The sequence below is a fragment of the Semicossyphus pulcher genome, unplaced genomic scaffold, assembly GCF_022749685.1.
Source record: "Semicossyphus pulcher isolate SPU_LCO1_2020_fin unplaced genomic scaffold, fSemPul1.0.p SCAF_3, whole genome shotgun sequence".
Classification (NCBI taxonomy): domain Eukaryota; kingdom Metazoa; phylum Chordata; class Actinopteri; order Labriformes; family Labridae; genus Semicossyphus; species Semicossyphus pulcher.
In genome coordinates, this window is record NW_027211704.1 from 32,776,941 (window position 1) to 32,898,836 (window position 121,896).

At 42.7% G+C, this 121,896-nt stretch overlaps 3 protein-coding genes and 1 pseudogene across 3 annotated transcripts; 1 reads left to right on the forward strand and 3 right to left on the reverse strand.

Annotated features, from left to right (window-relative positions):
• Window positions 1–14,496: 14,496 nt before the first annotated feature.
• Window positions 14,497–120,057, forward strand: mmp24 (matrix metallopeptidase 24). The gene is made up of 10 exons (XM_069678700.1): window positions 14,497–14,891; window positions 46,839–46,987; window positions 48,359–48,475; window positions 58,772–58,871; window positions 59,268–59,472; window positions 72,556–72,717; window positions 80,673–80,887; window positions 104,731–104,869; window positions 110,989–111,255; window positions 117,484–120,057. The coding sequence occupies exons 1-10, from the start codon at window positions 14,757–14,759 to the stop codon at window positions 117,846–117,848; spliced, it is 1,854 nt and encodes a 617-aa protein (XP_069534801.1). The 5' UTR covers window positions 14,497–14,756; the 3' UTR covers window positions 117,849–120,057.
• On the reverse strand, window positions 89,437–90,486 carry LOC138606242 (E3 ubiquitin/ISG15 ligase TRIM25-like; annotated as a pseudogene).
• On the reverse strand, window positions 91,979–93,668 carry LOC138606240 (tripartite motif-containing protein 16-like). Its single transcript, XM_069678701.1, has one exon. The coding sequence runs from the start codon at window positions 93,666–93,668 to the stop codon at window positions 91,995–91,997; it is 1,674 nt and encodes a 557-aa protein (XP_069534802.1). The 3' UTR covers window positions 91,979–91,994.
• On the reverse strand, window positions 96,219–97,791 carry LOC138606241 (tripartite motif-containing protein 16-like). The gene is made up of 2 exons (XM_069678702.1): window positions 96,399–97,791; window positions 96,219–96,310 (listed from the first exon to the last, which is right to left on the reverse strand). The coding sequence occupies exons 1-2, from the start codon at window positions 97,789–97,791 to the stop codon at window positions 96,219–96,221; spliced, it is 1,485 nt and encodes a 494-aa protein (XP_069534803.1).
• Window positions 120,058–121,896: the final 1,839 nt, after the last annotated feature.

Consider the following 121,896-nt stretch of genomic DNA (forward strand, 5'->3'; position numbering starts at 1 on the left):
GTTATTGTTTACTTCTGCCTGGTGTAGCATACTGCAAATTTAATTTGAAAAGCTCCTCCATACTACAGACTACCGCCGAACGCAGTATGCAGTATATAGCATGTAGTTTGTAGTATATAGTACGGCATTATGAACACAGCCAAAGACTAAACACACTGGGGAGGTGAGACTAATCGGGCACAGGTGAGACAATCAAGGGAGCAGGTGAAAACAATAAGGGCAGGGCACATAATGAAACTGGCGGGAAAGCAGACAAAGGCTTAACAAAGTCATAGAAATAGAGAACAACATAAACTCATGACAGTGGTTCTCTCATGAACGCGCGCACATGAAAGCCCCATGCTTCACCGGGTGTCGGCAATCTAGAATGTACCAGGTTGGACTTTGTGGGGGGGGGTGATGGTTTTTCTTTTTGTTTAAGTAAGATTAACTCTAACTAAATAAATATTCTGTAGAGTTTTTGTATATTTTTAAATCTAGTTGAAAGATTAATGTTGGTAATATTTCTAATAGCTTGAAAAGACTGTGTAAATGTACCCTTGCTGGTAGTAACGTGGTTTCATCCAGCTGTGTTTAAAGCGAATGATTTAACCACACAATCTTTTTGTCAGTAGGCTGGGGGGCCCCTCTTTCTGAGAGTTCCCTCTGTGTCTTCATTGTGCCCTTTTTGGATGTATGCTGAAACAAAGTGAAGCAGAGCTTTAAGAGCCTGGAATCTTGTGATTTTTCTTTTTTGGTTTTCCAAATCATCCAGAACTGCTGGTAACATCCTGATTTACAGGGTTTTTGAAATCCGTACCCTAACAGTTCAGTAACAAAGTATTCAGACTCTTGTTCTACATACCTCCATCAAAGTTGCTGAGTGTGTGACTGTCTACACTCCTGATGAATACACTCTGCATCATACAGGGCGGATCTGCACTGCTCACATGTTAACTGCATCACAGTGCTGCCATCTTGTGTTACAAATACTCACTTACATGATGCAGCAGCTGCAGAGCTTTTCGTATGTCATATGGAGTCTCAAAAACACAGTGAGGAAACACACTGCATCACAGTACTGAAGGAAAATTAAAGTTTACACACAGCTTGAAAGGTTCTTGCTTTTAACTGCATCTCTGACAGACCAACAAAGATCTTCCAGCAATGTGGTGCAATTTGTGACATTTTAACTACAGTTTTGAATCATCAATGAGTAACATTGTAATTGCTTGATTACTTAATAGCAGGGGTGGACAGTAACAAAGTAACTTGAGTACTGTACTTCAGTAAATTTTTTGAGTATCTGTACTTTACTTGAAACTTGTGACTTTGACTTCGCTACATTTGAAAGACAAATATGGTACTTTTGACTCCACCACATTTCTATGAATGTTCTCATTACTCCCTACTTTTGCTCTGAAGTCAGCTGATGAATTTTTTATTTTGTTTTCTAAAATCCGAAACACAATAAACTGTGTTCGTGTAGTTCTGCGTGTGATTTGTCTAAGTGGTGTTGCCGTACCTGTACCTCGTGAGTCTGGTCGAATGTAGAACAAACGCAGAGCAAACGTCACTCAGTTCATTTAGTGCTGGTAATGATGGCTACAGCAGAGAAGGATGACGATTCTCCACCTGAGCACCCACGGCCATATCTTCAGCCCATGTTTGAGCTTTTTGAAATGAACAATGATTCCTGTCGCTTTTAATGTTCGCTCTGGTTGACGCGCACAAACTTCATCACGGCCTACAAAAAAAGTAGTTGTAATACTTAAGTATTTTTAAAAGCAAGTTCTCCAGTACTTTAACTCAAGTAATGATTTGACTGAGCAACTTTCACTTGTGTCCGAGTGATATTTGACCAGGAGTATCTATACTTTGACTCAAGCAATGAAGTTGTGTACTTTGTCCACCACTGCTTAATAGAAGGTATAAATCAGACAAAATGAACAGATTCACATTTCCTGTCACATTTAAATAAACAGAATAAAGTTTTCATTTCCATTTTTTGCTACATTCTAGCTCATGTTCACATTTTGCATCAAACTAAGACTTAAAATCAGGTTCTTTGGTTCATCTTTGGTCATTCCTTTTGGAGTTGGGTGGATAGGCTGTCGCGCTGTCTCCGTTATGGATGTCTGACTTGACGCTGGACAAGGACGGCGAGCAGCATCGTTTTTCCTCTTGGCCTGCACACACTCATCATGCTGCACTTTGTGCTGTTTTTTCAGCTGCATGAACAAGTTAAATGTGTCACTTTGCTTTGATATGCAGAAGTGTTTACGGGTGGAGCGCGCGTTTTAAACGTCAATATCACTGTTGATCAATTATATAACCGTGGGAAGCCAAAATCGTTATTAGGATAACTATTCTTTTTATTGCTCCTACACTTCTGAGAAATGTAGTTAAACTACTAACACTGCTACTTGTAGCTCCGAACTGCCGAAGACTGCTTATGAAGTTAAATTTGGGAAGTGCATGCTCTACATTGTTATTAACTGACTGAATGTTCAGGAGCCTGCCCCCCTCTATAGATGACTGTATTCTTCAATTTCCAGCACAAAAAAACCAAAGATGTAGTTTAGTAGGACACTTCCCAGCTTGAGAGTGCCGGTCTATCTGATGCCGTCTGCTTACTTTACACTCCAAAGCATTTCTAAATAAGGACAGCACAGATTTTTTCTATTGGCTGCAGGTATGATTACTACACACTTCCAAAATACATGATAACATATTTTGGTCTAGGATTTGCACTAAAAAGGCAGGTTCATGTTTAAAGCAGCTTAACAGACGTTCTAAAGGAAAAGTAAGTGTGCCTGATTTGACACCAGCTTTCTCTATCACTTGACCATCTGTCTGTTCAAATGTTGTAAACTTGACAGCTCAGGAACTCCTGACGGGAGTATCATCAACCTATGTTCAAAAATAAACCTGTTAGAAGTTGGTGGTCGAATGTTCAAACTCACATTGATCTTTTCAAGACACCTTTGTGGAAAAATACTTTGTGTAAGTTTATGGATACATCCAACCACCGGGGGTACCACAAATCTGTTAGAGGGACGCTTGGGATAAACAGCAGAGTGCATACAAATCTCAGGTGTGGCAATTTTAGAAAGCAATTCATTTTGTATATGCTGTATAGCATGTGTAGGAAAACATCTGATCTGTGAGACACTATGAGGAGACTATTTGATAATTCTCAAATAGTGGGCGGGGCCTTTATTTACCTCAGCTGCAGTGGGTACCAGACTTTTACATGAAGCAGGCTTTTGTTTGAGACAGGCCATTAATTTAATTCCCTCTGTGCATGTGGTCATATTTCAGTATGAAGCCTCATTCTTCTATGATGCGCTCTGTTTGCACTGTTTTTTCCAGTACCTGATTCTTTTCAGATCAACGTTAAAGCTCTAAGCTCGATCTAAACTTTAACTTGAGATCAATTTCCTGACGCTGTGTCATGAAAGCCGTTCAGCGTTCAGATGTCCCGACTTCCTTGAATGCATCAGATCTGTCTGCCCTCCGTTTAACAAACAATTATTTTGAAAGTTGTTTTCTTCTCCTCTTAAGGACAGACCTGACAAAGCTTGCGTATTTACTTTTTGCAAATCTGCATTATGATGTTAAAATTTCGGAGAAGGCAAGACCTGTTACTTCAAGTAAATCACAAGAAAAACGTTTTTTCTGTAAACAATGCAGCACGCGGAACAGACAGTCTTGACGTTGTTCATTGCCGCTCCGATTAGATTGCACCCGCAGTGACTACAACAGTACACTAACACTTTAGATGAGTAATCCAAAACAACAAAGTGTTGATTTGTTGAAAATAACATGACTGTATGATTATTGGCTCATATTTGTAAAGAAGAAGAATGATTGAAATGAAATGAATGAAAATTCATCACTCATAAGTAATTCAAAAATACATTTATAAATGATTTGATTTGTTATTTTTTTTACTTTTTTCCCCGGCCTGTGTTTTGGGCCGGCCTTTACTTGTTCGTGCTGACCGCGCCCCCGGCTTTTTATAGAGAGTTGCTTTTATTTGAGAATTTATGGTACATGGGAAAAAAAAGTTATGTGTGTATCTTTTTTTCCCCAGAAAGAAGAAGAGTTAATGGGTCATTTCTTTAATATAACTTGAAGTCACGCATAAACGGGGTTGTGATGGGTTTGAGTGACAGGTGAGTGCCGCTAGCTGTTTGATGGACATCGCGTAGGCTCATTCCTGTCACTGAACCTGACCTTTAGGGCCTGTTTGTGTTGGTGGGACTTGTTGGAGAATGTTTTATGCAAAAGTGATACAAATAATATGGCTCACTGCGTGGTTTAATAAACCAACAGCCCATCAAGGAGTTTGCTTTAACTTTTTCTGTAAGAAAGAATCAAGCATGTGTTAATATGATCGTAGTAACTAGCATGTAACTGTGTCTGCATTCACCGCACCTAGCTCATTCAGTGTTTCCCATACAATGATTTATTTGTAGTGTTTCGTGCATGAAAGGCTTCACAATGACGTGGTAAGAGAAATTATGTTCGTCCATACACATTTACTCACACACTGATGTTTCTCAGCAACAAGTCAAGGAAGGAAATAGGACGGACGACAGCAGCTCCACGCTCTCATCAGCCAGCCCGTCTGTCCATTAACGAGCCGCACAGCACACCCGATTGGACGAGGCAGGTGAGCCAAGTATTGATTCTCTCATGTGGTTGGCTGAGAGTAATCACTTTCTTTTATTAGAAGCAGCGCCACCACTGCTGACGCCATAGAGACTATTATACCTCTAGGGGTAGACAGACACACACACACCTATAAGCTACAGAAGGAGGCAGAGACACAAACACACATTCAGAAATCAGAACATCTTCCCTTTCTCTCTCTCATACAAATCACATGCAGTCAATACTGTTTATATACAGTATAGAGTACATGTGTGCATATATATATATATGCGTAAAGACACAGTCAAAATGTGTGCTTGTAACTCATAGCTCTAGCTTGTAACTTTAGGTTCACAAATGCAGATAGGAAATTTGTACGTCTGTAATTCAGACTTTGTGAAATCTCAAAGTTAAAAAAATTGTGGCACAAATTTAAGTCCACAAACACAAATATTTTCTACAGCTACAAAACTTATTTACAAATTTACAAACTTGAATTATGCACTCACATATTTAGATACTTGCAAAATTTTTTCACATGCACACAAAACGTGATATACAACTGTGAGCTGTGAACATTATTTGTGAACATTATTTTGTGAGCTTAAAATGTTTTTGACCCTTATTTGACTCCGTATGTGTGTTCATTTGTGTTCACATGCATCTATCTTTGTGAGTTTTACATGAGTGACAACATTTGTGCAAAGCAAGTACAGTTTTGGAAAATGAGGACATTTTGCAAAGTGAGGACATTATGGTGAAGTGACAATATTTCCCTGAATTTCCCCTCTGGGAATCAAAACAGTATTATCTTATGTTTTGGCAAAGTAAAGACATTTTCGCAAAGTGAGGACCTTTTTGTAACGTGAGGACATTTTTATGAAGGGAGGACATTTTTTGCAAAGTGGGGACATTTTTGCAAAGTGGGGACATTATTGCAAAGTGAGGACATTTTTGTAAAGTGAGGACATTTTTGCAAAGTGGGGACATTTTTGCAAAGTGGGGACATTATTGTAAAGTGAGGACATTTTTGTAAAGTGAGGACATTTGCATAAAGTGAGGACATTTTAGTAAAGTGGGGACATTTTAGTAAAGTGGGGAAATTTTTGCAAAGTGGGGACATTATTGTAAAGTGGGGACATTTGCATAAAGTGAGGACATTTTAGTAAAGTGGGGACATTATTGTAAAGTGAGGGCATTTTTGCAAAGTAAGGACAACAATTTGCCATTGAGGACATTTTTGTTAAATAAGTATGTTTTTGCAGAGGGAGGAAACTTTTGCAAAGGGTAGGCATTGCTTGAAAGTAAGACATTTTGGCAAACAAGGACATTTTTGCTGCTCCTCACTTTATTATAGATCTAATAGAGGCTATTTAGGGGTCAAGACTTGGTTTAAAGGTTAAGGTAAGGATAAAGTTCAGTGTAGGGTGAGTGATTGGGTAACAATAATTATTTTTTGTCCACTAGGGGGCAGAAAAAAACAAAAACATTGAGGTATCATAACCTTTAATGTAGAATGTTGAAACAATTGCTTATTTCCTTATCAGCATTACATGAGTAATGCTTCATCTGGAGTGCTGCCTAAAATTAAGCCTAATATTCTCTCTTCTTTCGCTCTGATTTAGTCCTCCACCAACTCCTGAAAGAAATAATTGAGTCCTTAGTCAGCTAAATGCTCCACCAGGTTCACAAGCTAGTTTTTAACTGCATTTTGATGCTGAGCAGGTTTTTTTTTTAAGAAGGCGCCATGAGAGTGGCCAAAACAGTCAAGTTCTACGCCCAACAGATTAATAATGAACTGGAACTTGATATAAAGCTCTATAAAGCTGGAAAGAGCTGCAGACTCAGCTGGTAATTCTGTTTCAGTAGATCATTACGAAAGACACATCAGAAAGACCATAGCTGCTTACATTTTTGTGTGTTATGATCTGCAGCTGTGCTGTGTTTTTTGAATATTTATGTACACTTGCCTGATAGTTACATCACAGCCTGAGCTCTGGTAAATGTCTATTGACACTAAAGGTGACAGAACAGAAGGAGTCTCAGTCCTGGACCAGGCCAGAACATGTCAGCTGCAGATAAGTGGGTCACAACCCAGAAATTATAAGCTGTTAGAACTGAACAGGAGGGAGAGGGAGGTGTGAATTGGCTGGCTGACTGGCAGGAAGAAAACAAGAGATGAGTGAAGAGATATCAGGAGAGAGTGAGGAAGACTATGAGTACTAAATAAGACAAGAAAAAATAAGGGCTGAAGGACAGAGCCATTAGGAGAGGACGGGACAGGAGGAAGGAGTTAAAGAAATAGCAGTAAAACAAGACAGTGTGGGCATACAGGGGAGATACAAAGGCAAGAAGAAGGTGTGAGAAGCTTCTGGCTGGCTGATGGACAGACTGGTGTATTGAGCTGACAGATGATGATGGATGCAGAGTGTGAAGGAAGTGTCGGGAAGGGGAACAGCCGACGAGATGAGGTGAGGAACAGAGGAAAAAGGTGGGATTGAAGCGGTCAGAGAATGAAGGGACTCCCTTAAAATATGTCATTTACAGGACATAGGAGTCCACAGCGAGCTTGCAGACAAACGTAGGTGGATGCAGACTTTTTGCCTACACCTATATACAAGGAAGCATCTGATGTCTTAACACATGGTTAACTTAAAACGGTCTGTCTGGTTAGCTTTAGGCCAAAAACAAAAACATGTTGAAGGGAAGAAAAACGTCAAAGGATACATTTAAATCACAAACCAAAAAAAATGTCTCACGTTTCAGAGAGGATGTCAGAAACCTCTGGTTAGGTTTAGGAGAGGATCATTGATATGAGATAACGGGTCACCCCATTAAAGTATATTTTGTTGTTGGACATAATTTAGTCCATCTAAATGCCCATATATTTTTGCACACATTTACCAGTATGTTAAACTACATTTAGACATTTTGAAGCTGCTTGTTTGCTAGAAGTTGGCTAATGTGTCTTTTCTGTAAATTGCCTGTGAAGAGTTCATATTGGAAGGTGCAGCATAGGTGAAATTTATATATTGAAAATATTTTAAAGAATGCGTAACCCTGTTTCCTGTCGGTATCACAGTATTAATCCTTCTTAATTATCAACTATATTTGTGTTCATGATCCAGCTGGAGCTCACAGTGCCATGGGAAGAGCGCATGGAAGAGGCCAATGAGAGGAAGCGGGCAAAATACTGGTGGACCGGTCAGAACAGGGGCTGAAAGACGCACTACGAGCCCATAGAGGTGGGCTGTAGAGGCTCGTTCAGCCTCAACCGACTGTGCATCTCAGCTGCAGAAAAAAAGAGTGTCATTCGTTCCGTGAGCAAAGCTGCAGAAAGAGCAAGCAGATGGCTTTGGATCAAGAGGGCTGATCCGTGGGTGGTTGCTACTGGGCCGTAAATCAGGGCTTGATCAACCCCGGCTGGGTCGCCTGGGCGTGGGTGTCTGATGTTGAAAGACCCGAAACACCTGATTACCTCAGGTCACATCGCTGATGATGCACTGGGATGCACAATGAATTTATTTTTTTGTAATATTATTTTTTGGGCTTTTTGCCTTTAATTGATAGGGCAGCTGAACAGCTGGACAGCTGAAGATAGACGGGGGGGACGACATGCACCAAATGATTGGCATACGGGGAGTCGAACCTGCGATCAGTGCGACGAGGACTGTAGCCTCTGTATATGGGGTGCGTGCTCTACCAACTGAGCTAAACCAGCGCCCCTTGCACAGTGTATTCCTGACAAAGCATTAGTCTGCTCACCTTTCTCCAGCTCTCCAGTTGACTTTTTGAGGGAATCAGAACGGCTACAACTTTAATCACAAAGAGCATGTATAAAGAAGTTAAAGTTGGAGCAGACCTGCAGTTCTCTGTGAGTTTGTTGAAGAAGTGATGTGCATAAAAACTGAGAGCCGCTTCCTCGGCTTTTGCTGTAATCCAACCTGTCCAGACAACCTGAGAGGTCTGGACTCCTTACGGGGTAGCTGTTGCATTCTTCTACTGTTTACCTGAGTTTTTCATGCCGGGTGAAGTCAGTCTGAACATGACAAACATGTTGTCTATTGTCTTAACGTCTCTTCTTTCTTTCTTTCCTTCTTATTTTTTCTCCCTTTATATTCCTCTCTTCTGCCTTCCTCTCCTTCATGTATCTCTTTATTTTATCACTGTTAAAGCAGACAGAAACAAAGTACTTCTCTTAGAGGTATGCGGCAGTAGAGCACAGTACAGAGGAGTGTTTTTCTTCATATAACATAAAACCAGGAGGGCACCTGAGGATGATGCATTATGAATCAATACCCACTCATTCATTCTTTATGAGTCAGTGGAACCAGGTGGAAAAAAAAGCCCCCCGGAATGACGCAAACAGCAGCTGCTAACTCCTCGGAGACATTTCTGAAACTGTAGATTTGATTATACGTTTAGCCTGCTGGAGTGCTGCTCAGCAGGACTGTCACTTCATTGATTTCCTGCCTCAGCAGCTACCGAGTATTTTAAGTAAAAGGCAGCTCAGGTACATGCGGTGAGATTTCTCTGAAAATGGCTCTCTTCCTGTTTGCGTCTTTCTTCTGGTTGATAGCTGCATGCTGGCCCTGACTGACTCCAACTGCTTCTATTATAATTATCGGTTATATGATGATGATTTTTATAGCTGTTATTTCACACTCACCTTTTGCACATTTACAGGTGCAAATGGGATACATGTGAAAATGAGGTGACATATACTGTAAGTCAGTGAAAGCTGTTGTCATGAGATTGAACATGTTGTATTGATGCACATCACAGCTGTAGTCAAAGGTTTGTCTTCATATCTTTGGTACGGATTTGACCATCAAAGAAAATGCTCGACTAGCTCACCACCCTTAAAACCCTTCAATCAACCCTTAAATCAAGAGGCAGCTCGACGCACAGCACCTCCTGATTCTTTTTACCAGTTTAATTATATTACTTTAAATGTAAACAATTGAATTACACGACTCTCTGCTCGTACAGCACTCTACTTGTTTGCCATCCTCACATTATAAATCACCTGAATAAGTTATTTTAGTTCAGAGGATCTCAAATCCTTTACACGGGACAACATTTTCCAAGGACCCCGATTAAGCACATGCTTGCCATTGGAACTATTTGTACTGTAAGACTTATCAACCTAAATACTTCAGCCCTGTTTCATAGTGATAAACAGAAAAACATTTCAATTTGAATCATGTTAATGTCTCTGATATACTTTAAAACAGAGCGCCATTTTAATTAAACTGCTCGTGGACTCAACTTGACAGCTTTTATACTTTCAAGTGTTTGATCTTAAAAGCTTTCAGGAAATTAAGAGCAGTAAGACAGCCGCAGGAACGGTTCGTTGGGCTCTGAGTGAGTCAAGTGATTCATGACAGATTGTCTTGATCAGTTTCTATTGGTCCAAAGCTAACGTGGGCGGGACTAATGGACACAGTATGCATGTTTCATAGGTGCAAATGGTCCTCATCTGTAGACATGCAGTTTTTAATGATACAGCACAATTTTATTATTTATTATAAATGTATTATAATTATTGTCATGAGTTTCTAGTTTAGTTCCGGTTTTCTTGTATTTTGGTGTTCAGTTATTATTTGTTTAACCATGTCACTTTGTCTACCTGTCATGAGTTCTCATTGTTTAATTTTGTATTTAATATATTGTGTTCTTGTCTTGATTTAGTCTTGTTTAGCTATGTAATTCATTTGTGTTTTATTGTCTAGAGATTTTCTGCATGAGTTCTACTATCAGAGTCCTGAGTTTGGTTTTTAGTGTTTCCTGTTTTATTTTGTAGTTCTTGCCCTATGTATGTTTTGTCTTGTTTTACTTCCTGCCTTTGTGTGTTTTCCCGCCTGTTGAATTATGTGCCCTGCCCTGATTGTTTTCACCTGCTCCCTTGATTGTCTCACCTGTGTCTGATTAGCCTCACCTCCTAAGTTTATTTAGTCTTTGTGCTCCCCTGTCTCGTGGCCTGTTCATTGTCATCCATCATACGTGAGTCTATGTCTTCCATCGTGTGTTAGTCTATGTCCATGACCTTACTCTGGATTGTCTTCGTGCCGTGATTTCCTCGTATCTCTTGGATTACCTGTTCCTGGTTTTGTTTGTGAGTTTATTGCTGTGCCTTTTGATTTTCCTTTTTTGCCTGCTGTTGGAGTTTAGATTTGGTTTTTGCATTTTTGCCTTTTGTTTATTAAATCCATTATTTCAGTCTGCATCTGGGTCCTCACCTTTTTTGTTTAAATCAAAACCCTGACAATTATTTTGTGGACCCCCAGGCTATGGTTCGCGGACCCCCAGGGGTCCTAGGACCCCACTTTAAGAACCACTGTGTTGGGTCACTCTAAAACAGTAGTTGCCAGATTCTGTGGTTATTGATACTTTTGTTGCTGATATCACAAAGTCTGTCCTGATACGATTTAGATGTTTATTCAGTTCAGAGGCCTTTTAATTAAATCAGTTACATTTACACCGATCAGCCATAACATTATGACCACCTGCCTAATATAGTGTAGCTCCCCTTTTGCCACCAAAACAGCCCTGACCCGTCGAGGCATGGACTCCACTACACCTCTGAAGGTGTGCTGAGGTATCTGGCACCAAGATGTGAGCAGCAGATCCTTTAAGTCCTGTAAGTTGCAAGGTGGGGCCTCCATGGATTGGACTTGTTTGTCCAGCACATCCCACAGACGCTCCCTTGGATTGAGATCTGGGGAATCTGGAGGCCGAGTCAACACCTTGAACTCGTCGTGTTCCTCAAACCATTCCTGAACCATGTCTGCAGTGTGGCAGGGCGCATTATCCTGCTGGGAGAGGCCACTGCCATTAGGGAATACTGTTTAAATGAAGGGGTGTACATGGTCTGCAACAATGTTTAGGTAGGTGTTACATGTCAGAGTAACATCCACATGAATCAGGACCCAAGGTTTCCCAGCAGAACATTGCCCAAAACATTACACTACCTCCGCCGGCTCGCCTTCTTCCCATAGTGCATCCTGGTGCCATGTCTTCTCCAGTTATGAGACGCACACGCACCCGGCCATCCACATGATGTAAACATGATTCATCAGACCAGGCCGCCTTCTTCCATCGCTCCGTGGTCCAGGTCTGATGCTCACGTGCCCATTGTAGGTGCTTTCAGTGGTGGACAGGGGTCAGCATGGACACCCTGCAGCTACGCAGCCTCATACACAACAAACTGTGATGCTCTTTGTGTTCTGACACCTTTCATCAGAACCAGCTTTAACTTTTTCAACAGTTTGAGCTTCAGTAGCTCTTCTGTTGGATCAGAGGACACGGGCCAGCCTTCACTCCCCACGCACATCAATGAGCCTTGGCCGCCCGTGACCCTGTTGCCGGGTTCACCGGTTTTCCTTCCTTGGACCACTTTTGGTCGGTCCTGACCGCTTCAGACCGGGAACACCCCACAAGAGCTGCAGTGTTGAAGATGCTCTGACCCAGTCGTCTAGCCAGCACAGTTAGGCCCTTGTCAAAGTCGCTCACATCCTCAGGCTCGCCCATTGTTCCTGCTTCCAACACATCAACTTTGAGGACTAAATGTTCACTTGCTGCCTAACATATCCCACTGAGAGGGGCCATTGTAACGAGATAATGTTATTCACTTCACCTGTCAGTGGTCATACTGTTATGGCTGATTGGTGTATATCAACACACAAGAAGAAACTAAACTTGATTTGACAATTTAATTACTGAACTCAATTAAATTAAATACAGTGTTTTCTACTTATTTAGAATTATAGAGAAATACTCTCAGACATTCCACCGCACAGGCTCTGGTCTCCACACTGTCTGTAAATTCCAGAGCCAAATTAGCCAAATGTTTTCTTTCAGATTATGATTATATAAATACAGCACCCCTTCCAGCCACAGTAAGAGGCCTCCTGTCATTCTGTGTGAAACTTAACTTAACAAGGCATCACCTGCAAGGTGTTATTTCTAGTTTTACATTTGGACAGAGCAATGCTCGGTGTTTCCAGATAACTGCTGACCCATTAGCTTACACTGACCACTGACTGTATATAGGGGGGGCGTAGCCTCAAAAGTGAAGCCGATGAAAAAGTATCCTAAAACTGAATATGTCTAATGGCCAGCAGGGGGCGACTCCACTGGATGCAAAAAGTCAACCTCCCTTCATTTATTACCTCAGTAAACATTTTCCTAATGAGTTAATGGAATTTATCGCTAGTTTTAAGTCTTCTTCAAGAATGCTGATGTTCATTTTAATCAATTTAATTATGGTACCGTACCATCTTGAGTTAAACTGACCAGGTATGCTGTAGGGTGTGGCTACCTGTGATTTACAAGATGCTACGAGTGATGGTCCACAAACCAATAAGTCATGGTGGCTATGCTAAATTCTTACAGACTACAAACCTGACAGGCTCATTAGTACGACGGAGTATTAGGGCCACATTAAAAAAAAAAAATAGAGATTGCGAGAAAAGACGTAATATTATGTGAATAAAGTCATAAAAATACAAGAATAAAGTTGTTACATTACGAGAATAAATTCGTAAAAATACGAGAATAAAGTCGTAGAAATACTAGAGTAAAGTCGTAAAAATACAAGAATAAAGTTGTAATATAATGAGAATAAAGTTGCGATATTAGACCATTGTTAGCCTAAATATTATCACTATCAGAAGAGCAGCAGCTGCCTGCACCAAAATAAGGACCGTGTGAATTATAACTTCACAGTGAACATGTTGTGTAGTTATGCTTGTAAATGATGGCACAGGAGGCTTAACACAACTCGAGCCGGAGCTGCATTTATTGAACGCACCTGGTAGCACAGAAGCGTAGCATACATGTACCTCACGAGAACATGCGAGATCTCCTGCCTAGTAATGCACAAGCACACTAAACAGCTATATATCAATACATTAGCAGGTTTCACAAATACAAAATACTTAATCTTTCGGAACGTCAGCACCACTTTGTCGTAACTGTCAGGACTCTGAGAAGTGATTTTATTTGATCTTAATCATTTTAGCGCAGGCGGCTGGCTGCTCTTCTGATACTACTCTTTAAAATAAGATACAGGCTAACCATAGCCTAAAACTACGACTTTATTCTCGTAATATTGTACCGACCAGAGAGGGGGCCGCCGCGCGAGACGCAAAGCATTATGGGACTGTTGATGTTCATATTGTTTTAAAGTGTTGTTTAAATGACAGTGTGTTCATGTTTTGATTGTTGTGGTTATGTTGGTGTTATCATATGTGTTTTTAGTGTTTGTGTGGCTAGGACAGCATTACAGTCTATATAGCAATGTAGCCACCATGACCGAGACTCATGTGTTCAATAATGAGTTGAGTCCATGTACCAAATATGTGTGGTTTGTTTAAAAACAGCACCATCTGTGGCCGAGCGGTGTATGGGACACAGGACTTGTTTAAATAAGAACATCTTTCTCCTAATGTTTTGTATGTGCCAACTCGCGTCAATCTTATGAGTTCATTTTCGAAATGTCAGATTTTTTTCCCCCTCTTGTACCTAATACTCCGTCGTATATTGGAGATCAAACATTTAAGACTTTTCCGGGAAGTGTACACATTGAAGAGTGAGTATAGGCTTTAGCTGTTTTTCATTTCTTCATGATTTAATCACATTTGTGTTATGCAGATTCTTATGTATGTTCTACTTTATTGTGGAGATGAAATAAAACATAAAGAGAAGCCTCCCCGCATCTGTAGCGCTCTTAGTGTTGGCAAAGCGCCATTGCAACAACATCCATCACGTCTCTCTCTCTCTCTCTCTCTCCCCGTCCCTCCCCCTTTCTCCTCCTCAATGATACCCGAGCGGACCGACCAACCTGCATCCGCGCTTTCTTGTAGCCAGGCTTCGCCAGCTGTTCCGCTCTACCTAAATGAGCCTGCGCACTGGGCGCTCGTCAAGTGTAGGAAACCAATAGCGCGTCTGCACTGGCGAACCGGGAGAGAGCGAGAGACATCTCACACACACATACACAGACTGACGGGATGAAGCAGGAGAACACGGACTGTTTCCTCCGGTAAACAAGCGGAGCACGAGCCTGGAAATCACCGACGGAGAGCGGAGGGGGGGATTTCGGGGACACAGCCATGGCGACGGGAGGAGGAGGCGTGAAGCGGAGGAGGAAAGCGGGGCTCCCGGGATTGTGCTGGAAAACATGCTACTTTCCCATTTTGTTCTGGGTCGTTTCTGTCTGCGGAGAGGAGAACACGTTGATTGTGGAGGTAGGCGGAGAGACCTGTTCTGACTGAGCGGGCGCAAAATGTAGGCGCACCCCTACATCCAAACACAAACACGGTAGCCTAATATAATGGAGAGGGGGAACGTCGGGGCTATTTATGTATGTGTTTCAATTTCTTAATTCCCATATGCTGGATGCACAAGAATGAACATCGATTCCTCTCTCCTTTGCTCCATCAGTTCAATCCCGTCTTAACGCGCGCAGGCTGGCGCGGAGCGGTGCGCTCCTCGAGATGTTTTTGTAGCCTCAGTTTTCCCTCCCTCTGTTTCTTTCTCTCATCCTGCCACGAAAGTGATACTCAACCTTCCTGTGAGGAGAAGGGATAGGTGCATAAAAGATTAACGAGTTGGTGAACTGAATTAATTACAGCAGACGAACAAGAGAGGCGCGCTGGATCTGCTTGGCTGAGGATCCTCGCTCTTTTGTTTTCAGACGCGCGCGCTGCACGTTTCCAGCTGCCTTTCACTGAATTTACTAATTACAAACAAAGGTGGCTTAATATCTCATCAGGCTCTATTGTTTCCAGTTGCTGAAGGGCAGATGAGCTCCATTGAAAGGGCTCTTGAATCGCAAATAGTTTTTTTCCCCCCACTGGTCTGTTCTAAGCGGAGGAGGGAGTCAGCGTGAGATTGTGAGCTGCTGCATGTGGGCTGAGCTGGAGCTGATTTACAGGCTGTTTATTACAGACACTCATGAGTTTTTAAAACCACGTCTCATGCGAAATTGGAAATAAACACAATGTGCAGGGAGGGTTAAATTGCACGATGCAAATGTTAGTGTGCTGCACCCTCGCTGAGTCTCTGTAACGCGCTCTCTACCCACGTTGTCAATAAATAGCCATCAGCATGCAGAGAGCATTACAGTGAACCTGAATGAGTGTGCTGCTTTCATGTGTGCTGAACAAAGCATCTCCACCCCCCCGCACCCCCCCTTCACTGGGTCCAAATATAGCCTCCCTCCATATTTTATGGAAATGGCAGCGAGTTGGAGGAGAGAGGAAGAAGATGGGAAGAGGTGCAGACAGATGTTCCTCTTTTTCTGTTAAAATCTGGTGCACATGATGGCCCGTCATCGTCTCAGGCTGCTGCACACAAAGGCAGAGACAGAGACAGGTTTCATGTTGATATGACGGCAGATGAAATATAAGACTTATGAAATCTTGCTCCTGTAATATTTTCAGCCTTAGCAGGAAAAGCTGAGCCTCTCATGATCATAACTCCTGAAGTATGCATGCGCTGCTTTGTCTCCTGACGACGAAGGAGACCTCATTTGAATATCGGACACATTTGCTTCATTATGAAACGCCTTCTGTGTTATTCCAGCTTCCAGAGACATGTTTTGATTTAGTGCTGTTTGTGCTGCCTGTGACACTTTCATTCAGACAAAGGGAGCGCCTGTGGCTGTGTTAAGCGCGCCTGCTAACAGCCGGGGTATGTCACGCTGCTGTACAAAGGATGAGATGTTTTCACTGAGCCTTGTTTTTTTTTTTTGTCCCTGAGAAATCATAATCCTCCCAAAGCTATTGTTGCTGCATGTCATACTAATGTGGCCAAACACAAATGTACAGTCAGTTGTTGCCACAGTTTAAGGCTTTATTGCAAAGTGTTACAGAAGATCTGCTGCCTGAAAGCTTTTCCCTTTTAACACCATTTTTCAGCTCAAAGATCGCTCTGGAAAACAGTCATTATTTTGTGAAGGAGAAACACCACAGTTGTGGCTAACTGAGTGAATCGACTTTGTACACCTGCTTTGTGTTTATCTCACAAAGAAAACAAACGTCTCTGCACATGGACAGAAATATAGTGAGCATCGGTTTATGATGTGGATCGGATTTTCTCCCTTTTTTCCCTCTATCTGTATAAAGCGTCACTACATTATTTCCATCCCTTCAAAACAAGTGACATCTTTGGATGTTTCCAACAAAGCTTCTCCTGTGAAGTCACAGCAGACCAATCAAAAAGCTCCCAGCCTCAGATTTTCACAGCGTCGAGTTTTCTTTGTGTGCACGGTGCCGCCGCGTGGTGTTTGTAAGATTCTGATCTCCTAATCAGGGTCCTGTTTTCCTGGATAAAAGGTTCAGCTCAGCGTCAAAGCCATGCAAGGATGCTGAAAACAAAGCTCAAATGGTTCGGCTCCTGCTGAACATCTTATTGACACTAATCATTAAACGCATCCCCCGTGTCATTTGTTGTTTCTCTATGCTAAAGGTTTGGGTGTACCGGTCGCCTGCCTGCTGCCTGTAAAGGTTCAGACACACGGCTTGTGCCTCAGGGACACTGAGATTTGAAAGATCAGAGGTGATGTAAACACGACTGTGAGGTTGTGTTTGTGAGCTTTCTCTCCCGCTATAGTGTTTGATGGTTGACATGTTCTTTCTGTGTGTGTTGCAGACATGGTTGTTATGTGCGCACACGCTGAGATGTTTATATGACAAACCAGCGGTGGAGCTTTGTTTGCAGGCGTCATGTCTGTGCAGGCTTTTATGTTTTCTCTTTAAGCTGCAGAAAACGTGTTTTGATCACGTCTCAACTGTCAGTTATTTGTTTATATTCTTCACTTGTTGGTGCACAACATGTTAAAGATTGAAATCAGCTTTAATGCAGGGCAGTAAATTCATTGTGCCTGCAGAGCCACACATGCAAACACATTTGTGCTGTTAGACGTGTTACAAGGTGACATGTAACCTGGTATAATTTCATCAATAGAATCAGCAGGAACACCAGGCCTGTGTGACAGTGGCAGCTGCCTTTACAGCAGCTCTTTACTAACACATAGTGGTTCTCAGAGCTTAATGCTAACATCAGGATCACATGCTGACGACACGTCTCCATCTCTCATTGTACAAAACTGAAGCCAAAATACACCCTGTGATAGGCGCTGCCATCTTGCTCTGGAGGTGTCTTTTGGAGCCAGAGCTGTGCCGTAGAGATCAGCGGGCGCAGCCGCCGTAGCCACTTCCGCTATGTCGGTCTGAAGCAGACGTTCACGCTGATGTAAAGTTCAATGACTGTAGTGTTAGTGTTTGTTACGTCTCCTCTCGCCGTTCCTCCTCTACTCTGCTGCTCGGGAACAGAACGCTGCAGGAGCCCCATTTGTCAACAGAGCTGTCAATCATGAGGCCACACCCCCTTTTTACAGCATCAAATAACTAATTAAAAATAAACTTGTGAGAAAAATGAACACTTGGATGTAAATCAGCATGATAAGAACTAACTATACTCACAGAAACCATGTTTTTAGAAAAATGTATTTGACGTGTATTTTGATTTTATAGTTTGACTCATGTCCCATCTGTTAACATGGAGGAGGCGGGCTTTATGAGCTATACTGCAGCCAGTCAGCAGGGGGCGATAGAGAGGGTTTGGGTTGAGGGAAGCTGTCATGTCGCCTTGTCGACTTATCAAGTAGTTAGAAGTTGGGGTAGAGACAGACGACTGGGCAATTTAGAGTCACCAATGAACCTAACGAGCATGTGTTTGGACTGTGGGTTGAGGCCGGAGTACCCGGAGGGAACCCACGCATGCACGGGGAGAACATGCAGACTCCACACAGAAAGGCCCACTACGTCTGAACAGAGATTCAAACCAGGAACCTTCTGCCTGTGAGGTGACAGCGCTAACCACTGCACCACCGTGCAGCCCGATATAAAACATATAAAAATACAAATTTCTGTCGCATCCTGAACCGGCCTGTTGGTACTCACAGCTAGCATGTTGGAGATATGATGCTGAGGTTAGCTCTCATGAATGTCCTTTAAGCAGTGAAGTTCCTCTGTAAAGAGTTTGCTATTGTGTATGTTATCACACCATCACTTTTTAGGGACTCAGTTTTGTTTGCAGTAAAAATAAATCCATAATTTTTACAGTGTATTTTTTAGTTTCTGTCCACTATAACCTAATCTTAATTCACTATCATTCCACATTCAGTGTGTACTAAAGTGTTAGCATGAAGCGTTAGCCACACTGATCCTTTCGATGCCTGGGATGACATCAGCTCAGTATTTGTTTTCTGTTCGCTCTGCACACAACAAGAATTGTGTCAGTCGTCAATCAGCTGCACATCCAACCATGAAACATCGTTCGTCTTCCACCCACCTCACCTTCAGGGTGTCGAGGTGACACAGAAACACTCAGGTTTGTTTTCTCCGCCTGTAATCACAGAGGACGGGTAGCGCTGTGGAGTGAGGCTGGCGCAGTGAAAACACAGATGCTTGGTTAGCAGACACAGCAGAGGCAGAAGGAGGCGTTCAGTTCTTTGTCTGACTCACTGCTTTCTGCTTCTTTGTCTGTTTGCCTGTTTACACAACAGGTCACATTTCTGTGGTCACAACCTACTACTGTGTTGTGTAATGCATATTTTTGGCGAGCAGGTATAGACGGCTGTTATGTGGGCTGGAGCTGTTGTTGTTGTGTTGGATAGCTTCTCTGTGCAAACTCAATGCTGCTGATTGTCTTAATGCTGTTAAACGATCGCCTGATTAGATGATGAGTAAAGGATGACACTGTTTAAAGATCTGAGACAGAGGGACTATACTGTGTCCATGGTGATTCAGGGGTAGTTAAGCACTTTCCCCCCCTTTTTATAAGCGCCAGAGCCGGAGATGCGGCCAATAATTGTTTAACTGCTTTCGGTGATTCAGATTCAGATTCAGAACAGCAAGGATTCAATATATTGTCTTTTACTTTGATATTCTCCAAAGTGTGACGGGAGATCAGTTAGCTTAAAGCTGCTGTGAGGAATTTCTGTTTGTGTTGATTTTGGCGCCCCCTGTGGACAAAGCTGTGTTACCTCTCTGCTGTTTTTGTCCTGTACATGCTTTAGTGGTGGTTTTTAACAAAAAAATCTCATCCTGCTTTCTTTAACAGTCATATGTTTCACTCACTTTAAATGTTTGCCCAGGAAAACGTAAACAAAGGCAGTTAATCGCTTCGTCTGACACCTGCCCCCCGCCAGCTGTTTTAGGCATTAAAAATAATCATACAGAAATAATCAATCTTGTTGCTGATGGTCTGTTTGCTTTTGTAGGTCATATAGAATAAACAGGATTAATTTCAGTCTGTTTCATAACCAGAGAAAAACTGAAGTGAAACAGCTGGTAGAAACGTCCTTCAGAGGGCTACTTTCAAAAACTAAACTGTTTGTCCGAGTCTGTCCTGATTCATTTTTACTTCAGAAAATAAGTTTTATCAGAACTTTGACTTTTACCAGAGTTGGTTTTTACCAGGGCTGCACGATGTACCGTTTTGCAATCGAAATTGCGATGTGTGCATGGGCGATAGTCACATCGCAGGACGTGGGATAGTGACGCAAATAAGCAAAACACGTCAAGCTGCTACTTTTTTGTTGCTCAGTGCAAAAGGAAAACTCCCCAGTTTCTCGTTGTCATGACTTATCTACAGGAAAGGTCCGTCTGATATCACATCTGTGCAGCTCTTAGAGCACAGAGTGAACTGAGCTGCAGAGTCTGTTAACACGCATGTGACGCTGCTGCCTTCACAGATCATGTCGGCGGGATGATCGAGGCTGATGCTCCATTACTCAAGTTGCCTTATAAGTGAGTGTACTCCCGTTATCGAGCGGCACCTCGTCCCGGTGCTGGTTAATGCTGCGGCTACGTAAATGGACCGTTAACAGAGCGTGTGTGAGAGTGTTTCTTTTTAGGAAGTAGGAGACTCGAGTTTTCGCTGGTCACTCTTGATGTCACACCGGATAAGTAACTGCAGCCCTCAAATCTGTTTGTATTTATTTCATAAAGAAACGTGTCGCCCTGTGAGGGATTTTGTTTTGTTAGAAGCAAATAGACGTAAAAGTCCCAAATAATAAAAAGTGTGAGAGTTAATAGTTTATATGGACATGACACACACTGCGTTTATCTGGTATAATTTCATGTATTCAGAACAAAAAGTTAGCGCAATGACAGTTTTTTCCGATGTTGTGCAGCCCTGCAAGTATTTGTAATTGTGTGGTGTGTACCACCTTGTTATTGAGACGCATACAGGTGAGACTATCAATGACCTACAGTGTGTGATAAAAAAAGGAAGCATTTATTAAGATTATCGAACTTTGAAGACGAGCAAAATCATCCATCCATTATCTGTACCTCTTATCCTGTTCAGGGTTTCAGGGGGGCTGGAGCCTATCCCAGCTGTCATTGGGTGAGAGGCGGGGTTACACCTGGACTGATCGTCACAGGGCTGACACATAGAGACAACCTTTCACACTCACACCTACGGGCAATTTTACAGTCACCCAGGCCCACTACGTCTGAACTAGGATCGAACCGGGAACTGTGAGGCGACAGCGCTAACCACGGCTAAAACATAAAAAAAGTCAAAGTAGTCCTTTTCTAGCACCAGCTTGGCTTTAAAGCAGAGTCAGAACGGTGGCATGAAGGCGCACTCTCCTGAGTACTACGTCTCTATTTGATAGAAAAGTGAGATGCAGGAGAGGGGGAAGGATTCGGTGGGATTTGACACAAAGCCAGGCTGGATTTGTTTTCACCACTCCTCCAGTGTGAGGCATCCTCGACCGCGCCGACCTGTGAGTTTTACAACCTTCACGTGGCAAGAGACGTCAAAATGGCTGCATGCACCTGCACGTCTGATGATGATGATTGTGAGGTAAATACAGGAACACTGACAGGAGTCATTGTTACGATCAGTAGGCGTGATGTAGTGATGGAAAAAAGGATGGCAACAGCGCAGCAGGGAAGTTAAAGGATTTAGAAGATGAAAGTGTGCTTCAAACCTCTCCGGGCTTGTTGCTGTTTTTTCTCCTCCCTCCCAGGAGGAGAGGAGCTCAGGGAGAAAGGCTGCTCCCTGGGGTGTTGTAAACACTACATTACACCCGAGATACAGGCTAAATGAGCCTGCAATGCTGCACTTATCTGAGCCGTGTGTATGTACACTGTGTAGGCGGGTGTGAATTCAATGCTGTTACTAGTAGTTTTAATCTTTGTCCTGGTTTGCCATCCTTGGAGTGAAGCGCTCTCGTATGGCTCCTGTACTTCACATTCACGTCTATTCTTTGCGGTCACCGCTGTGCTCACAGCACGTCGTTGCTCTGATGGACAGGCTCATTGTCTTAAAGTCTCTCTTTGTTCATCCGTCTTGTCTTTGTCGCAAGCTTTTCTCACTTCCCTCCCCTCCCGCCTTTGTCTTTCTCGCCCACCAACGCACACTTTATCGCACACCCGGTGCAGCTGCAGCTGTAAATAAGAGGAGTTGTCATTGTGCGTTTGATGAGAGAGTTGTGCTGCTTGTGTGCAGCGAGCCAGGCACGTCAGAAGACCAGTGTGAAGCGCTGAGAAGCAGAGACGAACTCAATGAACCTACCTTTGTAAATAATTAACATGCTTTTCAAAGTACCATGATATAAAGTCCTGATATGCATCACTGCCTGTTATGTTGCTTGATGCTGGCCACTGCTCCATGCACAGTCCACACATCCAGTTAAAGCACATCAGGAGTCAGAACCACGTTTTCACACGCCGTCCCAGGAGTCCATTCATAAAGGCTTTGTAAGTTACTTCAGTAATATCAGAGTCAGCATCACTAAAGTAATAAACCACCTAAGTTTTTTAATAGGAAGAAGAATTCGTTAGAAGACGTTATCTTAAGTTACATTGGAGCTCATGTAAGTCTCCATGTGAACATAGTGTGATAAAATAAAACGACTTAAAACAGGATGAAACAAATCCTGTGATGACAAATCAACAATATTTTAGTTGAGCAACTTTTGCTTTTGTTATTTTTTTATTTAATACCGAAGATGTGATCGTCACACCTACGGGCAATTTTAGTCACCACTGAACCTAATCTCTATTTACAGATTAGAAATGTAGAATCTGTTGGCAGGGATGTGGATTTCCAGGAAGGCAAGTGTTTGAACTACGCTTGTAGTCTGAGTAATATTGACCAATCACGTGTCAGCAGGCTGCGGCGTATGTGGGAAATACAGTGAGGAGAGCAAACGCAGGCGGAACGTAATCCGCCGTAACGTCATCCCGGCTCCATCAGCGCGATCTGACGATGATTTATCTTCTTACTAATCTCTATAAACAAACATCTGCATGCTAGCAGCTAACAATCTGCTGTAGATCTGAAACTTAATTTGAGATGAATTCCCTTGACGCTGTGTCACGAAAGCCATTCAGCGTTCAGATTTCCCGACTTCCTCCAATGAATCAGATCGATCCGACCTCCGCTCAACAAATGAACATTTTAGAAGTGTTCTTCTCCTCTTGAGGACAGACCTGACAAAGCTTGAATTTTTACTACAAATCTGCATCATGATGTTGAAGTTTCAGCAAAGAAACGATTTCTCTCTGTAACAACGCAACACGCGGATAAGGAAGTCCTGACAGGAAGTCGATTATCACTTACCGCCTGGCACGTTCACCGTTGTCCCCAGAGGCTGTATCGTCTCAGACTGTAGCCGATGGGATCCCAGATTGCCACAATTATAATATCGCATTATTGTTGTGTCTGATAACTATTTAATGGGCTTCTTTACTGGAGATTAAACGTTCAGTTGGAGTGCCTACCTGATGACACAAAGAGCTAAAATCACACTTGTTCTGTTGTTCTCATTATTTGCTCATAACTTCTTTGCAGAAGCACAAGTACTGTGTTTATTAATCATTAATTGAGCCACTGCTTCCCTTTGAACGGTGAGCTTTTACAAACTCATGCTCTGAGCTCAATCACTTGTGTGTGTCCCTCGTCTGCCTTGTTCTTGTTTTTTATTTCAAATTAAAAGCACAAGTTTAACAAATAAGTAGAAATGAATATGGAAGCTTTGCCAGGCTGCAACAGGCCGCTTCTGTTTTGTACAGATGTAAGCAAAACATAAACCAGAACTTAGAAATGTGTCTCTTCACAGTCAGTCAGTGACTGATGCAAGCTTTATTGAGCTTGTTTATTGTGTGAAAAGGTGCATGTATAGATGCAGTCACTTGTTCTACTTGTTTTATCGTTGATGTTTGCTTTATAGTGAGAGTTCCTGCTGAGCTCTTTCTTCACCAGAAAGTCACTGGTTTTCGGATCAGCCGTATTTGCATAAAGCCCTGCAAAAAGAGTGAGAAGAGTGAGAAGATGAAAGAGGACGAGTTGTGTAATACTGCAGCAGGAGACGGGACGTCAGGCAGTGAAGGTAGAGAGACTCACGCTGCTGATACTGAAGATGGAGAGAGAGAGTGAAGGAGAGGAGATGAGCAGAGGAGAAAACAAGACAAAAATGTAGCTGGAGCAAGAAATGTTGACATTCAAAGCAAAGCAGACGATAAGACGGAAAACAAAGAGATAAAGTTAAACCCAAAAACTAGAAAAAGAAGGAACGAGTGGAGCGGAGAAGGAGGTGTGATCGTCCTCAGTCTGGCGTCCAACATGGCAGAAACACGCTGATGGAGGGAGAGTTGGTGTAACGCCCTCTTCTGTCTGTGATCCAAAACCTGCTGCAAACACGACCTAGCAGGATCAAACACATTTAATTCAAGTCATTCTATAAATGCATATTCAGAATTATTTCTTGCACATTTAAAGTTGTAATCAACAAATGCATGTATCTATTTTTTATCCAATAACAGACTGAGCTCTCACCTGAGGTTTCCAATAACCAAGCATGGACAAGAGGCATGCCACGAGTGCTGGGACAGAGAACAACATCACCGGGTTCTTTATGAATCTCTCTGTGTCTAGATGTATCAGTCACACAGGCCACGAAGCATCCGTCCACAGACCCTTATTTCACTGGTTGCATAATAAATCTAAACATATAGATTATTGTTCATATTACACATGTAGACACACAAAGAAACAAGAGGCCAGGACAATGTCGGTGTGTTACTGGGCAACAGTTTAATTCTCAGTCACGTTGTGGAGCAAGTTGAGTTGCTGGAGTTAATTATCTTAACGATTTCATTTCCGGCAATTATAATAACTGTGGGAGCACACTTCCAAGATAACCGGACGTCCACGGTCGGCTCCGGTTGTTACTCTTGATTTTCCTGGCTGACGGTCGCTTTCCTTTTCAGACTGTTTGCTTCATCTGAGCGTCGAGTTTGTTTCTTTTCCTTTGGATTTTCACTTCTTGTTGAAGTTGTATCTGTAGTCATCCATCTTTTCTTTGTTTGTTCAGCCATAGTAGATTACTGTTTACAACACTTGCAGAGAGCGGAAAAGCAGCCGCTTAGCTCCGCCTACCCTCTCTGGCAGACCAACCACTGCTGGCTGATGGAAAACCCGTCACTAACTGGGCGCCGCTTCTTCTTCCGCGTATATCGCCACAAACAATTATTTTTAATTTTTATTGTCATGTAATCAAAAGCACAATAACCACAGGACTTTAAGGACGGCCTTGGTGTAGAACAGACAACAGTTTATGGACCATGCACGTCACTTTCATAATGTTCAACACACAGCATATTGCATTCCTGTTGCACATCTGTAGGCTGCAGCTTTTGATAGGATTCCAGCAGCGCTGAGAACCTTATAACACGAGACACTAATCAGGATGGAAATGCAAGTGGAGTTCTGATTAAAAATGGATGCCAGGCATGGCTCTCTCTGAAAACAAGCATCTTGCTTCTACATGCTTGCTTCTACCCTGGGCTCCTAGAAGGACACGAAGCGTGGCTTACGTCTGACGACCGTGGTCTCACAGGAAGAGGAAACATGTTCTCACTGTGCTGCAAACGCAGTTATATAATGTGCCTGTAGGTAGTACAGATCCTCCCAGTGTAGCACCGTAATGTTCATTACCAATCATGTTGTAATTGAGTGTTTAGGAGGTTTTTTTTTTAACTTGACAGGAAGTCAATAATTAATGAAAACCAAAAGGTCAGCGTGGTGTGTCCGTGTTTAGCACATTGCCTCCCATCAAACGCCATAAAGAGACTTAAAGAAAGTCCAGCTGCAACCTTCCTTTATGTTTGCATGTTCTGTATCCTCCAGGTACTGCAGTTTCCTCTTGTAGTGCAAAGACATGCAGGTCCCTCGTTGTGAAACTTCCAAAGTGCCTGAAGGCGATGAAGGTACAGAATTAACAATATACACCTGTGAACTGGTTAGGCTGTCCTGACCAAACACCAGCTCCTCAGGTCGTCTTTGCTTCAGCTTATTGAAACCTATATTATCGTTTTTAAAGCATATATTGCCTTAAACCTGCATTCTTTCTAATGGCCAGCAGGGGGAGACTCCACTTCTTGCAGAAAGAAGTCTATTTAAAGTCAAGACAACGATACATAATCTCAAACTGAACGATTAAACGATGGAAAGGAATCATGTCCCGGCGTTAGCAGCGGCTCTACACCTGGAAATTGAACCCTCGAAAACGATGAACAGTTCTCCTCCTCCGCCGTTGTTCTTGACAAGTTGATATCAGAAGTCCCGCCCCTTCTTGATTTTGAAGGTCGATGAGGGAGAAGCGACAATGACGAGCGCGGTGGTGCTCATAAAGTTAAACTATTTTCAACTGAGAACAGCCGAGGGCTTTTTGAAAACACTGAACTGCTTTGGTGTTGTAAAGAAAATAGCCAATAATGCCATAAGTCCTGTTTTGACCCACTTTTAGCTCCGTCTTGGTCTCCACGACTCGTTGGAATCAGCTTTATTGGCTTTTTGTTATCTGTGTACAACTCCTGAGAAAGTATTGATGCTTGTAGCTGCTAATGCTCCGCTGCGTTCACTTTCCGGTTGCTATCTGTGTTAGCTGGTGGTGTTCAGTGGTTTAATCAGAGCCACCTGATCGGAGGGAACCATAACAGTGAAGCAGTGATTATCGGTGATGATTCTCTGGTGGTTTTCCAGTACGAGCGACACTTTTCACTTTACACATTTGATCCACAAACTATTGATAGCATCCCTTCAGTGTTTGTGCTGAAGGCTGTAGAAGGCAGAGTGATGATAACAGCGTGCATTAACTTTGAATAGCAATCACAGAGTTTAGAAATGACAGGTGTCTGAAGGAATGGAAGTACCTCCCACATCCTTTCATTCCACCATCAGGCCTCCTCTTCTCTTCGTCTTCATCCATCCGTCAAATCTCCATCGATCTGTTGATAAATGTGTTCATCCATCTGTCCATCACTCCACACTGAGCGAGCACTTCGTAACAGCTGCTGCAATCGAGCTTTTGTTGCGTCCAGGACGGTTTTTACTTTGAAGCGACACTGCGAGAAATCCAGCAACATCTTCCGCTCTGATGGTTCCCGGGGAACTTCACAGAGGTCACCTGTCAATCAAACATCATCTGTGGGGCTGTGGTGCCTTGGCTTCTGTAGGGACCAGGTGTTCATTGATGAGTGTTGATATTTATTTGACGACCATGTTTCTCAGCAAGCTTTATTTTGAAAGTCTAACTGGATTTACGTTCTGTCGTGTCTCAGAGTGCTCCTTTGTTCAACTTTCCTTCTTAACTTTCCTTCACTTCCTGCTGTTGTGTGTTTTCCCAACAGTGGGATCGTTTACCTCGCCCCTGATTGGTTACACCTGTCCTTCATTACCTGCCCGCCCTCGTGTATTTAATCTTTAATTCAGTTTTAGCTGATTAAACTGTCAGAATGCTGCAGGTGTTTTCCTCTCTCTCGTCTCATCTCTCCGTCCTCCTCCCATGTCAGCTTCATCCCAACACAGCCAATTACATTTCAAGATTGACTGTTTTATAGTGTGTGTGTGTGTGTGTGTGTGTGTGTGTGTGTGTGTGTGTGTATGTGTGTGTGTATGATGTGTGGAGTGTTATATGACACCACAGACATGAGGTCATAGCTCTGAGACCATCAGTCCCACCTGAGCGTTTTCAAAAGGGTTTCACATTACATAACGCTGCGTGTGTGTTTGTGTGTGTGTGTGCGCGTGTGTGTGTGTGTGTGCGTGTAGTTTGTTCTATGATCTTTAGAATCTCTATGAAACCTTTTTAAATCCAAATGTAATTAATTTCCGTGTTTTTACATTTTTTTTCTGTCTGTGATTAAAGCCCTTTGTGTCATCAGAGTTTGTGATCGTGTGGTAAGCGAATAAAGTTTAACAATTCAATAAGTAAATATTAAAAATGTAATAAACATCAGTGAATTTGATTTAAAACATCATGCACTATTTATCAAAGATCTTTTTCCTGCATTTTGTCAACAACACATTCAAACTGGGCCCCTCCTCCAGGGCTCTTCACTCTCACTCTCTCCTGCGAGAACACGCCCACCCCGCCGACAGCATCACGGTTACCTTTGCGCTAGCATGCTAACCGCCGGTTAGCTTGTCCTACCCGGTTTGAGACACCTACCTGTCCAACAGAAAGAAGGCCAACTCTGCGTCGCTCTGTCGCCATGTTCATCGGTCTGAATGGGGCCCAGTTGCTAATTTGAACCACTCCCACACTCACCTGTACGCTGTGATTGGCTCAGGGAACCACGACAGAACAACCTGAAAACGTCCCATGCAAAGCAAATAACAGAATAGATGCAGAGGGAAGGGTCTCACAAGGGTCTGCACACACACTCACCAGCACACATATGTAGAGGCCCAGAAGTGATGATTTATATTATATTTGTAAAAGTCTGTATTTTATTTTTCTTGGAAAATCCTACTTATGATACCTTTAAGACAAATCTTTCCGTCATTCAGTTTCTTATTGTCATTTTGACTTTGCTACAAGCTGATTGGCTGTTGAAATGTGCCTTCTGTTCTGACACCAGCCACAGGTGACCTTAACAGCATCTTCTCAGCTGAACGGTCCACACTGCTGCAACTTTTACCTGCAGCGTTACAATGGTTTTGTCTAAACGTGAATCTGTGGTCTGAACTGGACATGACAGAGTGTGTCTGTGTGTGTGTGTGTGTGTGTGTGTGTGTGTGTGTGTGTGTTGTAGTGGAGCTTAACCCCGCCCTCATTGAAATGTCGACACCATAGATGGAAGGATGGACGACATGACAGCTCCGTAAAAGTGGCAGGGAAGAAGCTGGACCCAGAGAATGACGTGTGATCTGATAATGTTCCTGCAAACGTTGCTGAAAAAAACAACTTCTTTCTCAGATAAAAACAACTGAAAACATCTGTGGGATCTAAAACGGCAGCATGACTGCGTACGTCTGAAGATGGCCTCGGTGGGAGTGAACCCTTCACCCTGACTGTGTTAGCGCTGTATGACTACAGCTCACAGTCAGGGGTCCTGCTGTCCCTGCTCACACAGGTCTTTCTCATACATGAACCCTTCCTCGGCTCAGCTCTCAGGGATCCTGGTGATACTTTGTAGAAACTCTGTCCCTAAACTCTTAGTCGATCCAAAACGTTGATTATTGTGTAATCACTGATGGAGCCTGTTGCAATGTTTATGTTCACTAGTTTAGTCTGACTTCATGCTGAGAGTGATGCTGCTTTCAGTTGAGACCTAGACTTTGACGATAGACGGGATGGCTAACCAGAGATAAAACAATAATAAAAACATGGTGTCCTATAGGGAGCTGTGTCTAACTGCTCGTCTCTGCAGCTGGCTAAATCGCTGGAGTTCCTTTGCAATGTTTTTACTCTTTTGACATTTCTTCGGTCATTTTCCTGACTCTGGTGCAGACAGATCACTTCAGCATAACTTGTCAGTGAACACAACACCATGCCACCGAAGAGGTTTCCTGGAGGTGTGGAACAAGGCTGTGGAGGCCGAACAGAACAAGCTAGATTTACAAACTAAAGACATGATTCTTGTAGAGAAAATGATAAATTGGTGGATGAAATTGCGTGATTGAAGACCTGACAATGACTTTAATTCGGCTGTTTATCAAGCGTAAGTAAAAATGCTGTAAATAAAACCACAGGGATATTTCAGTCCATGTATTTAATATAGTTTTGTAATTATCAAACCAAAACATTAATAACGCGAGCTGCACAAATCTGACGGCTAAAGCTCTGAACTCCTTCCTGCTGCTCCGAGCGAGATACCAGGAAGCCGAACATCAAGCCACCAGCCGAGCTTTTACAGTCTCCTCAGACGCCCCTGAGCCGCGCCGCTCAGATTCTACTGACAGACGAGGAACAATCACAGCAGGCGCCGTGCGAGTCGAGAAAGTGTATGAGAGGAAGATTTTCTCAGCGTTTGTGACAAATGCCTCCCCGGCGGTGAGGAGCTGTTGTTGTGTTGATGTTTGGCGTAGACGGAGAGCTGTGATGTTTAACCAAACAGTAGAGGAAGATGGTTGTGCATCGAGTTAGATTCAGGCAACAAAAGCATCTCAGTAAGTGTTGAAAGTTTCATTTACAGGGAATGTTTTGAGCTTGAAGTCACTGCAGACTTCTCTTCTGTGTTAAACTTTTTAGTTTTCTGTTACACACCCACTACAAAGTTAACGACCCTCAAGTTCTAATTGTAAATATAAAAAATCAGTTGTGTGATTGTTGTGGCCTAAAATGTCTGCTTCGCTGCAGCTTTTGTCACGATAAAAACATTGCCCATCTATCGGCTGACTTTGACATCACCTTCGGTCTATTTCTGTGTAAAGAAAGCAAATAAAATGTTTCAAAACTGAGTGAAAGTGCAGAAAATAGCCATGAAACGCTCAATTCAGACTGTGCGTGCACATTACAATGCTCTTTATATGCACAAAGGGGATTTATGCATCATTTATAACATTTCCTCTGGTCTTCTCGTTATTTCGGGAGCTTATCTCACTGCACTGTGACTCCATGATATCAGCGTGGACACACACATCAGTAACAGAGCCTCTGGTTGGTGGGAAGTTAGGAACACTGACTCTGATTAGACGGCCACCTGTTTTCAACACCGTAAAATAGATTAATAATCACAAGAAGACAGTGAGTATTGAATTGTTGCCAAGTGTATTGGATTAGGTTAGGTTACATACATTAGGTCGTTAACCCATTCATGTTTCTTCCCGTTAAGAAACATTGCCAAGCCGAGTTAGAGAAGCTTATCCATGCTTTTGTTCCTTCCCCGCTCGACTATTGCAATTCCCTTTTCTCCTGACTCAGTAAGTCTTCCCTCGACCGTCTACAAATGGTCCAGAACGCCGGCTTTGGCTTCCAGTTAAATTCAGAATTCATTTTTAGGTCCTTGTTTTTATTTATAAAGCCCTGCATGATCAGGCACCTGTGTTCATCTCAGACCTGCTCCATCCCCTGCAGATCCCTCAGGTCTTCTGACCAAGGTCTACTTGTCGTCCCTCGTGTCCGACTGAAAGCAACAGGTGACCGTGCTTTCGAAGTTGTAGCTCCAACATTTTGGAACACTCCGCCTATGCAGATACACTCTGCAGATTCCACGGACGTTTTTAAAAAGCAGCTTAAGACACCTTCTTAAATTGGCCATTGATCATCTCCTGTAATTTTGAACATTTGTTTTTCTCTGTTCAATTTTATTTTATGATTGTTGTTACTACTATTGTAATGTGTTGTTGTTTTGTGAAGCACTTTGTGACTTTGCTCTGTGAAAGGTGCTATACCAAATAAACGTATTATTATTTTATGTGTCCACTGTATAAAGTCTCCTTAAAAACACTGTAGTCCGGGGGCCGTAGTTTAGCTCAGCGGCTGAAGCGCGTGACCCGTTTAGAGGCTCAGTCCTTGACGCGGAGGTCCTGGGTTCGCATGTCCTCCCCACTCTCTTCCCACAGGCCGGATAGCCTTTCAAATACATTAAAGATATAGTAAAAGTTACCCTCTCATGTTTATACAACATATCCTACCTAAAGGGAATTAACAATTTGAGTAACAGAGACGTGTTTGGTACAATAGATAACCACGTGCAGCAGGGAAACAGGGTGACATTTTCTATTTCCCTGCTGCACGTTGGACAAAATTCCTTGGTCCTGCATAATGCAGGGGGTTTGGTTAATTTGCGTGACTTGTTGCCGCTTTGTAATAATTAATGGAGGGACTAAAAACTACTGTCAGGTACGATTTGAAGTATTTGTTCTGTATCATAACTTTGCAATTTGCTGGATAGTCGGCCCTTGGAAGGTGCCAAACCAGACAAGTGATTAAAAGCATTTATAAAAATGTTTCTATTCAACACTGGACGCCAGTATAGAAAGATGAAATTGGTGTTTTTTGGTTATATTTTTTGGGACCTGAATAAAAGCTGAGCTGAGCATGTAGGTGGAGTTGAATTAAGATGTTATAAGGTGTCTGAAGAAGGACAGAAGAGCGGGGAAAGTGTGGTTGATGGAGTTGGTGTGGTGACGTGTTACAAACAGCGGAAAGACAAAGGAACGATAACGTTATAGCTAAAAAGCAAACTTAGGAGGTAGAGGGTCGCTCAGTCTGTTGGGAACCAGAGGGTGGCCGGTTCAAGTCCCGCTATGGACCAAGCGTGGACTTTTGGCTGGTAGTTGGAGAGGTGGCAGCTCCCTTCCTGGGCTCTGTCGAGGTGTCCTTGAGCAAGACACCGAATCCCCCACTGCTCGGGGCGCATGTCCATGTGCAGCCCCCTCACTCTGACATCTCTCCATTGGTGCATGTTTGTGCATGTGTGTATTTCAAGCCTCCGTGTGTGTTTATACAAACAGAGTGAAAAGATTGAATTTCGAGATCACAATATTGAACAGTTATCACAGATTTTATTTCATATTGAGCAGGCTTATTACTCAACCAAAGCACTGTAAAATGTTTCCTCACCCATAAACACTCACATTTTGGGATGCAGTTTCAGTTCGATCTGAGCTGAATTTGCCTGAACAGATTCAAGGTTTACAAACAACGACTGCGCTGCTGCTGGAAGCAACAGATTCTAGTTGTGACCCAGAGACACAGAGTGCATTGACAGCAGCGTCAGGCTTATTTCCCACTAAACACCCAACTCAGATACAAAGAGATAAGGTTTAAAATCTGCGAAACTTCCCTTTAAAATGTGTTTTTCACCTCAGGGAAAACCCGGAGTTCAGCCAAAGTGATCAATTTGATCACATCAGGATGATCCCACATCATCTTTTCTGCTGCGTGCAGAAATGAACAAAACTCCAAACAAACAGAAGTGTTCCTCCTCTCCGATCCCCGTCCTCAGCCGGCGAGGGAATCCTCCCTGACAAAACGATGCTGACTCCTTTTCATTTTCAGCACAAATATAAAGCCGCAGCAGCCGACAGACGCTCTCTGGGAGCTCCATCGAGCAGTGATTTCATTCATTAATCACTCGCTGTTCAACACGGCAGACTCTGTTGACTTTTGATTTCTTATTATTGTACTCAGTGTTTGCAAGAGCAGGAAGACTTGAGGCTGCCGGGGAGTCCGGAGTGATTCACTTCCCCTTTCTGTTACCTCTCACCAAAGATCCTCCGGAGTCGACGTCACATACGACTCTGTTTACTGCTCAAACACATCGCTGGAGACTGAACCTTTCTCACCGTGCTGGAATATATCATTCAAACGGCACTGAAGTACACATTACAGATACTTAATTATTACTCCTCTATGATGTTGTTTATTGCAGCAGCAGAACATAACTTGTGTTTGGCGTCTCGGCTCCAGCCTCATCACTCCTCGCAGATTTATTTTATATGCAGAAATTTGAGGAGTGATGAGGTAATATGTTAAACCCTCCTAGCCGGAGCCTGCAGGTGGATGCTGGGGTGGTGGTGGAGCTGAAAGTATGAGCGCAGTACTGGTGCAGGGCAGCGGTGGCAACGACAGAGCAGAGGGAGAGAGCGGACATCTTGCAGCTTAAAATAAATAGATTAAATTAAATAGACGCCAGATTGGGAGGAAGTGTTTGTCAGGTGATTGTGGAGAGTGACGCATGTCAAGTGTGAAATCAGTGCAGCTCGAGTTGCCTGACCGAACTAGCCACAGGCGTCGCTCCATTTAATCACACACATGGCTTTTCCTTCAGAAGCGATTTGGGGCTCAGTGTCTGAGGACACTTTGGACTGCAGGAGCCGGGGATCGAATCACCTTTCAGTCAGCGGGCGATACGCTCTATCTATGCGCCACACCCGCCTCCTAAACACTCAGACACGTTTTGGCATCTATTTGGATTTGATCCCATCACGACATGACTCTGCTTGTTCCCTGATCACTTCTTGACCTGAAACAAGAGTTTAAATTGATGAAATTTTCTCGATTGCTATGAGAGGTTATTCTTTGAAGAATGTGTAAGGATATGTGACTTTCTTAAAGGAGCCGTTCGCCCCTGGAAAAAGCTGCTGTCAGTCAAAGCTGGTGTTCTCTGTAATCGATAGAAGCAATAATATTTAAAATTGGCGCCATAGCTGTGGAGAAAGTTGTACAAACAGCTCGTGGTTTCGCCCATTCTACATTTTTACAACGACCAGCATGCAATGTGCCCCTCCCTCTGAAAGGAAAGACCCAGTGAGAGACGCTGGAGTGAAATACCGTTTTCGCTGCAGGGAACGGCTCAGAACGGGAAATAATCGGAAATATGACGAGAACATACCGGTGAATCTTCAGGTCTGCAGCCTACATTTCAAACCTGATGATTCTGAACGAGACATGACATCGGAGGCGGGAGTCCTAGATTGAGGAAGTGTAGTTTTGCGAGCTCCCTGGCCTCTGGAGGTTTTCCAGGGCCCATTGGAGAAGCGGAAAGCGTCCTCCAAAGGCACAGAGCGACATTGCATTTTTTTCCCACCATAATGGCATTAGCTCCCCACAACAGCATGATAAGACTGAGGTTGAAAATCAGCGGACTGGCCCTTTAAATTCAGTATTGATGTGGCACCGGAACACAAAACACAACCTCTTTAGTAAAGATGTAAAAAGCTCGAGCGGTAAAAGAAGCAGCAGTCGCACCTGCAGTTCTTGCTCTAAAAATAAAAAGGGGGTAAAGTTTCTACACGTCTGTGAAGAAGGATGAGGAGTGGAGGCAGAAATGGAAGAACTCATCATTACTCACGGGGAACATTTTAAGAGTGCGCTCGCTTCCCTCCAGGTGCTGCTTTTTTTGGCCCTGGCGTTGACGTAATGCGGAGAACGTTGAGACTTATTCACTTTGGGACACCCAGGGGAGTTTGATCGTGTGCGCTGTGTCATGCGATGTGACCTGTCAAATCAACTAATTTAGGACCATAGTTCTAGGACTCTGGGATTGACATGTCTCACTACTTTGTGACATTCAATATGATAATCAGCCCACTTATCGGGCCATGCACACAGTTTGGACAGGGGGTGGGGGGGCGCGCCTGGCGTGCTGCACCCGTTGCACTCAAGCTGAGAGGCGGTAAATAGTTTAGCAGGGGGAGATAAGTTCTATTTTTATCCCAGCAGACAGACGGAGGAGACACAGTGGCAGGCTGACGCACAGGTTGAGGCATCAGAGAGAGACAGCCAAACAGGCTCAGAGACAGACAGAGAGACAGGGACACGGCCAATCAGGGCGACAGACAGGCAGGTGGACATAGATGCAAACAGACAGCCTGGCAGAGAGAAAAACAAGGCTGCAGCTACAAACCTCTGAGCTGCTGTGTTTCACTGCATGAGAAGAAAGTCACTGAACGTGTTTACTTCGATTTCTTTTCCTCACATTTGCTTAAATATCAATTTCTTTAATACAAATTCTTTGGACAATCAACAAAAACAACAATTCAATTACATGATTAATAATTACTCACGTTGCCTGGCTTCAGCTTCCTAGTAGTCAAGCTGTTGCTGCTCTAAAACAGACAAGCTGGTTTTATTTAAGGCTCATAAATGAAGGTCTCAGATCAGTGCATACACTTGTGTAGTCGCCAACACTGAACCCACATTATAAGCAGTGTTGCAGACATATCTCATACTGAAATCAGAATCTGAACAACCATATTACATCCCAACATTGATGTACAGTAGTAGTTACTAACATAAGTACATTACTGATAAATTTTTACAGTGTCATAAACTTATTTTTTGCTTATTGATTTTGCAGTTTTTCACAAGTTGCTTCAACTGGAGTTATAAAAGCTAAACATTTGTTAGGAATTCAGAACTCAACCCTCACAGACTTCACTAACTTCAGGCCTGCAGTGAATCCACGAGGGCTTGAAATGTTGTATATATGAAGAATGGAAAAAAAAATCATGTTCCTCTGGCTCCTCCTACTGCTCCTAATTGCATATGTAAGAATCCAACGCTCCAGAAACACAACAACCAATCAGAGCCGAGCAGTCTCTTGGGCTGCTGTCAATCACACGCTGCGCAGCACCACTCCTCCGCGCATGCTCACATGGTCAAGCTCAATTTCTTCAGTGTGCGCAGCGTCAGCCAGTTCGTGTCCACAAAGGCTGAAAAACAACAACGGGGAATGAAAAAACTGCCCATCCCTCCACTGCCAACTACGGCCTACACTACAAAGACCGTTAAACCGAAGAAGACAAAAGAGGAAAAGGCAAGCTCAAAAGAAAGAGTTAGACCGAGACAGAAATGAAATGAGAGTAAACATTGGAGCCGCATTTCGAGGTGGAGAGAGCTACAGGACCTGAAAGGATTAAAAAGCGATGTGAGTTAGACAGTTCTGCTCGACAGGTAATTACCCCAGCTTCATTTCTGCTGTATTTATTTCACATTGCTAAGATGTCTGCGGTTACTGTGACGTTGTGTTATGTTGGTGTTGCAGTTGGGCTAACGTTAGCTTGTTCTCTGACTGCTGTTCAGCGTTGTTTCATGGCGGAGTGGCTGAAAATATGTTTGTGAAGTGTCCAGGCAGTGTAACCGTTTCAGACTTTCTCCTGATAGTTCTGTGTGCCTGTGCTCTCACGGCTAAATGTACACAACATCAGTGTGTTACTGCTTAGTCAGCTCTGTTTTTTCCACAGTCTCTGTTAGCAAACTAAGTGCTGGTGGTTTTAATAATTAGAATTAGCTGTAGATTATCGTTCGCAGCAAAAACACTGATTTCCGCTGGTTTGATGTGTATCAGCTTCGATAGTGTTGGTGGTGTCATACAACGGCTGTGGTTGTAAATCTGGCTCCTTCAGTTGCTGTGGTTACTAGCCTGCGCGCGCGTGATAGCCTCCTCTGCGGGGAGGGCTTTGGAGGCAGGACTGAACACGCGGAGAGAGAAGGAGAGGGACCTGGAGGTTGTAATCTTTCAAATTTTGGAGCAAAGTCCGCTCTCTTCTCCATTTTACCTACGGCTGCTTTGATCCTATAGGCAGGTATTTGACTGAATAACAAAAACAGCTGTACAGACGTGCTATAAATGACCACAGAAGAGATTAACTTCATGTTGTCACTTACAGATAATGACGTTTTTCCGTCACGTCTTTGCTCCTGTTTATATTTCTTTTGTGTTGTTTCAAACTTTATTCAGTACTATTTCATTCAGTTCCTCCAGGAGGTTGCAACATTGCATTCCGACGAGTTCATGCAAATTGCCTCACCTTTTTCTTGACCTTGCAATTTTGGCCAATTGCCACAACTTTTCCTCAAATCAGCTTATTTCCCCACATTTGAAGTCATTTACATCACCAAAATCACGTTTTTGATATTAAAAAATAAAGATCCCCTGAGGTCTGCAGTGTTCTATAAACATCAGAGGGCTTCATTTACTGTTTCTTGGAACGCAGCATGCTGGAGACAGAAATCGACTGGAAGTGATGTCAGAAGACAAACCGCTCGCTCAGCCAATTGATGGCTTTATTGGAGCGTTTGTCGCAACTTGCATTGCAACTTTTTGAAAATCAGGCGTCTTTGGCTGCAACCATCACAGAAAGTGCCCGCAAAATCCTGGAGGGACTGTTCGATATATTTGTTCACATTACGTGGAAGGCTGGGCAACACCAAGTTTGCAATGAACTCTGAGAAAGTCCCACAGGAAAGTCATCTTATATACGGACCCACGGAGGGTGAGCAATTTGGCGTTGAAAAGTCTCCGTTGTAGATGTCTGACATTTTCAACTATCCAACCCAACCTCCCCTCTTAGACTTCTCTTCTCAAAGTTATTTGCACAATCACGAGCGTGTACTTGTCCAGAAAACATAAACATGAGTCCATGTAGGTGTCTGAAGAAATGACTAATGCTGTTGTTCTGCTGAGGAAGATCTCCGATGGTTACATCACAGCAGCAGAGTGAGGAGAGGACAGAGCTTCGATCCACCCACGTTATGTTCAACACTTTCAGTCATGAGCCTTCACCTCTCGTCTTCACTTCTTTGTTCGTGATTCAATTATGAACTGCAAAGTGACTTAACTTCTATAAAGGCCACATGAGGCTCCATCTTTACAGGAATAAGTCATCAGATCAAATAACAGGATGAGTAAGATTAAAGTGAAGTCGGCTGAAACAAAATACAATGGGAGAAGAAATTTATTTTCTTACATGGTTTTACTTCATTTTCATTTAAACAAAATAAGTTCACCATCACCTACAACATGACCTACACCTCAAGCAGAAACATTAAGGCTGTTGTAAGAGTGAAGCTTAGACGATCAAGATGTTCTGCACATTCAAAGCCTCCATGCAAGAAACATTGGATTTTAAGTTAAAAAATTAAATCACTTTTTGTGTTGCAGCTCTGTTTTTTTATGTGCTGTGATATTTATGACTTTGGCATATTTACTTTTTCATTTTTATTTTGTTAGTGTGTGTTTTAAAACTCTTTGATCCACACCACATTATTTGTATTTGTATGTGCGAGGCCCTGTGCGAACTTGATGTTCCAGTCCCGCTGTAACGGCCTGGTAGGCTTACTAGCCACAGTGCCAGTGTGGGTGGTGCAAACGTTACTTGTCGCCATGTAAGCATTTTCACCTGCTCAGCCGCCACATCTCTGGAAATGTTGACAAATGTATCCAGCAATCCTCGCAGTGACTTATTCAATTCTTCCTTTTTTAAATTCTTTCCTTTTCTCTGTGGCGCTCCTGTGCAGCCGACATCGTTTCCACTTCTCCTTCGTCCTTGCAATGGAGCACGCACTACGTAACCACACATTATGGAAAAGGAAAAAAATTAAATCATTTGTTAGGTTAGATTTTTGAGCATTATGGAATTGACAAACAGGAATTTCATTTCAGAATCATGGTGGGTCAACAACAGTCTTGAAAATATTATATATAGTAAAAGAAAAATCAGGATGCGAAGCCAGGGTTGCCTGGTCAGTGGTTTTCCCGCGGAATTGAGCAACTTTTGAAGTGTTGCTGCAGACCCTGTGCAAGGCCCTTTAAGCTTAAGTTCCACAGGATCCGTCTCCGTCGTGTGCGCCGGAGTAAATCGTGCCCATTCAAGTCAGCATCTCTCTGCTCTGCTCTGCTAAAGATATGCGCCGAGTCTGTTTTTAATGGAGGCCGCTTCAATCACGTGTCAAGCTGAACAGAGCAGATCGTTCCAAACAGGAAGTGAGACACAAAGACTGCATAGAGCGCACGGTCATTTCAAAATAAAACACCATGTACAGACATTTTTTATAACATCAACAGACTGAAATCTTGGAAAAGTTCCTTACAGCTTCTTTAACATTTCAAACCTTTATTAGCTTCTGTACGAACACCATCTGCAGCAGTTGGGGTTATTAACTTACAGGAATCAAGCTGATTGGAGTAGAACTAGTTTTTGTCAATCTTTGCATCCTAGCTGCTGCCGTGTGTTTACCTTACCATGTCGCTGCCGTGTAGCTCGGCTCGTTGATGTTTGATGTTTGAGCAGTAAGAACAGCAGCTTGATGTTCCAGATTTTGGGACAGAAATAGAGCCATTCATCTCCGCACCTGAAGTTGATGTTTGATTTTTTGGGGTTTTGCTGATCAGCCTGTGAGCGCTCTGAAGATGTAAGGTGCTCATGTTGTCTTACAGTGCAGGAAGTATCTCTTCCTCTGAGTGAAGTGTTTGTGGTGTGGAGGCTGTGAGTGTGCAGCAGCCTCTCTGCAGGCAGCGGCTCAATGATCCATCATCCCTCTCCTCTGGTTCTCTCTGGATAATTGAGATTCTCAGATGTTCTGTGCATGTGGTGTTTACTGAGAGGTGAGTCTGTGTGGTTTCACAGAACAGCTAAGACAATCTGCGTCGTCCGAGAGAAGTAATCATTAAACATGCAGCAACAGTTACATATTTCACTGATTTACATTTTTCCTGTGCTTGTGTTGTATAAAACGTGTATGTGAGTGTGTGTGTGTGTGTGTGTGTGTGTGTGTGTGTGTGTGTGTGTGCAGAGCTTTGATGGCACTGTAGTAATTGTTGTATAATAGCAGCTGGTGAATTATTTAATTCAGACTGCTTCCTCTGAGCCGGCAGCAGCTGGCCCACTCGTCCGCAGAGATCACTGACACACACACACACACACACACACACACACACACACACACACACACACACACAGACACACACACACACACACACTTAGGGGTGCAAGGGTACACACATCTACCATGCACTTACACACTTGCATATGTAGACAGCAACACATACATGCATGAACACGCACATATGAATTCACACACAAACACACTCGTGCTGACTAATGCAGCATCGAGGTCCACAGAGACGTTGCAGAAGCTCCTTTCACACGTTCACTGCAACTCTGAACTCATCCCCACATTACCAGGAGGAGCTGCTGTGTGTTTGTGTGCGTGTGTAATGTGTGTGTGTGTGCGTGTTTTATCTTTATTGATCTGGTTTCTGAGTACAAAGAAAGACATTTTATATTTGATCACATTAATACAGTGGTTCCTAAACTTTTTTCTGCTGCCCCTCCCTGAACATAACTAGCTAGTTAGGCAGACAACTCGAGCTGCGCTGATTAAATAATTGACATGCGTCACTTCCACAGTCGCCTGACAAACACTTCCTCCCAACGTGGCGTCTATTTAAGCTGCCAGATGTCCGCTCTCTCCCTCTGCTCTGTCACTGCCATCGCTGCCCTGCACCAGGACTGCGCTCATACTTCCAGCCCCACCACCACCCCAGCATCCACCATCCATGCAGGCTCCTGCTAAGATATTATCTCATAACTCCTCAAATTTCTGCATGTAAAATAAATCTGCGAGGAGTGATGAGGTCGGAGCCGAGATGCCAAACACAAGCTATGACTTCAGTGTGTGACATCGACCTGAAAAAATGAATAAGCCACTTTTAGAGGAAGCAATAAAAGTGACACTGCAACGTGCATCTTCCAATTTTTTAACGTGTAACAGCATTCAAGTTGACCAACTCCCTGGGAATAATCAACTTGATGCAAATCTTCTTTGAAAGAGTTAAACTTGTAGTCCAGCAATAATTCACTGAGTGTTTGCTTGCTTTGTGCTTCAGATCTTCTCAAGTCCAGGATGCAGCTGAGAGACCGCCACTCTTCATTTTCAGTGTCCAGTTTTGTTTTGATTCAGGAAACTGCAGAAAAACCAAGTGTGGTCAGCAGTGGGTACTTTTCTACTCCAAAATGCAGCCAATGTCTTGGACTTAAACTGCAGCCTCATTGTTGAATCAGAGGTGACGTCAGTGAGCTGTCATAACCGAGATATGACTCATCATGTTTTCTTGTCTTTGTTTTAGTAGCTAGGACGTTTGGTGTCGACTCATCACCAGCAGTTTACCTGGCAGTCCTTTCACAAAATTGGAACTTTATGAGATAGTAATGAGTTTTTTCCATAGACTGTATAAAAAGATGGACAACATGGCGGCTCCCTAAATGTGAAGCCAAAACATTTTGCTGACTGGCTGCAGTATAGGTCATAAAGCCCGCCTCCTCCTCCGTCATTACTCCGCCCCCCCAGTTTGGGAATCACTACATTAATAAATGAACATTTTGTGAGTCTTTAATTCAACAACAAACAAAAGAAAATATACCAGTCTGTTGATTTTCCCTGTTTGGGTCATATTTTATTAAGTGGTTGTACGAAATGAAAAACAAACACGAGACCTGGAAACCTGATTCATCTTGTTCAGAAAGCATCGTCGAGTTTATTCTGATAAATTAAAGTGTGTAATCATTCTTTTTGTCTTTATTAAATGGAGTTCTTTTATCTTGACAGTTGCAGTGAAATACTTTTATTGGCTTTGGCCTGAAGCTGTTTGTATTTCTTTTATCGTCATCTGAACAGAACAGAAAAACAGTGACAGGAGTCAGATTGAGATGTTTTGTTAGAGAACGTCGGTGTTATCACCACCGAGGGTTTTTAATTGGATTGTCAGCAGTCTGTTTCTGTGCGGCTCACGGACCATGTGGCACACTGTGTGCACATTTACACTGAGGATTAAAAGCAGATTAGGATCGCAATCTGAGTAAGTTCAACACAAACAGCTTGTTTACAAGATTGTTTTTTTAGCAGCTGCTACCTGGGATGGAAATTAATGTGATGATCATAAAAGCATCAAACAGTTTCTTCAGTTTGGCCTAAAGATGATAAAAACGCAGCCTGTTACTGACAGGGAAATGTTTGAGGAGTTAACTGTCGTCTGATGAAGGTCGTCCGTCTGAGTGTGACTCAAAGCACTCGACTGAAACTGATTATGACGGAGGTTAAATAAAAGTACAATCACTCCAGGTCTGTAATTAAAGCTGGCGTGTGATTCTGGAAGAAGATTGTTGATCATTACAGCTGCGTGGTGTTGGAGAAAACGGACAGACATGCGATATTGTTTATCTGTGATAAATATTACGTATATACTTATTTGATCCATCCATCATCTATACCACTTATCCTGTTCAGAGTCATGGTGGGCTGGAGCCAATCCCAGCTGTCATTGGGCGAGAGGCGGGGTTACACCTGGACTGATCACCTGTCAATCACAGGGCTGACACATAGAGACAGACAACCTTCCACGCTCACATTCACACCTACAGGCAATTTATTGTCACCAGTGAACCTAACGAGCATGTCTTTGGACTGTGGGAGGAAGCCGGAGCACCCGGAGGGAACCCACGCATGCACGGGGAGAACATGCGAACACACAGAAAGTGACTTCTATGTCACAGTTCGACAAAACGCTGAGGGTGGAACGATCAAATGCTATTATAACGTCGTATGGCTGTTCAGGGTGGGAGTGATAAACGCAGGTTTCCCTGCTTTCTGATTGATCTGCCATTGGCAAGATAATTACTGGTAAAATTAGAAGGGTCATTGGGCCGTTATGTACAAACAGCTAAGTCACAACTGCTAACGTTAGCATTTAACCTATCTTACATCACGGTAAGCTGACTAGCATGACCTTTAGCTTCAAACTGACACCTTTTCTATCATGTAGCACGCTTAAACAATAATGTAAGCTTGGAAGTGTTTGAATACTTACCTTAGCTGCTTTAAAAAGCAGGTAATGAGTTTTTTTGGCCTTTTATTCCTTTATTTGGAGAGGACAGTGGATTGTGTCGGAAACAGGAGAAGAGAGTGGGGAGAACACGCGGCAAAGGGCCGAGGGTGGGAGGCGAACCCGGGCCGCCACACCGAGGACTGTAGCCTCTGTATATGGGCTAAACCGGCGCCCCAAATATGTTGTTTCTTACCTTGAAATCTGCTTTGATGTACCTCCAGATTTTCACTACACCTTATCTTTGCAGGTGCTGATCAGTCAGGACGCAGTGAACTGATAAAAAATTGTCATACTCGGTATGATTGTGAGCTTTCCGTCCTGGAACAAGGGCTTACAACAGCTTCTCACCTTGAGCCTGATGTCACAGTAAAATGACTGGTGAACATGGTGGATCTTCCAAAGGAATGTAAACAAGAGGGTTGTTTTGGTTTAACTTTTTATCATAATTTCACAAAATATCATGTCATAATTGGGTCGAATTTAAGTCCATGGATGGGCAAATGTGCACGGTGTGATTACCATTATTTTCTATCCCATGGTCAGATGATGAAGAAAACAACTAAGACCATAAATGTATGTTTTCACACGTTTTGAGTTTGACTAATACCTGAAGAACTCAACGACTGTATATATAGACGGACGACACGTCTCCATCTGCTCTCATTGTACTGTTATTACTATCTCATGAAGTTCCAATGTAAAGGTTGTTCACCAGAAGACACAGCAGAGCTTAGCTACGACTTGGCAACAGGATATATTTCTAGTGTGCTAAGACTCTATAAGCTATGAGCAAAACAGCTAACAGTAAGCTAGCAAGATTCAGGGTCAATAACATACTGTTGACATAAAGTAAATATATTTTGACAGAATGTTAATTGGCAGCCCTGTCATTTTCTCCCGATCATGATTATTAACACAAATAAAGGTCATGTTTACAGTCTCGGTTGCAGCCTAATTTAGCAAATATGGGCTGTGAGATGATCGCTTATTGGATTGAGAGTCAGTCAGTGTAAAGTATTCACCCTGACCGTGTAAAAATACTTGTGTACGGCTGCTGTGACCCTAATTTGAGGTCGGTTGTGTGCAGAGGAAACGACAGGCTGAAGCACATGTTGGAATATTGAAGCTGAGTGCTGCTTGCTGGGCTCGAACTGGCTGGGAGAGGCTGGCACACACTTTGAAATATTAATGACCTACTGTAGAGAAGGACTCAACCTCCCCCCTCGTTATCTCTCCCATCCTCCTTCCACCTTTCTCTCTCATCTATCTCTCTGCTGCTCGTTCTCTTCTTTCTCTCCCATCTCTCCTTTTCCTTCTGCCCCCCTTTCTCTTAATTTACCTCTTTCTTTTCTCCCTCCTCTTCATCTTCCTCTGTCTCTCAGGAGGGTTGAAAGCTTGTGTAATGTCATTTTAAAGAGACAGGCGCACAGCAAAGTGAAAAAATACGACGTAATAAGAATCATCCGAGCGAACTTGTGGATTCAGCATCGATTGTGAATCAATGTGAATCAAATTTTCTGTGAAACTCTTTGGGATGAATAGCTTTTTCCTTCCGTGTCTCTGCATCAGTTTCTCTCTGACATGTTCGATAAATCTCTCCGGGTCATCTCTCTTCTCCCAGCCGTTATCCTCTTTCAGTTTTTCACCACACCCTTTGTTTTCTCTTGTTCTGCTTTTCCACATCAGAAGAAAACTCGACTAAAAAAAGAAACGAGTCCATCCATTGTGTTGCACTTACTTTGTATATCAGATGGTTGTTGCCTAAATGACTGGTTGCTGAAAAACAGACTATATATAAGAGATGGACTTGATCCACATGACATCAATGTTTTGTTCTGTAGCCTTGAGTGTGGCATTATGTTGGCTGCCATCTCGTTTTTTGGAACAAAATTTGGTTTTGGTATCAAATCATCAATCATTGAAAGACCATCACTTTCAATAAGAACATCATGCTGTGTTGGAAAAGACCTAAAACTAACAACTGAGTTCATTAGAGATGTGCGGTTTGACTCTTTTTATTAACTCCAGTTTGTTTGAGAGAGTCGGGTTTGACTTCACTCGAGTCAGTTACCCAGAGCTTGAATCCCCCACCGGCCCAAGCACCCATAGAGCATGTGTGCTAGAGACTTCCGTCGCTCAATCGGGCTAACTTCCGGTCTCCGCACTCCGCTAACATTAATGGAGATTCAATTTAATGTTCCAGCTCTTCTAGACCCGTGGTTCTCAACTGGTGGGTCGGGACCCAAAAGTGGGTTGCAGAGTTGTTTTAATTGGGTTGCAGACGTGTGCTTGAAAAAAAGAAAGTTGTGGCAAAAAGTCCACGCTGCGCTTTTATTTTGAAGGACATGGGTTTCCTACGACGTGCATGCCGTAGTACTGTAGTTTATTCACACTGCATGTATCCACTGATCCCAGCTACAGTTACATTTACATTCTTGAAACTTGATGAGCGATGAGCAGTATTTGCATTTATGTTGCACTTTTTTTGTTTATTTCTGTGAACTGTAGAGGGAATATTTTCCTCTTATGCACTGCTACCTTCTGGTCATTTTGCTCGACTATTCTACCGTTTATACTGCACCATTTTTCATCAAATAACTGGTTGAAGGGGTTAAAAAATGTCTGATTTGTCATTAAGGAGGTGGTGGTGGGTCCTGAGCGAGACCAGTTGAGATCCACTGTTCTAGACCTTCTGATTGTCTTTGGACCCAGTTGATCCATTTCTGATTGTGACGCTCGATTTCTCATGATTGTGTGCGGATAAAAGAGCTTTTTGTGCCCTTGTTGGATCAGGAAGTTGTAATTACACAGTTTGACCATTATGTAATATAGTCTGAAGCTCACCGCTGGTCCCGGGGGCTTGACTGGTTTCAGAGCTGCCAACTTGAGTTGACAGCTGAGTATCAAATTATCCACAATAGTGGAGATGAAGTGATTTTATTTAGAACTGTTTTGTTGTTAAAGTCCGTCAGTCTGCTTAACAGATGAGTGATTTGTGCGGTAGGGGTTCCATGGTGGGTTGTGAGAGCGGGTACAGAGTGATTCAGTGAGTGAACTCGAGTCAGAGCTTCAGCTCAGGGCAGGGAGTGAGCTCCGGCGCCGGACTGTGGGAGTTGAAACAAGCGCCAAAGTGGTTGTTTTTCTCACAGGGCGAGGCTTATACGGTGCTCTCGCCTCAAATTCAGAGCAGAGTGTAGAAGGGGTGAGTCAGTGAACGAGTTAGTGAGTCAGTAAAAAGAGTTGTTCGTCTGAAGGATTGACTCATGACTCACACATCACTAAAACTAATTTGTAAAATGTTTGCTGAGATAATAAATTAACTGAGGACTAGGCTCATTTTCTCACAGGCCTACATACAATCAGACTTCTTTTTGTACCCACGGTAGTCGCCCCCTGCTGGCCATCAGAAATAATGAAGGTTTGAGGCACCGCCGCAATGGCTTCACTTTGAAACTAAGACACTACATCTATTTCTTACACACTGTTGAGGCTGTAAATGTATCGAGTAGTCAAATAAATCCAAAATCTATTTCTGTATTAAAACTTTCTTTGGTTGAACTCGTCTCTAGTCCATCGTTCATTATCAATCACACATTTAAAGACACTGGCTGCTGAGAGCTAGTTGGCAACCTGAAATTAAAGTCATTTAGCCATGTTGGTTCACCAATTAACCCTTAAAAAATGTTGTAAATGTTGCAAATGGGACTGGTTTCTCACTGTAAAGTATCATAACTAACCTCTACTCTTCTCTGTTCTCTCTCTCAGACGTGGCTGAAGAACTACGGCTACCTGCTGCCTCACGACGTCCGCACGTCAGACCTGCGGCAGGAGAAAGCCATGCAGTCCGCCGTGGCCGCCATGCAGCGCTTCTACGGCATTCCAGTGACGGGAATACTGGACGAGACCACTATAGAGTGAGTCACTCGTGAGGGGATGTGTTTGTGTTTGCACTATATAAACCAAAGACAAGCTTACAGCCTATTTTAGATCATTTAACAGGTTCAGTCATTAAAATGCAGGTAGTTTTGTTCAGACTCCCAGCAGCAGGTGTAACTGACCAAATACCTTTGGAAAACCTTTATATTTCTGCAGAATTCTTTTCAATTCTTATTCATGCTGATGTGTTTTTGTCTGGGATCATATTTGATGTAAATAACACTTTGCTACAACATTTAAGTTGTTTATTATATATATATATCTATATCTATATAGATATATCTATATCTATATAGATATATCTATATCTATATAGATATATCTATATCTATATATATATAAATGTGTCCTTTTCATTGGAAACCCCTGTGTGAGAGCTTAACAGACAAGTAACTAAGAGGCCGGAGATGAACTTGCTTTTTAACCTTGCGTTCACGTACACAACCGTCTGCTCATGAACGTAACTGTTCACATACTTGTCTCTGCACTACGCGTGCACACCAGAGAGCTCAGGCCGTGTGCAACTACAGTATGTGCGGGATGTAAACAACAGACATGGCGACACTCGAGGAGGTTACTGTGATGTTCATTCTGGATTCTCAGTGGCTGGTGACTGACCACAATAGCCAGCTCAGGTGACTGATGACCGGTGGACAGAACACACCGTCTGCTCCGTCCCCGCTCCGTCTCTCCAACATGTTCCTCCGTGCACGGGCGTAACGGTCCCGGACTTGTTTCCATTTAGTTTTGCAGGTTTCCACGTCGACTTCCAAAACAGAACTTATCTGTCTGCGGCTGTTTGACAGGCGTGTTTGTCTCTGTGCAGCAGCAACGACACATCGTACAGAAGTAGATCATTTGGGACTTGGTCCTTGCCGCTGTGTTGACCCTGTCACTCTCTCTCTCATGCCTCTACACTGCCCCTACTGGTCATGTACGTACTGCATATTGCAGCCGCGCCATGTTCCTTTTTAAGGACGTGCACAGCCACAACGCTCCAAACAGACACAAGACAGGCGGTGCAGCCATCATGTTACTACGCATCACTTTAATGCGTAGTTAAAAGCAAGTTTATCTCCGGTTTTAGGGAGGTGCCTAGCTAAAAACAGTTGGATGTTGTTACCATTTGACGATTTTAGCTTTTATCATGTCGAATTGAAAGCGAAGAGGATGTTCAGTATAACAGGTATTCTTGGTCGTAGCTTCCTGTGTGCTAATTTAATCAAATATTCACTAATCTGTATGGATAGACAAGATGATTGAACGTTTGTCGGATCAGATAAGTAAGTTCTCACGCAGCACAGGCTCCTCAGAGAGATGGTGAAGTTTGAATGTCATGCTGTGTTCAGGTGGATGAGGAGACCTCGCTGTGGCGTTCCGGATCATCCCCACACCAGCCGCCGTCAGAGGAACAAACGCTACGCACTGACGGGGCAGAAGTGGAGGGATAAAAAGATCTCCTACAGGTAACTAACTAACTATTGTTCAATTTGTATTTCTATCTATTATTCTATCTGTCCATCCGGATTCTATCTTTCTATCGCTGTATCTTTTGCTCTATCAATCTGTTGTTCTCGTGTTCTATCTATTGTCTATTGTTCTTTCGTCATTCTATTGTTCCTCTGTTCATTAAATCTACGAATCCTAATTATAAATCAAACCATCCATCCATCATCTGTCCGTCCTCTCATGTCATCAGCTGAAAATGTTGTGTAAGATGCACATTTTGTCTGTTCTTTTGTTTTTTCTCATCTGTCTCTATTTTTCTTTGTCTGCCTTTCCTTCACTGTCCTCTCTTCTCTGCTCTTTCTTCATCCTCTTCCTCCTCTTCCTCCTCCCTTCCCTCTCTGATTGTTTGTCTCCTTCCTTCTCTCTCTCTCTCCCCGCCTGAACTTGGCTGGGCCTAATGTAAATTAGCTCCGTCTCACGGGACCCTGAATGCATCTCGTATGCCTGCATTACATCCACCCACTTGTCTGTCCGTCGTTCTCTTCTTTCCTCCTCTCTTCCCACCTTATTCTATTGTCTTCTGCTGTCTACATGCAGTAAAACCCTCCACTGGATGATGTGAGAATGCAACCGGCTGCTCAGCCATGTAATATAGGTCTAATGCAGATTAGAGCTGTCCCACGAGATATTGAACACATCCCAGCTCCCATTGTTGCTTCTGCCCACTTTATCCTCTGTTGCTTCCATCTCTCGCTCTCTCTCTCTCTCTCTGCTTTGCTCCCACTCAGTCCCTCCCCTGCTCTAAAATTCAAATCCAAAATAAGCTTTAGTGTCATGACTCAAATAGTAACAATACTTCATGTATTTTTCATTAAAACTAACAAAAATGTAACCGCTTCTGCTCAGCACATCGCCTCCTTTGATGCCTCGTTTCTCTCTTTTGTTTCTGTTGTTCTTTAGAGATGAACAAGTGAGGCTGCAGTTAAAAACACCATCGACATCTCATGGCAACATATTTCTTCATTAAGTCTCTCAGGCCTTTTTCCTCTGCAGGGACCTACATGATCTGTAACTTAATGTGCAGCTTTCACGAAGAGTTCTGGCTTCCTAAACCTAAGTTATCCAGTTATCCTCTGGGGAAATAAATGCAACAGCTCAACAGTTTGTTACGTAAGGTGGGCATGTGTTCAGGAAGGTAACAGCACTATTCTCATTCAGCCATGTGGGTTTTGCTGCCTTGTTACCGAAGCAAATTGTAGATATGACATTTCGGGGAGTAAGTTAGAAGATTTTCATGTAAATAAAAGTCACTATCTATCGCCGAATGAGGTAACACAATGGTGATTGAGCCCACTGATGAAAGCCTTTGCATTTGCAGTATATAGTATTATTATGGACTGGGTCTCTGTGGCGACATTCGCAGAAAAGATCCCAAGCAGCGCCCGGTTAGTGACGTGTTTTCCATCAGCCAGCAGTGGTTGGTCTGCCAGAGAGGGTAGGCGGAGCTAAGCGGCTGCTTTTCCGCTCTCTGCAAGCGTTGCGAGAAAACAGTAATCTGCTATGGCTGAACAAACAAAGAAAAGATGGATGACTACAGATACAACTTCAACAATAAGTGAAAATCCAAAGTAAAAGAAACAAACTCGACGCTCAGATGAAGGCAAACAGTCTGAAAAGGAAAGCAACAGTTGCCAGTTAATGGTTCATATGAAACCAATCAATCGTCTGAAACAAGTGCAAATTGAAAGATTAAGGAACATTTTGATAAAGATAAACACTCAAAATGGTCAGCGAGGATGCTGCTTGGATCTCTCGTAGACTGCAATTACATCTCATTGCCATAGGTGTCGCCAGAGATGACCAAACTGAGATCTATAAGACTGCCACTTTACCTCCACTGTTTTGTGTATTTTATGTTTTTTTGTATTGTGCAGTGAGTTTTAAACAATTTGTTTTTTGCTGTGAAGTATTTTTCATCCTTCTTTCTCTCACTCCTCCTTTCATCCCCTCTTTCCTCCACACCACCCCACCCAGAGCTTTACGGGTCTAATGTAAATTACGCCACTCCCATGAGACACTGAAGGCATCCCAGCTCTCCTGCATTACAGCAACCCACTCTACAGTGTTACATAAAACCCACAGAGTGAGATCACAGTCCTCTCTGGTTACTCCTTACTGTATCTGAGTGTCCTCAGGCCCGGTCCTCGTGTTTCACCTGCTATCAGCTGTCACAGCTCACTGCTGCCTTCAGGCCTGCTGATGTGTTCAGCTGGATTACTGTGGTCGTTTTTAACCTAATTCCTCTTCTTCGTAGGCGCCAAACCTTCTGTAGAGCCAGACCTGTTTCATATGAAGTGCACTGATATGTAGCTAACTTGCTTTGGCTAATGTTTCAGAAGAGACGTGATGCTGCCCGGATAAAATGATTAATGTTCACTGACTATATTTTGTAGGTTGATTTTGTCCTCCACATTATACCTAATGAATCCTATCTAACTGTCCGTCCATCTATCATTCGTTTCTATTGCTCTATTGGATTGTTCTATACCCGTGACTCCCCGTGCGTGCTGAAAGTAGTGCAGGTGGTCGTCTATATTTTACAAGTCACTTATTTTGTTGCGAAACAAATTATGTGAATATAGATGGATTAATTATTTGCACTGCATCACTGAAGGCCAGTCTTTACTGAGTATCTTTCTGATAATTAGATAAAAAGATATCAATGTTTTCCACACACAGACTTTACCAGGTCGAGCCTCTCAGGTGTATTTTAGGCCACCCAGGTATATTTCTGCATATATCAGTCTGTCTGTCTTTTATGGCTCCACAGTGTTGGAAAAACATTCTTTTTGTTCTGCGATACCTTTTGTGTATAAAAAAATTACATGAAATTATACCACATAAACGCAGTGTTTTCAAACAATTAACAATTATACTTTTTTTATTTGGGACTTTTAAGGGCCCGATCAGACAGAGCGAGGCGCACCGCACTGCCTTTTTTGTTGAAGCCTACGGTTAAAAAAAGAGCAGCTTGCTGCTGCTGTTGTTAAGGCAACCACGGAATCACAGCTGTCATTAACCTAACCGTTATATAGTCTACTGACAGAAGGCCCGCCTCTCCTTTCATCCAGTTAGACAATGAGAAAAAACATGACGTTGGGCGCTTTTCTGCTTTGAGTTGAAGTTTTTTCAACTCGAGGCGCTCAGAGCGTTTCCTCAAAAACACGAGGAGCTCTGCAACGCAAAAGCAGCGCGCAAAAAGCCTCTCATTGAAAACAATGACAAAAAAGCCCCCAGCTGCTAAAACACATTCTGTCTGATCGGGCCCTTAGTCTATTTTCGTCTAACAAACAAACCCCCTCCTACATTGAGCACACTTTGTTCAGCGACTCTGACGCCTGCATGAAAAAGTAGAGAGAGCCCTGGTGGAGCGATGCGTGTCCTTACAAGTTGTGTTACTTAAACGTTATACTGTATCATCTACCATTTCTAACGCTGTTCAAATGTATGTTTAGACAGCGTGGTCAGCCCAGTGACAGAAACAGGTTGAAAAGAGAGCTCACCGTCTCGTACTTCCTGTCGGCACACACAGCCGCACGCCGTGTGTGCTGCAGGTGTAGCCGCTAAAAGTAAACACTTTGTCGTCTCAGTGAAGAGTCTGTTTATCCGTCCACAGCGTTAACCAGCACCGGGACGAGGTGCCGCTCATAACTGGAATACACGCACTTAACCGAAAGCCTTGACTATCCGGACACCATGATCTGTTTTTCGTTTTGCACCAAGCAACAAAAAAGTAGCAGCTTGATCTGTTTCAGTCAGTTTGCTTCATTATGGCACGTGCTGTGATGTGACTATTGCACATGTGCACATCGCTTAGCCCTACTATCTGTCTGTTTATGAATCTATCTATCTATCTATCTATCTATCTATCTATCTATCATACTGTCATTCTAGTGTTCTACCTATCGCTCTATTTATGTCTATAAATCAATAAATCTATCTATTGTTCTATTGTCTACCCTTGTGCATCGTTCTGTTCATCTATCCTTCTTATGGTTTTATCATTCTGTCTGGTCTTCTATCGTTCTATCTATTGCTCTATCTATTGTTCTGACATGCTATCGGTCTATATATCGTTGTATCATTATGCTTTTGGTTCTGTTGTTGAATCTAATTATATCGTACTAGCTATTGTTCTGTTGTTTCAATATACAAACCGCATTCAATCTAACATACAGGAGACTCATATACTTAAACACAGTTCATGGTGTTTCCGTATGCTCACTTGGTAGAGGGGTATTTGAGGATATCGAACGGCTCAGTCGGGAGGATTTTCCTCTCTGCTCTGAGCAGCAGTTTTGCAGCAGCTGGAGCCGAGTGCTGACACGACACTGACGGCGATGCAAAGAGACACATTTGGAGGAATTTCAGGGCTGCTGGCAACCGTGAATTATCACCCCCTGTGAGATGCTGTAGCTGCAGGATTATGCAACTGTGTGTCTCTAAACGAAAATTTCCATCGATGCCTCAGGACAGGGAGGTGAATTTTAAAAACACCCGAGACAGGGAGGGAGAAGGGAGGGGGGGGGTTAGACAAGGAGATGAAAAAGGAAGCAGGGAGACGGAGAAACTGCAACAAAGATGTTTAACTTTGATGTTGATGCTTCAGTTTATCTTGACGTAACTTTCCTGCCAACACAGCACATTGGATTAAAACTGTGCTGAAGGAGGATAAGAAGCAGAAACGGAACGTTTTGCCTCTCCTGCCTGAAGGTGCTGATCGGGACGACGTGCGTTTGGGTATTTTGAACTGATGTAAATGTAGGAATCTAAAAGAATCACAGATTTGTTTCATCTTTTCTAGCCATGGCTCTAGAGGATGGCGGTGTTGGCCTGACTGTGTGTTGGTCCACCAGTCTGGTCCAGTGTGAAATGTCTCAGCGTCTACTGAATGAATTGCCTTGAAGCTTCAAACAGGCAGTCATGTTCCCCAGAGGATGAGTCCCTCTGGTTTGGAGTTTTCCCACAGCACCAGAACGAGGCTGAAATTTCTTGACTTTCTTACCGAATGTCTTTAAAAGTTGGATGGACTGCCAGGAAATGTGGTTGTGGTATTTAGTGAATAGTCATGAGACAACTTGGAGGTCTTACCTTATCAGAGGACACATACTGTCTGGTTGTAGTGGCAGTTGAGGGCAGTGGATTTGGCCTACAGAACAGGATTTTCCACCCAGAAGACGGAGGGTTTGAGACCCTGCAAAAACAGAATCAATGTTATTATTTTTACCCATCCCCAGAGTGTTTACTTCATTTAACCACTTTCTTTCAGAGCCAAGCCAACAAGGTTTTTTAGCTAAATCAAACCAAACTGTGGCTGCACGGTGGTGCAGTGGTTAGCACTGTCTCCTCACAGCTAGAAGGTTCCTGGTTTGAATCCCGGTTCAGATGTAGTGGGCCTTTCTCTGTGCAGTTTGGATGTTCTCCCCGTGCATGCGTGGGTTCCCTCCGAGTACTCCGGCTTCCTCCCACAATCCAAAGACATGCTCGTTAGGTTCTTTGGTGACTCTAAGTCGTAGGTGCGAATGTGAGCGTTCGCTCTGTCAGCCCTCTGACCGACTGGTGATCAGTCCCGATGTAACCCCGCCTCTTGCCCAGTGACAGCTGGGGCAGGCTCCTCGCTTCTCCTTGAGTCTCATCATTTCTCTTCGTCAGGGAACTCTTAAAGTGAATTTATAAAAGTAATATGATAAAGTTAAAGCTTTGTTTGAGCGTCAGAGACTCACTCACCTTAACTTACCTTCATTTAATGTGATTCATTTTCATTCTCTGCAGTACATTTTGTTATTTATACGTGTGAGGTGTGTTCAGGGGCCGTCTTTAGATATGCAACTAAAGTGAAACGTGTGTGTGTGTGTGTGTGTGTGTGTGTGGGACGGTGCACCATCTGTGTGTTTTGGCCACAGGTCATTTGGACAGCTTCACTGCCGTAACGTTCCACACCATTTACTCAAATCAGACAACTGCTACCTTGCTGTCTGCCTGACACGCACGCACACACACGCACACACACACACACACACACACACACACACACAGGGCCTGAGGTTGAAACGTTGGATTTCAAAGTATATTTTATAAGGGGATTTGCACGCAGACAGTTATGAAATGCAGTAAAAATATAACTCAGGGGATGTGAAACCTACTTACGTCCTCTGTCAGCAAACAGATCCAGTAAACACAGAGAGAGAGAGACAGAGAGAGAGACAGAGACAGAGACAGAGAGACAGAGAGAGAGAGAGAGAGAGAGAGAGAGAGAGAGAGAGACAGAGACAGAGACAGAGAGAGAGAGAGGCAGAGACAGAGAGAGAGACAGAGAGAGAGACAGAGACAGAGACAGAGAGAGAGACAGAGACAGAGACAGAGACAGAGAGAGAGGCAGGGCATCCAATGTGAAAAATGTCAGATTGAACAAATAGGCACGTCCTTTAATTTGCACTGATCTTATCTCATAAAATCTTGTCGAAAACAGCTTGAAATTCATTTTTCTCCCACAGTTCAGGCGTTTAAGGGAAGTCACGAGTTGTTTACATCGGGATTTACCGCATGACGTTGCAGCAAAGAGTCATAAAGTCGAATAAAAAGGCTTAAATTTGCTAAACTGTCAGAGTCAGTGTGCTCCTTCAAGATTAGCTGAGACAGCACAGACTCTGTCCAAACACACAGGCAGTCCATATTCCCTCTGACTCTACAGGAACCTGTTTAGACTTCAAGTCAGGTTTTATATCTGCTCAGCAAGAAATCAGAAATCTGCCCATAAAAAGTGTAAGTTGACTTATTTATTTCTGTTTAATCCTGAAGTATTTGGGGGGTTTGGGGATTCCAGGATTACGTTAACAGCTCACAGCTCACAACACACTAAACATCCTTTCATCAGGTTAGTAAAGGTTCCTCATAATCACAACAAAACATGCTTCAGAGGGATCATTTCTTCAGTTTTGGACCAAGCCTGTAACATGTGGTTAAATATGTATAGTATAATATAATATAATGAACTTTTACATCTGTGACTTTATAGGAACTGCTCCTTCCCTTTTGGAGTCTAAGGCAGTGGAACATCTCAGAGATCTAATCCATGTCCAACATGGATAACATACATCTGTCTGTGTGTGAAAATATATTTACACATGCACAGCTCATACAACATGGAAACAAGAAATATATTATAATTTGGTGTAATGCACTGTGTTGTAATCAGTTTTGTATTTTATCACCCGCATCAAACATACAAGCTTGGTGCGTGTCAAAGGACGTCAACACTGTTTTTACAGTATATATTTGGTTGTAAAAAGGTCAGAAGGAAAGCAAAAGTATTTAAAGGAAGACATTATCAGTTCTGCTATAATGAAAATATAATGTTTAAAAGAGTTAAAAGTGGGACAGGAAACACGGAGCGCACAGTAAGCTTCAGAGTATCTGCCTCTGTCCCCTCCCTTGTACATTTATGTCTGTGACCTGAAGTACATCTGACATTTTCACACGAGTCCAGTGTGATAAGTACCTGAGTCATAATTAATCAAATGGTGGAACAAGCTACCAAACTCGAACCGCAGAGTCCCTTTCACCTTTAAGAAGAAGCTGAAGACCCAGCTCTTTATGAACACCTCTGACCTGAATGATATTGATGCTATGATGATGTTGATGATGTTGATTAGGATTCTCATGATGATGATGGTGACTATATTGACCTTGTTGGTGCTGCTGATGATTATTATAGAATAAATAAATAAATAAACACCCTATAGACGTCCTGTCAGCACCAGTGTCTGATCACACTTGAAGCTGTTTGTTGGCTCTTACTGACTTCGTTCCCTCCTGTCTTTATCGTTGTTTGTGTTGTATTAACTCTCAGATGCGCGTCGCTTTGGACAAAAGCGTCTGCTGAATGAAATTGTAACATTGTAAGCTTGGTATTATCATTCCTCCAGAGACTCAACTGGTTTGGGTTGTGCAGTCGACTGATGACTCTCTTCTACACCTCCATGGTTGAGTCTGTCCTCACCTTTGCCATCATCTCCTGGTTTGGAAACCTCTCATTAAGAGACAAGAACAGGTTACTATGGATCCTTAAAGTTGCCAGTAAAATCATTAGCATAAAATTACATGATCTGTCTCACACCTTCTCTAAGGCTGTGTCCGAAACCGCATACTAACGTACTACATACTCAAACAGTATGTGCTGCATACTGCCTACTAACCTGACTATTATGACTATGTTTTATTGTTTTACCTGGCTGCAAAACAAACTTCACCTTCACAAAGAGTGCTTCCAGTATAAATTACCTACCCTTTAACTTGTTCAGTATAAATCTGCATCATCTGATCGTTAAAATCATGTTTAATATTCACCCCGTCACACACACATTCACAGCATGACAGCGCCCAGATACTTACTTCGAGTGTGATGAACATTTCCCTGGACGTGTATATTTGCGTCAGGAAGCTGTCGTGCGCCCACATATGAATGTCGCAGCGACTGTGTAATGTGCTTATATTTATTTCCATAATGTATTTTTCTGGTTGGGAACAAAGCGTTTGCCCCCCGTCGAGAGACAGATTGTGTGAAATGAACTCAGCCGCTCGCTCTGCTGTCTTATCCTGCTGCTCTTTTCTTCATCTCACCCGCTTGTCCTGAGTTTACGCCTTCATCCCTCCCTCTCTGCGTCTGCCAATCACTCCATCTGTCCTCCAACGCTCCTTGTTTATCTCTCTTGTATGCAGTGGCATGGTCAGAAAGTGAAGGTTTAAAAAAAGAGTGTTTTTTTTAAAGATACAGTAAAGTGATGAATAAAACCAGATCAGGTATCTTCCCCTCTCTCACAGCGCGATGAACATGGACGGCACGTCTCTCCTCCTGCAATTACTCTGTAATGACCTTTCTGCCTCGTTTGTCTCTTATAGCTGCACATGCATCAACACACACGGGGACAAAGGCTTAATGCTGCTGCTGCTGCAATTTCAAAAAGACTTTCAAAGTTCACTCAGACAACTCACGTCTGTGATAGTTTAAAATGTTTATTGCAGCGGCAGAATAAAGCTTGTGTTTGGCGTCTCGGCTCCGCCCTCATCAGTCCTCACAGTTTTATTTAACGTGCAGAAATTTGAGGAGTGATGGGATAATATCTTAAACCCTTCTAGCCGGAGCCTGCAGGTGGATGCTGAGGTGGTGGTGGGGCTGGAAGTATGAGCGCAGTACTGGTGCAGCGGTGGCAAAGACAGAGCAGAGAGAGACCGGAAATCTTGCAGCTTAAAGGGCCAGTTTGACGATTTTCAACCTCAGTCCTATCGTGCTGTTGGGAGCTTGTGTCATGATGGTAGAAAAAAAATGCAATTTAGCTCTGTGCCTTTGGACGACGGTATCCGCTTCTCTAATGGGCCCTTGAAAACCTCTGCCAGACTACGTAAAACGCGTCATCTGGCGGAGGCCAGGGAGCTCACTAAACTACACTTCCTCAATCTAGGACGCTCACCTCTGATGATCATGTCTCGTTCAAAATCGTCAGGTTTGAAATGTCGACTGCAAACCTGAAGATTTTTTAGATGCTCCACCGTTATATTCTCGTCGTGTTTCAGATTCTGTACCGCTCTGAGCTGTTGCCGAGAGGCGGGGTTACACCTGGACTGATCGCCAGTCAATCACAGGGCTGACACACAGAGACAAACTTTCACACTTACCAACAATAATTTTACTAAACCATAAAGGTTTGAATATAATTAATGATCACAGAGAGTAAAAGTTTGAGTTCTCGTCTTGATGCTAAACCTTTGAAGATCAGTGAGTCAAACTGACCCACTCTAGGTGACCCTAAACCCATGCTGCACCATCGGGTCATCAGATGATCATCACTCATATCCACAGTGTTCAAAAGCAAAAATAACATAGAAACATGCTTAACTTCCCTCATTAGTGCAACGGCAGCACGGCATGTCCTGGTCTGTAATATCACACCTGCCTGTTTCGTTTTCTAGATCGACAGAAAGTTGTCCCGTTATCACGAGAAAACCAGCTTTGTTAACTTGAGATTACGAGAAAAAACAACCGTAAATTCCTCGTTTTCACAGGAAAACAGAACAAATGCATGTCCACTTAGGGCTTCCGTAAGAGACAAAAATAATTGTCTGAATGCAGTAAATGAAAAAGGTTTGTTCCAAACTCTGTTGCTGTTTGGCCTCAGTAAACCTGCTCCTGTAGTTTTGTGCAGATCATGTGTCTTGTTGTAACTAACGCTTGACGCTCTGTTTGTGCTCTCCTGCAGCATATCTAACTTCACCCCTAAAGTGGGAGAGAAGGACACTCAGAGAGCGATCCGACAAGCCTTCAACGTGTGGCAGACCGTCACGCCGCTCTCCTTCCAGGTCAGAGAAAACTACAGAGCTGATGTTTTTGTCACTTTATCACTCATTTTATGTTTTTGTTTTATGCTAACAAAAGGCAAACAGCTAATCAGAAAACTTGCTAGCTTTACCTTTTTAGCTAAAAACTGTTTCTTGTTTTAACATCACATTGCCTAGACCAAGCATCTCATAACCTCTTAAAGTATAACGAGTATCAGGAGAATCCTTTAATCACAACAATTACAGGTAGAAAATACCTTTTTTCTATGAGATAACAGTTTTATTGTGAATAGGAAAGTCGTATCCGTCCGTTCTGTCAGCTTTTGTTCCTCAGTTTTTACCTTTCATCGTGTTTCTGCACGTTGTCTCTCAGTCTCTTTACTCCCCTCTGCTCCTCCTCTGCTGTATCGCATTCAGGAGGTGCCATACTCGGAGATCAAGAACGAGGGTAAGGAAGCTGACATCATGATCTTCTTCGCCTCCGGTTTCCATGGTGACAGCTCTCCCTTTGACGGAGAGGGGGGTTTCCTGGCCCACGCGTACTTCCCCGGCGCTGGCATCGGAGGAGACACACACTTTGACTCCGACGAGCCCTGGACGCTGGGCAACGCCAACCATGACGGTGAGTCAGTAAAGAGTTTTTGTATCTTTCTTTTGATTGTAACAAACTGAAGCTCCGTTTGAGTTTTCAGAGCATACCATTGTCCATTTCAGAAGCAGTCCCTTCAGTCTGAAAATGACTAACATGCTGTCCAGAACGACTATTTTTAACACAACAAAGTAGCAGTCCTGACCACCTCTTTGTAACCACAATCCCAGAGAAAACAAAGTGCTGCTCAACAACACGGCCAAAGATGTCTGTCACATTAAAGCGAATTATCTTTTGTTGTAAAGACAAAAAACAGGAGGATCTGAATCAAGCCGATCAGGTGTTTAGCTTAAATTTAGGTTCAATTCTTTCATCGTTCACACGGTTGTCGTCATTGTTTACCAGGGCACTTTAATCTGTAGAGCCCTCTTCCTCTTAAAAACAAACAGCCTGATGATTAAAACTGGTAAAAACACTGAATAAAGGAGCCAATTTACAGCTTCAGTGTTTCTGAAAGCCAAGCTGCCGCTAACTTCGGCTCTGCTTTTTCTCTAACTTAAGAGATAAAGTTTAAAACAAACAAGTTCTAAGAAGTAACTGTGTTGTAGTTAGCGCCTTGCTCAATATGTTATTAGCTAAGTGATCGTTTTACGCTCATGAGAACTTACAAAAACCCCTACCCATCTCTCACCATTATACTGTGTTAAACCTGGCCAGAGGGGCTTTAGAGCCGCTCTCCTCTGCTGAAAGATTGTAACACAAGACAGCTCATACCTGGAAGGAAATGTGTAGGTGTTAGGGCTGCACATTATTGGAAAAAACTGACATTTTGTTCAGCGATGTTAAAATCTCTGACTTTTTATTATTTGAGACTTTTAAGTCTATTTTCTTCAAACAAAACAAAACCCCTCTCATACTTTTAACACACTTGATTTAGTGACTGACACCCGCATCCAAAAGTTCAGAGGTCAGAGTTTCCCTATAACATGAATACAAACAGACTTGTGGGCTGCTGTTGCTTAGATGGTATTTCATCACACCATGTCATATAACTTCTGACGGTGTTTAAATGTGTGTTTAATTATCGTAATCAGACGACTGAATAACTGTTTGAGATGAAAGCTCACCTTCTCCTACTTCCTGTCGGCACACACAACCTCGCCCTGTGTGTGTGCTGCAGGTGTAGCCGGTTAAAGTCTGCTCCGTTATCAGCCCGTGTATGTAGCCACAGCGTTAAACAGCACTGGGGTGAGGTGCTGCTGATAACAGGAATGCACTCACTTATAGCCGCCTAGCGTAATGGAGTGTCTGCCTCGATCATCCCACCGAAATGGGGTAGACTGTAGCTCAGTCTATAGGGACTTGGCTTGGGAACCGGAGGGTGGGCGGTTCAAGTCCCGGAGAGATGCCAGTTCCTGTCCTGGGCACTGTCGAGGTGTCTTTGAGCAAGTCACCGAATCCCCCAACTGCTCGGGGCTTGATAACCCTAACCCATGTGCAGCCCCCTCACTCATTAATGCATGTCCATAGAATCCTGTTTGTGCATGTGTGTATTTCAGGCCTATGTGCGTAGCATGTTTCTAATAACAAGGTGAAAACATTGAATTTCCCCTCTGGGATTAATAAAGTATACCTTCTTCTTCTTCTTCTTCTTCTTCTTCTCGAAATGATCTGTGACAGCAGCAGCGCCGCGTGCTTGTTTACAGTTTACAGGCAGGTGACACACAGACTCTGCAGCTCAGCAGTCACTTCACTCTGTGCTCTCATAAAGGGCTGCACTGATGTGATATCAGAGGGACTTTTTCTATATAAGAGTCATGGAAGAAACTGGCCAGTTTTTATTTTGCACCGAGCAACAATAAAGTAGCAGCCTGACGCGTCGCAGTTAATGTGCTTCACTATCGCACGTCCTGCGATGTGACCATTGCACATGCATACATCAGAATTGCAATGGTTAAACGATATAGCATGCAGCCCTAAGTAAGGATGCTAACGCTTTATGAACTTAGTCTAAGTTAAAATGAGGAAGTGTAGTCCTTATAATAACACCAAAACTTTATTGTTTCACAATGACCTCAGTAACCAGGAATAACATTAAAATTTAAATGTCTTATAGCTGTAACCAGGTTAATTTTAGAGTATTGCAGCCAGCCTTAATATAGTGAATGACAGCTATGAAAAACCAGCTGATTAAATTATTTATCATTTCAATTATTAATACGTTATTTTTAAATGAAACACCTCGAATGTGACGATGTCCTCAGTCGTCGCTGCTCTATCTTTGAGCGCCACATTGTTCGGTCACTGGAAGAAAAATGGAGGAAAAAAAAACCTTTACTTTGTGTTTTTTTTGTTAAAGTCCTCTATCTCTGTTTGACAAACGACTTATGCCAGATTCCCTCTGCTTGAATAACTAATGTGTTGATAGAGAGGGAAGGAGACGCACAGAGAGGGAGTGATGGAGGGGGGAGGAATCTGGTTTGAGAGATTAGCAGAAAAGAGAATTAGCTTTGACAGAGAGGCTCCAAATTTTCCGAACCACATTACAGATAATGTGTCAGTCTTATTCCAGCATGAAACTGTCCCTGGAAGATGTAGCATTACCCTGGATTCCTACATCAGGGAACTTTTATTACAATATAACATAGAGTTTTAAGCACACTCATTATACCTTGTTAAACTGACAATTGAACATATAGTTAGTTCATCATTTATCAGCCTGTATGTGTGTGTGCCTGTGTGTGTGCGGTCACCAAGGTGCTCTCATGCACGTCCTCGCCAACATCTCTTTATCTCTAAAATCCCTGCACACACACGGACACACACACAGAGTAATTGAAAGATTAGAAAGGAGATAGTGAGACGGCAAAGTTCTCAGAAGCTGCGAAAACTAATTCATGGTATCAGCTTCAGAAGGACGTCGGGAGGACAAACAGTCCTCATTTTCACCTCAGCTTAAAACCACTTTTTTCCTGCCGCTGCTGAGGGACAGTCTGTGATTAACCTGTTAACACCTGCAGGAGGGATGAAAAAACATCCCCATCAAAGACACAAGTGGCTAAAGTGATGAATGGATATGATTCATATCTCATTCTTTCATGTTTTTAACTCTGTTTTCCAACTTAGTTTTTCTGGCATGGCATTCGTATTGCATTATTTTGCAGTGTGGACTCAATATTAAGTGCCAGTAAAGTAGTTAGGTCAGACAGGCTGCAAAACATGACACACATCCCACTGCCTTTTCTGTTGAAGCCTACGTCCCGATCAGATAGAGCCCATTTTAGCAGCTGTTGTTTTTTTCTGTTGTTAAGGCAACCACCAAATCATTAGCTGTCAATCTAACTAACCGCCAGATAAAATACTAAACTTTGTAGTAAAAAGATTAGTTATATTTCGATAAAAAATGGACAGGACAGACACTTGCTCTGGTTTTGATGGAGGGTGAGAGGCTGTCCCCAAATTCAGTTAACACAGGGAAACAGAGATCCATGTGAGTACATGAGACCCTCAGAAAGAGGAAAGATAACGGCGATCACTCGATGTCATCACCCCCACAGAAGGCCCGCCTCTCCTTACATTTGATTGGACAGTGAAAAAACAGCAATGACTTCGGGTGCTTTTCTTTTTTCATCTCGAGGTGCTCAGCAACACAAACGCAGCGCGCAAAAACGTCCCTCTCATTGAAAACAACTACAAAAAAGCTGTTAAAACGCGATCGGGCCCTTAGGGTGTCTTCTGCTATTGATGCCTAAAATAAGGCCCTGTTTACACCTGGCATTGCGGCCAATTCTAACACCCGACTGGTCCAATACAGCAGCGTCTTTTGCGGTCAGTGGGATGAATGGTTCAAACAAACACAACTTTTGTCCATGAGTCTGGCGTTTGATTTCCTTGTAAACCAAAATTTAATCTTGACTTCATTTAAGAAACCAGCTTCTTTTTTAAGTTGCATAATGTATGTTTATTGGTGTCCAGTTACGTTTTTGAATCTTCCTTTGCATCGTAACTCTTCTTTTGTATTTAACTTTATTCTGGCAATTATATTTAGTTCTGGCATTCATATTTAACTCACCATAGATCCACTTCTCAGCATTTATTCTTTATCTTTATCTCTTGTTTTATTGTATATATACTGCACATATTTGACATTTTTCTTACTTGTATATTTATGCCATATGTATGTCTCCTTGCTTCTCTCAGAGTCAGAGCAACTGTACCCCCGGGGATGAATAAAGTATTTCTGATTCTGATTAAATAAAAGTCAGTACCTTAAAAGTAGTAATCATTGAACATTGGTTTTGACACAGAAATGTAATATTTGCAACAAATTATGCAGCAAATTTCAACTGGTGGAGGAGAAAAGTCAGGAGATAAGTGAGTTCAGAACTATTCGTCCTCTGGACATCATGAATATTCATGTATTACTTGTTCTCCATCATATCATATTATTAACAAATAATCCAAGTAAGGTCAGATATAATGACCTCCTTTTGGCTGCTGATTCAGGTAACGGCTCAGTCTACTCCACCTGGATTTAAGCTCTGCCTTCAACACCATTGATTACACTTTCCTCCTTAAACCATCTGGAGGACTGTTAGAATATATCTGCTGTTGCCCTGAGGTTATTTACCTTTTATTTAACTGGTAGACACTTATCGAAAGCATAGGTGATTATGTGGGATCCCTGGCTCCTACTGATTATGGCATCCCTCAGGGCTCTATTGTAGGTCCCCACCTTTTCTCCTTTTAAGTGCTCCCCTAGGGTAATATCATACAAAATAACATGTATATTTTGTATCCTGTATTGTATATCTGTCTGTCTGTCTCTTGTGCATTTGTCATTGATTTTATGTATTTTAAAGGCCCATCTAGGGATGAGCATTGCAAATTAGCCAAGGCTATAAATGCTGTAGTGTGTGGCATCGGTTTACTTGCTTCATACTTGTCCGTTTACAAATAAACATTAAATAAATAATAAATTACAATTGTTTTAACATTCATATCGACAAGTCCGGCCTACAAACACCTCATAACTGCTTGGGCGACACCAGAAGTTCGATGTCTGACAACGTTCTCCAGCTGAATGATACGAAATCTAAGGTCGTTCTCTTTGCCCCACCCCAGGTTAGAGTTCAAATTGATTAAAGAAATTCTCTTGGTCACCTGTTTCCCAAGTAATAGTACTCTGACAGAAGTCTGTGCCATATTTGACTCCGACATTAAACTAGACCTCCACATAAAAATGTCCAATCATGTTTTTATCTGTTCCAGAATAATCTCCAAAATCAAATCATTTGTATCATTAACATCATTAACTAATCTGGAAAAAGTTGTTCATGCATTCATCGCATCACATCTAAACCAGAATAGACTATTATTATTAGATATCTCTCCACACTAGAAGCTACTTAAGGCAATTGTCTCAGTAGCTGTGCATTAAAATTGTTCCCCTTCTAATTATTTCCCCTTCCTTTAAGTCCTTTCCTTTCCTTTCGTCCAAGAATCATTGTTAACACCATCATAAATCCAGGTCGTGACATTTGTCACATCTCCGCTTGAGCTGAGTGAAAATGTGTTTTGTTTCTGCTTTGTCATAGTTTTGAAGACAACTGGACTCAGCTTGCTCTCTGAACCCGTCTTTGTCTCAAGTTTTAGGATGCAGAAACTCAGACAATAAAGAAAAGAAAAGACCATAATCCTCTGCAAGGGCAGAGACAGACAAACATACAGAGTGATCTGAAACCAACAAGAAGGCTTGAACTCAGGGTCTGGAATTACAATTACCAAACACATAAGAGCATAATAGTTTGTCTTTGTGGCTATAATGGTGAAGATTGCCCTCTGCTCTGCTCTGGTAACATTTTAAATCCCTGACATTTCAGTTTCTAAACAAGCAATTCTCAGACTGCATTGTCCCTGCAAACACTTGAATTAATGTAAACTCTTCATCCTGCTTCTCTGCTGTCTGGAGGTGAAGCTTACATTTTTCCTTTTATTCTTTATGATGCATCGTCTTGATCCATTGTATACGTGATGGAGCAAGTGTTGAATAAATCTGCTCTGTGAAGAGATGCTTGAAATAAGAAACAACTTTATAACTCTGCTAATTGTAGTTTCAACATTAAGCTACTCAGAACCAGAATTACAATCTCAGTGACGAGTTAAAATATTTAATTTAGATAACAAGGAGCAGTGTTGGGGGTAACATGTGACAAAGTAATCCATTAGAGCACTCAGTTTACTTTTTTGTTGTAACCAGTAACTTAGCTCGTTAGTTCTGCAATTTAAGTAATCCGTTATTTAGTTACTTTTTCATAAACAGTAATCTGTTACTAGAAAAAAAAATCACCGTATTTCTCTTTTCCTTTTTGTCGCCACAAAAACAGAAACTCCCAGAAGCACTGTTATTGTTTCTCTCCTCCTTCTTGGCAGGTAGCTGCGTACCAGCAGAAGGTAAACACAACTGTGTCAGTGTGCATGTGTAGCTAGCTAATTCAGCTAGCTAGATGTCAGAGAGGACAACGTTTACTTTGTGGAAATATTCACATTGTTTTTAATGTTTGGGCGAAAGGGACGAGAACAACATGACGGTGAAATGTAAGCTGTGTCTGCAGGATAAGTGCTCGTCAGCTGTGAAGAGCTCGACTTCAAATGTGAAGAAGCATCTGCAGCTAAATGCAGCTCCACAACACGGGTGGGACTAAGAGCCTGTGTTGTATTGTTGTCATGGAAACAGCTGTGCCTAATACTGTATGCCCTTGCTCAGTTCACGACGGTAGAGTCAATACATTTAAAGGTAGACGTACAGCAGGCTACACGCCGTCCTGACAATATAACACACATGTGGAACGAGTCGCAAAGGGGGTTTAATTTTTGGTAACACAAAAGTAATCTAGCGTGTTACTTTTCTCAGGAGGTAATGCAGGTTACTTTTAAAAGTAACGTTACCCAACACTGATAAGGCCCAAAACACTTGACAGAAGTGAAATGTTGGAAACATAAAAAAAGTCTCGGTATGAAGAAACATGTTCTCAGACAAAGAATGAGCATTGGTTGACTTAATTTAAGTTATTTAATCTTACTAAGACTTTATTTTTTACAGTGTAGACAAACACAAATACAATATCTTATAATAAAATTGTAAATATTTAAGAATTAAATGTTCCTCAGTTAACTTTTTGTACTTTTAGCAGGTGAGCCAAGAAGTTAATTTCAGTCAGGCTTGTTCAAATTGATCCCCGGCACACAAACTCGTCCTGCCAAGTATGAACATTTTATCGGGAGAACTGCTCGAGTTGAACAAAGCGGACTCTGTGGACGCGTCAGACTGGGATTACTTGAGAGACAGGTTTCATCACATCGTTATCAAACATCATCTTTATCGCAGGCAGGCAGATGACTGCAGGGGCGAACACGATACACGGAGCGGTTATTGTCACAGCGGGGCGTCGAAGCAGACTATAGACCAACCACAAGGGGAGCGGCAGACACATAGAGAGGGACCACTGGGATTTCCTCGGAGCCCGTTGTACATCAAGTGTACGTCTTGTGCTGTTAAATCATCTTTATCTTTGCTGCGACATGGAGGAAAGAGAAGCATAGGGAGCGGAGAGATAAAAGCTGGTGGAGGAGGAGGAGGAGGAGGAGGAGGAGAGCTGTGGTGAGAGATGAAAGAAGGCAGAGGGGAGGGATAAAAGAAACAGCAGTACACAGGAAAAGTAAAGTGTATGTGTGTGAAGGTGTGAGAAGGAAATGAGGTAAATCAGGGTAAAACAGGAGAGATAGAAATAAACACAGAGATAAATATTTGAATTTGTTTATTCAATGTGACTTTGGATTGGTCAACCACTTTGTTTCCGGCTGAAATGTAGCAACATCTTTGCATGCCAAGAAATGTTCATGAGGATGAATCTGCATGATTTTGGTGATCTTCTGACTGTCACACTGCCTTTTGTTATTCAAGTAGAACAACTGCATGGATTTTTATGTAAGACACCAACAGTAGCTAATGGCGTGACTTTGAATTTATCTTGGGATAATGTGCAAACACTCACAACACAACATCAGAATAATGAGAGGGTTTTTCGCAGACATAAACTAAATACAGGCTAACAATGTCTTCGATGACGATACAGCCTCTCGGAGCGACAACAACTTTTGCAGGCTTCCGGTGTAGCCAGCAGTTAGCAAGACTTCCCTTTCCACGCGATGCATTGTTTACAGTCCGACTAGCAACTTTTTATTTTATTTTTTTTATATATAGTAGGAAACAAGTACACCAACATACAGCACACATGAAATGACATAGTGCATACACCTTAAGATAAGCAACAAGGAAAGAACACCCACAACAGTGACAAAACCGTCCAGACAAAAATAAATAAATAAATAAAATAAAATGGCCTCAAGTGTGTAAAGATCCCATAGTTTGGATCCATCCACTGCTGGCTCTCTCACCCCGACCCCTTCCAAGACTGGAAAGTGAGCCCCTTAGACAAAAGATCAAAGGTCTCCACAGGATGATAGTCCAAGAGTGGCTTCCAAGTATTCAAGAATGACTGGTCACCGACTAGCAACATGAGAAGCGAGAATGGAGTTGGAGTTGAGCGATGACGTCTAAGAAAGGATTGTTAGCTGCAGTTTTAGGTGTTAATAGAGATTAATTGAAACTGATTGTGTATGGGAGCTAGTTTGTACTACAGTGGATTGCTCTCCACACGGATTGTTTTCCATACATTGCATACAGCCAAAGCCGGCTGAAATGCAAGTGGATGATACTACTTGGACTACAAACAGAAACCAGAACGCTTCCAAAAATCAGGTCACATGCAAAATCTGTTTAAAGGCCTGATTAACTCAGGTATTGAACATTTCTGATGTCCTCCCCTGCTCTGCCCTTTGCCTCCTGATCCGGGAAGCCAAACCAACCGAGCTGGCAGTGAGCAGAGAGGGTAGGACGCCATATTACACTATACCTTCAACTACTGCTTTTGTGCCAAACAACTGTCAGAATTCAATGTTTTTACTCCAAAGTTAACTCTTTGTAGGAGGACGAAAGCCTCCGAATCAGAGACCAAATTGTTACAATGTTGCATTTTGCCTCGAGTTTGGTTTGTGTTCACACGGCAGCTTTTACCAGCGGAACAAAAGTTTTGATGCGCGAGGAAACTGATTGGTCAGTATTTCCACGTGGGAAAAATCCCGGAAGTAAACAAAGAGGGAGAACACACTCCTCAATCACACTCAACACGATCGTGGACTTTAATGTTTTGTTGTCGAAGTTTTTTACTTTGAACAGACACCGTTCCACAGTTCAATCAGTTCCATCTCCTTTAGTTTTTCACTGAACGTTTCCACAAGCTTTATGGTCAGCCCATATTTCTATTTCCTCATTGCTCCCCCACGTCTGTCCTCTACTCATCTCGCTGCGTGTCTCTGCAAATGTCAGCACCTGTAAACTACAATGCACAGTTTTATGGTTTGCTTCCTGTATTTGGTCCTACTTCAGGTCAGTTTACGTTCTCACCAGAATTAAACCGGACCGTGGTTTGTTTGGAAACAGACCGAGACCCATCTTTTCTAGCGGACCATCCGTCCGGTTGTTTGGTCCGCACCAGAGTTTCATTCCGGCGTTCACACCGACCTAAACGAACCGCACCGAGGGGACAAACGCTCCAGGGCTCGGTTCAGTCGGACTAAACAAGGCTGGTGTGAACCCGCCCTAAAACTTTTCACTTGAGCTTCTTCTTATGGCTGTGCAAACCCTGAGTTACCCTGCTTTTCACACTCTTGTTTCCAATTCAGAATAAATTAAATTAAATGAATAAAGGAGGATTGTTTTGTTTCTCTAAACCTGTATTAAAAAGTGCATTTACTTTGATTACCTGCAGGCCAGTGGTCGTCCTGTCTTCATAAGGAGTGTAATTGTCAATTAAAACGTAGAAACTTTTGTGAAAGCAGTAAAAAAAAAAACGAGCACAGTGATCGATCGTATCTGTTTACTTTAGAAACGGAAACTGAAAAAGAACAAAAGGTCTGAAAAGAAACTTCAGCTGCTGCAGGTTGTTTCAGTCTATAAGTCATCCGCCGGCCACCGAGGCTATAATCTTCAAACAGACGAGCCTGGCTAAAGAGAAAAAGATAATTACGTTCTGTAATTAGGTTCAAACAGAGTCAAACCAATTACGGATCCCATGAAATGTATTAATTTGAGCTCTGCGTCCGGAGCGTGCAGAGTCATTAAGCGTCTGACAGCAGCTCAGAATCTCAGCTCTGACAGAGAGTCTGGTTTTAACAAAGCCCACTGGAGTACATGACATTCAGAGAAACAGACCTCTGTTCTCTATCTTGCTTTTCCATTGGTTGTAATAGGAGTACAAGTAGCACTATGAATAGTTCAAGTTGTGTTGATTTGTTGCTGCTCTGTGGCTCCTCAGCTGGAAAAATGATCCCTTTAAGAAATAATTAAAATCCTCCCTTTCTGCCTGAATCGCAGCCTGCGCTCGGTGTGTGTTCCCTCGCTCTGCTCCACATTCTTGCATCATCTGTAATCATCTGTGTCCTCTCCAGGAACATGCTATATTTAGACCCTGTTACACTCTTCATTTTCAGAGTCTCATACGAATAACATGATGGGATTTAAGGCTCGAACACTCATGACTGTGCAAATATCCGTCTCCTTTGGCTAAATCACACATCTGATTGCAGTCACGACTCCAGCACGGAGTGTGTTCGTAATGCACCTGAAGCTGTTTGCCAGAAATGCCAGAAGAAGAATAACAAGAAGCAATTTTCATGCAACAAAAACAGTAGACCTGCAACGTTTGGTCAATTGATCAATTAGGCCATCAAGTGAAACTGACCTGTAATATTTATGAGTCAAAGAAGGCAATATCCACTTCTTCCTTGTGATTGGTTTGGCCGTAAACTGAACATCTTTTGGTTTAAGAGGGGGGTTCACTACGAGGCAGGATTTGCGGTTATCGAGGTAACTTCAGGGTTAACTCCGAGTTTTCAGTACTCCGAAGGTGGGTCACTTCTTACCGGGGTGGATCACCATGCTAACTTATGCTGAACACCTAACCTGCTTCGGAGCATGTTATGTTCGAGATAAGAGATCAACCTGAACTTATCACCACCTACTGACCAATCAGGTCTCTTGATTTAGGAGCTCTGTGAGCAGATCATGAGAGGGAGGAGGGACTAAGAGCGGTAAAGCACTTCCACTTTACCGTAGGAGTTTTTAAAATATATTAATGAAAGATATTCGTCATGCTTTACTGATGTACATCTACAACAGAGACTGATAAAAGCACTGAAGCCTGAAGTACTTTTGTACTTATATGAAAGTAAGCATATGTACAGCTTTAAATTGTGGTTTTATAGGCTGTCCATTTGAGACAGCTGAGAGAATACGGTCTAAATCTGCCCCTAACAAAAATACATCTGTGCAACGTATTAATCTGATGTAACACACGATTGTTATAATAAATGTCATGCTCTAATGATGGAGCAGTGATATTATTATATTTGCACATTTACACAGTCTGCGTTTTTTTTTCTATTTGTCCTTCCTGCATTCTGCAGCTGCAGCTGAGCGGATTTTAGTCTTTATTATGTGTAACTTTTTTATATCTTTCTGAAATCATAGTCTGCTCTGAGCTCTGAGTCTCCTTTCAGCTGACGGCTGACTTGCCCGTGTTTAGATTGGACTTTGCTCCAAATAACGCCCCTTTAATGTGAACACGCTCATAGAAACCCTCGGTTGATTTATGGAGTTGATAACCAGCGTCATGTGACTGTTTAGCACGATCTCCTTTGTCAGGTTAAGTGAAGCCACAGCAGGAAAGGAGACCCTGGGTATGTTGAGCTCGCGTCGTAGTAGTAGGTATGTTACCAGGGGGGTACCTGGTTAGACAACCAAACTTTCTACAAGAAGCTAATTTTATCAAAATACTAAATGTGTCGAATTAGATTATTCCAATATCTGTTATACCAACATTATCTACTCTAATTGGCAGGCTGCCGAGATCGATAACTGCTGAGATCATCAAGCCTCTAATGTAGTGAAATTTAAATATTCTTACACCTACTCTTAATGTGATAGCCCACAGGAAGATGCACACATAAAATACAAGGTTTTTCAAAATATACACATAGAGGACAGACAACCTTTCACGCTCACATGCACACCTACGGCAATTTAGAGTCACCAGTGAACCTAACGAGCATGTCTTTGGACTGTGGGTGGAAACCGGAGTACCTTGAGGGAACCCACGCATGCACGGGGAGAACATGCAAACTCATAACTACGCCCGAACCCAGGATTCGAACCATGAACCTTCTAGCTGTAAGACCACGTCCTCTGCACGTGTTGTTGCGTTTATGATCAGTAACATTTAAACGATGACACATCACATCGTGGAGTGTATCCAGTTGGATATTTTCAGATTCCAAATTCAGCTTGTTCATGCGCCTAATTTAAAACCCTGCAGCAGCAGCAGCAGCACATTATTTATACAGTCACAGATTATACATTTAAAATCTCACTTTGTGTAGTCATGACTTTCACTTGATGTGGCACTGAACAGTTTGCCGCACTCCAAAGTAATCCCCGTCAAGCAGCAGCGTTTGAAGAAGTGGCTCATGCTGGACTTTAAAAAAAAAAATCCGGGAGCTTCGGATTCACGAGCTGACAGCCGCCTCCTTTTCCACAAATTCTCCTTTTGAAGTGAGTTTCATTTTACACTGCTGATGATCAACAGCATCACAGGCTAACTTTAGCTCACTTTGGCAGTGTGCTTCTGGCTTTGGTCTTTTCCTTAGTGTGGCTTTGTTTCATCTGAGACAAGAGGGAGATGTTGAGTTAGTACTTTTTTAACTCAACAAAACCAGCAGAAAAGCCGCCAGAGCTGGAATCTGTTCTTATTGTCTGTCCTGATTTCTGCTGAGAAAAGACTGTCTCATCATTTTCTCTTTGTCTTTGTTTATCTCTTCCACACTTCACACCTCAACCTCTCAGTTTCAGTCGTCTTTATCTCCCTTCATCAATCTCCTCTTTTACTCTTGCGTCTAACGTGTCTCCCCTTTCTTTCCCCTGTCTCCCTCGCTCTCCAGGTAACGATCTGTTCCTGGTGGCGGTGCATGAGTTGGGCCATGCGTTGGGTTTGGAGCACTCCAACGATCCCAGTGCCATCATGGCTCCTTTCTATCAGTACATGGACACGCACAACTTCAAACTGCCTCTGGACGACCTGCAGGGCATACAGAAGATCTACGGTGAGTCGTCAGTTTATTCATTTATCAGGCAAATTATCGAACATAATTAGTAATGGAGGAACTATGTTTTTCTTTTGATGGTTGTTAGTCTAAATCAGTGGTTCTCAAACTTTTTCTGTCATGTCCCCCTTTTGGAAACATTTCCAGGCCCCCCTCCCCAACAAAATAGTCACAAATGGGTCAAGTTTAACTTTTATTGAACGAAAGTCAAGATCGTGACCGTTCTTTTCACTTTTCTCTGATTAATTTGCTGTGCAAAAAAAAAAAACTATTTCAATTGCTCCATCAGACTTTTTCAAATAGAAAAATAATAAAATGTGCAATAACTTCTTCAGAACAACAACAATAAAGTTCAATCTGTGCTAAGAAAAACAACACACTGCAGCTGGCTGACTTTTCAGACATGTTTTCGCCCCTGTCATATATTTGTCCATTGGCAATGCTAGACTTTTTCTGTGTGTGTCTGAATGTGAAATCTGTCATGGAAATCACCAGGGCAACGCGTTTGTGTACTGTGCCACCCGAAAATGAGTCCGGGTTGTCCGACGTCAAAACTTAGTTCCGCCTGCTACATTTTCCAAACGAAAAAACCCCACACAGGAGCGGTAACGCTGGGGGGCACGGCTGCATGACAGGGGGAGCGCGCCCCACAGTTTGAGAATTACTGGTCTAAATAATGGTGATATTGTTGCCAGGGCACTGCCTTCATCTTCTGTTTTTGCAAACTTCAGTTTTTTTCCTTTTTTAAAAGGTGAGCTGCCTTTACAATGCAGTTTTCTTACACGTCACCATCACATGAAATTCAATCATCTCAGTGAGCTTATAGACCACCTGGTTTCACTAGTCATCAGAAGATTTCAAAGACTGGACAAAACAAGCATTTGTAGGTTTGAAAAGTCAAACCAATGCAGTAGTGCCTTTACCTGCCTTCCTCTAATGGCCAGCAGGGGGCGACTTCACTGGTTGGAAAAAATATTCCGATTGTATGAAAGTAGAAAAGAAAACAAGCCTTCACACTTGATCTTTTTTACTTCAGTAAACATTTCCTAATGAGTTTATGGTCTCAATCTCTAGTTTACAGCATAATGCTCATTTAATAATAATAATAATAATAATACATTTTATTTATATAGCGCTTTAAAAGGTACTCAAAGACACTTTACAAGGTGCAGAAAATACAGTTAAAATGTGTATATAAAAATACATTAACAACAGTGAGATGATGATCGGCCACAGGTTAAAAGCAGATTTGAATAGGTGGGTTTTGAGTCCAGTTTTGAAAGAGGGGAGTGAGGGAGAGTGTCTGAGGTGATGGGGGAGGGAGTTCCAGAGGGAGGGGGCAACGATAGAGAGACTCTGTCCCCCCAGTTCCTGTGCTTGGATCGGGTGAGAGGAGTGAGGAGGTTGGTAGATCTGAGGTTGCAGGTGGGAGTGTATTGGTGAAGGAGGTCAGTGAGATGGGGGGGGGGCTATATCACTCACTGTAATTTGTCCTAAACTCAGTGTTGCCAACACAGCGACGTCCTCACTAGATTTAGCAACTTTTCAGACCCTCACAGCGACTTATTTTTTAAAAAACGACTAGCAACAAATTTAGCGACTCTCAGACCAGTGAAATATATTATATTGTATTCATTCACATGTATGCTGTTCAGAGTATTTGCAGTTCATGGCTCCTCTGCCAACAGCTCCAAGTTGCTCTCCTTCTCCTCTTGTCCCGTGCGCAGCAACACTGCGCAGACCAGCATGTGCTCGCAACCACTAAGGGTTATGCAAATGAATTTGTGATGACGTCACCAATATGCATATTAGCGTATGACATCATCTGGCAACTTCTAGCGACTTTTGGAGCTATAGTGCTACTTTCATTGGAAAACAGTTGGCAACACTGCCTAGACTAACATGAGAAAAGGGCCAAGCTGCAGATATCTGAGGCTTTTTCTGACTCGAAGTAATTCAGATTTTAATCCTGGCTGATTTTCAGACACCTCCGGCAACTTGGGGTTTAATACGCCAGTAAAGACTCGTTACGCAGCTGCTTTGTCAGAAATACAGCAATAAAGAAGCTGTTGTAAAATTTAAAGTGCAACTCCGGTCATTTCAATAAGGAGGTCAGTCAATAATGATTACAGCCTCCATCTGATTTCATGCTGCACACAGTGTCAGGGCACAGTCAAAGGAGTTGTGTGTGTTGTCGAGGAGTTGTCGATGTTGAGCCGCCTGCAGCTCTTCATCTAACAGCTCAGTGTGGGTGCTGCTGCTTTGTTTCTCCCCGACTGTCTGAAAACTCATCAACAAAGTGAACTAAAATGACCTTTGTCTGGTTCTACAGATGCAGTGCATGAACAATCGTAGTGAGCGCTAACCTCAGGGACAAATGTCCTGTGACTGTTTCACAGTAAAAGCCCCAAATGCTTTTCCAGTTGTACTCTTACATTGTGATGCTGCAGCAGAAGGAAATGTTGTGTTCGCAGGAACAACTTTTAGCTGTGTCCGACTGTAGGAGGGCAAAAGGTAAACAGTAGCTCCAGTTTCATGCACATAGTTTGCTTTACCAGTTTACAGATGATTGTCTCTTTTCCCATTGCCAGTGGAGTATACTCCTTTCGGTCTCTTTTTTGCTGCGTCACCGCGCCGCACCTGCGCCGACAAATTTGGAACGATGTTTGAGTGCTGCTCGGACGGAGACGGGCGGAATTTGAAGCTGAGATGACGAGGAGTCGCAGAAGTTACCAACAGGGCACAGCATCATGTCGGAAAGGGGGCGGAGATTATGAGTGTCGACACAGGTTTTGTGTTCCCATCAATGCCGATCGGAGACAAAGTGATAATTACCCACGTCTACTGCGAAGACATTTGACCCATGTCTGAATGCCGATTGTAGCCTTTCCCACTAAGCAAAAAAGCCGGGTTTTGGCGGGTGTTAGTGGATGTTAGCGGGTTTTTTGACCAGTGGGGAAGCAGCTCTAGAGTCAGTTTGGGCCCAGAGAGGTGACATTATTTAAAGACAGCTCTGGAAATTATTTATAGGTATAGCCTCTAACCTATTTATAGGTTTGTGTAAAATTAACTTTTGTTTTATTGTTTACCGCATTTCTCATACTTCCAATTAAAATATTCTCATTTATGTCTTTTATTTGCAGAAAATGACGACTGGTTAAGAAAACCAAAAGATGCAAAACAGATCTTTATACGAGCTTGTATAATGCATAAATAATAAAGAAAACAAGCTCATAATATAACTTTATTCATATAGCAGCTTTAAAAACTAGAGTTTACAAAGTGCTTTGAAAGCAAATCACAAAAATGAGCAAACCATTAAACCCAATAGGCAACGGGAGAACCCAAACAGCACGGCCAGACGCAGGACCAAGGGGACAAAAGAGGAGGCGAGAGGAAACAGAAAGTTTTAGAGCAATAAAAAGCAGTCACAGAGAATAAATGAAGTAGGAAGAAGTAGAAACAATAAATGGAAATAAGACATTAAAGCATAAAAAGAGATAAAAGAAATAAAAAATTAGAAAAATAAGAATAAAGTAAGATTTAAAAGACGATTAAAGGCTATTAAGAAGACGACATCACATGAAGCACGTCTATAAACTGAATAGTTTCAGATCATGCTGAAACAACAGAATACTAATGTTTTAACTCAGGAAGAGTTAACAAATCAATAATTCAAATAATAACCTGGTTTTTAATTACAGCGTTCATGCATCTCTGCATGCTCTCTCCACCAGTCTGTCACAGTGCTGTTGGGTGACGTTAAGCTCGGCTTTGTTCGAAGGCTTGTGACCGTCCATCTTCCTCTTGATCACAGTCAGGAGGTTTTCAATGGTTCAGATCTGGATTGGGCTGGCCATGACGTGCAGAGAGAGATGCTGAGTTGAGGAACATTTGGAGTGTGCTCTTTAAGGTGTTTTGTGTAACTCTCAAAAATTCTCATTGTAAGTGACACCGTTGGTCGTTGAGTGAACTGCAGTCAACCTTCTTGCACGCACTGATGTTATCCACTCGACAGTATTTTGCTACGTTGGCTAACTGGCAAATCGTCTGTGATAGCAAACAAGCTAAAGTGTTCTTGTTTGCTAACGGTAGCTTGTTGCCAGCTTACAGCTAGCTGGCTAAACCTAGCCTAGGCAGATAATGCAACGATATTGGCTAATAGAAAAAAATCTGTAGTTATACACATTTGCTTTGTTCTGCTACAACATTTACTGTTCGCCAAAATCAACACCGTTTGACATGTTAGCTGGCGAAGTTATTTGTCAAGCTAGATAACTGTCATACACACTCAGTATTTTGGTAGTCATAACGTTAGCGAGCATGCTAATGTTAGCCGGCTAGCTCTAACGTAAATATGCTTCTTGACTCCGGCATTGTGCTTCGTAACCAAACAGCAAATTATGCCGGCGAACCAGCAAATCATTAGCATTAGCGAACATTAGCCAGCTAAAACCACAATATCACAATGATGTATATTTGCTTTGCAGCGATGTCAGCTTACCTGTTCAATAGCAAGAAAGCCAGTTGTGGGTCTGTTATGATCCCCAAAAGCAATGGAAGGTCTCCATGATTCTCATGCCCTGCCGATGTTGACTCTAGTTTCCCCCTGACGTCGGTCACATTCCTGTTTGGTCAGACGGGCTTCACTAGATAAAACTTATTTTAGTTTTTATATTTGTGTGTAGTTTGTGTTGGTGTTGTTATGGGTGCTGGTCGTTTGTTGGCATTATCCGTCTCCATTTCACAGCTTGCGTTGTCTCGTGTTGCACACTGTTGACAGTGGTGGTGGAGAATGAGCTCTAGGCAGTGAGGCGAGGAGAGCGCACGGATACGTCACATCCTCTTCTTTCACGGGTAAACCCCAGAATACTTTCCATAAGAATCAGCCCACATGCTGTTAGAGGCAATGGAGGAAGTTGGGGAAGGTCTCAATTTTTCAGTTCCTCTACTATCCCACATTGGCAATATAATAATACTTGTAAAATCTTAAACAAGGCACCTTTAATTTTCTTTCCGGAGCTGTAGATAATAAAACCATAAAAAGTAACAAAAATGACGACTAGATTTTTAAAAAATCTGAAAGTTTATCCTGTAAAGTCTAAAAGGGAAAACACTTGACTTCACTTCAGACCTAAAAGCAAAATCTTGCAAAAGCAGAAACAGCACACCTTGAGTATTAATTATTCATGTTAAAGCCCAGAGAGAGTTATGAAGAGCTGCTGTCCTGCAGCAAACAGCAGCATGAATGCATGAATGTAGAGCAGCTTTAGGCTGATGTATAACACACAGCGCTGATCAGTCGTTACCTGGAAAGAGAAAAATGTTAAAATAACAAAACCCTCAAATTTGTGTCTTTTCCTTTGTGTTCACACCAGGGACACTTTGTTCCATTTCAGAGAAGCTGCTTCACATTACACTGAACTCTCTTTTCTTTAAGTGAACAAAGAGCAGTGAAGGCCTGTCAGAGGCAGACACATACCCTGAGACGCCTTCTGTCTACCTGAAGTAATCATGACAGCTGCTGTTGTAATGTGCTGTAACATTTATTTGTGATGCAAAAACACAAAGGAGCTGGAAGAAGACTCGTATCTTAAGGTAAACATGTCTGCCGAGTCAGAAGGAAAGTGTCAGTAAAGGGTATTTGTTTCCGTGTCACATTTTTGGCCCTTAACATTTAATATTCGTCAGTTCTACAGATAACATAAAGTATCTGTGACATTTACAATTAGATTATTTTCTTTCTTTTAGGCTCTTTTGTCCGGTCTCCTTTAAGCTTCAAAGCAGGATGCTTATCTTTGTCCTTCAGAACAAAAACCATCTTAACATGAAAGGTCAGGATACACGGGTGACATTTAGAGTCCGTGTTGACATGAAATAACCGGCCAGACCAATCGTTTGGTGGTGTGGACAACAGAGCATGTTACTGCAGAGTTTATCCTGTTTTCCTAACTGCTCCATCTCTCCAACACCTGAAAATACCAACCGTCCCCGCTCAGTGAAGAGTTTTATGTCAACATGAGATTTCTGAGCATTGGTGTGTTGTGTTTCGTACTAAATGTAAGGGTATTTTAGGTTACCCAGGTTACCCAGAGTGTGATTTGTACAAAGTATTGGCTCTATAAACTGGAAACAAACAGCACGCCCCAGCTAATTAGCAACTAGCAGCGTTTTTAGGCTGCACCAGTGACTGTATATATAGATGGACGACACGTCTCCATCTGCTCCCATTGTACGAAAGTGATGCCAAAAAAGCCCCTGTGAAAGGCGCTGCCATCTTGCGATGTTGATGTCATATGGAGCCAGAGACTGCACAGTAGAGATAGGCAGGTGGCGCCGCCGTAGCCACCTCCACTAAACGAAACGCACACTTAACTTAAAGACAGCAAGGATCTCGCTCGCAGGTGTGTTTAACAGCAGAAGAGCCTCTTGTGTTGGTCTGAGGTTAACGTTATGGAAGGTATGGAAACTTCAATGACTGTAGTGATTGTTTTTGTTACGTTTCCTCCACTCTGCTAATCCGGAACTGATTGGCTGCAGGAGCTGTATTTGTCAACAGAGCTGTCAATCATAATTTTGACAGCATCAAATAACTAAAGAAAAATGAACACTTGGACTTAAATCAGCATGATAAGAACTAACTATAATGACAGAAACCATGTTTGAGAAAAAATTATTTGACATGTATTTTGATTTTATAGTTTGACTCATGTCCCATCTGTTAACATGGAGGAGGCGGGCTTTATGAGCTATACTGCAGCCAGCCAGCAGGGGGCGATAGAGATAGTTTGGCTTCACTTTTAGGGAGCTGTCATGTCGTCCATATATATACAGTCTATGGGCTACGCTCTGTACTCTGCCTAAACCGCTTCATTCCACGTGACGATCCACAGAGAGCGTGCTCGGCTGTCCTCGGGGTTCCCCCCACACAACAGGATGTCAGATCCTAAATATTGAACATGTTTAATAAAATCGGTGCGGCCGCAACGTTCTTCCGAGCAAATCTGGGAGGTAAAATCACTCCTAACATCCCTCACACCACAGGAACATCGGGAGAGATCATCTTTGGAAGCATCAAACAATCAGGAGTTTGCTCACTTTTGTCTGAAGGGGAGAATCAGGCCCAAAATCGTCTTGATTATCTTTGTACCCCGCTTTACTCTGTTTTCCATGCCTTTGCCCACATAGAAGAAGGGACGCCATGATAGCGATAAAAAGTGCTCCCAACATTAAAGCTAATTACTGTATGGAGAGAAGATGCTCTGGTTTCCTCCATGTTGCTTGTTATGAGTGTGTTGTACAGTTTCTGAAGAAGCACTGACGGGGGTTATAGTATAACGGCACCTTTGGTGATATTTGTGGGAGCACACTTCCCTGAAACAGCTGGATGCCCTCTTTAAAGCAAACCAGACTCCATTGAAAAACACTGATTTTACCTTCCAGAACACGGAACCGTTGCCTTGATCAGTTCATTTTTCAGACCAGAAATTCCCAATGTTCTGCAATGTGAACTTATTGTTTGGGGTGGACTTTGATTGAGAGAATTTTCCTGCAAGGACTCTGTCCCAGCAATTAGCGCCTGCCTTGAAGAAGCAATCTGCTGGAGAAATTCCAAAACTTTCTGTACTTATACGTCATTTAGACCCAATAAAAAAGGGGAGAGCGAGTTTAAAAACAGTGCAAATACCATTAACAGTCATCTTGAACACATTTGTCGAATCATTAAAGTAGCTCTTTTTTGCTGTTGAATGAATCATTGAACAAACTCTTTGGTGTCGCAGACATAAACACATGAAACACATGTTTGCACAGCTTAAATCAATGACACAGTGACTCATGTTGTTGTGGATCCCAAAAACTCTGTACTGTCTTATAAACTCACAAACATTGTTAAACAACTAGAAGTGAATCCTCACAGTGGAATCATTCATGTTGTTACTGATGTGTTTCACCAGGCATCCCCACGGCCATGCTGGAACCCACCAGGCCGTTACCCACCTTACCTTCTCGACGACCTCACTCCACCTCCGAGCGCAAACATGACCGTCACTCCCGTCCGGCTCGTCCGCCCGGCGACCGGCCCGCGCTGCCCGGAAACGGCAAACCCAACATCTGTGACGGAAACTTCAACACTGTGGCCTTCTTCAGACGGGAGATGTTCGTCTTCAAGGTGAGTAGAGCCGTTTAAAAAACACGGTTAAATCAGGAAAGTCTCAACAGATGTTTGGTTCGCTCATGCAGAGGTGCAGAGCGTCGTCTGCTACATGGAAAAAATGGAGATCCATATTAAAATGTTTCTTTTAATCCTGTTAAATGCATGCTGCAGGCTTCCGCTGCCTGTTGGTGTCAGGAAAATGCATAACAGACTTAGAAGTACAATCTGTTTGATGTATTGTTGCATTCTGATCACAGAGGAAAACATACCCCTTTTTGGGGGGTGGAGTATTTTTCCTTTATGTGATATATGAGCCAATAATTAGTACATGATTTACTTTTTGCCATATGTATGTCTGTATCAGAAAAATGGTGTTTTTAATCTGGTGATATGTGAAACTAAATCCCTGTGAAAAAGGCCGAGCTGCAGGTCTGAGTCTTGTTATGATTTCAGTCCTTTAAAGAGAGGTGTCTTCTTCACAAACACAAAATAATCATGTTTGCATCAGTTTCTTTCATGTGTGATGCATTCGGCTCAAAATACACTTGATATATTTTAATGAATGTAGATGGCTGTACTTGCAGTTATGGAGAAACCTTTTAATGGTAATGTTTAACAAATGTAACGCAGAGCTCTGACATCACTTTGAGAGGATGATGTCAATAAAACATCATCATCATCGCTTATGGTTCCCAGGTATTACCAGTCATGTGCTAATATGGCAGGTGTAGAGACGGTTTGTCCAGCAGCTTTATTTGTATAGCACCGTTCATACTTTAATTGCAGCTCAAAGTGCCCTACGTTGATAAACATTTTAAACATTGAAAAATTGTTGAAATGACAATGAACGCACTTAAGTTTCAAAATCCTCAGACATCTACATGTTGGAACAGGAAGCTGGTCTGTCTGTAATTAACTCGTCTAGTGGGGGAGTCATGTGACTGTATAAACAGGGTGACACTGGGGGATGTAGATAAAGCTTTATTGCACATTAAGTGGAGAGGACCTGAGCGGCCGGTCGCTCTGCGGCTTAGAAGGTAAAGACAGCTCCGATGCTGGCATCGTGATGGGTTCGATTCCCAGCGGGGATAGCCAAGCTAAAAATGTGATCTCTCACACTGCAAGGCTCCTCACATGAAAGAATCAGCCCTGTGGCATATGGTGCTATGTGATCATTAGCACCAGGCATGTGCTTACAGTATAGTTAGCTACTGATTAATGCTGCTCTAATAGCACTTAATACAAACACACACAGCAGGCGTTAACGATTTGGATTAAGTTTAACCCATAAATTGGGTTTCAAACATAAGCAAACATGTAGGCGTGTGTGTGTGTGTGTGTGTGTGTGTGTGTGTGTGTGTGTGTGTGTGTGTGTGTGTGTGTCAGAGAGAGAGGCAGAAGGGCAGGTTAGAAGAGGAGGAAAAAATCGAGTTTGATGTCTCTGATCTTTAAACTGAATGTTAGAAAAGGTCACAGACCCGTCTAGCTCTCTGTCTGTCTCCCTTCCTGCCTGTCGATGTGCGTCTTTCTCTTTCCCTTCTGCTCACTTGTCCATACCTATCTGTCTCCGCTCTGGTGGATGTCTGTCTGTCTGCCTCATTTCACTCTCTGCCTGTCTGTCTTTCTGTCCGTTCATCCGTCCGTCTTCCTGTCTGCTCATGTGTCTGTCTCACTGTTTCCTCTGTTTTATTTTGTGTCTGTCTTTTTAGTGCCCACCATGCGACTTTATAAACACTTAACTCTCACTCCCTCTCACATCAAGACATTTAATGCACAGGCTTTAAGCTTGTTTGACCTTTTGTTTATGAGAACTTGGACATACTGTAGGTACTGTAGGGTTTAAAGAATCAATTTTTGTTTTTTTTATTGACCTAACATCGATTAATAAATCCCAAGATCGATCTTTAAAAATATGTATGAAAACATGTGTGATCGCTCACGTTTCTGAGCGCTCCTGAACGCAGCATAACTCAGCCGAAACACGGCAGTGAGGAAGACATGCTCGGACTTGTTTACTGCACCTACTACGGTGACATCAGTGATCGCAGACGGACTCTTTTTATCGTGTGTGCGTCCACGAATATGTAAGTTAGTTTTGCTCTGGTGTTTATGTTACTCTCTGTTAGCGTCGGCTTTGGCCGCGAGTGTATTTACGGCATGTTGTACAGTGTGGCTGGTTCGAAATGCCGTACTATATACTACATACTGCATACTGCATACTACATTCTATATACTATATACTATATACTACATGCTACATAGTGTGTTCGGCAGTAGTCTGTAGTATTGAGGACCTTATAAATTCATTTTGCAGTATGCTGCCAGGTGGAAGTAAACAATAGCCGCCGCTTCTTTAGCTATAGCGCCCCCTTCTGCTGGATAGCTGCTGTCCGTCATTTCAACTGCCGCTGTGACGTTCCAGCGCTTTGCATTGTGGGATACAGTAGGCGAGGTGGACTGGTCTGATGCATACTGGAGATTTTTTCCAAATCAGTACGACATCCAGGTATTTTTGGCAGACTGCACATTTAGCTTTTGTTTGCATACTGCAGACTACATTTAGGCCAAATCAGTACGTACTGCTAGTGTAGTGTGGCATTTCGAACACAGCATATGCCTTTTCCCATAAGTCTTGTTTTGTTCTCAAACCTCGCGCAAGTTGAACCCCAGTTTTTTTAATCAAAACCATGAGCCAGGTGTTCAGACTAAAAATCTGAAACTTGAAAAAAAGTTCATAAGCTGTCTGTTAATATTGCGTTGACTGCTGTGTGTTGGTCATGCTAAATGAAAAGTACATGATGTAACTTCTTTGGGGTCAATTCTTAATGTAAACATTAAACATTTTGATAATGCACCAGGTTAGAGGTGCATTGATATTGTAACTAAATTCCCCTAACCAAATTGAATCGGATCGAAAATCGAATCGAATCGAAATCCTTAACGATGCCCAGCCCTACTGAGGGAGACAGGAAACAAACCTCAGTCTCTGGCTTAGACGCTAGACGTGCACGATCATCCACTCCTGATTTACTCCTATAAATGTGTTTCTTTATTTATTTAGCTGCAAGGTGAAAGTGTCTTGCAGCTTTTGCATTCCATCAATGAACACAAACAGGTTTATGTTTGAATTCACAGCCCGCGCTGTTTTTCCAGGCGATGAAGTCATTAATAACGAAACTGCATCTGGTTTCTTGTCAGGAAACTGCAAACGCAGGTTGTTTTGAGCTCGTGTACAAGCAACGACGCTGCCATTTGTTTTTGTTGTATGAACAGCCTCAAGACCTATGTGTGGAGAGGGAACACACCATTGTTCTAAACTATAGGAGGTAACAAGATTTACTGCTGTTCTGTAGCCATTTCTTTCTACGTTCAGACAGTAACACATGCTGTTATTTCATCATAGACCAGATAATCTTCCCTTTTTCTATCTCTATCAAAAGATCTCTCTCCTCTCTGCAATCAATCCAAAATGCACTCGTTTGTCTTTATGGCCCCTCAGACGATTCAGAAGAGATGAGCGCCTCTTCATTTAAGTCTCTTCTTGAAACGCACGTTTAAAGTCTGAACCTTCCTGTGATCCTCATATCCTACCTTCCAACACCATCTGTTTTACTGCTTTAATTTCTTATGTTTTATGTCTTTTTGGCAATTAAAAAATAAACATAGCACAGACTGTAAGGTGAGTGAGATTTGACCCGGAACTTTACATACAGACTAAATGAGCAGCTGCTTCAGATGTAGTCAGCCTAAACAAGGAAAGAGTGGTTTGGTTTTGGGTTCAGGTGCACATGCAGAATATGTTGATTTTATTTGGATCATCTTTTTAAAACTAGGTCACAAAAGGAGCAACTCAAGCTGCGCTGATTTTACACCTTCCTCCCAATGTGGCCTCTATTTAAGCTGCATGATGTCCGGTCCGTCCCTCTGCTCTGTCATTGCCGCCGTTGCCCTGCGCCAGTACTGCCCTCATACTTTGAGCCCCACCACCACCCCAGCATCCACCTGCAGGCTCTAACTAGGGGGTTTAAGATGTGGGGCCCTATCGTCCACCCGGCGCAAAGTGCTACAGTGTGCAGCTCAAGTGTCATTGCTATCTTTCACCCAGCGCAGTCGTCATTTTCACGCCCAGCGCCCACGTTGTGTAAATACCAAGTAATCTTGCGCCACCAGGGGCGCTGGTTTGGCTCGGTTGGTAGAGCAGGCGCCCCATGTATAGAGGCTACAGTCCTCGTCGCACTGATCGCAGGTTCGACTCCCGGTCTGCCGATCCATTTGGTGCATGTCATCCCCCACTCTCTGCTCCCGACATTTCCTGTCTCTCTTCGGCTGTCCTATGAATAAAGGCAAAAAGCCAAAAAAATAATCATTAAAAAAAAAAGATCTTGCGCCACCATTAGCGCCTGTGAGCACCGACAGCCTTCTGGCCACAACTCCTTGTAGCCGCTTCCACAATGGAGGCTTTGAACGCAGCCCATTTGGATTCCATGTCCCCAACCTCCCCCGGATAAATATAAATAAAGATAAATTCTTCTGGAGGTGGAAGTTGAAGACCTCGCAGACAGGGGCCTCCGCCAGACGTTCCCAGCTTGCAGTTGCAGAGAGGTGACCCTCTCTTTTCACTGGGGAAAACTCATGGGCTTGTGAGTATCCTCACACCCACCCGGCGGCTCTCACCCTGGGCAACTCCGGAAAAGGCGAGAGTCCAGCCCCTCTCCAGGATTTTGGTTCCAGAACCAGAGCTGTGCGTGGACGTGAGCCCAACTATCCCAGTCTGCGCTGCCGGGGATCAGCACGCCAAGGTCCCTGCCTTGGCCTGCTGCCCGATTTGCAATGCACCCGACCCCTATGCCTATCCTTGCTGGTGTTGGGCCCACAAGGCGGCGGCTCCACGTTCCTTGTTTGGGCTGAGCCCGGCCGGGACCCATGTACAAAAGCCCAGGCCCCAGACGCTCGCCAAAGAGCATACCCCCCAGGTCTGGCTCCAGGGGGTAGCCCCGGTCTCCGTGATCCGGGCAAGGTAGCTTTCCCACGTTCTTGCCTCTTCATAGGGGGTTTTTGAACCGCTCTTAGTCTGGTCCCTCCCCTGGGACCAATTTGCCTTGGGAGACCGGGTAGTGCCCCGGACAACACAACTCCCAGGTTCACGGTGACACGCAAACCCCTCCACAGCGTTACGGTGGTGATTCATGGAGGAGGCTTTGATTCATGTTATGCTGAAAACACGCCTATGAATTAACCAGGTACTTAAGTCAACCTCTTTGCGCAAAAATGCTTCAGACACGCCCTAAATAACTTGGCGCCATGCGTTTTAGACTGCGCGCCTTCGGCCATCTAAATAGGGCCCATTATCTCATCACTCCTCAAGCTTCTGCATGTAAAATAGATGTGCAAGGAGTGATGAGGTCAGAGCCGAGACACCAAACACAAGCTATGTTCTGCTTCAATAAACCTTTCAAGCTATTACAAACTTGAGGTGTCTGACTGAACTTGTTCAGTAGCATGCAGGTGTTTATTTGCACATTTATCAGTTTTACATAAGCAACAGCTTGACACCTCCAGCCAAACACTTTCTTACTGTTTGAGGTCATGACACTGTTGTTTGTAACTACATCCTTTTATCGAATAGACGACCGTATTCAGCTAGTAAGAAGAGATGGGAGGTTTGACTCTTTTTAATAACTCAAGGTTGTATGTAACTAAAGAGAGTCGGGTTTTCGACTCACTTGAGTCAGTTACCCAGAGCTTGAATTCCCCACTGGCCCAAACACCCATAGAGCATGACTTCCGTCACCCGATCCGGTTTAGCACTCCGTTAACATTAATGGAGATTAGATTTAATCGTGCAGCTCTTCTAGACCTTCTGATTGTTTTTGGACCTAATTGACCAATTTCTGATATTAAAGCGAGTCATTTCGCAGGTTTGTGACGCTCGTTTACCCATGATTGTGTGCGGAAAAAGTGCTTTTTGTGCCCTGCCGTGTTGGGAAAGCGGGTACTGAGGGAGTGATGGAGTGAGTAATTCATAACTCGAGTCAGACCTTCAGCTCAGGGCAGGGAGCGTGCTCCAGCACCAGACTGTGGGAGCGGCTTGAGGGGATGGATGAGGGCTTGTGACTCCTGAACAGGGGCGGATCCAGAGGGGTGGCTAGGAGTGGCCTGGGCCCCCCTTGAAATTCGATTGGCCACCCCAGGTGCCACCCCAAAATCCTAAAGTATGATTGGTTATCTGCCTTGTTAGAGTATTTGAGCTGTGTTGCAACAGGCTGCTCGTAGCTTTCTTTCACTTCAATGTGGCACTTTTCCTTTTGTTAGTGCTTCAAGTTGTTACTCTGGACATACATGTTTTTGAGAATAAATCTAAGAAAATGTATATGTTGCCACGTTTACTTTTTAAAGTTAAAAAACCCCACTACAGGAATACGACATCTTTTAGATACTTTAATGTTCATGCCAGCCCTGCAGAAGTGTCAGTTGTCAGTTGGGCCACCCCTGTCAAAAAAGTCTGGATCCGCCCCTGCTCCCGAGTCAGTAAAAAGAGTAATACATTTTGAACAATTGACTTATGACTCCCACATCACTTGTAAGCTAAAATTAGCAACAGCTCAGCCTGCCTCCACAGCTGGGAGACACAGCCTTTTGAACAGAAACTGCTTTATTGTGAGATTTTCCTTGGTTTAAAGTGCCCTCTGTGTGCCCTTCCAGTGGATAATTGATACATGTTGGAAAATGAGTTAGCCTCTGCACTGACTACGTGTGAGACAATGTGCCTTCATGAGCCCATGGTTGAACCCTAGTTGCCCCTATTCTTGTTTCGCATCACAACTTTCTGCGCACTAGTGCCCCATGGCGTACAACTGGTGCTCGGCTGCACTGAGGGATTAAAAACTGGAAGTTTGCATTTTTTCAGATGAAACGGAGACAAAGAAGACGGCGCCCTCTGACTCCCCTCTCTGTCACCCTGTCTTTCTCTTTCCATCTGGAGTTTCAAAACAGCACCATGGGACTTTGAGCTGCAGAATCCAGAGTCACTTTTCAGGAGAGACTCTGAATACTGCAAAGATTTTTATTTCAAAATAAGATACCCCGGCTTTCAAACTGCAGCAACATATACGAACTCTGCTGGGGTCTAAAGGGTTAAACCTTGAAGGATTGTTTTAATGTGAAACGGTGTAAAGTCATGTTGAGATAACTGATAACTGACGCCTCTGAAGAGAAGACTCACAGCATCGAGGACAGCTTTCAATCAATGAAGACGAGAAGAAAAGACTTTGATCATGTTCGTTTATTCATGATGTCAAACTTCAGTTTGTTCACATCACATCAGTGAAGTCTGTTCAATGATTCTTGTTCCTGATTTCATGAACAGATTCACTTCATCCACACCATCAGTTAGTTTGACCACAATCTGAACTATTGATTTCATCAGGATCACTGAAGGTTTAAAATACCTCAGAGGACATTTTTCATCAGTTTAAAAATCAACAAAACATTTTCACATCAATGTGATTATAGATTTCTACAAATGTACAAAGTGGTGAAAACAAAATGTGTCCGTTAAAGAAAGGTCTGATGCTTTCTGTCTTCACACTCATGAATTAGAACAGAAACAACAGCATATAAACGATCGATACAAATAATCAACAAACATTTAGAGCAGAGAGAAGTTTAAAATTTCACGCAGAGAAATGTGAGTTCATGTGAACGTAAGTCATCATGAGCAGTGAAAGCCTCCATGGATAAACACACACAGGAAGGAGCGTCACTTAAAGGATCTCAGACATTTACAGAACACATGAGAAGATGTCAAAGTCCTGCGCGTAAAGTTTGATTGACAGGTGAAAAATGTGACAACAATCAGCTCTCAGCAACAAACATGAATAAAATGAAGCTGAAGAATTAAAACACAGAAGTTAACCTGCTGTCCCTTACATGACTTCTGTCTATTTCACTTTACACAACTCAGCAGTGTCTCCAGTATAATAAAACCCGAGTCCAGCACAGAGAGGCTGAGTGAACGTGGTCTGCACTCTGTGGAGGAGAGTCATGGTTTCAGAGATGCTGTAGAAGGACAGAATACCTGCTCTGTGATCCAGGTACACTCCGACTCTGGAGGACCGAGGACCTGAGACAGGAGTGTTCACTCTGTTGTACCTAAAGTGATAACTGTTGTAGCTACAATCTAACGCCCAAGATTTGTGATTGTATCCAAATAAACATTCATACCTGCTCTCTGCTCTGCTGATATTCTTGTATGCGACTGCAACACAAACTCTTCTTCCTCTCCTCTCCACCTCCCAGTAACAACGTCCAGTCAGACTCTCTCTACTCAGGACCTGACACCATCCAGTGAATCTGTCTGGGTGACGAGAATAAGACTGATGTTCACTCAATAATGTTGCTTTTCTGTTCCCATCAGATAATAACAGCTGTGTGTGTGCTGTGTTTGGATCCAGTGTGATGTCACATGAGTACTGTAAGAACTCAGCTCTGGTCTTGGGCTCTGGTGGTGTCAGTAAAACATCCAATTCAGTCACTGTCTGTGAGATGTTTGTCCATGTCTCCCTCAGAACGTCCTGTAGTTTACCTCTGACCTCTGACACAGCCGCTGTCACAGCCTCAAAGTCCCTCAGAGGACGGATCTTGATGCTGGATGAGTCTGTAGGTTCACCGAGTGGTGACAGTGAGGGGTAGTTGAGTAGAAACTGGTGGTGATCCTCTGTGAGTGACAGCTCCTCCAGGTCAGCGTCTCTCCTCTTCAGCTCAGTGATATCCTGCTCCAGCTTCTCCTGAAGCTCTCTGACTCGACTCACTTCAGCTTCCTGCTGGGATCTGACCTGCTGCTTCACATCAGAGCGTCTTTTCTCCATGAGACGGATCAGCTGAGTGAAGATCTTCTCACTGTCCTCCACTGCTTTATCAGCAGAGCGACTGACAGCCTCCACCTGCTGTTGAAGCAGCTTCACATCTTTCTTTCTGTCCTGGATTCTCTGCTGGATGTTTTGTCGACTCACCCCGAGCTCTCTCTGCCTCTCGCTCCTTTCTGCTGCAGCTGAGACTGTGTCGTGGCCTTTATGCTCGTCCATCAAACAGAGATAACAGACAGACTGCTGATCAGTACGGCAGAATATCTTCATCACCTCATCGTGGCGAGAGCAGACGTTCTCCTGGAGCTTCTTGCAGGGCTCCACCAGCTTGTGTTTCTTTAAAGGAGCTGCATCAAAATGAGGCTGGAGGTGTTTCTCACAGTAAGAGGCCAGACACTGCAGACAGGACTTGCAGGCTTTCAGTTTTCTCCCAGTGCAGACATCACAGGCCACATCTTCAGGTCCAGCATAGCAGGGATCAGCAGGAGCAGCTTGGAGTCCAGTCTTCTTCAGCTCCTCCACTAAAACTGCTAACATGGTGTTTTTCAGCAGGACAGGCCTCGGTGTGAAGGTCTGCCTACACTGAGGGCAGCTGTAGACTCTCCTCTCATCCTCTGTATCCCAGTGGGTTTGAATACAGTTCATGCAGTAGCTGTGTCCACAGGAAACAGCCACCGGATCCTTCAGTAGATCCAGACAGATCGAACAAGAGAAGCTTTCCTGGTCCAGCTGAACTCCTTTCTGCGCCATTTCACCGCTCAGTGACAACGACCGTCTGAGTTTCACCTCCTCAGAACTACAACTAGTTTGGACTCTGATCTACACATCGAGTGTTTGTGCAGGGAGTGTCACCTGTTGTTGGTTACACCCATCTTCAAACTGTAGATCTGAAGAGGAGGGAACAAGGAAGTATCTGAGTCAGAGTGGAGCTGGCTGTGAGAGAGCGGGAAGAAGAAGGAGGAGTTATCAAGCTCTGCTTCATTCCAGGAAGAGGAGCGGTTTGAGAGCGATACTTTGTGTTTGTTTACAGCAGAGTTCATTTCTCATTTAAAAACACTTATTGTTTCAACCTGAGGAGGGAAACTGTTCTTTGAATCAGAGGGTTTGTGTTTGAAATCAGCTCTTCTGCTGCCCTTAAAACACAGTTTGGCTAAATGATGATAATTTGAACACAACAGAAGACAAATAGAGAAATGAATGCTGCAGAAGAAATGATGTTCTCAACCTTTTCTGACTTATTTTATAAAGTCCTTAAAGCATATTTGAAGAAGAACATGTAAAATTCAACATGTCGTTTTGAGTAAAAGGTTTATTTTAGATGCATTTCAGCACATTTATCAAATAAGTTCAATGTTGAAGCTCTGATCTCCTCAGGACCTGAATGCACCAGATGATTGGGTCCTGCAGCTCACTTGCAGACTGTACTGACTGGATGAATCTGGAGAGTGTAGACGTTTCATACATGCTCGTGTAGTTGAGTCACAATTGTAGTCGGAGACGTCTCCTAGAAGTGAGTTACTCATCACAGCAGTGAAGTTTTAAACCTCCTCTGAGGAGTTTGTAGCTGCTATGAAACAGGTTGACATTAAAACTGACGCCTCTGTGCTCCTGTTCAGACCTGGTGTTATCCACATCACATCAGTGAAGTCTGTTCAATGATTCTTGTTCCTGATTTCATGAACAGATTCACTTCATCCACACCATCAGTTAGTTTGACCACAATCTGAACTATTGATTTCATCGTGATAATTGAAGGTTTAAAATACCTCAGAGGACATTTTTCATCAGTTTAAAAATCAACAAAACATTTTCACATCAATGTGATTATAGATTTCTACAAATGTACAAAGTGGTGAAAACAAAATGTGTCCGTTAAAGAAAGGTCTGATGCTTTCTGTCTTCACACTCATGAATGAGAACAGAAACAACAGCATATAAACGATCGATACAAATAATCAACAAACATTTAGAGCAGAGAGAAGTTTAAAATTTCACGCAGAGAAATGTGAGTTCATGTGAACGTAAGTCATCATGAGCAGTGAAAGCCTCCATGGATAAACACACACAGGAAGGAGCGTCACTTAAAGGATCTCAGACATTTACAGAACACATGAGAAGACGTCAAAGTCCCGCCCATAAGTTTGATTGACAGGTGAAAAATGTGACAACAATCAGCTCTCAGCAACAAACATGAATAAAAATCAAGCTGAAGAATTAAAACACAGAAGTTAACCTGCTGTCCCTTACATGACTTCTGTCTATTTCACTTTACACAACTCAGCAGTGTCTCCAGTAAAATATAACCCGAGTCCAGCACAGAGAGGCTGAGTGAACGTGGTCTGGACTCTGTGGAGGAGAGTCATGGTTTCAGAGATGCTGTAGAAGGACAGAATACCTGCTCTGTGATCCAGGTACACTCCGACTCTGGAGGACCGAGGACCTGAGACAGGAGTTTTCACTTTGTAGTACCTAAAGTGATAACTGTTGTTGTAACACTGTAACGCCCAAGATTTGTCATTGTATCCAAAGACACATTCATCCCCGCCCCCTGCTCTGCTGATATTCTTGTATGCGACTGCTACATGAACTCCTTCTCCTCTCCTCTCCACCTCCCAGTAACAACGTCCAGTCAGACTCTCTCTACTCAGGACCTGACACCGTCCAGTGAATCTGTCTGGGTGACTAGAATAAGACTGATGTTTACTCATTACTGTTGCTTTTCTGTTCCCATCAGATAATAACAGCCGTGTGTTTGCTGTGTTTGGATCCAGTGTGATGTCACATGAGTACTGTAAGAACTTAGCTCTGGTCTTGGGCTCTGGTTGTGGCAGTAAAACATCCACTTCAGTCACTGTCTGTGAGATGTTTGTCCATGTCTCCCTCAGAACGTCCTGTAGTTTACCTCTGACCTTCAACACAGCCGCTGTCACAGCCTCAAAGTCCCTCAGAGGACGGATCTTGATGCTGGATGAGTCTGTAGATTCACCGAGTGTTGACAGTGAGGGGTAGTCGTGTAGAAACTGGTGGTGATCCTCTGTGAGTGACAGCTCCTCCAGGTCAGCGTCTCTCTTCTTCAGCTCAGTGATCTCCTGCTCCAGCTTCTCCTGAAGCTCTCTGACTCGACTCACTTCAGCTTCCTGCTGGGATCTGACCTGCTGCTTCACATCAGAGCGTCTTTTCTCCATGAGACGGATCAGCTGAGTGAAGATCTTCTCACTGTCCTCCACTGCTTTATCAGCAGAGCGATTGACAGCCTCCACCTGCTGTTGAAGCAGCTTCACATCTTTGTCTCTGTCCTGGACTCTCTGCTGGATGTTTTGTCGACTCACCCCGAGCTCTCTCCGCCTCTCGCTCCTTTCTGCTGCAGCTGAGACTGTGTCGTGGCCTTTATGATCGTCCATCAAACAGAGATAACAGACAGACTGCTGATCAGTACGGCAGAATATCTTCATCACCTCATCGTGGCGAGAGCAGACGTTCTCCTGGAGCTTCTTGCGGGGCTCCACCAGCTTGTGTTTCTTGAATGGAGCTGCATCAAAATGAGGCTGCAGGTGTTTCTCACAGTAAGAGGCCAGACACTGCAGACAGGACTTGCAGGCTTTCAGTTTTCTCCCAGTGCAGACATCACAGGCCACATCTTCAGGTCCAGCATAGCAGGGATCAGCAGGAGCAGCTTGGAGTCCAGTCTTCTTCAGCTCCTCCACTAAAACTGCTAACATGGTGTTTTTCAGCAGGACAGGCCTCGGTGTGAAGGCCTGCCTACACTGAGGGCAGCTGTAGACTCTCCTCTCATCCTCTGTATCCCAGTGGGTTTTAATACAGTTCATGCAGTAGCTGTGTCCACAGGAAACAGCCACCGGATCCTTCAGTAGATCCAGACAGATCGAACAAGAGAAGCTTTCCTGGTCCAGCTGAACTCCTTTCTGCGCCATTTCACCGCTCAGTGACAACGACCGTCTGAGTTTCACCTCCTCAGAACTACAACTAGTTTGGACTCTGATCTAGTGTTTGTGCAGGGAGTGTCACCTGTTGTTGGTTACACCCATCTTCAACCTGTAGATATGAAGGGGAGGGAACAAGGAAGTATCTGAGTCAGAGTGGAGCTGGCTGTGAGAGAGCGGGAAGAAGAAGGAGGGGTTATCAAGCTCTGCTTCACTCCAGGAAGAGGAGCGGTTTGAGAGCGATACTTTGTGTTTGTTTACAGCAGAGTTCATTTCTCATTTAAAAACACTTATTGTTTCAACCTGAGGAGGGAAACTGTTCTTTGAATCAGAGGGTTTGTGTTTGAAATCAGCTCTTCTGCTGCCCTTAAAACACAGTTTGGCTAAATGATGATAATTTGAACACAACAGAAGACAAATAGAGAAATGAATGCTGCAGAAGAAATGATGTTCTCAACCTTTTCTGACTTATTTTATAAAGTCCTTAAAGCATATTTGAAGAAGAACATGTAAAATTCAACATGTCGTTTTGAGTAAAAGGTTTATTTTAGATGCATTTCAGCACATTTATCAAATAAGTTCAATGTTGAAGCTCTGATCTCCTCAGGACCTGAATGCACCAGATGATTCGGTCCTGCAGCTCACTTGCAGACTGTACTGACTGGATGAATCTGGAGAGTGTAGACGTTTCATACATGCTCGTGTAGTTGAGTCACAATTGTAGTCGGAGACGTCTCCTAGAAGTGAGTTACTCATCACAGCAGTGAAGTTTTAAACCTCCTCTGAGGAGTTTGTAGCTCTCATGAAACAGATTGACATTAAACTGACGCCTCTGTGGCCCTGTTCAGACCTGGTGTTATCCACATCATCATTGGTGTCCTGGTTGATCCGATCACAAGTGGTCAGCTTTAAGCACAGCTTTTCACACCTCGCATTAACGAGCCCCTCAAAAGCGTCTTCAGTGACCACCTGTGATCGGATCTCACTTTCCCGCTCTGTATGCAAACACACACAGAGCCTCATTCACCTTAATAAGACTTTAAAAACATCATATAACTGTGATGCACACGCACAGCACAGAGAGGGGGAGAGCTGCTGTGCAGGCGCTCAGAGGGAGGGAGGGAGCGGGCGAGTACGGACTGAAGTGATGACGTGACATAAAACTTTGTTTTTTCATGAAGCCTGATGCTCCTCTACAGCTCCGTGTTTATCAGTGAAATATATGAACTACACAGCCTATGGACATATGACAGCATGGAGAGAGGTAGTTTATACTTTATAGTAACTGTGCGCAGAAGTACGGACAGATCGCGATGTTATTAAGTCAAGAGGAGAGCATGAGAAACACACACAGATCTGCTCCTCTCCTAGCATCTGTCTCAACGTGCCCTCTGGGTGCCCTTCAAGTGGATAATTGATACATGTTGGAAAATGAGTTAGCCTCTGCACTGACTACGTGTGAGACAATGTGCCCTCATGGGATGCCTACGTTTGACCCTAGTTGCCCCTATTCTTGTTTCGCATCACAACTTTCTGCGCACTAGTGCCCCATGGCGTACAACTGGTGCTCTTTTTATTTTAATGTTGCCCCTCAAACAGCCTGAGTATACAAACTCTGCTGGGGTCTAAAGGGTTAAACCTTGAAGGATTGTTTTAATGTGAAACGGTGTAAAGTCATGTTGAGATAACTGATAACTGACGCCTCTGAAGAGAAGACTCACAGCATCGAGGACAGCTTTCAATCAATGAGGACGAGAAGAAAAGACTTTGATCATGTTCGTTTATTCATGATGTCAAACTTCAGTTTGTTCACATCACATCAGTGAAGTCTGTTCAATGATTCTTGTTCCTGATTTCATGAACAGATTCACTTCATCCACACCATCAGTTAGTTTGACCACAATCTAAACTATTGATTTCATCATGATAATTGAAGGTTTTAAAATACCTCAGAGGACATTTTTCATCAGTTTAAAAATCAACAAAACATTTTCATATCAATGTGATTATAGATTTCTACAAATGTACAAAGTGGTGAAAACAAAATGTGTCCGTTAAAGAAAGGTCTGATGCTTTCTCTCTTCACACTCATGAATGAGAACAGAAACAACAGCATATAAACGATCGATACAAATAATCAACAAACATTTAGAGCAGAGAGAAGTTTAAATTTTCACGCAGAGAAATGTGAGTTCATGTGAACGTAAGTCATCATGAGCAGTGAAAGCCTCCATGGATAAACACACACAGGAAGGAGCGTCACTTAAAGGATCTCAGACATTTACAGAACACATGAGAAGATGTCAAAGTCCCGCCCATAAAGTTTGATTGACAGGTGAAAAATGTGACAACAATCAGCTCTCAGCAACAAACATGAATAAAATGAAGCTGAAGAATTAAAACACAGAAGTTAACCTGCTGTCCCTTACATGACTTCTGTCTATTTCACTTTACACAACTCAGCAGTGTCTCCAGTAAAATAAAACCAAAGTCCAGCGCAGAGAGGCTGAGTGAACGTGGTCTGCACTCTGTGGAGGAGAGTCATGGTTTTAGAGATGCTGTAGAAGGACAGAATACCTGCTCTGTGATCCAGGTACACTCCGACTCTGGAGGACCGAGGACCTGAGACAGGAGTGTCAACATTGTTGTACCTAAAGATATAACTGTTGTTGTAATACTGTAACGCCCAAGATTTGTCATTGTATCCAAATCCACATTCATACCCGCTCCCTGCTCTGCTGATATTCTTGTATGCGACTGCTACACAAACTCCTCTTCCTCTCCACTCCACCTCCCAGTAACAACGTCCAGTCAGACTCTCTCTACTCAGGACCTGACTCCGTCCAGTGAATCTGTCTGGGTGACGAGAATAAGACTGATGTTTATTCATTACTGTTGCTTTTCTGTTCCCATCAGATAGTAACAGCAGTGTGTGTGCTGTGTTTGGATCCAGTGTGATGTCACATGAGTACTGTAAGAACTTAGCTCTGGTCTTGGGCTCTGGTGGTGTCAGTAAAACATCCACTTCAGTCACTGTCTGTGAGATGTTTGTCCATGTCTCCCTCAGAACGTCCTGTAGTTTATCTCTGACCTTCAACACAGCCGCTGTCACAGCCTCAAAGTACCTCAGAGGACGGATCTTGATGCTGGATGAGTCTGTAGATTCACCGAGTGTTGACAGTGAGGGGTAGTTGAGTAGAAACTGGTGGTGATCCTCTGTGAGTGACAGCTCCTCCAGGTCAGCGTCTCTCCTCCTCAGCTCAGTGATCTCCTGCTCCAGCTTCTCCTGAAGCTCTCTGACTCGACTCACTTCAGCTTCCTGCTGGGATCTGACCTGCTGCTTCACATCAGAGCGTCTTTTCTCCATGAGACGGATCAGCTGAGTGAAGATCTTCTCACTGTCCTCCACTGCTTTATCAGCAGAGCGATTGACAGCCTCCACCTGCTGTTGAAGCAGCTTCACATCTTTCTCTCTGTCCTGGACTCTCTGCTGGATGTTTTGTCGACTCACCCCGAGCTCTCTCTGCCTCTCGCTCCTTTCTGCTGCAGCTGAGACTGTGTCGTGGCCTTTATGATCGACCATCAAACAGAGATAACAGACAGACTGCTGATCAGTACGGCAGAATATCTTCATCACCTCATCATGACGAGAGCAGACGTTCTCCTGGAGCTTCTTGCAGGGCTCCACCAGCTTGTGTTTCTTGAATGGAGCTGCATCAAAATGAGGCTGCAGGTGTTTCTCACAGTAAGAGGCCAGACACTGCAGACAGGACCTGCAGGCTTTCAGTTTTCTCCCAGTGCAGACATCACAGGCCACATCTTCAGGTCCAGCATAGCAGTGATCAGCAGGAGCAGCTTGGAGTCCAGTCTTCTTCAGCTCCTCCACTAAAACTGCTAACATGGTGTTTTTCAGCAGGACAGGCCTCGGTGTGAAGGTCTGCCTACACTGAGGGCAGCTGTAGACTCTCCTCTCATCCTCTGTATCCCAGTGGGTTTTAATACAGTTCATGCAGTAGCTGTGTCCACAGGAAACAGTCACCGGATCCTTCAGTAGATCCAGACAGATCGAACAAGAGAAGCTTTCCTGGTCCAGCTGAACTCCTTTCTGCGCCATTTCACCGCTCAGTTACAACGACTGTCTGAGTTTCACTTCCTCAACACTAAAACTAGTTTGAACTCTGATCTAGTGTTTCTGCAGGGAGTGTCACCTGTTGTTGGTTACACCCATCTTTAACCTGTAGATCTGAAGAGGAGGGAACAAGGAAGTATCTGAGTCAGAGTGGAGCTGGCTGTGAGAGAGCGGGAAGAAGAAGGAGGGGTTATCAAGCTCTGCTTCATTCCAGGAAGAGGAGCGGTTTGAGAGCGATACTTTGTGTTTGTTTACAGCAGAGTTCATTTCTCATTTAAAAACACTTATTGTTTCAACCTGAGGAGGGAAACTGTTCTTTGAATCAGAGGGTTTGTGTTTGAAATCAGCTCTTCTGCTGCCCTTAAAACACAGTTTGGCTAAATGATGATAATTTGAACACAACAGAAGACAAATAGAGAAATGAATGCTGCAGAAGAAATGATGTTCTCAACCTTTTCTGACGTATTTTATAAAGTCCTTAAAGCATATTTGAAGAAGAACATGTAAAATTCAACATGTCGTTTTGAGTAAAAGGTTTATTTTAGATGCATTTCAGCACATTTATCAAATAAGTTCATTGTTGAAGCTCTGATCTCCTCAGGACCTGAATGCACCAGATGATTCGGTCCTGCAGCTCACTTGCAGACTGTACTGACTGGATGAATCTGGAGAGTGTAGACGTTTCATACATGCTCGTTGAGGTAGGTCACAATTGTAGTCGAAGACGTCTCCTAGAAGCGAGTTACTCATCACAGCAGTGAAGTTTTAAACCTCCTGACATTAAAACTGGTATTATCCACATCACCATGTGTGTCCTGGTTCCCTATTACATTTTTAAATCTTTTTTTAAAGGATATATAAACTCAATAGTCATGACTTATGACAGAGACGTAAAAATAAACAACTCAGTGTTATATGTTACAATAACTGATAAGCTATGCGTGGATCACCTCCAGTCCATCTCATTCACAGCATATAGAGACGTATTTTATACTTGATAAAAGTTGTTCACTGAAATACGGGACAGATCGTGACCCTACTGAGTCAGGGGCAGAGTATGAGTTTCAAGTAGTGTTCCTTGTGTTCCAACAGGTGGTGAAAACACGCTGCCTGCTACAAACCAATGGAGGAAACTAACGAGCCGAGCCGTTGTTAATCTTTCCTGCTCAAGCATCCTGACCGTAGTCAGAAAGCACAGGAGAGACTTATTGTTGTTCTGCTCTTGGGCCAAAGCTGTAGCTAGCTTCGGGGCTAACTCCCGTCACTTTAATACGCCAGCAGCATGTCGCAAGCAAGACACGGGAGGGCGGCTTGAGTCTTGAGGAGTCGTAGGCTTTATTACGCACAAACACAGGCTGAACTGTACATTACTTCCGTTTATACAGCTACCAATCACTCCTTTCTCTGCTCTTCTTTTCTCTTGCCCTCCCCGACACTTCACGTAACTCGTACTTTGTAGCTGAGATGACGAGGAGTCGCAGAAGTTACCGACAGAGCACAGCATCACGCCGGAAAGGGGGCGGAGATTAGAGTGTCGACACAGGTTTTGTGTTCCCATCAATGCCGATCAGAGCCGAGGCGATAATTACCCACGTCTACTCATTTGACCCAGGTCTGAATGCCGAATGCCCAGAAGAAGAAGCTTATTATTGGTTATAAACAAATCATAGCTATAAGATGTACACTAGGAGTGGTCTGAGAGGGTAGAAATGCAGTTTCATGCCATAATGGGGAGCAAGACTGTGAACCAAATTCAAAGACACTGATATGATTGGCAGCACCTTCCTGGAAGACATTGCATAGTGTTACAGCAAAAGACAATGTTTGTTCAGTGGACCCCTCTGCTGTGGCTTCATTCATATCATACATAATAAGGGGCTGCTGTGCTGTTGTCTGTCGGGCAGAAACAAATACGGCATCATAAGAGCCATTAGTTTTATCTTCCCAATGATTCATCTCAGAGGGGGAGGGACGCTGCTGGAAGTGTGGAGTAATACGTTGGGTCTTTGCAGCGGCATCGAGCACTGAGGGAGTTTATGGCCTTGAAAGAAACACAAAAGCCGCTCTAAACTTTAAAACTGCATCATCATCATCGATCAGAACACAGGGCTGATGTTTCTGTTCGTCTAACTCCAGGACGGGGGCATATTAAGACATAAAGAGCGCTGAGAGCCAGTGGGCGTCTGAAAAGAGACACTCATTATGGGATGTTTCCTCGGTGAGAAACACTCATGGTTTCTCTCGCTGGATATGAAGCATTGATTTTCCTTTTTTTTTTTCAGTCGAGGTTCACACAGAAAAGCATTAGCAGCCAACGGATGATGTTGGATCACGTAATGGAGTGTGTGTGTGTGTGTGTGTGTGTGTGTGTGTGTGTGTGTGTGTGTGTGTGTGTGAGTGTGTGTGTAGCACTCAGTGGGGACTGTGTCCTAGATTCACCAAAGCCAAATGATAATGAGCTAAGATTGATGTTCGCCTTCTTCTTCTTTCTTCCTCTTTCTCGTCTTGTCTTTCTGCTTCCTTTCTTCCTTTAACGTCCGCTGCTCACCTTACATCCCCTCACTTTTTTTACCTTTGGCTTCCATCTTATTCCGCTGTGCGTCCGAACGTCTGTCTACTTATTCCTTCTCCTCTCACTCATTGTTTTTCATCTTCCTTTTTCATGCCTTCTTTCCTCGACGTTCCTTCTACGAGGTGGGGCCGTTAATCAGGCGTGCATTTGTCAAACCAACCAGTTAGTTTAAACCCTTGAAATCCTTTTTCTCGTCAGTATAAATCTTACACTTGTCTCTCTAGCTCTTCCCAGGTGGTTGCTCAATGAGGTGCACCTGGTCTTAGATGTTTGACATCTGAAGACACAAGAAATCATTTTTATACTTTATAGTTTTAGTCCAGCTTTAGACGACGACAACTCCAGTTTTAGTCAGTAAAAGTCATCACATTTTAGTCATTACTTTTAGTCAGAACGTTTTCTCTTTTTAAACTCATTTAATCAGCCTAATACAAGTTCAATCTGCTGTCAAACGACGTCCTTTCATTCATTATTTCCTGAAGATCTTCTCCGTGGGTAATAAACATCCTCAGCTGAGGTTGTGTTCATGGAAACTTCTGTAACGTAACGTTATAACAGCACGTAAAGCCACAGAACAAAGCCGTGCAGTTACCGTAATACATGCTGCACATTCCTCTCTTGCCTTATTTGCAGCAGCAGTGTCTGTAGTTACTGTAAAACCTATTATAATTTCATCATCGCTTCTCACTTTGACAGTCTGACTGCAGAGGATCTTTTTTTTTGTGCGGAAGTGAAGCAGAAAGCCTGGAAAGTTCATAACCCCCGTCATGATACATGTTTGTTTTGCGTGCGTTGTTGTCAAGCTGCCGCTTCGGGACATCACAACCTGTGTGGCTGGGTCGGATTCAGGGGGATCTGCTCATACCCCTCAACCAGTTCAGCCACTTACAAGACTGCATTGCTTGTATTCTGACAGGTTAGACGCGCAGTGGGGGAAATGTCATAGATTTTGAATGTCCGACAGCCCGCCACCAACATTTTCATGTTGTCTCGCCTCGTTAACAAAAACGTAAAACAAATTTGTCAACGTTTTTTATTATCAACAACTTATTTTTAGCTCTTACCGTCTTGTCTTCGTCGTGGATAAAAGGTCGCTGATGAACATTTATCGTCAGAATTTTTGTTAGCGAAATGAACACTGCTGGGTTCGTGCCTCTCGCACAGGGAGTTTGTGTTGTTCTGTGTTGTTAGTTTTGTCCTTAGCTGCTCTTTGTTTAATGATTTAGGTCTTTGTGTGTAGATTAATAATAAATCCACTGGTTTTCACTTTTTTAAGGTGTTTTATGTGGTTAATTTTGAGTCAGGTTGTGGATAGCTGTTAGCAAGGTTATTATAGTTAACGAAAACTAACAAAATGACAAAAACTAAAATGTCAAAAACATTTTCGTTAACTGAAATAAAAATAAAAAACAATAACTAACTGAAACTGTATTGTGAGTTTACAAAACAAACTAAAATGAAATAAAATTATAGCAAGAATGTCCTTAGTTTTCGTCTTTGTCAATTAATTGTATACATATGCCCGTGATCTGCACAGAATTGTTGTGTAGCTACGATTTACAGTGACAGTCATGGCAGGCTGAAGAGGGGAAAAGTTCATATGAATATTAACATTGATTTATGATGTTATGAGTTCTTATTTCACAATACTTTTTCTGGCCCTTTTGGGTCACGCCCCTGACAAATGGTAAATGGTAACTGGTCTACTGTACTTATGTAGCGCTTTTCTAGTCTTTGCGGCCACTCAAAGCTGCTTTTACACTACATATGACATTCACCCATTCACACACTGATGGCAGAGGCTGCTACGTAAAGTGCCCAACTGTCAATCAGATATCACATTCATACCTGTTGGGAGCAATGTGGGGTTCAGGACACTTCGACATGTAGCCTGAGGGAGCTGGGGATCAAACCTCCGACCTTCCGATTGAAAGACGACCGACTCTACCACTGAGCCACAGCGGCCCTAAAGACAAGTATTCCATATTACAAATATACAAAAAAACTAAAACTGATAAAAACTGAACTAAAACTAACAAACTGGCATTAAAAACGAATTAAAACTAAACTGAAATTGAAAACAAAAAGTCAAAACGAAATAAAAATAAAAACTAAACTATTATAACCTTGGCTGTTAGCCCCTGGGTGGTATGGTAATTTTAAAAAGTCAGATCAAATGGCAGGACGGCAAAAAGAATGTTACATTATTTTTATATTTATCTTTACAACAGAATTAAGAATATTTGATATATTTTATCCTCTATTATTTAATGTAATTATTCAAGAACCTATACACAGCTTTCACCTAATATTCTATTACACACTGATAATTAACATAAAATTCTCTCCCATTGACGCCGTTCGTTCATTCTCAACACAGACAGTGAAAGGAGAACGTCACTTTATCAGCTTGTTGTTGTCGAGATCGCTGAAATGTTCTCCTTGTGTGAGGCAGCTGTGTGTAACATCAGGTGGTTAAAGCTGGTATATTTAGATTTCCTTTCACAGTAATGATGTCAGTATACTCTGCCAGTCTCACCTGATTTTACCCCCCTGCTCTCGTCCACTAAAATGATATTTGGTTTGCCGTCTACCACCTGCCTGAGTCCGTGTGAATGCCATTGATGTTTAAGGAGAACTGGAAGCAGCGTTTGAGGCGGGGTGCCATCATCCCCATGAAAGCTGCTGAGCGGCGCATGAAGCCAAAAAGGATCTACTGAATTACCCCGATTGAAAGGCCCATAGAGGAAGAGCACGAGGGTTTCCTTTGACTCCGTCTCCCAAACCCTCTGGATTTGTTTGAAATGTACAACTTTGTAACTTAATAATTTAAATAAGGGCTATAAACGTAAGTGTTCATGCTGAGAAATTCACGTCGTTTAAAAGTCTCTTTCACAATGTTAGTACGGGGGGGGGGGGTCCTTTTAGGCCTGAAAGCCTGGCACGCTTCCTGGGAGCTTGGTGAATGCATAAGTTTTCGGCCCAATCCCAATCTCCACCCTAAAGCCTAAGCACTGAACACTCACAGACTTTAATGGCGTCAGGCGGGCAGTGCGGGCAGTGCGGGCAGTGCGTGCAGTGCGTGAGGGTTTGAGAACTGCATAAAAATAAGGAATGGGACACTATCATGGCATCACACGTTGCCTGGAAACCAGATGGGCCATAAGATCAGATAAGCTTTATTTAACAAACTATCAAAGTCAGAAAGGCATTCATGTTTATCATTTGCGAATATTTAATTGTTGTCACTTTCAGACAAACGTATTTGCGGTTCCCGTCACATCCACGCTCGCATTGTTTACATTTATTATTATTTTTTGGTCAAACTTTATTGAATACTACTTCAATGTACGAACATTTGTTTACTTTTAGTGCGGGGCTGGACAATCACATTTGTATACATCACCAAGTTCGCTATGAACCCTGGGTAAATCCCACAGGAAAGGCTGCAGATATCCGGACTCACGGAAAGTCCGTAATTTGGCGTTGTAAAGTCTGCATCGGAGCCCTCACACTCTTGGGATATGATACTGGGATAGCACTCAGGCATTTGCCGGGAATTGGGATTGGGCCTTCATGTGCAGCATCTTCTTCTCTTCATTTTGAATCGCTTAACTGCAGAGTGCTTGTGACCGCAGCCTGGGGTCTGAAACACCCTGTGGTTCTTATTGGTTTTAATGTCCCCAACAGCAACAGTGTTATCAGAGCTAAAAACTGTTCTTTGTGGTTTTACCAGTGACATGTGGACTAACGGGATGTTTTATAAAATGTATACGTCTTATCAGCTCCATTCACTTTAGAGGCCGTTTCCCTGAGCTCTTCTATCAGACACAGTCTCTGACACCGTGGGCGTGACGGTCCTAAACTGGGCTGTCTTGTAAACTAAATCAATGATTGTCCTGCTGATATTTAATTATGATGATTGAGGTATCGCTGAAGATGATGGCTTTCAGGTAGATGAATTATAAATGAGTGATTCTGGCACTATAAATGGACACAGCTGCACATAATGACAGCTGCTCACGCTGTGCTGTGCTACAGCTGCTAAAATTGCACTTCTTCTTTGCTGTACTTTTAACTGACAATCTATGAAGTGGAGCAGAATAACTGATCTGTAAATAATCGCAATAAAACAATAAAATATCACAGTTTTTGTCATTATAGTTCCCAAATCCTCAAACTTTCTGCAAAAGGCAGATACAAATTCACATATATAATATCCAATCCTTAAGAGACTTATTCTCACTTTAGTTTAATAATGCCTCTGAAGGTGATGTCTAAAAGTTACTGCATGTTTGGTGTATCTGTCTCAAAAGACATTGGAGGTTTCATTGTGTCTCTTTGTTCTCTAGGACCGGTGGTTTTGGCGTCTGAGGAACAACAAGGTGCAGGAGGGGTATCCCATGCAGATCGATCAGTTCTGGAAGGGTCTGCCGCCTCGCATCGACGCCGCCTACGAGAGGTCTGACGGCAAATTCGTCTTCTTCAAAGGTACGAGGAAAGATAAGACGCAAATGTGTACAAACATTTCACCCTTTTTTGCTGTTATCAAAAATCAATGAGTCACAGTTATGCTCAGAATACAGAGTTTAGTCCTCTGGGATCTTTATAAAGGGTTTAACTTAGAGCAGTTAAGAGTTCAGGCTTCTGTTAACTGAGATATTCATCATAAAAGGCATTTTGATTAACTTTGCACAATGTCAGTGTTGGGCAGAATTGGGCAGAAATTTCACCCTTACTAATCCAAATAAATCTGATTAACTGCTCAGCCAGGAGGCACTTAGATTTTGGTCCTTGGTATTGGATCTTATGATGACGTGTACGTGCAGTAGGACATGTAACGCCGTGTGAGAGTCCATGTCTACTTAGTGTTGCAGCCCAAACCATGAAATTCGTCTCTAATCAAAACAAAATTTAACAATTAAAACAAGTCGGTGGTTTTTTGCACAATATATAAAGAAGCACAGCAATATTATACTTGAAGGGAAACACACCAGTGATGCGTCCAAGCTAACTGGTTTGTTGTATTAACCTAACAGCAGCAGTTGTTTACTTCTGCCACCAAATCATTTACAAACATGCTCCTGGCAAATTGCAGGTGGCATCACATTTATTGCTGCAATATGATTGCCTAAGTTAGGACTACATCACAGCGTCCTCAAATGATAGCTTGACAGGACACACACCATGTACACAGTCGGTGTTATTATTGTAAATGTGTGACAAATCGAGTGAAAGAGGCAGACCATAAATCCTGCTAGTTAATGAACACAACGCACACTGGAATCCAGAAACCAGTTAGTTTGAACCAGCACTGGTTTTGGCTGGGAGTCCTCCACGACCCGTGATGCATGCGCTAAGCAGAGACTGCATTTAAGAGCTAGTGGACAACATGTAACACGCTTAGATTAGCTACACAGGTCTTACACGACATTGTAAAACAACCAGTAATTTAACTACTACTATAAATATGAAACATAGATAAAGTAATAGAATAATAATCAGTCACACACTGAGCTCTGTCGATACAAAAAACATTGTGAATTAACTCATCTAGTTATTTTTCATGACAGTGGCATCATTTAAAACAACAGTAGTGCTAAATCGTGCCACTGCTAAGCTAGCAATGTGCTAACAGATGGATGGAGGAAGGCGTTAAGACTAAGAAACTGGCTTTCCACACTTTTGGCATGACTACATGTTTCTTAAGAACACATTGTTACAAAGTGTAGTGTCACCGTATCTCTGTACCAGATGTTCAGTCTGAGTCTGTGTTCGCTTTTCTCACTTGTTCTAAAACGCTAACTTTCCCTGTTGTGAGAATCATGCTTCTGTCTATCAAGCGACTGCAGTACTGCGGCAGTTTGCTGGGGTTAATTAGACATAAATTATTGAACATACGGTTAAAAAACGGGTCATTGCATATTTGATCTTGAAGTTTGCATCCTGTGTGTTGGTTTAAAAGTCGAGCATGAGTTTTTCTCGCAGAGCTGCTGCACAAATCAGTCGATTTTGCTCCCAATCTTCAGTGGAGTAACCTCAAATCTGCCTCTACCATCTGCTCCGGTGTTATTAGACCCTGTCCTGCTCTCTACATGCCCCTCCCCCTCCTCCTGCTCCTGGAAACATATTTAATAAAGTGTGAAATAGAGAATGGCAAGGCAGCGGGGAGCACCCAGCCTAAAGTAATAGAATTTCAGTCTACGTATGAAACCTCCCTCATCCCCTCTCTCTCCCTCACTCACTCACTTTCTCTGAAACTTACACACACACGCACACACACACACACACACACACACACACAAACACACACACACATCTTCTGAAGGAGTGTCCTGCTATCTCAGCCAGCCAGGAGCAGATATTAATAGCTTTGCTCTCTCAGCTGCCGGCACTTTTGCTCTCTCACTCGCTCTCTCTCTCTCACACACACACACACACACAAAAATACGTGGACACACAATGACACAGCTCAACCGAGCTATGACACACACACACACACAAACACACAGTGACATACCTAGATGCAAGCGCAGAGACACAAGTGGACAAAACCCACACACAGAATTAGGAGGATTTGTTGTTTGTCATGTCAGTGTGTGTGTGTAGGTGTGTGCGCGTGTGTGCGCGTGTGTTGGCATATAATTGTCTTCTCCATAAGCTCATACAGGGTGACATAAAGCTAAAGACACTTTTAGTAGCTTTTCTTCTTCATGGGGCTTTGTTTTAAAATCATATTTTTACAGTGTTGATGATGTTAAAGCTGCACACAAGAGCACGCTGCACATACAAGGCACACTATCCAGGCCTGACTGTAAGACACGACAGCCACAGTTAGCTTGGATCTCATTGGTCAGACAAAGTGCAGCCTGTGCTTTAATGTGTTAAGTTACAGCCGTCAGCAGAAAGTGTCCAGATAAGCTCAGTTCCAAGTACAGCGCTTGTAATAAAAGACACGTGTTGCTGATATGAGTGATAAAGCACCCCTTAAAAAGCAATGTGAGCAAAGTCTCACAATCATTATCCAATACCTAAATAGCGGCTACAAGGCAGGCTAAAGCTAGCTGGGAGTCTCTCATCTACAGCAACAATATTATACTTTGTTTCAGTAACGTTCAGTCTCCTTACTGGTTGTTCTGACACGTTCAGAATCATTACAGCTTTAGCCGTTAGCATTGTGGTTAGCAGGTGGCCGGCTTTGTGTGTCAAATGTAGCACAGTGTCAATAGTGTAACTTACACTAACATTCTTTTACAGCCTTTAAACTCAACTCATCCCCATATTGATTTAGATCCGTGGTTCCCAACTGGTGGGTCGGGACCCAAAAGTGGGTCACAGAGCTGTTTTCAGTGGGTCGCGGACGTGTACTCCAAAAAAGTTAGAGTTATTGAGTTATGTCGGACCCGATCCTGGCCGGGCAAAACAGACCAAATCAGCACAGACTTCACAGCTGATTGCTATTAATAAGTTACCGCTAGTCAGCAGTCAAAACAAAACCTTTGTCCTACCTGTGTGACGCAGCCTTCTCCCCTGAGCCTGTCCCTGCATATAATTGATACTCCGCCAAGAAGGTTCATAAAACACATCCAGGTTTCCTGCTATCCATGTCGTGTTGATAAAACAGCGATGCTAATCCATTAGTTATTTCAGACTAAAGTCCAATTGCTGTCGCGCAGACGGATGACAAACGCGCGGCTCGTTTAAAAGCCACACACACATTGTTGCATTGTGAAGACCTCTAGTCTCAGGTCCAACTGCACAGATTTTAATTAAATAAATTTGACTGATTAAAAAATGTGGGTCCTGATTGTCATTGAGGAGGTGATGGTGAGTCCTGAAGACAGACCAGTTTAAAATCACTGATTTAGATTATTAAATTAATATCATAAATGTGCAATGACTAGTGTACTAAAATCGAAACTAACAATTACCAGTCGACTGGGAAAATCTTAAGTCAAGTTCAGCCCTACTAATAGAGTGCTCGCACAGCACGCTATTAATGCTACTCCACATTTCACAGTGAAACTTTTAACTCCTCTACATTGGTATGACAGCTGTCATTACTGGATACTTTTCCCTTTTAGATATAAAAAGCTTCTAAACTACTGTACTGTACTTTCTGGCCCGGGTTGTCCCTCTCCCACGTCTGCCCTCTCCTCATCTTGCTGCCTGACAATGTGGCTGTCTCTGTAAGTGTCAGCATCTGTTAACAACCCACAATGTTTAGGTTTGCTTCCTATATCAGGTCCTATTTTAAATCTGTTTATGTTCTCACCTTAATTAAACTGGACCGTGGTTCATTTGAAACAGACCGAGTCCGGTCTTTTCCGGTGGCCCATGGTCCGGTGGCTTGGTCTGCACCAGAGTTCAAATGCGTGTTCTCTCACCTGTCCAAACGACCAAAGCTGTCAGTTCTGAATGCACCCTAAGACTTGAATGAAATCCAGTTGTACTGAGCTCAGCGTCTTTAGTTTGTAAAGTCAGCCGGGGCCACAGTGGAGATGTATGTACTCATTGGCTACATGAGGCATTAAAATGATAAAAGCACCTGCTAAAGGTCACACTCATCTGCAGTATCCTCACAGTTATCGGTACCATTCATTTAAACAAGTTACAGCTGGATCCGACTCTTTTACTGCCTGGGGGAATCTATTAGTGCCTGAACAGGATGAATTCTTATTAGACTCCTTCTCTTTATTCATTTGTTTCTATATGTTTATTCTATTGATGCCGGCTGTTTTAAACAGCTGCTGACAAGTCCTTTAATAAAGCCTAGTAAAATAGCTTTTAGAGTAGATGATGATTATGATTAAACCACCAGTTTTTAGTCTCTCTTTGTATCTTCTGAATAATAACTGCATGTTTAACAAAGCTGCAGAGGAGCTGTTTAATCCTCATTGTTTTCTCAGTCCAGCAGAAATCAGCTGCTGAGTTGTACTACAGTTTATCCAACATCCGTTATCTATACCACTTATCCTGTTGGAGCCGATCCCAGCTGTCATTGGGCGAGAGGCGGGGTTACACCTGGACAGATCACCAGTCAATCACAGGGCTGACACATAGAGACAGACAACCTTTCACGCTCACATGCACAGCCAATGAACCTAACGAGCATGTCTTTGGACTGTGGGAGGAAGCCGGAGTACCCGGAGGGAGAACATGTAAACTTGCTCGCTATACTTACTTGTATCTTCGCTATAAATGTCCTTAAATGTAAGATTCAAAAGGCCTCCAGGTGATCTAGATTCGAGGGTCTCATAAGTTTAGTTTAGAGTGAAAGTTGCCAAGTTGACCTTTTTTCCTGCCACCTGTGTGTAGGAGGAGGAAGAGGAGGCTCGGAGGGAGTGGGTTTTGGACGGATCTTGCAACAGGACATATGTAGCATTTAAATGAACCTTTATGTGCTTATGTTTTTAAAAAATAATTATTTTATTTTATAACTTTGTGGAGAGAGAGACAGGAGATATAGAGAGCACGCCCAAAATAATCAACTAGACTTTAAGGCCAGTTCAGATCAATGATTCGTAACGAGACTGGATGCGACTGCTAACAGATCCCCTGACATCTGATGGTAAACGTTCTAGAACTGGGCCGTTCACATCAAAGCAACGCAACGTAACGCACACACAGCTGACAGTCTCCATAGCAACGACGCACTGACATACCCCACTACTTCTGCCTTTATACTATATAATGTTAGTATTAGGCCCATGTTACATGAATTATCTAGATGGATTTCTGTTGTTGTTATAAAGAAGTGGATGACAGTGACAGTGACATGCTCACAATGTTAGCTGTAACACTGATTAATAAATGTTGAAGACAGAGAGTTTGGAAAGAGAGGATCTGGACCCGTCTTTGGCTCCTGCAGCACCAGAGACAGGGTGCCTACACCAGCTTATGCTGTTTCCTGATTGGCTGAAGTGAAATAGCGACATCATTCAGTTCTAAAACTGCATTTGGAGATTTGATGAGTCAAATCTTCTGCGACTCCACACAACGGCTTCAGACGCTCTGCAACTAACCAGCTCACACACACGCTGCAATTTTCTCTGCAACATTCTAAAACTGTTTTGTTGCGTTGCAAATCATTGATATGAACTAGGCTTAAGAAACAAGCCGCGTTTTGGACAGCTAACATAGTGGATTGTGCAGTTTTTTATTAATGAAAATTGCACACTGGAATATGGTCTACTAAAGCCACTTCGAACAACTGTAAAATTGTAGCAGCCTACGACCAAATCCCAGCCATGACAATATTCAGTACTACATCACTCCCTCTCATGTGCTTTTATACAACTGTTACACAAGCAGCGAACAGTAGTAAACAATAATCATTAACAAAAGATTACTTTTCGTTTTTGTTTTTGTACACCATGTTCAGGACTTAAAATAAACAGTTATATTTTTTTACGCACTAGTGACATTCCACTGTGTTATACAGTAACATAATCCCAGTGCCCCCATATGAGAAGATATTTTGTAAAAATACAAACAAAGCTTAGGTTCTAATGAAGTTAAAAAACTTTATGAATAAACTTTAGATGATAACTGTGAGAATATTTGTACTTCAGTGAAAGTGCTGACTCATGTTTTCCCTCCTCTTCCAGGTGATAAGTACTGGGTGTTTAAGGAGGTCACGGCTGAGCCGGGTTACCCTCACAGCCTGGTGGAGCTGGGCAGCTGCCTCCCCAAGGATGGCATCGACACGGCGCTGCGCTGGGAGCCGGTGGGAAAAACCTACTTCTTCAAAGGGGACCAGTACTGGCGCTACAACGAGGAGAAGCGCACAGCAGATCCTGGTTACCCAAAACCCATCGCTGTGTGGAAGGGGATACCGGAGGGACCGCAGGGGGCCTTCATCAGCAGGGAGGGATGTGAGTGTTCGAATGGAAAATGTATTTATGCACATTTGTTGGCAAATTGTATGAAAATAAGACAGTTTCAGTCTAATTCAATCACAGGTTGGGCTCTTCTGTGATCCACCGCTCAATTCCTTTCAAACATGGGTAACAAAATGGACTCAGTCAAGAATGAAAAAAAGCAACTGTTTAAAAAACAATCCAAGCACTCTGTAGGATTTATTGTATGTAGAATGTGTTGTTATGTTGCTTAGCAACAGGGTCACAGGGAACCACTTCCATGTACACTGGGAACAGGAAGTGGCAGTTGTTTTGTTGTGATTTGTGCGACATAGCGGGAAGCTAATAAAAAGAACAGCGAGCAAGTTCAAGAAGTGTGCGTTTGGATTTACTACACAGCGTAGGCTGATTGTGAAGTATATTTTGCATGTGAAAAAAAGGCTTTTTAATTCTATATGAATCCTACAGAGTGCCTTGGATTGTTTTTTGAAGGACAGTTACTTGAGTCCATTTGGTGACCCATGCAATGATCCCTTCACAGATGAAGAGCACTAGTATATGATTAACACAAAGACCGAGGAGCCAAGAGCACCAGCAGGGGGGTTAAAAGGAATTAAGTCTTATCTCTTACGTCCGACTTAGCTACAACAGACTTCTTGATTTGAATTTACACCAAAGTGCACCAAGCCTGACGGACACCAGTGAATGTTGCCAAGCAACACACGTCTCCACTGTCTAACTTCTGGCATTAAACGGTGGACAAAGGATATGGATAACTAAACAAAAGAAAATAAATATATATATATATATATATATATTATAATATATATTGGGATAGTGAAATGAGGAGTTGTATGCAGAACATAAAAATGTTCTCACTGCACAACTGAACAACACACAAACAAAAACAAAAGCTATCGCCAAGGAAATCGATCACCACTGCAGTCAATAATGATAAGCATGCCTTTGTCCAATGAACATTTACCATGTCTCCCACCGTGTTTTGAAAGGCCCTGTTGGCATCAATCTGAGCTCAATCAGCACCTTCAGGGCGGGGACAGCGCCACGTTTTTGTCCGACACATGCCGAAGCTGAGGGGAGAGCTAGTCTGTCAAAACAGAACACTTCGATCAGCTCACTTCCTGAGTAGATTTCCAGCGGGTTGGTCCGATCATGGATGACTCTCTCTCGTTTTAATGCCGTTTCATTTATCATCCTGTAAACAAGAAGCTCTGCCACTGAGTTTTTTGACTGTTACTTTTACCGTTTTTTTTTATCGTGTATTTTAGTCTTTTGACTTTTGAAACTTACGCCTGCTCCATCCTATGCGTAAAAAACTGGGCTTAAGTCTAACGGGTGCACAGGGCGTAACTTTAAGTCTGTTGACTGACATAACGTGACACCCAGGCGTACCCCAGCTGGTGCTCTCAGCTCTCGGGTCTTTAAATATAGACCTCATTCGAAAAATAATATCTATTTCCTGTTATGGAATTTAATTCTACAACAATTTATTTGTAGCAATACTTTTTGTATTTCAGCAAATTTTGTATATAAGATTAAGAGACTCGTCTGGTCCTAATAATGGATAAATATTTAAAGATAATGTAGAGAAATGTATCCACTGTTCAACTACAACTGAAAGAAAAGGTTAACTAGTCCGTCAAACAGCCAGTAAGTCACTTAACTGGTGGGTCATTAAAGCTCCCACACAGACTCACCGTCCGTCTCTCGATGATTCAGTTCATTCACACAGATTTTTCTTCTTTCTCAACACCATGTTTTTGCTCCAGAAAAATAAAATGCCATAAGCAAAGACGGCGACTCACACTCACACACACACACACACACACACTCGCTGTCTGCTGGAAGAAAAGTGCCCATCATCACTTATGCTTGTCGAGTTGTGACCTCATGACCTTGTGGCTGCCTTAGAGGGTGTGTGCGTCTGTGTGTGTGTGACATGGTCGGTCAGCCGGGGTGTCTCGGTGTTAGATGAGAAACTGTCCTGCAGGGACTTCGGAGGCATCAGACAAATGTGTGTGTGTGTGTGTGTGTGTGTGTGTGTGTGTGTGTGTGTGTTTCCTTTGGGCTGTTGGGAGGTGATGGAGCAGACACAAAAGCAGACATCAGAAGAAAACCTCTGGAGGGTTTTCTGATGGTGAGCCGTGTGTGTGTGTGTGTGTGTGTGTGTTTGTGTGTGTCTGGTTTAGCCTACTTCTGGGGACACATTCCAGACTAAAAACCTGATCATTTGGGACATCTTGTCAAACTGGGGACAGAAGCTGTGTCCCCAATTGGGAAACAGATTTTTGGGGTCAGTGTTGAGCTTTGGGTAAGTGTTAGTCTCCAGGAATGTAAGTCAGTGTAATGCCCCCAAAAGTGAGCAAAGTGAGGATGTTTGTGTTTGTGTGTTAAAGCTTCTAAGGTCTTACTTTCTGTCCTGATACTTACAATTGAACATACAAAAACTGGTTTTCTGTGTTTCCCCCTCGAAGTGCATTCTCATTACTACAAACGTAAAAGTCTCTAAAACACAGTTAACTCCTCGAAAACTAAACGTCACAGCTGAAACAAATGAAATGTGTGTAGGATCAGTGGAACCTGAAGGCATCATCAGTTTCGGAGGGAATTACCATAGACTGTTCAAATAATGGACGTAGCCACTTTGACGTTACCCATTGGTTTCTTGACTGGGCCACCGCCATGTTGGTTTTCTGGAGCCAGAAGTGACCATATTTGGGTGACTCCTATTTACTGGCCAACAAATAAATAAATGTTTGATAAACACTGAACAGGCTAACAAGCCAGGGAAGGCCAGCGCAGTATACCTGCTACTTAGTGCAAAAATATATCAATACCATAATACTAAAATTTAACTCCCTAACAAATCTGGAGCTCAGACTTCTTGCACGGCCAGAAAGTTCCATAAATCCCACAGAGAGATTATTTGTCTGATTTTTGCATCAAAAAATTCCCCAAAAGTCTCCAACAACACAAACACGCCAAAGTTAAGCTCAGTGTCTGTGTGTGTTGACGTCTGGCAGACAGCCAGCGGGATTCACCTGTCAATCAAGTGAGCCAACCCCTATGATTTAATGCTTAATATAATTAAAACAGATGAGTTATACAAAACTGTACAGTTATCTTGAACAGTAAAATTAGCTTTTTATAACAAAACACTTTTTTGTACCAGGCTGTAAACATGTTTATTTCTGCTGTAAGAGTGGGCATTTTCACTTCTGCCGTAATGTTATTTCTTTGTTTTTGGAGCCTCCAGTGGACACTCAAGGAACTGCTGTTTTTTGCACTTCTGCATTGGCTTCCTTTTTCAACACTGGACGTTTTTGCTTGATAATTATGTTAAAAAAAGATGGTCTCTTCTTTTTTCATTTGGAATATCATAATTTTATATTATCGATAACAGAGACGGTGTGTTCAATAAGTCTGTTCAACCGAAAAATGATCTGATTTAAAATCCAGGTCCTCCAATTCTGCTATTAGCTACTTAACTAATAACAAACTATTGTGGAGGCACCATGTTTATACACCCACCAGCCACTTTATTAGGTACACCTGAACAATCTAATGTTATCCAATACAACCAGCTCAGCCATAAGATTTGCTTTTATGTTGCCTGTAATGTACAGGAGTTTTTCTAAGCTGTCATAGAGGTGTTAATTCCATTATATTTCAGCATCACGGTCATCATTGGTGGTTTCTAATGCTCCCACTCATGTATGTAAATAGGGAAGACAAAACATTTGAGACACATTCAGTACAACACCTTTAACTATGGCCTCAGTAATAAACATCATTGAATTAACACACTTCCATGGCAGTGCTGTTGTATTGAACTGCGTTAGATTGTACAGGTGGACCTAATGAAGTGGCCGGTGAGTGTACAGTGATGTGGGAGGGTATTCCTTGTTGACACAATTCATCTTTCTATCAGAAGTTATTAATAAATAGGTATCTAAACTTAATATAGAACACTTCAGTGAAAAAAATTATGTGAATAATTTAAAGGAGCCTAGAAACCATGTACAACATAGGTTTTATAGATGGTCATTATGTAGTTGTGGGTCGGGAAGAAACACTGACCCCTCAGATATTTAATTATACATCAATATACTGTATATATAAGATAATATGCAATAACTTTTATCCCATCTGCTTATATGTTTTAGATTGGATCTTCTTTATTGTTCCCAAGGGGCAATTTGGTTCGCAACAGTAATCCACACAAGCAATACACCATTAAAAAAACAGGAGACATAAATACATACCTATACTTTAATACATAACTCCCGTGGATGTCATCATGATAAACGTGTAGTGAGATATTAGATACAAAGCCAACAGTCCGTTGTACACTGTATATCCAATGGCAACAATGCCTACAGCTTGTTCAAGAACCCAACTGCTGATGGAAGTGTTGTTTATGACCATTTATCCTCCATGTTTTCTCCCCCTCCCCTCACATACTATCCCATTTGTGTCCCAGCTACAGTGTCTGTCTCTCAGGCATTGCATAATATTGCCCTTCAATAAAAACAACTGCTGCCGGGGCGGAAAAGCTATAGCTGCCTATAACTGCTGTGTCACGATAGAAATGGTGTTGCCTCTAATGAGATTCTGCGCCACAGGGATGTAGCAGAGCCGAGAGAGGCAGCTGAGGGCACTGATGGATGTTTTTCAGTGTCAGAGAAAGCTTTTATTAAAAAGCGGAGGGCAGTGTTTGTCTCTGTTGTGCATTTGTGTGAGTGTCTCCTGAGCTTCTGAGGAATTAAGCAAGCAGAGTGCAGTCTCCTGGTTGTAGTCATGCGGTATTTGGCCTCTATTGTTGTGACAGAAGAACAGCTGCAGTGTCACCAGTGGACTGTTTATAAGAAGCGGATGTGTTGAAGTGCCTTAAACCTGCATTCTTTCTATTGGCCAGCAGGGGGGGATGCACTGGTTGCAGAAGGAAGTACGATTGTTTGCAAGTCAATGCTGAATGAGCCTACTGTTCAGTTGATTTGTTGACCTGTTTCCAGGATAATGGCTCCATTAAAAACAGGATGGCTACATCCATATTACCAAACCTGAGGCTTCAAAACATTAGTCCATGAAAGTGTTCACAGTGGCGACACCCACCTCCTATAAACAGTCTATGGTGCAACCCCAAGTAATGTCAACAAATATCAAGTAATAATGTTTTGTATACAAACAAGGTAACTGCAGAAAGGTTTGTGGCATAGTGGACTTTTGCTGTAATTGGAGATTGGGCATCAGTTATCTTTCAATATATTTTTTACACCATTTGTACTTTTGAGTCATGCCACCCAGCTAGCAGGGAACGTTCCCATAACATCGGCTAACATCACCTACAGGTTCTAATTACGTTTGACAGAAAACGTTTTAATCAAATATTCAAAGAACGTTTAAAGGATGTTTATCATTTCAAATAAAGTTCTTGTAATGTTACAACTTAAACGTGATTTATCAAAACGTTTCTGTGATGTAATTTGAACATTCTCACTGCAACTTTCTGAAAATGTTTTCAGAGAAGGTTCTCCTGCTATTAAAAACATCGCACGTAACATTCTCAGAACGTTCTTAGAACAAAACTGGGTAGCTGCATGTCTGGTGATGCTGCTCTCTCAGATGGTATACTGCCTCGGCTCAGCCTGAAACATATCAACAGTTATGACGGGTATTGCCAAAAGATTTTGGACTAAAAGTCCCCGGCTGATGTTGGTTTAAAGATCCGTTTTCACAGGATGAAGACTGAGGTATTGTGTGTTATGAGAATAAGAGGTAGAAATATGGGGCTGCTATGCCTCCCTGTTAAGGCTGAAAAACTTGATTAAAATGTGCTCATACACCAAGTATTTTACTCTTAGTTGTACAATATAATCATTAATATCTTTCTATATGTGTCACAAAATTCTTCATTGAAAAAACTTTAAAAAATGACAGTTTTAAGCTGAAGCTAAAAAAAACCCTTTTGATTAGATGTTCATGGAATCACTCAAACTTGGTGAACCGTGATACTGAATTAATACTATATAATGTTTTGTTGTATGTTGAAGGCTTACAGGGTATTTTTTATAGTTTATTTATTTTAATATTTACTTTAAGCCTTAAGTCTTCCTCACAAAAATAAACCCACTAATGTAGTTTTCTTGTTTTCTCTCCTTTCCCTCCTCCTCCCCCATCCCCCTCTAATCCTCCCTCACTCGCTCATCCTCCCCTCCTCAGACTACACGTACTTCTACAAAGGGAAGGAGTACTGGAAGTTCGACAACCAGAAGCTGACAGTGGAGCCCGGATACCCCAAGTCCATCTTGCGCGACTGGATGGGCTGCGACCAGTCTGACATGGAGCGGTCAGGCAGCAAGGGTAACCGTGGCGACCGCCAGCTGCCCCTCGACGACGTTGACATCATGGTGACCATCAACGACGTCCCAACGACAGTCAACGCCATCGCGGTGGTGATCCCCTGCATCCTGTCGCTGTGCATCCTGGTGCTGGTGTACACCATTTTTCAGTTTAAGAACAAAGGAGTGCAGCAGAACACCATGACGCCGCACTACTACAAATACCCTGTTCAGGAGTGGGTATGACAGGCAACGCTCTTTTGAAGAGGTCAAAGTTCATGGATGGAGGGTGGTCAAGCATTTGACATGTTGTTGGTTAGCTTTCGTTGGCTAGCAACAAAGAACTCGAGCAAAAAACAATGGAAGGTCAATGCTAACAATAAATAACTGTGCTAGCTAGAAATAGAAGGGCACACACTGAAAATACTCTGCAAAGTAGATTTAGACATTGGCTCAGAGTGTTTGTGTGTGTGTGTGAGAGAGAGGGCCTGTCTTGTGACACAAGCACTTCAGTGTAAAACAGCAAGGACACTGATTTTGTGTTTTCCCATTCACTAGCCAGAGAGGAAGCTTAAAACAAACATGGCTGAGGACAGCGAAGAAAAGGCTGCACGGACTTCTTGCAGATGTGATTGATGAAGGACAGATAAAGAACGATCTTTCAGTCTTCTGACACCTGATGCTGAAAACCTCTCTGGCTAAGTGAATTGGGGTCTTGAGAGCGATGCTGAACTTTGACTACTTCTACAGGACCTACAACACGACTCTCCTTCTCAGTGAAAAGAAAAATATAAAGAACGAGGATTTGGGGCAGAATTTGCTCCTTAAAGCCAGAAACCACCTGCAAGTTTGTTCTTACAACAACTTGTACACTTGAACTACTTCAACTATTAAATACAGATAAAATTTAATGAAAAAAAAAAGAGAAAATAAATTGTTAAAAATATTAAACTTGAAGATAAAATTTAGGTAGAAAGGCCATAACAAAAAGAAAACCAATGATCTCTCTGTGGATCACTGAATTTTAATTTAGTTTAATTTTAGTTATCTGAAGATGTTAAATTGTCAAAGAGGACCTTTTTCTCTCTTTTTTCACCACATACAACGAAAAACATCATCAACTCAGTCCTGTCAGTCCCGGTAGAACGAAAATGCTTGGATAATACAGCTTGGACTGATGGCTTTTGGCACTTGTAGAATAGCAAGTCATCGGCGTATAACGACAGATCAGATTTATGAGAGTTCATGAGTGTCTTCTCTACAGGCCTAACACGTGCTCATATTTAACAACTAGGCCCGTATTTGTCAAACTGCTGAAAGTGAACCGTAAGACTAAAGTGAAAGTAAAAAACTAAAGATTCCAAGGTTTTTATTGAGTTTCTTTAAACCACACTAGGCTCTGTTTTTAGTGAGTGTGCAAAATAGCACTGGATATGATGACAATGAAACTGTGCATTTTATGTAAACATTTCATCAAACATTGCACCACTTTTTCAATCTCATAGTGTGAGCATTTCTGGAGCAAACTTTTCCTGGGGTATGAGGTTTGGCTCCACCTTTTGAATATCTGCTCTGCGCTCCATCAGCTCCCAGCTCACTCAACTCACCTGCTGTGATCACAACCCATTTATTTGACATACATTTTCTACAACTTTGAATTTCTTGAAGCGGCATTCAGCTAATTCAGCTAATTTCCTTTAAATTCATCACTATTTATTTATTATGCTAAACTGAACATTAATAACATGTCAGTTGTTACTCAAGATATCAAGTATTTCACACAAACAGAACGTGCATTTTAGTAACCCCTTGAGAGCTGCTCTAAACGTCACTCCTACAGTTCGGTGTAAGTAGGAGTAAGTTGCTTGATACGTTTCAGAATGTTTTAAATCCTTGTTTGGGTCTTAAAAGCGTTCTTTGAATGTGTAATTCTTTAAAGTTCGATAAATCCCGGCCCAGAGCTAAACTACTTAGTCTGTTCTTTGAGTCTGATTTATCCTCATTTGTACTTTTCACTTTCTCCGAATTGGAGAAGTGCAAGAAGGGAGGAAGTAGGAAGATAAAGTAAAGGGAGAGGCAGGGTTTGAATAGTCAAAAGAGGAGGGAGGGATGCACAGAGGATTTATGCAGGTCTGTATTAGTATGCTGGCTGTGGCACGGCGACATCGACCAAGCTTAATGAAGTACTTCTGTTCACAAAGCTCTAATAGGGGCTACTCGCCCTCCACGTCCCTCGCTTTGATCCTACTGTCCTCCCTCTGTCTTTTCTCAATGTCCTCTTGTAATTTTCCCGTCCATATGGCCTCTCCTCTCTTTGGGTTGATCTTGTTGTTCAATCTTTCACTTTCTCCTCTGTCCATCTGTGCTGCTCTCTCTCCACTCACTTCATCTTTCTCTACGTCTTTTCAGCTTCAGCACCGAAGCTTTTTTTCAATCAATACACCAAATGTATACAATCGACTTAACACTCCATGTTGCTTGTTCATGTTTAGTCACTTCAATCAGGAAAGTATCTATTGGCATCTATTATTTTATTTAATAAGTGCTTTTGGGACTGATTCAAACTAAAGAAGTTTGTCAAGTGTCTTGAATTATGTCAAAAAGTGCCAAAATATCTTGTAGAGTTTGGCCCTAAATTGTCAACTTTTACTCCCCTGAAGGATTTGTTCACATGCTTTTATTAGTTTATTTCAAAAGCGCTTTTCAGCAACAAGATAATTCAAGTGCTTTACATAACACAGTAAAAGGTATGAATAGAAGGCAATATAAAAATATTTTAGTAAGGTTTAAAGGAGTCCGAATATAATTATATACTTACGTAGCATTAAACAAATAATATAGAAGAGAAAAAAAATGTACAGTGCAAGTTATAAATGAACAGTCCCAAATTAACTTTATGAAATACAGAGGCAAACAGAAAGTATAACATGAGAAGAATTTAGAGTTTGAGGAGCATAAAAAGTGAACGGTGATTCACCAGGTTTAGCTTCGGCTGTGGGGACAATGGGAAGACCTGATCCTAGACCATCTAAGGAGTCTCAACTCTTCATTACGAAGAAGCAGATTGTAAATGTATTTGGCCCCTCATCACACTTTATAAACCAACAGTAGGACTTTCATTAATTTAGTAGTTTTTCTTACCTGATGGGAGGGTCTTTATGTTAAACGTGGAAGGCCCGAGAATGGAGCCTTGGGGGACTCCATACAGTATATGTTTTATATCGGAACCCGTTCAGCTCTCTGCCAGAACATCCGATCCATTTCTTTTCTTTCTATGAAGATGTCCCGACAGGCCTGAAGCACTTTGTGTTATTTTTTATTAATGATGCACGGAAGTATCTTGGAGACACGTTTTCTGAGTCACTTCATGGTTTCATGCATTTCTGTGACTCAAGATTTGAGTTTATTTGTGTCAATTTGAGGTTTTAAAGAACAATCTGCTAATGGTAACTGTTTCATATTTTTAAAAAACCACCATCAGATTTTGACTCCAGTATGGTCACCTTTCAAATTAGATGAAGAAAATGATTTGATGTTACTCCCTCCAGAAATATAGTCATTTTTCCATCTTTGCATTAACAAGTTGTGTTAGGTTTACTGTTCGTTTGTTACACGCCTCTAAAGTTCCTCGGACGTTTGAAAGTCTTACATTTTTGGGGACGCTAATGTGTAAAACTCCTATGCTCAAATTTGACGAGAAGATGTATCCAGGTGACCATGTAAAGCGAGTGATGCATGCACAAATAGGTGGACATGACTCATCTTATTTAACAGTCAAATCCTCACAAAGCCTTCTCAAACAGCAGCACTGCAGCTCTCACTAAGCATGCTCTATTTGAATACACAAACTGCTCATTTAAAAGTCATTAACTCCAGTATGAGTCACTCAGAGGCCAGTCGGCTCCCCAGAGGGGGTTTAGAGTCCCCCATCCATGACCTTCCATCCAAGGCTAGAAATCACAGTTACAGGGAGAGAAGGGACATCCCAACTGAGTCACTCTTTATGCAGACTTCCTCTATAACTGATGATTTTCAGTGAATGATTTTAATGCCTCTCGTTGGGTTGGGAAGAGATTATGAACCGTCTTAAAAACGTACTTGATATTTTAAAAAGTGCATCATCATCGGGCCAACAACCTCCCTGTTTTATCTTCTTCCTGAAAAGCTGTGAAGAGTTGTTATATATCTATACTATCCATATATATATACACCCACACACAATTCCACATTAATAATGCAGCAAGGTGCATCCCATCTTTCCACATCATTTTCGAGGCTACTTTACATTTAAAAG

What these genes read in the sequence shown, in the direction of transcription:
- LOC138606241 (XM_069678702.1), bottom strand. Translation starts at nt 97,791, where the DNA reads ATGGCGCAGAAAGGAGTTCAGCTGGACCAGGAAAGCTTCTCTTGTTCG. An exon ending in CAGCAGAGCAGGGAGCGGGT is followed by an intron (nt 96,311 to 96,398) that starts ATGAATGTGGAT and finishes CAATGTTGACAC; the next exon opens with TCCTGTCTCAGGTCCTCGGT.
- mmp24 (XM_069678700.1), top strand. Translation starts at nt 14,757, where the DNA reads ATGGCGACGGGAGGAGGAGGCGTGAAGCGGAGGAGGAAAGCGGGGCTC. An exon ending in TCACGCCGCTCTCCTTCCAG is followed by an intron (nt 58,872 to 59,267) that starts GTCAGAGAAAAC and finishes TATCGCATTCAG; the next exon opens with GAGGTGCCATACTCGGAGAT. An exon ending in GGGAGATGTTCGTCTTCAAG is followed by an intron (nt 80,888 to 104,730) that starts GTGAGTAGAGCC and finishes TTTGTTCTCTAG; the next exon opens with GACCGGTGGTTTTGGCGTCT.
- LOC138606240 (XM_069678701.1), bottom strand. Translation starts at nt 93,668, where the DNA reads ATGGCGCAGAAAGGAGTTCAGCTGGACCAGGAAAGCTTCTCTTGTTCG.